The sequence below is a fragment of the Pipistrellus kuhlii genome, unplaced genomic scaffold (assembly GCF_014108245.1).
Source record: "Pipistrellus kuhlii isolate mPipKuh1 unplaced genomic scaffold, mPipKuh1.p scaffold_m20_p_8, whole genome shotgun sequence".
In the NCBI taxonomy this organism is placed as follows: domain Eukaryota; kingdom Metazoa; phylum Chordata; class Mammalia; order Chiroptera; family Vespertilionidae; genus Pipistrellus; species Pipistrellus kuhlii.
In genome coordinates, this window is record NW_023425584.1 from 24,649,598 (window position 1) to 24,788,974 (window position 139,377).

The 139,377-nt window shown below is 47.0% G+C and overlaps 5 protein-coding genes across 19 annotated transcripts in view; 4 read left to right on the forward strand and 1 right to left on the reverse strand.

Moving 5' to 3' along the window:
* The first annotated feature begins 24,825 nt into the window (after positions 1–24,825).
* ARAP3 (ArfGAP with RhoGAP domain, ankyrin repeat and PH domain 3) lies at positions 24,826–48,514 on the forward strand. Of its 4 annotated transcripts, none has more exons than XM_036424347.2 (33): positions 24,826–24,933; positions 26,547–27,067; positions 27,177–27,238; positions 27,344–27,455; positions 31,033–31,236; positions 31,370–31,439; positions 31,667–31,787; positions 31,876–32,060; positions 32,140–32,246; positions 32,481–32,680; positions 32,772–32,857; positions 33,250–33,432; positions 33,592–33,727; positions 34,292–34,408; positions 34,799–34,946; positions 35,045–35,147; positions 38,018–38,237; positions 38,916–38,979; positions 39,187–39,350; positions 41,208–41,420; positions 41,691–41,796; positions 42,943–43,090; positions 43,366–43,434; positions 43,958–44,032; positions 44,130–44,244; positions 45,720–45,848; positions 45,928–46,061; positions 46,291–46,373; positions 46,469–46,504; positions 46,609–46,672; positions 46,771–46,908; positions 47,107–47,145; positions 47,634–48,514. In XM_036424347.2, exons 2-33 carry the CDS (start codon positions 26,619–26,621, stop codon positions 48,108–48,110), a joined length of 4,557 nt encoding a protein of 1,518 aa, XP_036280240.1. In that variant the 5' UTR covers positions 24,826–24,933; positions 26,547–26,618; the 3' UTR covers positions 48,111–48,514. The 4 variants fall into 4 exon arrangements, with proteins under 4 accessions (XP_036280240.1, XP_036280238.1, XP_045432472.1 ...); XM_036424345.2 differs by having other exon boundaries at positions 24,828–24,933; positions 26,515–27,067; XM_045576515.1 differs by lacking the exon at positions 24,826–24,933 and adding an exon at positions 25,239–25,701 and having other exon boundaries at positions 26,515–27,067.
* A 1,791-nt stretch (positions 48,515–50,305) lies between these two features.
* On the forward strand, positions 50,306–62,331 carry FCHSD1 (FCH and double SH3 domains 1). 4 transcript variants are annotated; one of them, XM_036425300.2, is made up of 20 exons: positions 50,306–50,453; positions 50,696–50,793; positions 51,386–51,431; positions 51,825–51,892; positions 52,196–52,352; positions 52,439–52,575; positions 52,656–52,719; positions 53,556–53,684; positions 54,129–54,251; positions 54,427–54,522; positions 54,942–55,067; positions 55,465–55,569; positions 55,733–55,894; positions 56,514–56,642; positions 56,723–56,806; positions 56,961–57,078; positions 57,214–57,434; positions 58,746–58,833; positions 59,875–59,930; positions 60,068–62,331. In XM_036425300.2, the coding sequence occupies exons 1-20, from the start codon at positions 50,433–50,435 to the stop codon at positions 60,131–60,133; spliced, it is 2,094 nt and encodes a 697-aa protein (XP_036281193.1). In that variant the 5' UTR covers positions 50,306–50,432; the 3' UTR covers positions 60,134–62,331. The 4 variants fall into 4 exon arrangements, with proteins under 4 accessions (XP_036281193.1, XP_036281195.1, XP_036281196.1 ...); XM_036425302.2 differs by having other exon boundaries at positions 52,217–52,352; XM_036425303.2 differs by lacking the exons at positions 50,306–50,453; positions 51,825–51,892.
* RELL2 (RELT like 2) lies at positions 60,566–64,682 on the reverse strand. 4 transcript variants are annotated; one of them, XM_036425309.2, is made up of 8 exons: positions 63,927–64,681; positions 63,265–63,504; positions 62,800–62,865; positions 62,643–62,709; positions 61,981–62,166; positions 61,355–61,727; positions 61,202–61,235; positions 60,566–60,935 (listed from the first exon to the last, which is right to left on the reverse strand). In XM_036425309.2, exons 2-7 carry the CDS (start codon positions 63,446–63,448, stop codon positions 61,203–61,205), a joined length of 909 nt encoding a protein of 302 aa, XP_036281202.1. In that variant the 5' UTR covers positions 63,449–63,504; positions 63,927–64,681; the 3' UTR covers positions 60,566–60,935; position 61,202. The 4 variants fall into 4 exon arrangements, with proteins under 4 accessions (XP_036281202.1, XP_045432803.1, XP_036281204.1 ...); XM_045576847.1 differs by having other exon boundaries at positions 63,265–63,498; positions 63,927–64,680; XM_036425311.2 differs by lacking the exon at positions 63,265–63,504 and having other exon boundaries at positions 63,927–64,679.
* A 111-nt stretch (positions 64,683–64,793) lies between these two features.
* Positions 64,794–80,446, forward strand: HDAC3 (histone deacetylase 3). Of its 3 annotated transcripts, XM_036425306.2 has the most exons (15): positions 64,794–64,957; positions 65,054–65,136; positions 66,226–66,368; positions 71,912–71,993; positions 72,120–72,176; positions 72,294–72,349; positions 72,746–72,879; positions 73,379–73,459; positions 73,849–73,922; positions 74,079–74,143; positions 75,576–75,665; positions 75,792–75,850; positions 76,094–76,173; positions 76,474–76,631; positions 79,799–80,446. In XM_036425306.2, exons 1-15 carry the CDS (start codon positions 64,903–64,905, stop codon positions 79,866–79,868), a joined length of 1,287 nt encoding a protein of 428 aa, XP_036281199.1. In that variant the 5' UTR covers positions 64,794–64,902; the 3' UTR covers positions 79,869–80,446. The 3 variants fall into 3 exon arrangements, with proteins under 3 accessions (XP_036281199.1, XP_036281200.1, XP_036281201.1); XM_036425307.2 differs by lacking the exon at positions 66,226–66,368 and having other exon boundaries at positions 64,936–64,957; XM_036425308.2 differs by lacking the exons at positions 64,794–64,957; positions 65,054–65,136; positions 66,226–66,368; ... (1 more) ...; positions 72,120–72,176; positions 72,294–72,349 and adding an exon at positions 72,464–72,618.
* A 1,783-nt stretch (positions 80,447–82,229) lies between these two features.
* Positions 82,230–139,377, forward strand: part of DIAPH1 (diaphanous related formin 1) — an 84,686-nt gene continuing 27,538 nt past the window's right edge. The window contains exons 1-19 of one of the 4 annotated variants that reach the window (XM_036425279.2): positions 82,232–82,456; positions 108,412–108,438; positions 110,180–110,329; positions 112,700–112,801; positions 113,145–113,275; positions 113,473–113,559; positions 114,618–114,681; positions 115,987–116,126; positions 117,772–117,880; positions 118,312–118,422; positions 118,595–118,713; positions 119,553–119,669; positions 120,218–120,333; positions 120,838–120,902; positions 121,557–121,736; positions 122,731–122,880; positions 123,178–123,462; positions 124,744–124,858; positions 125,364–125,372. In XM_036425279.2, the coding sequence (XP_036281172.1) occupies positions 82,340–82,456; positions 108,412–108,438; positions 110,180–110,329; positions 112,700–112,801; positions 113,145–113,275; positions 113,473–113,559; positions 114,618–114,681; positions 115,987–116,126; positions 117,772–117,880; positions 118,312–118,422; positions 118,595–118,713; positions 119,553–119,669; positions 120,218–120,333; positions 120,838–120,902; positions 121,557–121,736; positions 122,731–122,880; positions 123,178–123,462; positions 124,744–124,858; positions 125,364–125,372 (2,194 nt within the window). In that variant the 5' untranslated portion in view covers positions 82,232–82,339. Of the gene's footprint in view, positions 82,457–108,411; positions 108,439–110,179; positions 110,330–112,699; positions 112,802–113,144; positions 113,276–113,472; positions 113,560–114,617; positions 114,682–115,986; positions 116,127–117,771; positions 117,881–118,311; positions 118,423–118,594; positions 118,714–119,552; positions 119,670–120,217; positions 120,334–120,837; positions 120,903–121,556; positions 121,737–122,730; positions 123,463–124,743; positions 124,859–125,363; positions 125,373–139,377 lie in introns of all 4 variants that reach the window. The other 3 variants (XM_036425277.2, XM_036425278.2, XM_045576579.1) reach the window with 3 other exon arrangements.

Below are 139,377 nucleotides of genomic sequence, written 5' to 3' on the forward strand. Positions count from 1 at the left end.
CAGGGGATCTGGTAACAGAACTGCACATGCTTGTCCCTCACCACCTGTAAGCACTCAGTCACAGACTCTGACCACCGGGAGTGTGGTCTCTGGTTACAAACCAGGGCTCTGGAGCCAATGTCCCACATTCAAATCCTGGTTCCCCCACTTACCGAGTGGGTGACCTTAACATCTGTGAGCCTCTCACCTGCAAAATGCAGCGAGATGACCTCCTGGGGTTCTGGAATATACTTACTAAACACTTGTCTCCTACTAGACTCTGAAATTGTGGAGGGCAGGGACCAAATCCATAAGTTCACGTCTGACTCCTCAGCATTTAGTAGGTGCTTGATAAATTGGAAAGTGAATTTCTGTGTTTCCCACTGTGAGTGGCACCAAATGGGTACATGAGCAAAACTAGTCAGGTGGCAGGCAAGGCAGAGGCAGACCCCAACTGGGCCCGTCACCCAGGATTTGCCTTCTTCTTCCTTCACCTGAGAATTCCCACTATTCTCTCAGTCGGTAGGTGGAGTGAGGACTTCCTAGTCCAGCGGTGGCCATTGCCATCCATCCTAAGCCCAGGGGTCCCTGTGTACCCCCAGGTCTCCAAGCGTCCCTGTGGCCTCTCTGCTCATGGGCTTCTGCCCAAACCCCAATCTTTGCTCTTGCCCCCACCTCCCTACAGAATTCAGCCAAGTGGCCCCTCCAAACAGCCTCCGTCAGCGCAGGCCACAGTGTTCTCTTCCTTCTTGACCACCCACTGCCTATATTGACTGAATCGTGCTTCCTGGCATTTGCTTCCTCCTGAGCTGGCATTTGATTAGGTTCTGGCACAGGACCTCATCTCACTTGCCTGTCAGATCTCTCTAAGTCAACTTTAATAATAATAATAATAATAATAACAATAATAACAATAATAATAATAATGCTCCCTAACATCTGAGAACCCACCGGGCACTCATACAAAGGGCTTCCATTTCTGTTATCTCTCTGTCTCCACAACCAGCTCAGCACGTAGAAAAGGGGATGTAGAGTCCTCCCAGTTCTACAAATAAGGCAGCTGAGGCTCAGGCAGGCTCACCAATACAGACTCCTCATGCCTACCCACGCTAGTTCAGCCACGGGCACCGCTGTCCTAGATGCCCAGCTCAGAAACAAGGGCCACATCCCCATCCTTTACCTCGTCCTTTCTCTCACACCCAATCAGTCCCCAAGTGCACAAGGCCAAGTCTACCTGCCTCCCAGCTGTATCCACAGAGGGCAGTGCCCGGTACGTAGGCACTCAGTGATTATCTGTTGATAGGTGAATGGCACTGAGCTCAGACATTCTGCTCCTGAGAAGGATGCACTTTGTATCCACTCTAATAAATGCCCAGGTCTTTGCCTTCTTGTTGCCTTGCCTTCTCACAGCCTCTACACTGCTACCTTCATAGATAATAATAATAATAACTAGCATTTATTGAGTACTTTTTTGTCCCCAAATTCTGCAGATGACACCTCAGTCTTTCTCCAGACCACTCACTGCCCTCCAGTTCTTCTGCATTAGCCTCTGTGAACTGGCCACCCACTCTCCCCAGGAAGACTGCACAGATCTCCCTCCCCATCTTCACTATTCCCCATCCCACCCCATTTGATCTTGACATTGCATCAGAGTGGTCTTTCCCTGATGCATACTCATCCATTCGTTTATTCAACCAACAGTCACTGAGAGCCTACTTTGTACCATGCATTGTTCTTGATGCTGGTGGTACAGCCACGAACAAAGCAAAGTCCTTGCCCCAATGGAATTTATAGTTCAATGCGGAGATGGAGACCAGTAAGAAATATCAAATAAACATAACTATCCTGGAAAGAAAAAAAGCAGAGGAGGGAAACAAGGAGTGCTCAAGCAGGAGAGGCTTGTTAGTTACAACGGGAGGGAAGTTACAACGGGAAGGAAGCCATCCCTGAGCAGACCTCTGAAGGAAGTGAAGAGGTCCCCCTGACACCTGGGGTTGTTCCAGGCAGGTGGAACAGCAAGTGCAAAATCCTCCGGGGAGATTGTGCTTGGCAAGTTCGTGTCTGAGGAAGTGCACAGAGACCAGCCAGGCTAAGGAGCAGGAGAAGGGGAGAGATCTGGCAGGAGGCCTTGCCTCGCAGGGTGTGCAGGCCATTTTAAAGACTGGCTCTGACTCTCGTGGAGTCAGTGGAAGGTTTGAGCAGAAGAGTGAAATGATTTGATTTACATTTTAACAGGATCCCTCTAGCTGCTTCATGGAGAATAGGCTGTGGGGGGTGGGGGGGGCAAGGGTAGAATCAGGGACACCAGTTAGGAGGCCACATCGGCAATGCTGGTGGCTTGGGCCAAGATGGTGGCTGTGGAAATGATAAAAAGTGGTCAGGCGCTGGGTGATTTAGGAAGGTAGAGCTGACGATATTTGTTAATGAATTGGATGTGGAGTCAGGAATGATCTTGTCACTCCACTAGTTCCTCTTTGGTCTTAGGTTTGTGCCAGGCACAGTGCTAAGTACTTTACCTGCACTATTCCAGCTCATCCTTCCAAATGCATGTATGAGATAAACATGCTTAGTGCCTCCTTTCTGCAGGTGAGAAATCGGCTCTCCGAGGTTAAGTAAATTCTGCATGGTCAACATGCTTTCCTGGGATGCTACACAAATAATTGCTGAATTGGCACTGATGACATTGGCATTAACCTGTGTCTGCTGTCTCCGTGCCCGTGGCTTTCAGCACAGGCCGGGCACAGACTGGGCACTGGCTCAACCAGTGAGCAGATCCCAATTCCAGCTTCCAATGGGAGAGGAAGGCTTCCCTCCCCCCCCCCCCCCCCCCCCCCCCGCCCCGAGCTTCCCAGCCCCCTTCACACCTTTAATGAAAGCCCTGAGAGTGACCGATGGCATGGTGTGATTTCCTCAGGAGAGCTGCACATTTACATGGGAACATTCAAACAGGAACAGAATTCTTCCGCGAGGGCATAAGCTTCAGAAGACAGCTGTGGATGGAGAGTTGTTGTTGGGAAGGCGGGGGGGGGGGGGGGGGGGGGGGGGGACGACGATCCTTTATTTATTTATTTCCCCCTCGGAGCCTTCACCTTTCATTAAAACAGCCTCCGGATGTGGGTGCAATCAAACATTCATTAGACAAGCAAGGTACACTAAAAAAACCAACAACGCCCAGACGCGCGCGAGCGCGCGCGCGCACACACATACACACACACACACACACACACACACACACACACACACACTCAGCAATAATCAATCCGCGAAATGAAAACGGTCCTTCAGGCGAGAAAAGCTGGCTGTGTTCCTGCACCCCGCGCTTCCCCGGCCCTGTGTCCGCCCCCTGGTGACAGCAGCTCTCCCTCCCTCTGGTTCCTGCGGGCCCCCACGCCGGCCACCCTGAGCTCTGACTCCGGAATCTGGCAGGACCTGCACGGCCATCCATCTGCCCCGCCCGCCAGCCTGGTGTGAGGGGTCCCTCCGTCCCCGCCAATGCCGCCGGGGCAGGCGTGCCCGCGGTCTCAAGCGCACAGGGTTCGAGCTGGCATCTGCTCGCACATCCTGCCTCAGGCTCAGAGCCTGGCCTGGCGGGGGGTCTGCACTGACATTTCCCCAAAGCCGGGCGGCTGCAGGGATGGGGAGGGTGGAAGACTGCGGTCTGGGATGTCCGCCCTCCTCCTCTCCTCAATCACGGCCGGCTTCCCGGAGGAGAGGACGGGGAATGGGGACAAGGAAGCGGCTCGGCAGATGGGGAGTGGGAGGTTCTTCCCGGCATATGGGGCCGCGTGGGTGGAAGGAGTCGGGGCCGGGCGGGGGGAGGGGACACAAAGGAAGCAGCCGGACCGGCGGCGGCGGGAACGCGCGCGGAGGGAGGGTGGGCGTGTGAACCGGTCTCAGAGGGGAGGAGGTAAGACCCCAAAGGCGGGGGCCGGGGAGCGGGGGCGGCCTCGGAGGCGCTCAGCCGCGAGCCTGCGGAGGGGGCAGCGCGGCACGCTGGGCGCCTTGCGCAAGGGCGCCCCCTGATGGCGCCTCCGGAGGCCGTCGCGGTTTCCATTTGCTTCTCCGTTCAATTTAATAAAATCCTTGATGGAGAGCTTCCTAGGAGCCGGGCGCTGGGCTGAGTCCTCCTTGGGAGGGTACTATCGTGCCCATTTTTAAATTTTTTCTGCAAAGGGAGCAGGGACCCCCAGCGAGATCATACAGCTCGAACTGCATAGCAAGAGCCAGGACTCCCACCGATGCATTCATTCACTCAGCCGTTATTAAGAAGCCCCCCGCCGTGCTGGGGACCCTGCAGTAGCAGCACCGACAAGCCCCTGGCCTCCAGGGTCTTAGAGTCTAGGTGAGGAGACAGCACACAAGTAAACAAATAAATGAGCAAAATCATTTCCGCAGAGGAAATAAACCGGGGTGTGCAGCTCGGCAGCGCTGTGCTCCCAGCTCCACCCCCCCCCCCCCCCCCCAGCCTGCCTCCTCTTCACTGCTCCCCGGGGACTGGGGTTTGTCAGCCTTGGCTTCAAGGCAGGCAGAGAAAGAAGGTGGCTCTGGGGGTGAGGCTAAGGGGTGTGTGTGTGTGTGTGTGTGTGTGTGTGTGTGTGGCACAGATTCCCGAGGCCAGGAGCTGCTCCCACCCCTGGCACCCCCTCACATGTACCCACCACCAGCACCTGCAGCCCCAGGCTTTCCCTCTGTGGCCAACCGGCTGAATTATTTCCTCATCTCAGCCGGATGAGTTTTTAATCTGTCTTTATACAGAAGCCTGGCTGCCTGCGCAGGGATTATTACTGAGTTCTCTGCACATCGATCCTGCCTCTCCCCGCTGCTCTGACCAGGCGAGACCCTGAGATGGAGGCGGGAGAGGTCTGGGAAGTTTTAGGGGAGCACAGTGTGGGCTGGGGGCAGAGGGCTGCAGTATTCAGGCATCAGAGGCTCAGGATTTCAGGGGCACGGCCCTGCAAAGTGGGGGTGCAGCCAGGGTGTGGAGGTGTGGGGCTGTGGGTATGAAGGGGCAGAGCTCCCCGTGTGAGCTCAGGAGACAGGGCTGTTCCTCAGCTCCACCGGGAGAGCTGAGAGGAGGCGGGAGAGGCTGGGGGGGTCTGGGACAGGGCCCAGAAGTCAGGCCAGGAGGCCAGGAGAACAGGGTTCTGGTCCCAGCTCTGCTATTAGCAAGCTATGTGGCCGTGGGCAACTGCTTGTCTCTCGCCTTCTGTACAATGGAGGTGTTTACCGAGGACAGTTAATGAGATGGTGTACCCACCAGTCTTCACGCAGCGAGCACTCACTGTCAGCTATTGTTATTAATGTCATTATCTGTAAGTGGGAGTGGGAGCACTGGCTTTGCTTCCTGGACAGATCTCTTGTGAAACTCAAGGGACAGAGGCACCAGGCCCATGAGAGGACTATTGTTGATCCCCGGCCAGCTCACCGACGCTAATAAAGGTGTGAGGAGGAGAGAGGCGGGCACACATATTCAGTTACTCCTGCGCGGGTCAGTGACACACTGGCTGACGGCTGTTTGGACATGCAGCCCAGATACACCCTTCCCGGCCTGCATTCCTGGCCTAATAGCAACCACTGTGGGACAAAGGCGCCCACATGTGACTTTTCCTCTGTCCTGGTGCCAGTGGGTACCTGAGAGTGGCCTTTCAAATGCACGGGTCTGAGTCAGGCCCCAAACGCCATCCATGGCCTGGGTGTGTCTTCGGTTCCCACCTTGTCCCTCACCTCTCCTGCCCCTTGTAATCGGAGCTCCCTGTGGCTCCTGCGGAATACTGGGCCCTCTTGCCTCTGCCTTAGCACGTGCATTCCTTCTTACTGGGACACTTTTCCCTGGGGACAGGGACTTGGTCTACTGGTTCATCAAAAGTGGCTGATCAGTACATATTTGTTGAATCAAATCGAACCTACCTAGCCCTGGCTGGTTTGGCTCAGTGGATAGAGCATTGCCCTGCAGACTGAAGGGTCTCAGGTTTGATTCTGGTCAAGGGCACAGGCCTGGGTGCGGGCTTGATCCCCTCCCCCCCAGTAGGGGGTGTGCAGGAGACAGCCAATCAATGATCCTTTCTCATCATTGATGTTTCTATCTCTTTCTCCCTCTCCCTTCCTCTCTGAAATCAACAAAAATATGTATATTAAAAAAGATAATGAACATAAAAATAAATTGAACCCACCCACATCCCAGCTGACTAATTCCGGTCTCTGCTCAAACCTCACTCCTCAGGAAAAGCCCTCCCGCTGCGGAGGCTGGGAAGAGCCTTTAGTTTCAGCTCCTGAAGTCTCCTGCACTTCCCCTGGAAATGGGCGTGCTTGGTGTCTGCCTCCTTTGCTAGACAAAACTCCAAGGCCAGAGACAGCTCCCTCTTGTTTACTGCTCTATCTTCAGTTTCCTAGCATAGAGTCGGTGCTCAAGAAATATTGTGAACAAGTGAGTGAATGCATGGATGGTACTGGGACTCCGTGTTCCTGCTTAAGTCCCTCCCACTACCCCTCCTCCCCATCTGTGGAGAAATGGCTTCTGGGATCTCCAACAGGTCTTTTCTCTGCAGCCCTCTTCCTTCTCACTCCTTCCTACATGGCCACTCACCCTCAGGCCACGCCCTGACTCCTGGGGACCCCGCTGGCTGGGCCCTTTCAGCCTTCATTACCCTTCCCTGATGGCAGAGTGGGGCCTGCTCTGAGTTCCTGAGGGCGGGTCTGGCTCTGGGCACGCTGGGTCCACCTCCTCTCCGCCTTCCAAAGAACACAGCTCTGGGCCTGCAGGCACTGAGGCCTGACACCTCTCTCCTCCGCAGTCAGCCAGGCCTAGCAAATGCCGAGTCATTGCTGGCTGCCGCCGCCTGTCTCCAGCTCCTCCAGCCTGAGGAGCTGCCAGGAGCAAACCCAGCAGAGCCGCCCCTGGCAGCATCGAAAGCACTTCACAACAGAACCCAAAGCGTTTCTGCTCCCTCTCTGCAGGCTCCTACCTCTGCAAGGATAAATGGAGGCCCTTAACGGGGGTAGGCCTGGGAGGAGCTACCGATGCTGTCCCATCTCCGTGCTCCCTTCCAAACTCCCTCCACTGCCCAGGGCCTCTGGACACGTGCTGACCACCCAGTCTGTTTCTCCATGGGACCCTTCCTGTCCAAGGAGCTTCCAAGGGAATGTGTGCAGGGCTGCGCCAAGACCGTGGTGCCTATGAAAGCTGACTAATAATTAAGCCCCTACAAACTGCCTGTAGATAAGCATAATCCCTTGCATTTATACAGCCCTGAACACATTCAAAAGCTTTTTCACATATATTATCTCGTATGATCTCCCACAATAATCCGATTGGGTAGTTGCCGGGAAGGAAATGAATGTCCTTATTTTGTAGAGGAGAAAACCAAGACTCAGAGAGGGAAGAATCTTGTCTGAGGCCACACAGCTTATGGGGGCCAAAGATGGGCCTGGGACATAGGTTCCTGATAATCCACGGCTCTTAATCTTTCTCTTGCCCGGGATCCTGGAATTGGCTATACAGCATAAACCCTGTCAGCTCTTGTGTCCAGCCCAGCAGCAACAACAAATAGTTGTGGAGCATATTTATGCAGCTTGAGATACGTTCTCTCCTTCAGCTCCCAACATAACCTTATGATGTTATTGGCCCCCAAGTTACAGGTGAAGTGGCCACAGCTCAGAGATGTTAAGTAACTTGCCTAGAGTCACACAGGCTATTCCAGATCCAAGACAAAAGGCTGGTTTGTTTGGAACTATCTAACTTTAACCCCTATCCTCAGGGTCTCCTGGCTTCATTGAGGCTCCTTCTTAAAGTCTGGGATTATTAGAGATTCTCTCTTTTCTGTGGCTAGCTGCATTGCCAAGTCACTCATTCATTCATTCATTCATTCATTCATTTGACAAACATTCGCTGAAGCCTTCCTTCACACTTGGCATGTGCAATAGCCCAGTCTCCTGCTCTAAAGTAGCTAGTCCAGGCTGGGGAAACCCAGGAGGTCTTCCTGGAGGAAGGAACACCCAAGGTAAATCTTGAGAGATGAATGGGGGGCAGACAGAGAAAGAAGGAGGAAAACGTTTCCAAGCACAAAGAACCAGAGAAGGCAGTACCTGTTCAGGGGCCCTATAGGTGAGGCAGTTTAGCTGGTGGAGAGAGTTGAGGTGAGGCTTGTGCTGTGTTGGAGAGGGGCGTGTGGCAGGGTAGTGACCTGTCAGGTCTGTGTGAAGGGTGCTATGGAGGCTGTGTGGAGAATGGAGCTGGTACTGGGGACACTGTTCACTCCAGTGCAAGAGCTTTCTCAGCCACTGGAGCTAGCCCTGCAGGCTGAGGGGGTGGGGGAGGGCCGCTTTCCAGCACACTCTCCTGTGTGCTGAGCTCGGGAGAGACTTTAGAGGCTGGGGGAGGGTGTGGGGAGTAGTTTACCGGTGGGTTAAGATATGAAAGCCAAAGCTTTTCTTCCATGGTCCTCAATGAGAGCAGAAGGAAGTGTGTTCTAGAGCACATGTGTCAAACACAAGGCCCGCGGGCCAAATCCGTCCCGCCAGGCCTTGCAATGTGGCCCGCACCGCGCTGTCATCACTGCACTCCGCTGCGTTTCCATCACAATGACAGTTTATGACTGTTCAGTAAACCATTCGGCCCGCAATTTAGGCTGGATTTTAGATTTTGGCCCCTTCTCTGATTGAGTTCGACACCCCTATTCTAGACAATGGGAACAGCATCTGCAAAGGTGCAGAGGCAAAAGAGAGCAAGATCAGCTGTGGGGCTAGAGTGAAATATGGCTGAAGCCAGGGACTGAGCTGGGTGGAGCCCCTGCCATGCATGGCAATGAACTCGGGCCTTAATGGGTCAGAGTCCAGGAGCTGTGCAGATGGCCACCAAGGTTCAAATCCCAGCTCCTACTAGCTACGTGTCCTTGGGCAAATCACTTAACTTCCCTGCTTCTCAGCATTTCATCTGTAAAATGGGGTTATTGCAAGGATTATACAATACACTTAGCATATTACGAACAACAAATGCAACCTACATTATCATCACTAGCATTAATACTATCGTTATTAACAGTTCTGCAAGGGGAGGTCTAAAGTGGAGTACGACTTCTTAGGGAAGGAATCTCATTTTGAAAAGTAAAAACAAGTTGCAAGGTGTGCTTATCGGCAATCTCCAGATTCACAGATAGGTGTGAAATTCCATCTGCAGCTGTTTTCTCAGGGTGTCATCCCATCCCAAACCGAATGACATCGTTGGGTGCTGGATGTTGTTAGGAGCATTACAGGAACTGACAGCAGACTCATGAGTGCGGGGGAGAGGGGGAGAAGGGGGGCGCTCTCAGTCTCTGGAGGAGTGACAAGCCCCGTGAGCTGGGAGGGTGTGGGCACATCTTGTATTGGAGTGGCTCCACCTGCCCGGATAAGATGAGTTAGGATCAAGGTTTTCTGTGCGCAGCGTCTGGGATGTAGCCCCTGCCTCCGGAAGTTTCCAATCTTGAGAATTGATCTCTTAGGATCTGAATTGTTTAGTCCTGGGGGTTAAGGTTAACCATGAGACATGGCTCCAACAGGGTGAGACAAGTGAGCTAGCACCCAGAGGGCGGTGCTCCAGGCAGAGGCCTGCTTGGATGGGATCCCACCTTGGTCCTTGGCACTGTGGGCCTCGGGCAAGCTGCTTCTCTGGGGCTTGATTTCCTCACCTACACAACTGCCCTGACCATTAGACATACCCCAGAGGCTGTGTTAGGATTCAATGAAATAATGCGTGTCAAGTGCTTGCCACAGAGCCTGGCACGTGACCAGGGCTCAGTGGTCATTGCTGTAATGGGATGCTTCTCTTCTGGGAAGCTTGATGACCAAGCTCACAGCTCTGGGTGGGCTGCCCATGGAGAGGGGTGGGAGGCAGGACGGGGGGGCAACACATGTCTCATCAACCAGCCTACCGTCCCCGTAGGTAGGGGTCCAGGCCCAGAAAGAGCCTCTTCCTGCAACAAGCTGGGCCTTGGCCTCAGGAGAACAGGGAAGGAGCTCAAGCCTGCACAAGGCCCTCTGCCCAGCACCGGGGGTGGGAGCTCCCGGGAGGCTGATGTTATACCCGGAGCAGCAGGTGCGATCTTAGTGGAGGCAGGAAGCAAGGCCAGTCATGTTCCGGGCCTTCTGAAATTCAGAAATGTGACGTTTTAAAAATCAGCACACACACAAAGAAATGTGTTTTGCAGCTGTTTGGGCATTTGGGGAGTCATTTACCAACTCTGAGTTCAACTTAATGAAGTTGGGGGTAGGCAGCTTCCATGGGAGTTCTACTTCCCGGCAATCTGCAGCCGCCCAGCCGGCAAAGAGGGCTGAGGGGCGCTCGGCGGGGAGCGCTCACAGTAGCACGTTGTGTATCTGTCATCGGAATGGAGCCCCCGGGCACAGGGGTAGTGCCCATTGCTGCTCAATGGTGTATTTGTCATGTGGCCACTGACACAATCAATTGACCCCCTTCCACACCGGTGTTTATTAGCCATTGTATAAATATTTCACCCCTCCCCAGCTGACACATAATCTCTTCTTTGCTGCTTCTGACAAATGAACATTTCTCTGTAGACTCTTAAATGAGTATGTGTCACAGCTATGTCACTGATTAATTTTTTTCACCACCGCGAACAACGATGCATAGAAATGTAACTTATATTCATTTCCCGGCTTGAGCCCAGCTGTCTAAAAAAAATTCCACCGGCAGCCACGACTGACAGACAGCTATCCCAGCGCTTGGGCGCGCTGACATGCGGCTGTGTGAGCGGCAGCGTGTTAATGACGGGCTTTCTCTTCCGGCCTGGCCGCGGAGTAACCGGCCATAGGGACTTTAATCGCTGCTGGGGCGGGGAGGGCTCCAGGGGCCGCCTCCCCAGCCCAGCCTAACCACACACGTTTCCCCCTCCATGTACAGGCCGCTTTGTCTTCTGGGCCTTGGTTTGGGAGTGCCCCTGAAGCCACCCCAGTCTTTTTTTTTTTTTTTTTTTTTAATTGATATTTTACAGGGAGGAAGAGAAAGGGATAGAGAGTTAGAAACATCAGTGAGAGAGAATCATCTATCAGCTGCCTCCTGCACACGCCCTACTGGGAATGTGCCCACAACCAAGATACATGCCCTTGACCGGAATCGAATCCAGGACTTTTCCGTCAGCAGGCCGACACTCTATCCACTGAGCCAAACCGGTTTCGGCCGTCACCCCAGTCTTAGTGCCACCTTAAACTCTTCCCCCAGTGATCCGTGAGATCAGGAGGGCAAGAACTGGGTCTTATTCGTTAGGCGCAGGGTGAATGCTTCAGAAATATTTGCTGACTTTAAATCAGTGAAGGTGTAATAATTGAACAAGGCACCAGCCACTGGGCATGTGTTGTTTATTTCTTTTTCTTTTTTTCAGAGACTATTCTTGGAGCCCCTGCTGTGCAGGCCTGTGGACCCGGAGCCAGGGGGAAAGGTGAGCAGCCCTTAGACCGGGGTGGGGACTTGGCCTGTGGAGCCTTCTGAAGCCAGCCCTCCTGGGCCTCACAGCTCTGAAGGCGCTTGTGGCTGCTTACTTGGTTGCTGCTGCTGGTTGCTTGGCAGCTAGGCCAAAAGGAAGTTTAGATTCTAACGGTGGAGGACTAGAGGCTCATGGGTAGGCATTGTGTGTACCCTGGTTTGCAGCTGAGGAAACTAAAAGGTGGTCCTTGCCACTGAAGTTGGGGTTAGAATCTGTGTCATCTGACCCCAGAACCTGCACGCCTAACCATTCTCTGTCAACTGCCCCAGCTCCACAGTCCTTTCCTTGAGCTGCCTCAGTTTCTCCTCCACTACAGCTCACCTCCCATCTTTTCCCTTCTTCTCCTTCACACTTCCCTCTTCCTGGCAGATTTTCGAGTCACCTTGGGCTTCGGAGCCAACTCAGCATCCCTGCCCCCACTCCTGCCCCGGCTCGTCCATATGCTGCTTCCCCCTCCCCACCCACCCACCGGCACAGAATGAGTCTTCAGCAGGTGTCTAGGCTGCCTCCCCCACCCTCGACCTCCATGCACCTGTGTCCTGTGCACCTGTGTCCTTCGCTGATGTCATATAATCTCTGGCTGGAAGCCAAGTGCATGGCACCTGGGGACACTCTCAGTAGATTAACTAGCTCACAACAGCTCTGCCATTGCCCTTCAAGGCTCTCGAGGGACTGACCCAAGACCTAGAGACTCCTCCCCCTGCACATCCAGGGAACTGATATTCAAAACCATTGATGTGTGTGGTAAGGTAGAAAGCCTGGAATGGGACTTGGTCTGAATCCAGTTCCTCTATCTACCCACTGTGTGTCCTTGGGCACTCACTCACTTTTTTCTTGTCTTGTACATTGGGATGCCGGGACCTATTCCTCTGGACTTTCAAGACTCTGTTCCATCTTGATTAATCATCTCCCAGAGAAGATAAGCTGGTTGAACCTGTCTCCTGAGACACGTGCAAGTGCCTGGTGATATCCCAGCCCACACTGAGCCAGGGGGTGGCCCTCTGTGACCCATGAACCAGGTGGCTCTGCCTCTCTCCTCCCTCTTGACCTGAGTGGTGTGAGGTAGCTCAGGGAATGAGATGAAACTGCTGGAGAGGGAGCTGCCCAGAGGATCTGCTCCCACCTCCAATGAGCATCATCCAAAACGATGACCACACGTGAGCCTTTGGTCCATGCACCACGGAATGAAGTGCATGTGTGTGTGTTTTGTCTCAATGTAAAGTCACAAAACCCTCTGAGTCAGGTATGACAGAGTTCAGGCTCCTGGTACAGAAATTGAAACCTGAAGAGGTTAAGGATACTACAAAAGGTCACACAGAACCAGGACTTACTTGAACTCGGGTCTACCTCCTTCCCAATTAAGGGGTCTTAACTACCACCATATGTCACCTTCCTCAGACCTCCCTCCCCACTACACTTACCAAGCTCCCAGGGGGCCCTCCAGGGAGCAGGTACCACCAGCTCTATGATGTCAGCGAGGGCCTGTGCTATGACGTCAAGGCTCCCATGGGCCTGCCCTGCCCCACCTGTGGGGATTTAGAGGCGCTGAGGGCGGGCAAGGTCGGAAGAAGGAAAAGCCCAGATGACACACAGCTGGGTGGGGACCAGTTTGACAGCAGGTGTAGGGAGGGGGCTGATGCAAGACAGGAGCCCGCACACTGGCCCTTCAGGTGGAGGCCCGGGCGTGCCATCCCCCAAACATTTCCTTGTTCGAAACGGAGCACGGAGCACCGGAAATCAGGACAAAAGCACCACCCACAGCTCTGCTCTCGATGACTCAGATTCCTCCTCCCACAGCCTCCTCCTGTGTGTGTTTCTGAATGCGTGTGTACCCAGGCACGCGCCCTGCCAGTCTGTGAAGGCTGTCAGCTGTGCACACATGTGTGCACATGCCTGCACAGGGATGAGTCCACATGCGTACATGCCCGAGCTATGATCATCTGCATACCTGTCTCCAAGCCTAAGCCCTCAGAATGTGATGACCATCGGGGTCAATGGTAATCATAACGCAAAAAGCCAACATGCTTCCTATGTCCAAAGGCACTGTGCTAGGCACTTCACATGTAGTATCTTTGGAAACTTTATAAAGTAGGCCTTATGAGGGGAGCACTATCATTATTCTAATGATGAAACTGAGGCTCAGGTAAATTAAACTGTTTTTCCAAGGCCACACGCCCAGGAAATGGTGTCATTTTCAGATGCCAACATCTGTGCCCAGTAAGACGTGCCTCAGTGCTGGCCTCCTCTAAGGAGTCTGGAGAGATGACAGGAAGCAGTTTTTGGAACCAGAAGCTAATTGGGGTCCCTGAAGGAAAAGGGGCCAGAAGTCAGAGTCTTGGGGGAAGAGGGCAAATAGCAAATAGATGCCCGAGCAGGAGGGGGTAGGGCAGTTGTCTCTCAGAACAGGTGTCAGAGAAGCTGTGACAGCCACTCAGAACCACGGTGGCAAGCTTCCTTTACATGGCTATTTGCATATATTTGCATGCATTTGCATCACCAAATCTGTGGAATCGGCCTTAATGGTCCCTGCCTTTGAAAACTGGCAGGAGCTGAAAAGAGTGGGAGTGACAGGGAGGGCCCGGGGAATTCTGGAATGGAACAGGGAGAAGGCAGTGGCAGCAATTCTGGGGAGGCAATGGGAGATGCTGGGCCCTACTAAGAGGCAATTTCCAGGAGAAAGCAGAAAGATTCTTCTCCAGGTACCCATCCCTGAGGGCAGCAGGAAAGGGAGCGGGGAATTCGGGAATCAGGAGGGCGGAGGAGGAGGACTTGGGCCCTGGGTCAGGGGGCAGCGCTGGAGAGGAAGGCCCAGGCCCAGGCCTGGTTCTGGAGCCCCCAGCGCCAGGTCCTGGGAAAGCTGGCTGGTGGAGAAGGGAGGGTCTGGCACTGCATCTCCCGCTGGGGGGCCCGCCCACTTGGTCTCCGGAGCTCAGTGGCTCGGTGTTGGGGCGCCATCTAGTGGATATACTCGGGAAAGCGACTCCTTCCTACCTGTTCTGGCGCAGCCCCTTCCTCTGTCAGCCTGCACAAAACTGGAGTCTACCTCGCCTCTGCGGAGGAAACACGCGGGGGAACATGGTCCTGCCCTCAGCGGTCTGAATGGGTCTGGGGATTGCAGTTTTCCGGAGGATCGCCAGCAGGGAGCTGCCCACGCAGCTCAGGCCAGGCTAAGATGGGCTAGGACAGCCGAAAGATGAAGAGCTTAGGCTTTCAAGTCAGAAACACATGGCTGTGCCAGTCACTGACCATGAGTCTGGCAGATTAACATCTGAATCAGTCTCCTCCTCTGTAAAATGGGAGTGGTAATATTTACTCGTGAGAATGAAAGAGCTTATTCACAGAGAAAAGCAAGTGAGGTGGCTGAGTTGCGAAACGTAAGGACTTGGGACTTGGCACAGCACTGAGTCCTCCTTAAAATGTGTGTCCTGGGTTCCTCATTCTTTTCACCCTCGTCTTGGCCCCCCTGGTTATTAGCACGTGGCCTGGCACATGAGGAGCACTGCTGATGTTATCATAGTGTTATCAGCGGGAGCCGTTGTGACGCTATCATCCTGTTATTGCTGTGAGGATGCAACGGCCTCGGGAAGGTGGCACCCTACCCACAAGGCCTAGAAGGAAATGGCAACCCAGCTCCCATCTGGCCTGGGCTGGCAAGGGTGTGGAAGGAGGCTGAAGGCCAAAGGGATCAGGTACCTCCTCACAGTGAGTCGGGGAGAGAGAGGAAGTCACAGGCCCATAGGAGTGGAGGGGGATATTCGGTCACAAACCCTGTGACCAACTGACAGACCAGGAAGAGACTCGGGCCTGGGCCACAGATGATCGGTGTGATAGCTGCTGAAATGGACTGTGGTCACATCACAGCCCCCGTGGGTAGCCCTAAAGGACAGCGGTGAGAGGAAGTCCAGTGTGCAAAGCTGTGAACGGGACACTTCGTTGTCAGCTTTGTGTAGAAGTAGAGGTGGCCTGAGGTGTGGACATGCCCTGATTTCTGGGAAGAGATGGATGGCATGGCTGGTCGGTCAGGAGCCTGGAAGGAACAGGGAGCTAGGGGAAGGGATGTGGACAGACTCCTAGGAGCGGGCACCAAGGGTGCAAACCTCTGGGTCTCAAGTAAACCCGGCAGAGCATCCACTGCCAGAAAGCTCTCAACCAGGCAGATAGGATGTTGTTCATTGGGTAGGCGAATCTCTTCTCTCCTTCCCCCACACCCCACACCCACCCACCACCACCCCGCTTCAAATGCCTGCACAATAGCCCTTGAACAGAGAGTGGTCATGGGGCCAGGGATAGAGGTGCAAGGGCCCAGCAGCATACCCCACCCCCAATCAAGGCTGAGCTAGGTCTACCGCTCTGAGGGCTCACCTGCCTACAGCAAGACCTACGCCAAACTTCTAGTGCGACTCTCCTCCAGCCAGGCCCCTGGTGGCAGGTAGATTACACCGAACCCCTTCCTTCCACCCCAGAGGAGACCGTGTGCTCAGGATTTGGGCTTGTCTTCCTTGTCCCCTGTGCCTCCACAGAGGACCAAAATAGGTCATCTGAGACTTTTACTTTCAGCGCTTACCTTTATGTCTTTGGTCTGTTTTGAGTTAATTTTTGTACATGGCATGAGGTAATCATGGGATGGTGGTCAACAGATTCTTTAGTCATATCAGCTGTACCTCATCGCCCAGGAGCAGTCGGCTGAGCAGTGGGCAGCCTGTTGAATTCTTAGAAGATGCCCACAGGAGCATGGCACCCATGGGCTTGGGCCCGGAACTCCTTGGCAGAATATATTTTGGGATTAGTACTGAGTCCCCTATACCAGTGGTCGGCAAACTGCGGCTCGCGAGCCACATGCAGCCCTCAGTTTGCCGCTCTGTTGACTAATTAGTTTGTCGACCACTGGGTAAAGCATTACCCTTACCCAGAAGTTTTAACTTCAGGTTAAAGACATTAGTACGTTATTAAAATGTTTTTTAAGTGCTTTTCCCTAAGGCAGTGGTCGGCCGTTTGCCGACCCACTGCCCTATACCTAAAAACTACAGGAATCATTGTAGAAGTAGAAGCAGCCCATCTCACTCTCTGATTTACACAATTTTTGCTTCCTGTCCCCGAATCTTTAGGCTCTGCCAGGTAGAGGTCCTAGGTCCCAGGGAGAGAGAACTTAGACCAGGGCACACAGCAATGTTTCCACTGGCCTGGAAGCTGTGCTGCCACCCAGCCACCTCCTTATGCCAGCGGACCAATAGCGAGAAAAGGGCATGGCTATCCTGGGCAGGGTCCTTGGTCCTGATTGCCATGAACCAGGGCTGGAGAGAGAGGCATGCAGAGACAATGAAGCCGGGGAGGGAGAAGTCTGGTCCCGGCCAGAGAGTCCCTGAGCATCTCTTAGCACCTCCCGCCCAGGAGTGACTGACAGCAGATGACCTCAACAATGACAATCCCCTGACACAAGGGTCCTATCTCCGGGGATGAAAGTCGTTCATGATCCCATCAAGCAAATGGCCAAGAGCTGCAAAGGGCCAGCTGAGGGTAAGAGTAGAGGGAGATGCTATCAACCACAGACTCAGGACCAGCTGCAGCATGGGGACTGGGGCTTGCTTCATGAACCCTCTTGCCTTTATCTTTCCTTGACATCACATCTAACGGTATCTGGAAAGGGACTTGCTTACAGAGGACTGTCCCTCCCATTTTGAGAGGGGGAAAAAAAAGGTGATGATAAGTTTGTTCTCGTGGGGGGAAAAACAAACAAACAAAAAACAAGCAAGCAAACAAAAGGATAATAATGGGGTCCTCTGAGACTTACTTTCAGCTCTTACCTTTATGTCTTTGGTCTGTTTTGAGTTAATTTTTGCGTATTGCACGGGGTGATATGTCGTGGTTTAGAAGTCAGATAAAATGGAAGGCTGTGAGTAGCACGAGGAGTGGACCAATCGTTTTGAAACACAAGCCTCTCGTCTCAAATGCCTTGACTACCGCCCTGCTCTCTTGGATGCTGACCCTCCACTTTCAGGCTTAGATGGGAGACCCCACACTGTGCAATGTGGAATCTGGTTTCCCAGGGCCACAGACAAGCAACAGGAGCTTGGGGTGACCCCTGACCCTTGGGGGCCGGTTGTGGGTGGCAGCTGCGGGCTGCTGCAGGTGCGCTTCCTCCTTGCAGCCTTCCGGAGGAGCCCCACGCTGAGCACACACTGGCTGCACACGTGCAGCGTCTCGCTGTGGCCTGTGGACGTGCCGCCAGGACCCTAAGGCATTGCTCCACCTTGCCTTGCGTCTTCCCTTTCCTCACCCTCAGCCCCTGGGCTTTCCCCAGAACCCTGGCCACCGGGGCACCCAGGAAATGGGTTTCTGAGAGCTGCCTCACCCTGCGTGGCCCACACCGTGGTCCCTGCCAGAGCCTGTCTTACCACGCCAGCACTGCCAACGAAATAGAGAGCTCAGGGGCCAGGAACCAACCCAGCATTTTCCAGGCTAGGGATCAAGACGAGGGGTAAGGGGGGTGGGCATGGGGAGGGTGGGAGAGACATCTGAGAGATGAAGGATGAGAAGGCAGACAGGGGCAGGGGGAGAGAGGAGTGCAGAGGGTAGAAAGTGAGGTCTCAGTGAAAGCTGTCTCCTGGAAATGGGTCGATATGGGAAGTTTTCTGGGAAGAACTGGCTGTGTCTTGGAGGTCAGACGGGAGGACGATAGTGCCTCCCCCCACATGAGTGGACTCGCCCATCAATGAAGGACTGGGAGAGAGTTCTTCTGAGTCCCCCCCAGACTTCCATGTATTTCTGGGTATTTCTGGACAGTGAAACATCAGGAGTGCTGGGGGCAGGAGGAGGCAGCACCAGGCAGAAGCTCAGAGCAGCAAACAGTGACTGCTCCCTTTTCCAGTGCAAAAAGCCCCGAGGGACTGGCCTGGGGCTGAGGAAACCCCCTCCTGGTCCAGGTCTCCCACTTCTGGCTACTGCTAACCCCCAGCTCCTGAGCACTGCAGGCTCGGGGCACAGGCCCGTCTCGGAGCACAGCCTCACACTGCCGCGGAGATGCACGCCCAGAGGGGACGGCCCAGGGGCAAGTTGGTGTTATGCATTGAGGCAGGGAAAGAGGAAGTTCAGCCGGAGACTGAGACCACATGTCCTTAATGTCACCCCTGCACCGCTCTGCCTTTCACCACCCCTTTCTTTAGATGTGGGGGGAGTGCATGGCTGAGCAGAAGTCCGGCTTAAAACTGCTGTCTGCTAGTCTCTGGGGTCATCCCAGTCAGTCTTCTACTTTCAAGGCAGAGAGAGGGACAGAGGAGATGAAGTGCCCTCTGTGACAGAGTGAGTGGATATTTTTCCAAGTCATCTTAAACATAAAAGTTTAAGATCTGCCTGTGCTGTTCAGTATGGGAGCCCCTAGTTATATATATATGTGTATATATATATATATATATATATATATATATATATATATATATATATTTAAATTAATTCTAATAAAGTAAAATAAAGTAATTCGGCTCCTCTAGCTCACCAGCTGCATTTCAGTGTCTCAATGGCCACATGCTGGACAGCCCAGGTAGAGAGCATGTCCATCATTGCAGGGAGTGCTACTGGATAGCACTTCCCATTAAGGCTGAAAAAAAAATTCCAACTTTATCAAGGTATAATTGACAAGTAAAATTATATGAATTTAAAGTATAGTGTGATGACTTGCTGTACATATATATTGTGCAATGATGACCACAATGAAATTAGGTAGCAGCACATCCATCAGCTCACACAGTTACCATTGTGTGTGTGTGTGTGTGTGTGTGTGTGTGTGTGGTAACATTTAAGATCTACTCTCTTAGCAAATTTCAAGTGCACAATACCACATTGTTAACTCTCGTCACCACGTGGGAATGAGATCCCGGCTCATTAACTTCAAGCCCAGGGAAACTGAGACTAAGAGGGGTAACCTGCCCCAGGCCCCAGGGGAATCAACGGTAGCAGCAGGACTAGATAAATGCCCTTCATCAAATGCCTTGAAGTAAAAATGCATAAAAGTATCTTCTTGTAGATACAGACCACATCACCAGCCTCGGACGGAAGGAGACAGGGCTCTAGTTGTGGGGGTGGGGAGTGGGGGAAGGGAGGCCGACTGTGTTTGTTCCTCCCCTCCCCCTTCCCAGGGCTCCCGGTTTCCTGGATAAAGGAGGCTTACAAGCCTCAAACTCCCTCCCCTCCCCCAAGATGACCTCATCCCCACGAAAAAATGTGAGAAGGGCCCTGGGGAGGGGCAGCAGGGAGGGCAGCCAGGGGGGGTGGGGTGTGGGTTGGGGAGATGGCACAGTCCTCTGGCCTGAGATATTGGGGGTGGGGAACGCCGTGCTGACCCGAACCAGACACCATGCAGCCATCTTTCTAAAATCCAAGTCTTGCTCTGACTGGTTTGGCTCAGTGGATAGAGCATTGGCCTGTGGGCTGAAGGGTCCCAATTTGATTCCAATTAAAGGCACATGTCTGGGATGTTGGCATAATCTCCAGTGGGGGGCATGCAGGAGGCAGCTAATCAATGATTCTCTCTCATCATTGATATTTCTGTCTCTCTCTCCTCCCTTCCTCTCTGAAATCAATCCTATATAATAAATGCCTAATATGCCAAGTGTCCAGTCGTCCAGTCAGCTGTTCAACCAATCAAAGCATAATATGCTAATGATATGCTAAGGCCACTCAACCACTCGCTATGATGTGCACTGACCACTAGGGGGCAGACACTCCAATTGGTAGTTTAGCTTACTGCTGCTGTCTGGCCAATTGGGACTGAGTGAAACTGGCTGGACATGCCCTAGAGCCCTCCCCGTCTGGCAAAACTCCTGCATCCCTCCACAGCCCCAATTGTGCACCAGTGGGGTCCCTCGGCCTGGCCTGCACTCTCTTGTAATCCAGGACCCCTTGGGGATATCAGAGAGCTGGTTTCTGCCCGATCCTACAGGCCAGGCTGAGGGACCCCACTGGTGCATGAATTCGTGCACCACACCTCTAGTAAATAAATAAATACACACATATATTCATAAATAAATAAATGCATACATACATATATAAATACATACATAAACAAACAATAATTAAAATTCAAGTCTTAAACTTTTTTTGGACTGGAGACAAAATCCCAATCAAGGACTACAAGAGTCTGAATGGCCTGGCCCTGAAGGAGTCAGAGATGATACTCCAAAACAGAAAAGGCGCTCAGCCCAGTTCACCAGCCAGGGTTGTCCCTGGAGTGAGCTCCCGGCTCTGCCTGGCATGGCATGTCTTACTGTAGGTGGGTTCCTGGGACCATGAGGATGAAGGAGGTCTGAGTAAGGAGCAGGAACCCGAAATGGCCTCGGGGGAGAAGAAGCGTCTCCAAGAGACCCCAGCCACACACCCAGCCTCACCTCACTCCTATGACCTGGCTCTCCTCTCACCCTGCCATTTCCCCTGCTCTTTCCTAAGATGCCTTTAGCTCTTTCAGGACATTCTGTGGCCACTCACTGTCCCAGTTTCTCAGATCGACAGCCTTCCCCTCATCCAAATCAGCTTAGGAAGCACCCTGCGCCCCCCCCCCCCCACCCAAGGAACAGTCCAAGGGAACCGTGGCTTGGTGCTTTACACCATTCTTTTCTTTTTCTTTTTAAAAATATATTTTTACTTATTTCAGAGAGGATGGAGAGGGAGGGAAAGAGATAGAAACCTCAATGATGAGAGAGAATTATCAATCGGCTACATGCCCCTCATTGGGGATCGGGCCCACAACCAGGGCATGTGCCCTTGACTGGAATCGAACCTGCAACCCTTCAGTCCAAAGGCTGACGCTCTATCCAATGAGCCAAACCAGCTAGGGCTCTACGCCATTCTTCTTCTTCTTCTTCTTCTTCTTCTTCTTCTTCTTCTTCTTCTTTTTTATTTAATTTCTTTATTAAGATGTTACATATGTATCATTACTCCCCCCCATCACCCCCTCCTCCCACTCATATCCTCACCCCCCTGTTGTCGGTGTCCATTGGTTAGGCTTATATGCATGCATACAAGTCCTTTGGTTGATCAGAGAAAAGATCAACTGCAGAATGCTACCTCCCCTTCCTTGAGGCCCCTGACCTCTCTCCTGCCCAACCATCGGGGAGCGGAGCTGACATGTGCTTCAGGTTTACTCTGTGAGACCTGGTCAGTGCTCCCCCCTCATATTAGACCTGGTCAGTGCTCCCCCCTCATATTAGACCTGGTCAGTGCTCCCCCCTCATATTAGACCTGGTCAGTGCTCCCCCCTCATATTAGACCTGGTCGGTGCTCCCCCCTCATATTAGACCTGGTCGGTGCTATCTCCCCCTCCTATTAGACCTGGTCGGTGCTCCCCCCTCATATTAGACCTGGTCGGTGCTATCTCCCCCTCCTATTAGACCTGGTCAGTGCTCCCCCCTCATATTAGACCTGGTCAGTGCTCCCCCCTCATATTAGACCTGGTCAGTGCTCCCCCCTCATATTAGACCTGGTCAGTGCTCCCCCCCTCAATTAGCCCTGGTCACTGCTCCCTCCTCTCCCCACCCCTTCCTGTATTAGACCTGGTCAGTGCTCTCTCCCCCTCCTCAGGCTTGGAGGAGGGCAAGGACAGCCTCAACGCCTGATTCCTGGCCTACAGCTCCGCAGAGCAAAGTGTGGGAAAGAGCCACTTAACCCAAGTTCAGAGTCACAGGAGCTTCGGTCCTTGTCTCCGGTAGACTGGGATGGCTCAACCCCTGCCTTTGTGCTCACTTATCTCTGTCTTGACCTGCTTCTGCCCTTTAGGCTGAGAATGGAAAAGGGGGTGCGGGAGGAAAAACCTGTGCCTCCCTGGCCGGAGACCCATGACCCTGGAATTGGGGAGTTCTTTTTGCTCCCCTGTGCACAGGCTACCAGAATCCCCTGCCTCCTCAGTGACAGATTATGGGGACAAGAGAGAAACACAGACGCAGACAGAGGTACAGAGAGACAGAGGCAGACAGAGGCAGACAGAGATAGCCAGACACTCAGAGAAAACCACAGAAAGCTTCAGTAAAGGGAAAGAAAGACAAAGAAGAAAAGAAACAGAAAGAAACACAGAAACAGAGATGGGGGTGAGGGGTGGACAGAGACAGGGACAGAGATAGAAATAAGAGAAACTGGGAAAGAGAGCCAGGCAGAGAGAGAAGGAAGGTAAAAGCCCAGGACCAGAGGTTAAAGGTTAAGTCAGGGAAGGTAGTATCTCAGACATGGAGCTTGGCCCCTCTCCGCAGCTTTGCCCTGACTTTTTGGCTCAGATGTCCTCAACCTGGAGTCACTGAACTAGGACAGGGGGGGAAAATCACATTATTTTTACTAATCTCTAGCCATAAATTTAGCATTTCCTTCCATTATGACAATGGCAATAAACCAGTCATCCTAGCCACAGTTATCAAAAGAAATCACATACATTTTTTATATATTGCGGTATTACAGATATTTTGAAATAGCATTTATGCTCATCACGGCTTCAAAATTATGAGTTATCAACCTACTGCTAGATCTTATTTAAGGCTTTAATAAAGAAGCACATACATCACATTAAAACAGTTTTGTAAGTGTGTTGCAATATTATCGGTTTCCTTTGTGATGCTATACATCCCGTTTGATGCATTCACAGACACTGTTCTGAGACCAGACCTTGGGTTTTATCAGATTGCCGAAGGGGAATGTAACAAACAAGAGTCAGAACTCCGGCCCCTGCTCCCTGACCAGGACCCCCAGCTCCCACGCCCGCAGGCTCCCTGTGCCCTGCCCTGATTTCCCCAACTCCTCTCTCATGCTAGGCTACTCTGAGTGCTCCAAGAAGCAGGATAAAGCGTGCAAGGATTTGACAAAGGGAATGCCTGTGAGAGAGGAAGGGAGCAGGGGCTGGGAGAGCTATGAAGGAGAGAGGGAAGGAGGGAAGGGGGTGGGGAGTAGGAAGCATTCTGGACCACCAGGCAGTAAAGGAATGTTCAGCAAGGCCATGGGGGGATTCTTGAGCCAATATCAGCCGTGGGAGGAGTCCCGGGTCTCCCAGGAATGGGCCTGCCCTAGGATCTCTGCTGAGCCTGTCAGGGGCTGGGAGCAGTCCGGTGGGAAGCTGGCCTGAGAGCAGGGGCTGATGGAGCCAGAAGGAAGCCGCTGAGGCCTTTGGTCAGTGTTCACTCCTGGAGCTGGCGGTCTGTGAGGGACATTCTCCTGCCCCCACGGTTGCCCGTCCAGAGAAACGCCTCCTTTATGTGTAAAGTGGAGGTGACAGAATTCCCTATCTGTGGTGAGGATTCACCGGAGTTTGTAAATCCATGTTTGCATGGAGCCTGAGATAACGGTCCGTTCCTAATCATGGGTAGCCATGACTATCGGCATTTTAATGATCGATTGTTGTGATCGTTGTCATCCTCAGAGGGAAGGGCCGCAGGAGACGGAAGAGGAAAGCTTCCGCTGGGAGAAGGGGGGACCACTTCCCCCCGCCCCTCCGCACACTCCCCTCGCCTCCCCCCTGATGCAGGGGTCTTCCCCTAGCTACTGACGGTTCCTGTGTCTGCTGACTCAAGCCAACTTCCTCTCCTACAAACAGGAAAACACAGACGGCCAGCCCGCCCCCCACCCCACCCCAACACCACACAACACTAAGGGCCAGCCCAGCTCTGAGGGGGAAGTGCCTCAGACTGCAGGGCAGGTTTCAAGGTTGGGGCTCCAGAATAGGTGGGGGAGGGGAAAGGAGCCCTCTCTCCTCAGGCACCCCTCCCCACCCCCGCCACCCCACAGCAACATTTGCAGCAGGAGAATGGGGGGCAAGGGACTTCTCCCGAGGATGAGAAGGCTGTCTGCTGGTAACCGGGCTGGCATGCTGCCACCTGACCCTCACATGGGTTCGGGCAAAGAAACGTGGCCCCGCTGGCCTTCATCCCTGGGGAAAAAATTGGGCCTCTGGGGAGGGAGGAGCAGACGTGGTCCCCACTCCCCCAGGTCAGATCTCTGGGCTGCTGAAGGGCCCCCCAGCTTGGAAAGCTGCAACCATCCCTGACTTCTGGATGCCAGCTCCTGTAACCCCCATCACTGGGTGCCAGAGTCCGGCCTCCGCACTGGGCGCAGAGGTGCCCCTCTCCCCTCTCCTGATAGGACAGGGAGGGGTGCACAGCCAGCCGTCCGACGCAGCGCTGCCCAGTTCTCTCCGGTTCTCTCCCGGTCCCCACTGTGCTGTGGTCTCTGCCCCTTTGTCCCGGCCCCCAGCGCGGTTCCGGCCCCTCTCTCGGCCCCCAGGAGGGCAGCGTGGGCCAGTCCCCAGATAAGCGCCTGGGTTGGGTAAGGAGCCCAACGCTGCAGAAGGCCGGCGCTTGCACAAGGAGCGGCCGGGGCGCCGCGGGGGGGACGGCGGGCGGCGGGCGGGGCGGGGCCGGGCCGTCGGGGGAGCGCGGGGGGAGGCGGGGCCGGCGCGGCGGGACCCTGAGCTCGGACAGCCCGCCGGGCACCGGGCAGCGGACGGCGGCCGCGCAGTGAGGTGAGCACCCCCGCGCCCCCGGCCCCCGCAGCCCAGACTCCTCCCCATCACCTCCTCGAGGGCCTTCGCGGGAATCCCAAGCCCCCGCCGCGCGGGCGGCCGTCCCCCCCCCCCCCCCCGGGCCGCGACCCGCCCCTCCCCGCGGACGCCCGGCTCTGCCCCCTCCCTCCCGGCCCCCTCCCTAGCCGCTGCCTGCGCAGCCCCGGCTGCCCGGCCCGCCCCCGGCGCTCCTGCCCCGCGCACCTCCTGGCTCCCCGTCCCGTGCCCTCCCGCCCGGCCTGAGTCACCGGGAAACTGGCCTCTGAGTCAGGGCCTACGGGGCCCCCCGCTTGAGGATGGGGCCCAGCCACTGAGAGGCAGACAGGGCAGCCAGAGCTGATGCTGGGGCGGAGGGAGTCCTGGTCAGGAGTCCTCCCGGTCAGGACTCCGCGTGAGAGAACCAGGGCGAGACAGAAACCTGGAGTCAGAGGTGGCCAGAGACACAGTTGCAACTAAATAGTTAACACTAGAGACTGAGGTAAGGGGAGGCTTAGAGAACAAAACGAGGAGAGGGACAGGGATTTGGAGGGAGGGTCGAAAGTGGGCCGGGTTAGAGACAGGGACAGGGCAGAGATAAAAGGGGAGTCAGAATCAGAGGTAGGTCCATAGACTAGACCAGGGTCCAAGTGAGGCTGGAGACCTGAGCCGAGGCCACAGGCAGGGAAAAGGAAGGCTTGGAGAAAGCGGAGGTAAGGGGATGCCATCCCACACCGCGGTGCCGCCTGCAGGGTGAGTGCTGACTTGTGCGTACGCACTACGTGTGAACACGCTGCCGAGGAGTGGAGAGTCAGAGCCTGGAGTACCCCTGGGCCCTGGCACCTCATCTCTCTGGCCCAGTTCTCCACCCCATCCCCACGCTGCCCAGGACCAGGATCCCACTTGCTGGGACTAGTTCAGGCTCTCTTGGCAGCCTGACGAAGGGAGACAGGATGTGTGGGTGGCCAGGGCTGGAGGGACAGGAAGGAAGTCTGAGCTGAGACAATAGGTGGAAGGGGAGGAACTGGGAATGACCAGGATCAGGATGGCTGAGCTGTACCTCAGCTCTGGAAACCGGTGGGACGGGGATCTGCGCTCCTGCTGGGCCACAGCTGCCCCTGTCCCCACCTGATGCCACTGCCGGATCAGGCCACCACAGGCCCCACCCCCACCCACTCCACTCCATCCCTGAGGGTTCTAGCATCGCGTCCTGTTCTTACTCGGTTGGCTGTGCAGTCATGCAGGGGCAGAGCTTTGACCTAGACCCGGGGTGGGCAGGAGCTTGGGGGCCAACACTTATTAACACGTACTAGTTGTGAGCCTGGGGCAAGCATCCTTCCCTCTCAGGGCCTCAGTTTCCTCACCTGCAAGTGAAGGGATTCTCCTGTGATAAGAAGAAAGCCTCTTCTGACGGCCTGGTCTAGCTCTGCCTCCAGATGGCAGGCCTCTGGTTCGTTTTCTTTGGAGGAAGACTGGGGTCTGGTATCCCCATCCAGGCCTCAGCCTTTGAGAGAGGGAGGGGGAATCTCAGCCTGAGCCCGCCCTTCACCCTGCCCCTCCCCCCAGCAATGGCCTGAGCCCCCATGGCTGCCCCTCAGGACCTGGACATCGCTGTGTGGCTGGCCACGGTGCACCTGGAGCAGTATGCGGACACGTTCCGGAGGCATGGCATGGCCACGGCGGGTGCAGCCCGGGGCCTGGGCCACGAGGAGCTGAAGCAGCTGGGCATCAGCGCCACCGGGCACCGGAAACGCATCTTGCGCCTGCTGCAGACAGGCATTGCCGAGGGCTCCCAGGATCCCCAACCGGATCCCCAACCCGATAGAGCCATGGAGCCTTCCTCCAGCCCAGCTTCCGAAGCTCAGCCCTCCAAGCCTGTGCCTAAGCCCAGGACAGTATTTGGCGGGCTCAGTGGCCCCTCTACCACCCAGAGGCCTGGGTTGAGCCCAGCCCTCTTGAGACCAGAAGTGCCCAGGAGCCCAGAGTCTAGCCCAAGGTCCCTTCTTCTCCCCACCACCTCCTCTGAGCAGCCTTCAGCCGTAACTACTGTGGAGATGATGCCCAATGCCATCTACTTCGGCCTGGACTTACGAGGCGGGGCACAGACAGCTCAGGACACGTGAGTGGGTTTGGGTCCCTGTGCATTGGGTAGGAGCAGAGAGGAGTTGGGCACGAGGGCTTGTCCTTCCTTCTCTTTCCCTTAATGACATTTAGACCTTTCCCCTCAGGGCCCCAGACAGCTCCCAGACAGCTGCCCCCACCCCTGCCCTCAGGCCCACCATAGGCACAGGTAGGTGGGTTATCATGGGCAGGGGGAGAGGGACAGTGCCCTGCAGGGCCTCAAACACCACCACCTGACCTCCTCTTTCTGCCTCCCCCCCTCCTCCCCTGCCAGTGCACATCATGGACCCGGGTTGCCTGTACTATGGTGTCCAGCCTGTGGGGGTCCCAGGGGCCCCCAACAGAAGAGAAGGCAGAGGTGTCTGTCAGGACAGGGCTGAACACAGGTGAGTCGTCCGCAGGATGATGACGACAGGAAGTGGGGAAGCTTGAGGAGCTGGTGTAGCGGCCATGTATGTGGTTATTCATGAGATGTGCATTGAATGTCCACTGTCCACAAGCCAGTGGGTCTGTGTCGTATCTCCAACACGGATAGACTCCAATACAGGACGGATATAAGAGATGTAGTCCCCAATTTAGGCAGCTTGAGACTCAGTGGTGCAGACGGGAAATAAAACAAGCTGACAAATGGACATATCGTTTGAAATAGGGAGCAGTGCATGCCCTGGCTGGTGTGGCTCAGTTGGCTGGAGCATCATCCCATACACCTTCAGGACGCGTGTGAGAGGCCACGTGCCCAGGGTCACGGGAGCTGAGGCCAGGCCGGCTGGGGCAGAACGGGCTAAGGAGGGAGGAGTGGGAGCAGAAGGTCTCAGAGAGGTGAAAGGGGACAGGTGGGGCAGGACCTCGTAGGGACTTTCCATTTTACTCTTAGTGAAATGGGAAGCCTCTGGAAGGGTTTGACTTTCAGAATCCCCCTGGTTGCTGTGCTGGGAATGGTCTGTAGAGGGCAAGAGTGGCAATGCAGAGACCCCCTTAGGAGGTTACTGCAGTGGCCTAGTGAGATATCTCCGATGAGGCAGTGGAGGTGGAGAGAAGTGGCTGGGTTTTGGTTATAATTTGAAGGCCAACTGTCCTAGTAAACTAGGGGGTGAAAGAAAAACAGAGCTGTTAAGAATGACTCGAAGGGCCGAAACCGGTTTGGCTCAGTGGATGGAGCATCAGCCTGCGGACTGAAGGGTCCCAGGTTCGATTCCGGTCAAGGGCATGTACCTTGGTTGCCGGCACATCCTCAGTAGGGGGTGTGCAAGAGGCAGCTGATCGATGATTCTCTCTCATTGATGTTTCTAACTCTCTCTCTCTCTCTCTTCCTCTCTGTAAAAAAATCAGTAAAATATATATATATATTTTTTTAAAAAGAATAATTCGAAGGGTTTCCGTCTGAGCTGCACTGTCCAAGGCCACTAGCCACATGTGACTACTAACCAAATGTGGCCAGAATGGAGTGAGATGTTGTGATAGTAAAACTACTAAAATCAAAGACTTAGTACAAAAAATAAAAAAATAAATCAATACTAGATAAATACAACAGACATAGGTATAAACTATTGTAATGATTTTTATACTGATGGCATACTAAAATGTTAATGTTTTGGGCACGTTGGGTTTAATAAAATGTATTATTAAAATTAATTTCACTGCAATTTTTTTTTTTTCAATTCTCACCCAAGAATATTTATTTCATTGATTTCTTCAGAGAGAGTGAGTGGAAGGGAGGGGGGAAGACAGAGAGAGAAACAGTAACATGAGAGAGACACATTGATTGGTTGCCTCCTGCACACCTCCACTGGGCCTGGGGAACCTGCAACAGAGGTACATGCCCTTGACTAGGAATCGAACCCCAGACCCTTGGATCAGCAGACCATCGAGAAAACTGGCCAGGGCTTGCCTGCTTACTTTTATTTATTTAATATGACCACTAGAAAATTTTAAATTATGTACTTTGTGGCTTTTACATTGACTTCTGTTAGCGCTGTTCTGAGCAACCAAAAATTTCTGGAATTGCCCTGGTCTGAGATGGGGAGGACTGGAGGTTAGGTCAGGAGTTCAGCGATAGATGTGTTGAATTATACACCCAAGAGAAGATGACAAACAGGCGACTGGACATGCAAGTCTGAAGTTTGGGGGAGAGGTCTGAGCTGGAGATCTGAATCTGTGAGCTGTCAGCATTTAGATGTGTGTATGTAGCTGTACGCGAGTGTCTACAGAGCAAAGCACCGAACTCAGCATCCTGGCACACTTCAATGTCAAGAGGTTTGGGGAAAGAGGAAGAATCAGTAAAACTGAAAATAAATGGCTAGTGAAGGAGAAGGGAAAACTGGAGAGTGTTATGTAGGAGCCACGAGAAAGACATATGTGTAAAGAGGAGGAAGAGAGCAGCTGTGTCAACTGCTGCTGAGAGTCTAGTTCAGGCGTCCTCAAACTTTTTAAAGTGGGAGCCAGATCACGGTCCCTCAGAGAGCTGGAGGGCCGGAATATATGAACTACTAATTCCTACTGTAACACCTCGGCTGCGCTCACTGCCCAAAAAACCTGGCGGGCTGGATCAGACTCCTCTGCGGGCCGCATGTGGCCCACGGGCCGTAGTTTGAAGACGCCTGGGACTCTAGGTAGTGAGGTGAGGACTGAGAACTGACCTCTGGAATTGGCAACGTGGGGGTTGATCAGAGTGGACTCAAGAAAGGATGGAGGGATTTGGAAAGGTATAGATAACATTCTTTAGGAGTTTTTCTGCAAGGAGCAGGGAGTGGGAGTGGTTGTTAACAGTGTTCTAAAGAAAGGTTTATTTAGAGGCAGGAATATTACGTGTGTTTTGGGTGAATAGGAATGGTCTGGTAGAGAAGAAAATCAGTTGATGTAGGGGGAGAAAAGGGAGAAAATCTGGGGTCGTGTCCTTGTGTGGGTGAGAGGAAAAGAATCAAGGACCTAGAGTCTCCTCTATGTTAGACAGGGTTGTTGTTACGGTAACAGGAGGAAAGCTGCGTATGTGTGAAATTGGGGAGAGGAGGCCCTGGGAGTCTGGGAGTTCTTGTCTGATTGCTTCAATTCCTCAGGAACGGAGGAAACTAATTGGTAGAGGAATGGTTTGCTACCTTAGTGGTGCAATAGCCTTGGGAACTTTGAAAACTACAGATGCCTGGGCCCCCATCTGGGGAGTTCAAGTTTAAGTGTCCGGTATAGGGCTCCTATTCCAGTATTTTTAAGTTTTCCAAGTGATTTTGTGCTGCTGAGCTTGAGAACCACTGAAAGGTGACAGAAAATAACAGAGGACTTTCTGAGAAGGTGGTATGAGCGAGGTCCTGAGGATGAGAAAAGGCAGCCCAAAGAAGCCCCCTCTGAGCAGAGGGAAGAGCATGTGCCAAGGCTCGGAGAGAGGGAGGGGGAGGAGGCAAAGGGGAGGGTGATGCAAGATGAGGTCAGGGCAGTAGCCATGGGTCTCAGTGTCCAAGATCTCACAGCCCAGGGTAAGGAATTTGAATGTGTCCTAAGTGCCAAATGGGAAGTGATGACAGGGTTTCATGCAGGGGAGTGAAATGATCTCATTTGTATTTTTAAAAGAGCTATCTGGTGGTGCTGGGAAAATGGATGTGGGAGGGAAGGCCGGAGTGGAAACAGGTGACCCGTTAAGCAATTATGTCACTCTGGGAGAACTGGTGGGAACTTGATTAGGGAGACAAAGTCAAGAACTTTTTGGAGAAAGAGCCTATCCAATGTATTGATTAGATACAAGCAACCATGTCAGGGAGCCTTCTACCAGTGGCAGAGGAGAGGGACTGAAATCTTCCCAAAGAAAAGTTCAGGTGTGCTCACGGAAGAAGGCCCATGCTAATTGGGTTCCCAGCCTCCCTATGTCTCCTGTTAAAAAGCAGATCTAGTACCTGCCAGGCGTTCTACTGGGTGCTGTGGGTGGGGGTGTCCAGGGAACGGGGCCTAATGTGTCCCTCTCTGTCTTGGCCCCACAAGGCTCAGCAGGCAGGATCTGGAAACACGGGATGATGCTGGCTATGCCAGCCTTGAGCTGCCCGGCGATTCCGTCCTCTCGCTGCCCACCCTGAACACAGAGGAGACCAGCGATGACCTCATCTCACCCTATGCCAGCTTCTCCTCCACGGCAGACCGTCCCATGCCCCTGCTCAGTGGCTGGCTAGACAAGCTCTCCCCTCAGGGGTGGGACTGCTGGGAAGGGAAGGGGAGGGAGGCTGGGTGGTGGTGGGGTGGGGGTCAGGTCCCAAGGGCTCCTAGGAGCCCCACCAGGATGCAGCTTCCTCCACTCACTGATCTTGGCCCCTCCCTTCTCCAGAAACTACGTCTTCCAGAGGCGCTTCGTGCAGTTCAATGGGAGGAGTCTGATGTACTTTGGCAGTGACAAGGTGGGGCCCAGGAGATGCCGCATGGGGCCTGGGAGGTGGGAAGGGAGGGGCGGGGGGCTGAGGGAAGCTCAGGATCAGCAGGCAGTCACTATGTGACTGATGTGGGCATCTAAAGGAGCCAGGTGAGCAGCTGTACTCTGCTGGTCTCATTGAAAGTTGGTGCTGGCCCCTGGCGTCAGCACACGTGACCGAGCTCCTGCCTGTGTGTCCCTGGGCTCTCTCTCCAGGACCCCTTCCCCAAGGGCGTGATCCCTCTGTCTGCCATTGAGATGACCCGCAGCAGCAAAGACAACAAGTTCCAGGTCATCACCAGCCAGAGGGTATTTGTGTTCCGCACGGAGAGCGAGGGTGAGGGCCAGGCCCCCTGGGTCAGGGCAGGGGTGGGGAGGCCATGTGAGCACCCGGCCCACCGGCCTGCTTCCCTGTCCCCCACCAGCTCAGCGGGACACTTGGTGCTCCACGCTGCAATCCTGCCTGAAAGAGCAGCGTCTGCTGGGCCACCCCCGGACCCCCCAGCTGCCCCGACCCCTCCGCACAGGCATGCTGGAGCTGCGAGGTCACAAGGCCAAGGTGTTTGCGGCCTTGAGCCCCGGAGAGCTGGCGCTGTACAAGAGTGAGCAGGTGAGAAGGGCTGGCCTGGGCCGAGGGGCCTGGCTTACCCCAGAGGGAGCCTCACTGCACCTCCCCTTGACCCCGCCAGGCCTTCTCCCTTGGCATCGGGATCTGCTTCATTGAACTGCAAGGGTGCAGCGTCCGGGAGACTAAGAGCCGCAGCTTCGACCTGCTCACGCCCCATCGCTGCTTCAGGTGGGGCCCAGACTGGCAGGAAGCAAGGCTGGGGGAGGGACTTTTGAGGGAGGCACCGGGGTGAAGAGGTCTGGAGGCCCCCTCGGTGGGAGTGCCCCGATGGGAGTCCAGAGAACAGGGCCAAGGCTGTCGGGAGGGTCTGGGCTGACCTGTGTGGTTCCTGCAGGAATGGCCAGGGGGATGGGGCAAGTGGAGAGGGTGTCCATGCCCACAGACTGGCTGTCCACCCCTCAGCTTCACAGCCGAGTCTGGGGGGGCTCGGCAGAGCTGGGCAGCCGCTCTACAGGAAGCAGTAACCGAGACCCTGTCTGACTACGAGGTGGCCGAGAAGATCTGGTCCAATCGGGCAAACCTGCACTGTGCGGACTGTGGGGCCTCCCGCCCAGACTGGGCTGCTGTCAACCTGGGAGTTGTGATCTGCAAGCAGTGTGCAGGTGAGGCCGGAGCCTTCCGCTGAAATGGGAAGAGGCGGGGGCGGAGCTCGAGGGCTCAGGGTGTTCCTGCCGCATCTCCTCACGCTAACAGGTCAGCACCGGGCTCTGGGTTCCGGGATCTCCAAGGTGCAGAGTTTGAAGCTGGACACAAGCGTCTGGAGTAATGAGATAGTGCAGGTGAGGAGTCTGAAGAGGGAGAAAACGGGGAAGGAAGGAGAGCATTTTATTTTTAAAATATATATATTTTATTGATTTTTTAAAGAGAGGAAGGGAGAGGGATAGAGAGCTAGAAACATCAATGAGAGAGAAACATTGACCAGCTGCCTCCTGCACACCCCCTATGGGGGATGTGTCCACAACCAATGCACATGCCCCTGACCGGAATCGAACCTGGGACCCCCCAACCCCCTCACCCAGTCTGCAGACCAAGGTTCTATCCACTGAGCCAAACCGGTTTCGGCAAAGGAGAACATTTTAAAAAGGCTTTGGACCCACCTTGGGGACAGGATTGGAATGTCTAGGGACCCTTGAATTCCCATCACTTGCCTCTGCCCCTTGTCGTCCTGCAGCTGTTCATTGTCTTGGGAAATGACCGTGCCAACCGCTTCTGGGCAGGGGCCCTACCCCCAGGCGAGAGGATAAACCCAGACACAGCCCCAGGTCCCCGGGGAGAGTTCATCTCCAAGAAGTACCGGCTGGGCCTCTTCAGGAAGCCCCACCCTCAGCACCCAGATCACAGCCAGCTTCTCCAGGTAGGAGGGGTGGTTTGGAGCTGATGGGGAGGGGGAAAGCAATCTCTGAGTTGAAAGGCCTAGACTTGGGGGGGAGGGGCTGCTCTTGGTGACCAGCAGACTGTCCCCATGGCTCTCAGATTGGGTCTCGGGGCTGACAGAACCCCTGCCCTCCTGCAGGCACTGTGTGTGGCCGTGGCGGGACCCAACCTGCTGAAGACCATGACCCAGCTTCTCTGTGTCGAGGCCCCTGAGGGGGAGGAGCCCTGGTCTCCCTCAGCTCTTGATGGCAGCTTCCCTGGTCTCCTGTCCCCAGGTAATCCCCCCAACAATTCTCTGCCCCAACCTGTGCCTCCGTTCTTCTAGGGAGCTGCAGTGACCCCCCTCCCCCCAAGTCCATCACAACAGCCTAGCTAGAATCCTCCCGGGTCTGTTTCCTGATGTCATGAAAAGACCTCGGGTGTGGATCTAGATATTTGAAGTGTTAGTGCTGCCTCCTCCTGACAGGGTTAGCCCACAGGCCAGGTCTCATCTCCCTGGGGGCAGTCCGCCCACAGAAATGGTCAGCTACAGCCGCTGGACTCCAGGGGGCAGGCCAGAGGGACTGAGACCCTTGCCGATGATCCATGCTCTGAGGCCTCCACCAGGACTGACTGCCTGGTAGGCTGTTTAGTGAGGAGAAGGCTGTTTAGTGTGCTGGGCTCATCCCACCCTCTTTTCTAATCTGAGTAGTGAGTGGTCCAGCCCAGCTGGGCTCTACTGAGTCGTCTGTCAGTGGAGTTCAGTTCTACTCTCTTCCTCAACTCAACCCCTTTCCTGAGGGGCTCAGACCATCCCATTTGTACTGGTCTGTCCTGACCACCACGCCTTCCCCTGACAGATCCCTCCCTAGATGTGTACAATGAGGTGGTGGTGCCTGCCACTTACAGCAGCTTCCTGTACTGTGGTCCCATCAGCAACAAAGCTGGACCCCCACCCCTTCGCAGGGGCCGGGATGGTAAGCGGAGAGCCAAGGGATTGGAGGAGGAGAAACCGGGATGGGAGACAGGAAGAAGAGGGCTGGGGTGGGAAAGTGGGATCATGCCCGGGAGAGGAACTATGCCTGGTGGCAGCACTGTGCTTTGAAGTCAGATGGTCAGGGTCAAATCTCAGCTCTGCTACTTCCTACCCGTGAGATGGGCCAGCTACTCAAACTCTGAGCCTCCGTTTCCCCAGCTATAAACCAGGAGTGCATATAATACCCATCTCAGAGGGCTGTTGTGAAGATTGCATGAGAGCATACATCGCCAGAAGGCTTGGCATATTAATAGAATAAAGGTCTAGTAAAGGAATTCTGACAGTGGAGACAGGGCTCTTCTGCCTGCTGACCGTCAGCTTTCCCCCTCAGCTCCTTCCCGACTGTGGTGCGTGCTGGGAGCGGCTCTGGAAATGTTTGTGTCAGAAGGCAGCCCTGAGCCCCTCAGCCTCATCCAGCCCCAGGATGTTGTATGTTTGGGTGTGAGCCCTCCGCCTGCTGACTCAGGTGACCTTGACAGGTAACAGCCCTCCATACTCACTGAGTTCCCCTTCTCCCTTCCTGATCCCATGCCTGAAGCCTCCTCCTTGGACCCCATTCTCTTCATCTTCTTTCTAGGTTCCTCTTCTCCTTTGAGCTCATCCTCACCGGGGGGAGGATCCAGCACTTTGGCACGGATGGAGCTGACAGTCTGGAGGCCTGGGTCAGCGCCGTGGGCAAGGTGAGACAGCGGAGACCCCTCCCTGACAGCTCGTGGTTTTCCTGGCCCCACTTGCCCCCATCCTGTCCTCTCTATTCCTATAGCCACTCCTGCCTCTTCCTTTACCAGTGAAGGTGACTGAGCACGTATTCTGTGCCAGGGCCTGGGGTGAGCACTGCCCACTCAATATCTCATTTAATTTCTACAACAGTCCTTGGAGGTAAGGGTTATTAATATTTCACACATAAAGGAACTGAGTCTCAGAGGTTATAGAGTCATGTGGCCGAGGTCACAGAACTAGAAGGCAGCAGAGCATCAGGCCTCTGTCCCAAAGCTCATGGCCCAAACCTCCCTGTGCTGGGTCTCTTCCCACAGAGCAGCTGCCCTTGCCTCCCACATGTTCCTGCCTCTCTCCAGGTCCTGAGGCTGCCTTCGCCTGGCTCAGCTGCTCCATTGCCAGGCAAGCCCATCAGTCTCTTTCCTGCACCCTCCCCTTGGAATTAAAAGTTCAGATTCTAGACAAATATGTGATACCTTAATCAATAAAGAAATTAAAAAAAAACACTGGGAAAAAAATATGATAGATCTATACTTTTTTCAAGTATAACCTAAATCTGCTAATTCTGATACAGTTGCTAATGGTAACTAATGTATTTTGTCTGTGTTTACCATTCTGTCATTTAAATGAAGAAAGCATACGCTTGCTGTCATTAGCCAAGTTTGCAGGAATATAATTTTGATAGCTATACTGCAGGCTTTTTAATTGGAAAGAGTAACTGTCTTTAAGCAGTCTCTGAATTTTTTTTTTTTTTAAATCAGTGGCTATAAATATTACAAAGCTGGATGGTAGCAAGGCGGTATTGACGAACTTTGGTTATGCTGGGCTTTTTTATTTTTGGCAAGAGGAGGAAGGCCATGCTGGGGTTCCCTTTTCTACTTCATTTATTTATTTATTTATTTATTTATTTATTTATTATCTTTTTCATGTAAAAATACAAACTGCAAGATTAATAACAACCAAAGCCATTTCAAGTGAACACTGCTGTGATTTAATCATTGAGTTGGGGGCTAAACATTATCAAATTGAACTACTTTTCCTATTTCCTCCATAAAACATTATGATTGAGCTTTCAGGCTTAACATCGACAGAAAAAAGTACATGAAACACAGTCCTGAGAATAAATTACAGGGCATGTGCACTTGGAATATTCTGTTTTATTTCCTACAAGTATTTTTCTGAGTGCCTGCTAAATAAAACAATGACGTTGAAAAAAACAAAAAAAAGTTCAGATTCCGAAGTCAACATCCTGGGAACTGAGTCCTCCACCTCTCAGCCCTGTGAGCTTCCCCATAAGGGTAGAGTGGGCATAAAAGGCCCACTCCCTAAGGCTAAGAATGAGAGACATGTGCGGCTCACTCTCTGTGCCGTGTTACCATTTCACCATCTGTGGGTGCTGAAATAGTAATGGTGATAATGAAGACAGTCATTCCTGTCCTTACGCAGCTTTTCCCTCAGCCCTGTTCCACCTCAGCTTATCACCAGCTCAAAAGCCCTGTGCCCTGTAGTTCCTCAACCCATTGCTGCCTTCCTCTTACATACTCTTCTTTAAAAAAAAATACTTTTATTGTTTTAGAGAGGAAGAGAGAGGGATAGAGTGATGAGAGAGAATCAAAAATCGGCTGTCTCCTATCAAACCTGCAACCCAGGCATGTGCCCTGCCCAGGAATTGAACAGTGACCTCCTAGTTCATAGGTTGACACTGTACCACGTCATGCAGGCTGGGCTGCCATTCTCTTCTAATCTGCTGCCCCATGGGTGGCCAGTGACTTCCCTTTGTCAAGGTCCAAGGGCTTCCTCCTCGCCACCCCTGGTCCTATCTCCAGCATCTGACACTTCTCTGACCCCATTGTTCTCACACCAAGAAATTGTTCTCTGTGTCCTTTAAGGGTGCTGTCAAAGCCCTACCAGCTGAGTCCAACGCTCCTCTTATTAATATGTCACTTCCCACAAATCTAGCCCACCCCACAGGCAGTGGTACTGCCCAGCGTGTGGGCTGCAGACTGTCACTGCACCGGCCTGTGGACTCTTTGTTATGGCCCTTGACATTGAGAGTTCGCATTCATAACCATTTGACGGAGTGACTTTATGTATGGAATTTCATTATAAAAATGGGCGGCTTATATTTTGTATGTACTTCTTTTTTCATTTAGTTTTTCTAGTAACCATTTTTATTGTTTTTTTTTATTCAAGTGCTTGTTAGTGACAGTTGGGAAATATTTTTTTTGGTAAATTTCCTCTGCTGGTGAGAGTATTACAGATGTCCCCCTTTACCCTCCTCCACTGGGCCGTACCCCACCCCAGGCCTTCACATTCTTGTCTGTGTCCATGGGTTATGGATCTATAGGAAATTAAAAGAAAAGAAAAGAAAAGAAAAGAAAAAGACTCCCTGTTCCCTCATCACAGGTAGTTTAAAAAGCACTACTTTCAGGTCCACCTCAAATAGTACTTTGTCCACAAAGCCCCTCCCAGCCCCTTTGTGTGATGGGACTTCCCAAGCCACATGACTCTTTCCTTACAGCATGTCGGCTCCCCATTCTTTCTTACCCTACATCCCAGTCAAGGGCATAGGCTGTCACACAGGGATCATGTCTGTGTTGGTTGGAACAAATTAAATTGAACTGAATTTCTTTCCTGTCTTTCTTCATCCATCTCTGCTTTCTCCTTGGGCCTTTCCTTCACTCCCTCCCCATCCCTTTTCATTACCCTCTTTCTTTTGCTTTCTCTTCATGTCTTTCTCTGTCTTTCCCTGGCCCTCTCTCTCTCACTCCCCCTCACTTCCTGTCTCTTCCCCCATCTTCCTCTCTCCCCGTGTCGTCCTCCTGCTTCACAGTGGTTCTCCCCGCTGAGCTGTCACCAGCTGCTGGGCCCGGGGCTGGTGCGGCTGGGCCGCCTGTGGCTGCGCTCCCCCTCCTACACGGCCCTGGCTCCTGGCCTCTGGCTGTCAGGGTTCGGACTTCTTCGTGGTGACCACCTCTTCCTGTGTCCAGCACCGGGCCCTGGCCCTGCAGTCCCTGAGGACATGGTGCATCTTCGGCGGCTACAGGAGATCAGTGAGCAGGGCTGGGGGCAGGGATGAAGGGTGGCCATCGAGGGGGGAAGGAGTGGGCCTTTCTGTGGGAAATAGCAGGACACAATGGATTCAGACACAAGCTCTGGAGTCAAACTGCCCAGAGTTAGACCCCCCCACACTCTGTTAATTCCTAGCTGTGTCATCTTGGACAAGGTACTTAACTTCTCTACGACTTAGTTTCCTGATCCTTACAACAGGCACCATAACAGCGTTGTAGTGAGTTTCAAATAAGGCGACACATGTAAAACACTAGTCACAGAGCCTGGGAGGAGGCATCTCTCAAGAGTTCAGTAAATGGTATATGTTATAAATGTTATTGTTATCATTATTTGGAGTCACTTGCTGGTTGGGGACTGGGTACTCTCACTTTCTCCTAAAAGAGGAACAGTGTCAGATAATGTTTTAAGGCTTTGGAGATAAGAGAAGTGAGTTCAAGCTTAGCTTTGCCATTTTATAGCAAGTAATCAGGGGCAGTTACTTAACCTCTCTGAGCTTTATGTGTCACCTGTAAAATGGGGATAATAATGTGTAACTCATAGGGTTTAATGCAACATCATTTGTAAGGCTCCTAGCCTGGCAGCTCCATGCCTTAAATGTTTCATAAATATTAGTCATGATGATGAAGACGATGATGATAATCTTCATGTTCTCCTCCCAGGTGTAGTCTCGGCAGCTGACACCCCAGAGAAGAAGGAGCATTTGGTCCTGGTGGAGACCGGAAGGTAAGTGTTGCCCCTACCCTCTGCAGAGTTCAGCCCTCACCCTTGGACCATCGCCCACTTCCTGAAAGTCCCTTCCCTAGTTCAGAGGCCCTGTCCGGGTCGGGGGTTGCTGCTGCTTCTGGTGACTCTAGGAAATCTGGTCCTTGTGATTCTGGGCCTCAGCGGATCCTCTGGAGATGGCTCTGACCCAGGCCCCTGGGGTCTCAGGACCCTGTATCTGCAGGGAGAGGGCCGGTTGGACTTCTCAGCATGGAATGCGGCCATTGGGGGAGCAGCCGGCGGGGGCGGCACGGGGCTGCAGGAGCAGCAGATGAGCCGAGGTGACATCCCCATCATCGTGGATGCCTGCATCAGTTTTGTCACCCAGCACGGTGAGTGGGTACTGGTCAATGCTGAGCCAGTGGGGGATGGAGAACAAGGGCACAGCCAGGGTGTGGTGATCTGCCTACAAGCTTGACCTCCAGAGCCTGACAGCCTCCGCTCACTGACCCTTGGCAAGCTGCTTTGCCTTTCTGAGCCTCCGTTCTCCATCTGTAAAATGGGGTTACTAGCAGTCCTTATTTTCCAGAATTGTGGTGACAGTAAGAACACCTATAAAGCATTTAGTGCAGGACCTCGCAGGTAGTCAGTGTTCCATGGAAACTGTCTCTGGGACATGGACATGGAGAGAGAGTGGCACTGAAGTGTGACTAGAGATGTAGAACCGTGGAGAACAAAGAGGGGGCAGCTACGGGACCAGAGCCAAGCTGCTGAGCCAAATCCTTGAAGGTCTGAACACAATTATTCTGTGTGGGAGGTTTTCCAGGCATAGAAGTTTTGCTATGCAAGTGGTTCCCAGAATTCTTTATGAGCTTTTGGCCTCCGCTTTATTCTCCAGCCTAAGTAAGAACCTAGTAGAATCTAACTTCCGGGTGAATCCCCATTAGAAGAATGAACTCTGGAGAAGGAAAATTCGCAGAAAACAAAATAGAGCGGTAAAAGGGGAAAAAGCACATCCATGAACCTACAAATAGTTGTGCTTACAACCAGGACAGTGACCAGTCAGCGGCTAACGACATTCTCTATGCATTGGCCGTAGCCCCATGCAGTGACTTCCCCCACTCACAGACCCCTGTCCTCTCCTCAGCCTCCCTTCTGTTCAAAGGAGGAATTAAGTCAGAGGCCCACGAAAAAGCCCTGGGGACAGAGAGTGGGTGTTCATGCCCCCTCCTCCACAGTTCCTGCTCTGCCATTCTTTATTCAACAGACATTTGTTGAGCTTCTCCCACACGCCATGACAATGAACAGGGAAGGCCCTATGAAGCTCAGAGACTAGCAGGAGAGATGGGTAATGACTAAGAGAACAAATACAATCAGTTCTCATTATTCGAGGTAGTTATGTTCTATAACGTGACTGCTAACACCGAGTTAGTGCCCCAGGGGAAACACACGGCTAGGTTCCTGGGAACTTCTGGTCACATTTCCATCGACCAATCAACACATGACCTTATTATATGTATGTTCCTGTTTAAAGACACTTAATTCCATACGTTTTGTTGATTTGTTAACATTGAACTCATGACCAACAAGCACTACAGCCCCTTCCTGAAGGAAGCTTATCTGACAAGTGTATTTTCTCCGGAAGGCACATCATAGCCTTCTTGCACTTAGGGACACTAGACAGTACATTAGCACATCAAATGGGGACCATTTTAAACAGGATTACACCCCCCCTTTTCCCACCCCAACACACACAAAAACAGAAGAATGCAAAAAATATGGCTCTAAATATGCCATGAAAAAGACACTTGTTTACTGTATGACACCTTAGCTGGGAATGTGTCCAACAGGCAGCTCAAAGTTTTCTCTGCTCTGCGCATGTTCATAAATGACTAAAAAAGTACCATCAGTATTGACTTGGAGATTACACTTTTAGCAAGTTGATGAATTTGCAAATGCAGAATCTTCAAATAACTAAGACCTGTAATGTGATTGTAGGGAGTGCTGTTTAAAAATAAAAGTGATGAGGAGCTAGAGAGATGGGGCTGCTGTGTGTGATGCATGGTTAGTGAAGGACTTCCAGAGATGAGGTCTGAGCAGGGCCCTGGAAAGCAAGACCAGGGAGGCAGATTTCTTCCTCCGTGATCCCACCGATAGCCACTAGCCACGGAGGAGGTCACGGATGGGATGCTGGTGGATGGTGGTGGGTCTTTGGGGCAGTCGTGAGCAGAGATGCTGGCTGTTCTCAGGGCTCCGGCTGGAGGGTGTATACCGGAAAGGGGGTGCCCGTGCCCGCAGCCTGCGGCTCCTGGCTGACTTCCGGCGGGATGCCCGGTCAGTGAAGCTCCGGCCAGGGGAGCACTTCGTGGAGGACGTCACCGACACGCTCAAACGCTTCTTTCGAGAGCTCGACGATCCTGTGACCTCCGCACGGTTGTTGCCTCGATGGAGGGAGGCTGCTGGTACTTTCGAGTTCCCTAAGAATTCCTCACAGGCAACCAAGGGGCAACCAGGAAGCCCACCTACCCTACCAGAATCCCTGAGGCTCTCTTGTGGGATTGAGCAGCCCCCCCCCCACCTAATCACTACTCCCACTGGGGGCTCACCCAGGGACTCAGCTCAGGGCAAGGTGGGAAGGGGGCAGAAACATATTGATCCTGGGTTTGTTTCTCTAAAAATACCTCCACTTTCCCTTTCCTGATCTTCTCCAATCCTCCCCTATCCCATCCCAGAGCTGCCCCAGAAGAATCAGCGCCTGGAGAAATACAAAGAAGTGATTGGCTGCCTTCCGAGGGTCAACCGCCGCACACTAGCCACCCTTATCGGGCATCTCTATCGGTCAGTATGGCAGACCCCCTGCCAGCCCCCTCACTGACCCTTTGTCACTTCTGCCCAACCCCCTAGTTTACATTCATTCATCCATCCCACAAACAATTGTGGTTTTTTTTGTTTGTTTTTTTTTTTAATATATTTTATTGATTTTGTACAGAGAGAAAGGGAGAGAGATAGAGAGTTAGAAACATCGATGAGAAAGAGTCATCGATCAGCTGCCTCTTGCACATCCCCTACTGGGGATATGTCCGCAACCAAGGTACATGCCCTTGACCGGAATCGAACCCGGGACCTTTCAGTCCCCAAGCCTACGCTCTATCCATTGAGCCAAACCGGTCCCCCCATCCCACAAACAATTGTTAATCAAAGATATTACAGCATAAAGTTTCAGTGTGAACTCTGGAGTCAGACAGACCTAAGCCTCAGTTTCCTCATTTGTAAAAGAAAGTGATGTAATGAATAATATCCACCTCATTGGTGATTTGAGATTTAAGTAACATGATCCTTATAAAATTCTTAACTACAGCATCTGGCATGTGTGTAGTAAGTATTCGGAAATAGTAAGCAGTCAATATTATTTGGGTTTATTATCCTATGCCAAGCAAAGGAATATACGTAGGAGACAAAAAGAGTAAGATGCAGATCTATCTTTACATGTCTATTGGGGTGACAGGTCTTTAAAATGATTCTAGGGTGAACCTCAGCTATATTGTACTAATTACATTATATCACAGGGACTGGCCAATTATGACCTGTGAGCCAAATCCAGTCCACTGCCTGTTTTGTAAACCAAGTTTTGTAAAGTGTAAGGTCATGCCCAACCATATTTTCAATGGTTCCCTTTACACAACAGCAGAGTTGAGGAGTTGTGACAGACTATATGGCCTTGTAAGCCTAAAATATTTACTATCTGTTCCTTTACATGAAAAGTTTGCTGGCCCCTACTATATTTATAATCATCTATTCCTTGTCTGTCTCTCCCCTAGACTGGGAGCTCCTTGAGGCCAGAATTGTATCTTACTGTTGCTCCCAATGCTTAAACCAGGGCCTGCATACAGTAGGAACTCAATAAATGTTTGCTGAATGAATAGATATGTTGATAAATGTGTGAGCACCAACTGCATTCCTTGTGGCCCTCACGTCCCTCTGCAGGGTGCAGAAGTGTGCAGCTCTGAACCAGATGTGCACGCGGAACCTGGCCCTGCTCTTTGCACCCAGCGTGTTCCAGACGGATGGCCGTGGGGAACACGAGGTGCGGGTACTGCAGGAGCTCATCGACGGCTACGTCTCTGTCTTTGATGTAAGCTCCCTCAACCCCCAGCCCACAGTCCCTCTTCCTGAACTCTGGATCCTCTCACTCCAACAAGCCCCCTGCCCACTGAAGGTCCTCAGCATCAGAAACCATCTCCCAAGCCCTGGGCCCCTTACACCCATAACCTTGCTCCTAACATACTTGCCCGATTGGTTCTTACCTCTGATACAGGTTCTCTGGTCGTTCCCATCTCTCCCTGCTCCCCTCCTTTCCCAGTACATCCCCCATGCCCATCACACACACTCTCTCTGGCTCTTCCACAGATCGACTCTGACCAGGTAGCTCAGATTGACTTGGAGGTCAGTCTTATCACCACCTGGAAGGATGTGCAGGTAACTTGTCCTGGCCTTGGCTCCCGAGTGGGCCAGGGAGGGACATCACAATAGGAAGCTGACCTTCTGCTTCTGAACACAGGGGAAGTGCAAGGAGGGGAATGTTTTGGGGAGAGGGGTTGGTTTAAGATTTGCTTCATTTATTCCTCTGTGAGGAGTCTCCATTACGCATAGTGGCAGAAGCACTCCAGTTCCACCTGTAAGAGATCCAAGAAAGAATAGCCAAGTATTACTCTCACAGAAGTGAGAATAATAATAATAATAATAATACACCATAGTAAATAGCTGAGGACTTATTCTATTCCAGGCTCATTAGCATCACAAAACTCCATGAAGTAGGTAATCCCATTTTTCACCAAATAAAGACATGTGGTCCCACCACACCTCGCCTGAGCCATGTTTGGGTGAGGGGTGGGAGGAGACTTTGGGGAGGGGGAATGTTTATGAAACAACATGAAGAGACCTCTGGCCTTCATTCTTTACATCCTTTGTGTCCTCCTGACTCCTTTCCCCCTCTCCTCAGCTATCCCAGGCCGGAGACCTCATCATGGAGGTTTACATAGAACAACAGCTCCCAGACAGCTGTGTCACCCTTAAGGTCAGTCCTGAGGGAACAGGAGGGGAGATGAGAGGACGATGTGGGAGAGCGGCAATGGCCTGACCAGCAAGAGTCCTCTGCCTTTCCCTGACCCCAGGTGTCCCCAACGCTGACTGCTGAGGAGCTGACTAAGCAGGTACTGGAGATGCGGGGGACAGCAGCTGGGACTGACTTGTGGATGACATTTGAGGTTCTCGAGCATGGGGAGCTGGGTGAGTATGACCATGTGTGTGCATGTGTGTGTGGGGTGGGGGTCAAACACCAACGACTTCTATGTTCCAGATACAGTAGATACTTCTCATGCACATGAGTGGACAATCTACACAGTTGGCCACTCCCTCTTTCTCAATATTCTCTCCTCTTGGTTTCCCTGGACCCCACAAACCCTTGGTTTCCCTTCCACCTTGAAGGAGGCCTCTCTTCCTCCTTTGCCCAGATTCCAAATGTTGGAGCAACCCAGGGCTCAATCTTGGACCCTTTTCCTTTCTCTATATCGACATTTCTCCTTGGATGAGCTCATTCATCCCCTTGGCTTAAATGACATTAATAATCTGCCCCTCCAGTTTTTTTTCTTCATACCAGACCCCTCTTCTGAGCTCCAGACTCACATGTCCAACTATTTACTTGGCGCCTCCCCTTGTTCATCTCATAAGCCTCTCAAATTTAAAATGTCTTAGGACCAAACTCAATCCCCTGCCCCCTCCCCTAACAAAAAGTCTAAGCCATTTCCTAGTTTTCCCTAACTCAGTCCGTGGCACCACCATTCCACTCAGTTATCAAGGCCAGACACTTGGGAGTCCTCTGGGACTCCTCCCTTTTCTTCATCTTCATACTCAACCCAACCAACTAGTTCAGTAGATTCTATTTGAATCTATCACTCCATCTCCACCATTGTCACCGCCCTGATCAAAGTCAGCATTATGTCTCTACCCAGCATTAACCACTAAAATGCAGAGTCCCAGGAAGAAAATAGCTGGCTAGTATTCCATTCTTGCCTCCTGACTATCCATTTTCTGCATAGCCATCAAAGGGGCATTTCAAGCATAAGCCCATCGGATCATACCATCCCCACTGTTAAAACCTTCCAATGGGTTACCATTGGACTTAAAAAATTCTATTGGACTTAAAATTCAAGTTCCTTAGTGTGGTCCACAAAACCTCAGACCTCACCTCACATAATTCTTCTTCTCGTCTATTCTCTTTGTCCCAGTTGCATTGGCTGTTTTGCTCCTCAGATATATCTTTCCTGACTCAGGGCTTTTGTTACTGCACTGTGTCATGTCTGAAATCTCCTTCCCTCTGATCTTAGCATGACTTCTTCCTGATCCTTCGGGCCTCTGAGTTTCATCTACAAATGCACCTCCAGAAAGGCCTTGCCACATACCCACAGCATCTCAGTAGCTGTCCCATAACTCACGCTTTCAGCTTCTTGATGTTTCTTTCAAAATAATTATTTGCCTTTCATTGTTTTGTTTACTTACCTATTTGCTAGCTGTGGGTATGTGAAGGCAGGCCACGTGTCTCATGCTCACCACTGCATCCCCAAGGCCAGCACTGTGCCTGGCATAGAGTCGGTGCTAACACAGATGTCTGTGGCTGGATGGCGGAATGGATGAATGAATGAGTTGGGGGCTCCAGGCTGTGGAGGGATGTTCTGGCTGATACCCACTCCCACTTTGTCCCTTAGAACGGCCACTGCACCCCAAGGAAAGGGTCCTGGAGCAGGCCTTACAGTGGTGCCAGCTCCCAGAGCCCTGCTCGGCCTCCTTGCTCTTGAGGAAAGTCTCCCTGGCCCAGGCCAGCTGCCTCTTCACAGGTGAGCCTCCTCCTTCAGCCCAGAACCTCCAGGCTTCTTCCCCAGGACCTCCCACCTAGTACTGCCCGTTTGTACCCAGGTGTCCGGCGGGAGAGCCCAAGGGTGGGGCTCTTGCGGTGTCGAGAGGAACCACCCCGATTGCTGGGAAACCGCTTCCAGGAGAGGTTCTTTCTGGTTCGTGGTCGCTGCCTACTGCTGCTCAAGGAGAAGAAGGTGGGGCCCTGGGGCTATCGGGGAGGGGCACTGGCTGGCTGCTTGTGAGGAGCCATGACTGCACTGACCCTCTTACACCACAGCCCATAATCCCATCCATCTCACTGCTTCCCTGGCCCTTTGGCCCTGGGATCACATAACCACAGTGCTTCCGTGACTTTTCAGCCTCATGAACCGTGACCCTTCTCTCTCGCCTATCCACCTCATTGGACTCTCTTCATGTTCTCAGAGCTCTAAACCGGAACGGGAGTGGTCTTTGGAAGGTGCCAAGGTCTACCTGGGGATTCGCAAGAAGCTAAAGCCTCCAACACCGTGAGTTTTCTTCCCCAGTTTCCCTTCTAGGGCCTCCCTGCCGCCGCCACCCTGGTCTTTCCGATCACCCCACACTGCTCTCCTTTGCCTCTCAGGTGGGGCTTCACATTGCTACTGGAGAAGATGCACCTGTGAGTACCGCCCAGCCTGGCTTCTCCTCTGGCCCAACCCCATTCTCCATCCCCATAGCTGTGACCTCTTTCCTTCCCCTAAATTCCCCTCTTATCACCCTCAGCTACCTATCCTGCACTGACGAGGATGAGATGTGGGACTGGACCACCAGCATCCTCAAAGCCCAGGTGAGGGGAAGGAGAGAGGAGAGGGCTAGGTCTGTGGCCTAGCTCTACCCCTCTGTACTTCCCATGCCCACTTGTGCCAACCTCTCCCCTCCCTCCAGCACGATGACCAGCAGCCAGTGGTCTTACGACGCCGTTCCTCCTCAGACCTTGCCCGTCAGAAGTTCGGCACCATGCCTTTGCTACCCATCCGTGGGGATGACAGCGGGGCTACCCTTCTCTCTGCCAATCAGACTCTGGTGAGGTCCCAGCCCCCTCTCAAGCCCTTCTTGATCCCTGCCTGTGCCCTATCCACACTGCAGGAAGGAGTGGTGCACCTGCCAGCCTGGGGTCCTCCCTTTGCCTTCTCTGTGCCCCTACTCCCCACCTCCTGCTGCCAGGCCTCACTGTGTCTCCGTGTCTTTCTCTCCTCGAATCCCCACCCCACCTGTGTCCAGCGGCGACTTCACAATCGGAGGACCCTGTCCATGTTCTTTGTGAGTACTGTGCCTGCTCCAGCTGCACCTGTCAGCGCTGTGTTCCTCTGTGCTGCCTGGGCCGGTGTGCTCCCTGTATTTGTCTCTGCGGGCCACGTGTGTTTGTGTTTGTGTGTGTGTGTGTGTGTATGTGTGTGTGTGTGTAAGAGAGAAAAAGAGTAAGTGAGAGAGTGCTGGGCCAGGAAAAGTAAAGAAAACGAGGGATGGTGAGGAAAAGGGGAGGTGGTTCAGGCCTGAGAAACAGAAAGTTGAATGTATTTTGGAGTTAGACAGACCAGAGTTCAAGCCCCAGCTCTAACATTGGTCGGCTTAAGTCCTCTGAACCTCAGTTCATTCACCTTCAGTGTAACCCATCGTACAGGGTTGTTTTGATACAATATCTGTGAAGTATTCTGCAGCATCTGGCTGAGAGCAAGAGCTCAATAAATGATAATGATAAATAACCCAGTAACGCTAACTCTGCCTCCTGCTAACCCATTCCCATCTAGCCGATGAAGTCATCTCAGGGGTCTGTAGAAGAGCAAGAGGAACTGGAGGAGCCTGTGTATGAGGAGCCAGTATATGAAGAAGTGGGCGACTTCCCGGAGCTGATCAAGGACACCTCCACCTCCTTCTACACCACGAGGGAGCAGACAGCCAAGTCAGAGACCCCCCTCACCAGCCAGAGACCCTCGGATCAACCCCTTCTCTCCAAAGCAGGCCGGGAGGAGAGGCCGCCGGAGCCCCCTCCAGGTCCCCCTTCAAGGAACAGCCCCCAGGCACATGCGTCCTTGGAGGAGCAGCTGCTCCAGGAGCTCAGCAGCCTCATCCTGAGGAAGGGAGAAACCTCCACAGGCCTGGGCAGCCCCTCCCAGCCCTCCAGCCCCCAGCCCCCAAGCCCTAGCAACCATCCGACACAATCGCCTGGCTTCCCCACCCCACCTCCCTGCACTTCCAGTCTACCCTCCAGCCAGCCCCTCACATGACCAGCAGTCTGAGGGAGTGCCTAACCAAGAGACCCAAGCTCTCCCCTTGGCAGACTCTGTTGGAGCTTCCTCTCAGCCTGGCTGGAAAGACTGGAATCCAGTGTGGTGCTGTGGAAATAGCACAGGAACTGAGGGCTTCAGAGGCTGTGTCCTGCCGAGAGAAGGGCAGGTCATGGCTTCCCGCTGGGCCTCTGCTCACCTGTCTGTACCATGAAGTCACTGAGAGAAGTAGAACAGCGGACATCAAACTGTTTCTCAGAGCTGTGGGCCCCACATATTTTTCCTCAACAAGGGCAACTCCTGCTTTGTATATTTGATATGTTGGGGTTCTGTGAGAGATTTGGGGTTTGAAAAGAATGGTTTTAATGTATTAAATTAAAAAAAAAAAAGATTTGGAAGCCAGAGATCTGAATGATCCTCTAAGTCTGTCCTACTCCAACTTGATGTGCAACAAAATGATGTTCTTGTGGAGGGAGCCTTTATGCTGGGTGGAAGGCCTGGGGTGTGGGGAAGGCCTCTGTGAAGAGCAGAAACTTAATAAGAAGAAAGACACGTGGAGATCCGGGAGAAGCCACACTCCGGAAGGAGAGGGAAAGCAGGAGGCATGAAGGCTTTTGGACTGCCGATGGGAAAGGCCTTGGCTTGCTGGGGAACAGCATGAAAGCTGGAGCACCTTGAGTGGGGAGTGGGAGAAGAGTACAGGCTGAAGAGGGGGAGACGGGAAGGGGCCCAATCACACACCACCTTGTTCTGTTTCTCAGGTCCTGAACCACCTCCCCCTTTCCTCACCATCCCTCATTTTCTTTACATTTGGATTTTATGCTGAAGCAACTGAGGAGTTTTAAAGAAGATAGTGATGAGACTTATTTCCTTTTTTTAAAATCAATTACTATGTTTATGAACAGTGGATTGTAGTTGAGGGGGGGTAGAGACTGGAAGCAAGGAGACCCCATGTTAAACTAGGAGACTGATAATGAGGGCTAAGACTAGACTGGTGGTTATGGAAATTGAGGAAAGTGGATCAATAGGGAGATGTTTCTTACAAACAACCTGTAGGACTTGCTGATGGATGTGGAGGCAGAAGAAAGGCACACTGACCCTGGGTTCCTGACTTTCCCAACTGGATGGAGAGTAGTACTGTTTGCTGTGTTACCTGAGGTAGGTGACTGGGGAAGACTCAGGTGGAAGGAGCAGTTACTGCCCTGGCCTATGGCGCTGAGTCGGTTGAAGCATCCCCTGTGTATCAAAAGGTTCCAGGTCAGGGCGAGCTTGAGCCGCGGCAGCCGAATCTATGATTCTCTCTCATCATTGATGTTTCTATCTCTCTATTTCCATTCCTCTCTAAAATCAATACAAATATATATATTTTAATTTTTTTTAAAGAAAGGGTGTGTGTGCTGGAACTGGTTTGGCTCAGTGGATAGAGTGTCGGCCTGTGGACTGAAAGGTCCCAGGTTTGATTCCAGTCAAGGCCATGTACCTTGGTTGCGGGCACATCCCCAGTGGGGGGTGTGCAAGAGGCAGCTGATCGATGACTCTCTCATCGATGTTTCTAATTCTCTATCCCTCTCTCTTCCTCTCTGTGAAAAATCAATAAAATATATTAAAAAAGAAAAAGAAAAAAGAAAAGAAAGGGTGTGTGGAGCCTCAGAAAGCTGTGTGGGGGCTGAAGGGCCGACCCTAAAGGTGACTGGGGCATTCTGGCCCATAAGGCCCCACGCTCACCTCTCAGCTCACACCCACTCCCGGGTGTCTTTTAGTTTCCCCTGGTCTTGGAGGCACCTGTCTTTTCTCCTGGGACTGGTTCCCTCCTGGCTCCGGGCATCTTTCTCACCTCAGCTCACTCTGGCTTTTCCAGTTCAGTGGGAAGTGAGAAAAGGCCTTGGGACCAGGCCTGTTTCCCTTGTCAGACAGACTTCACCCAGGCATCCAGTGACTCAGTTTCCCTGGTCGCCATCCTTCACCCTTTGAGCCTGGGACTGGCCATCTGCATATGTAAGTGGTTAATTAGAAATAATTACGAGCTGAGTCAGCGGCTCCACTAGAAATAGAACCCCGGCGTCTTGACTCAGAGACCTGGGGTTCCCCCTACCGCCCTGCGGACGCGGCGTCCACCCAGCGGCCCGGACGAACCCTTTTGGGGTATTGGAAGCTGCAACAGAGGTTTACTCCTCCGCGGCCCCCTAGCGTCTCGCCGCCCTACGCGCAGCCAGACCAGACGTGGGCGGGGCGGGGCGGGGCCTGTAGGGGGCGGAGCTTAGGACTGGGCGGGGCTACCCGGAGTTCCGGAGTCCAGTCGCTGCTGCCGGGGCTGGAACGGAGATGCAGCCGCCCTCCCGAAAAGTGAGCTGGGCCTGGGAACGGGGCTCGCGGCGGGCTGGGGTTGTGGTGGGGTCCAGGGGGCACCCGACTCGCGGTGGGGGGCCAAGTAGTAGGAGGAAGGGGTCCGAGCCCGACCCAGAAGTAACCGAGGAAACAGCCGGGCCCCTCCCTCCCCGGCCCCGCCTCCTCCCCGCCGCCGGCGCGGAGTGTTTTCCAGGCCCCCGCGCCAGGGGTCTGAATCTCTTTCTTACCCCCCCCCGAAGGTGAAACCGGCCCAGGAGGTGAAACTTCGCTTCCTGGAGCAGCTGAACATCCTTCAGACTCGGCAGCAGCGGGAGGCAGATCTGCTGGAGGACATCAGGTAGTAGCTCCTGTCCCCCCTCCGCGGAACCCCATCTTCGCGGTCGCGCTCTGGCTCTGCCTCTTCCCGGACGTACTCGGGGCTGGGGAGTGGGGTGAAGAGCTCGCCAAACTTAGCCCATTCACAGCCCTCTCCCTAGGCCTGCCTCTCCAGATACCAGATTCCTCCCACCCCAATACATGAATAAACGCACAGGGACCCTCCCTCAACCCTCTTGATTTCACATCACTCCCCCATCACTCTTAGGGCAGAACCCCCCCCCCCCCTTCCAGACTTGTTGGGAGGCTGGCAGACAGTGTAGCCAGGCCCTCCCCATCAGTCCTCACCTCCAAGTCCACAGATGGTTCTCCCAGGGTGGGGAGGACCCTGCTGAGACGCTGAGCAATGAGATGGGTTTGACCTGTGTTCCAGCTGCCTGCGGTGATCTCAAGGACTCTCTGTAGTCTCATGGCCTCCTGGTGCACACTCTAGGCCTGGCTCCCCTCTTCCACCTGCCCTGGCTGAGCAAAGGATTGGGGGTAGAAGAAAAGGACCAAATAGTAACATCCCCTTCCCTCCCTCCTCTAACCCCCCTGTCCGCAAATCTCCACAGATCCTACAGCAAGCAGAGGGCAGCCATTGAACGGGAGTATGGGCAGGTATGGGACTCCTTTCTCTAGACCCACCCTTTTGTTCTAGCCTCCTGTACACCTCCACACATACTCCTGTTCTGGTCAAGAGCAAATGCCTAGAGTCAGGCAGATTTCTATCAAATCCCTTTTGTGCTATTTATTAGATGTGTGACCTTTGGACAAGTTACTTAACTTTTCTCGGCCTCGATTCCTTTCTTTGTAAAATGGGAATAACAATAATTGTTCCTTCATGTAGGGTTGTTGTAAGGGTGGACTAAGGTAGTGCCTGTAAAACACTTACAAAGTGAGAGGCACACGATACACATCTGGTGAGTGGCATTATTCTCTTCTGACCCCGTAGTCTCCCAGTTGGGGGGAGTCTTGGGAAGGGAGCTAGGTCTGTGATGACTTTTCCACCAGGCACTCCAGAAGCTGGCTGGGCCGTTCCTGAAGAGGGAAGGGTGCCGGAGTGGGGAGATAGACAGCAGGTGGGTCCCATGGAGGGGGAGGCAAGGGACCAAGGAGGGATGAGGGCTCGACCCCAGGAACCTGTGGGGATGAAGGCCCAGTGAGGGAGGAGGGCATGGGAGCTGACACAGCAGCGGGAGAGGAGCTGACCCAGCAAGGACACTGTAGGCGGGGGTGGAGGACATGAGTGATCCTTGTGGCTGAGCTAATGGGCTGATCGATTGAGGGCTCCCAGACGCGGGGGATGGGAGAGCACTCTGTCTCCCATGGTGTTGGGGGTGGGTGTCTTGTGAAGCTTTGTAGTGCTTCCCTCTCCAACATAGACCTTCTCTGGGGGGAGGCAGGATGGTGTTTGGTGCCTGGCGCTGTCTGCTGGATGCCACCGTGGCTGGGGGCCAAGCCCGGCTCCAGGCGTCCGACCGATACCGTGACCTGGCAGGGGGCACAGGGCGGAGTGCCAAGGAGCAGCTGCTGAGGAAGGTATGGCTCAGTAGATGGGATGAAGGAAGGGCTGGCTCAGGACTGTTAAGTGGTCTGGGGCAGACTCTGTGTGTCCATCCCCCTAGGGGGCAGAGAACCTCCAGAGGGCACAGGCCGAGGTGCTGCAGTCTGTCCGGGAGCTGAGCCGAAGTCAGAAGCTGTATGGGCAGCGGCAACGTGTGTGGGCATTGGCACAGGAGAAGGCGGCTGATGTCCAGAACAGGTGGGGTCATAGGGAGTTAGGAGCCTGGGGTGGGGGTGAAGGCGTGGCCTAATCTTGACTCCTCTCCCTTTTCTGCTTAGGCTGAACCGAAGTGACCATGGGCTCTTCCACACTCGGACCAGTCTCCAGAAACTCAGCGCCAAGGTTCGGAGATGCAGGCACATGTTGGGGCAGGGAAGGGGTGGGTAGAGTAGTCTAGTGGTTTGCAACCCAGGGGCATAAGTCTGAGAGCCTGGGATGCATTCAGGCTTCCCTATTTCCTTGATGGGTGACCTTGTGTTAACTAGATTTCTTTGAGCCTCATTTTCTTCATCTGTAAAATGAAAATAGTGCCTTCCTTTTCCATTCTTTGAATATGCATTTATTGAGGACTTCTGGGTACTAAGCACCATTCTAAACACTGGGATTCAGTCGAGAATGTTACCAATGGAGTTCCTGACCTCATAGCCTGGTCAGGAGAGACAGACAGTAAAAACAAAACAAAAAAACACAAAAAAACAATCACGTTAGGTGAAAATAAAACGTGCTCTGATAAAGGATAAAAAGGGGCTGTCATTTAGAGGAATAGCCTCTCTGAAGAGGTGGCCTGAATGTCAAGAAGGAGGCAGCCATGCAAAGATCACGGAAAGGTCAGGGGAGGAACATTTCAGGGAGAGCAAAGGCTCGGAGGCAGGAATAACTCTGTAGGCTCCAGGAACTCAGGGACGGCCAGTGTGGCCGGAGCACTGTGAGCGAGGGGACAGACACGGGGAGAGGTCAGGGAGTGTGCGGGGGCCAGCTCCTGCTGGACCTGGTAGACCACGGTAAAGAGCGGCCAGGATGTCATTTCAAATGTACACAGATGCCCCTGGAGGATGTGTACATTTTTAAGAATGGTGTCCAGCATCTCAATAATGTTAGAATCTATTCTGGAGTTGGTTGGCCTTGGAAGGACCGTAAGGGTTCCGGGTTCATGTTGGCACCCTGTTTTCCCCTCCTAGCTCTCCACACAATCGGCCCAGTACTCCCAGCAGCTGAAAGTGGCCCGCAATGAGTACCTGCTCAACTTGGTGTCCACCAATGCCCACCTTGAACACTACTACCAGGAGGAGCTGCCCGCGCTGCTCAAGGCCAGTGCCAGCCTCGATCCCCCTGCCTGTCAGCAGGAAAGGAGGGGAGGACCTTCCCTGCTTCTCACCATCAGCAGGCTGGGCGGTGGTAGAGTTGGTAGAAAATACATAGTTGGGTTCTGGTTCTGCTTCTGACTGGTGGCATGACATTGTGCAGGATGCTTCACCCCTCTGAACCCCAGTTTCTTCATCAGGAGTAAACCCTGCTCTGCCTCCTTTTAAGACTAATGGGGCCAAAGGGGGGAAATGGATGTGAAAATTGCTTTTTAAGTGGTTAAGTATTGGACACACCATGGCTTATTATTAGAAGCAATTCATAGTGTCTTATTCCTTTCTCCTTCCCCATACCTCATGCCCATCACCCATCCAAACCTGGACAGAGAGCCTGCTTTGTGGTAAAGGCCCGAGGGAAGGGTGGTGTCAGTATCTTGGGGTTCTTTCCAGGCCCTGGTCAGCGAGCTGTTGGAACACTTGAGGGACCCTCTGACCTTACTGAGCCGCACTGAGCTGGAAGCCGCAGAGATGGCGCTGGAGCACGCCCGCCGGGGAGCGCAGGCAACCTCCCAGGTGAGGGCAGTGCCCGATAGATACCAGCTCCCAGCGATGCTCTGTACTCGCTCCTGAAAGAGACCACCCACTGCGTGTCTACCCTCCTTTCTTCTCACCTTGTCCTTTCTTCCAAGAGCGGACAGGCTTGGAGAGGGAGCCAGTTCATGGCTGACTGACTTCTTCCATCCCCCAGGTAAGCTGGGAGCAGGACCTGAAGCTCTTTCTTCAAGACCCCGAGGTGTTCTCCCCCATACCGCCGCAGAAGTTCCAGCCCGCGGGGAGTGACCAGGTGAGACCTCCCAGGCCACATGTAAAGGGGACTGTAGTTTAGGCCCATCCCCGTTATCCTTCCGATGATATTAACTTAGTAACCTAAACCGTGGAGAGGAGGTTTCAGACTCTAGTTCCCCTCTCTCGCACCAGGCACAAATGAACACACTTAATCCCACCGTTCGCTCTCTTCGCCGCGCTATCCTCCTCATTCTACATCTGTCCCTCAACTGGGATCCCATTTCTGGGACTCTCTCTGTGTCTATGTTCACATGAACGCACACCTGTGTCCACAGTCGTAGGTGTGTACCCCACCTCTGTCCCTGGAGGTCAGGACAAGAGACAAGTAAAAAGGAGAAAACGGAGGGAGGGACGTAGAGAAGGAGCAGCATCAGGTCCTCCCCACAGCCCTCAGGCCTCCCTCCCCCCATGATTTAGGTATGTGCCTTGGAGCTGGAGGGGGTCGCTGGAGGTGTGGCTGGGGAGAGCGACCTGGAGAAAGAGGTTCAGCGCTGGACGAATCGAGCTGCCCGAGACTACAAGATCCAGAACCATGCGCTTCGGGTGAGGAGCGGGGTACAGGTGTCATGGTGGACGAGAATATCTGAGAGACGGAGATCCTGGGCCACTGGGGATGTCCTAGTGCGGGCAGGAGGGGTGCGGGGGAAGGTATTTTAAGCCAACTGTGTGGCAGAGCAGTCAAGAGCACAGCTTTTGGAGCGAGACCCACCTGGGTTCACATCCTGCTCTGTCGCTTCCAGGTTATGTAACCCTGACTAAGGGAGTGGTTTAATCTCTCTGGACCTGTTTCCTCATCAGTAGATCAGGACGAACACTAGCATCCACCCCACAGGGAAGATCAAATGATATAACGCATATGAAGGCACTAGCAAAGTGCCAGGTCCATTGGAAGTTGTGTCCCATAGCATCTCCGTCACCCTGTCCTCTGCTCCCAATCCAGGTGCTGCAGCGGCTGGAGCAGAGGCGGCAGCAGGTTCCGGAACGGGAGGCTCTGAGCATAGAGCAGCGGCTGCATGAAGTAAGGCAGAGCATCCTGCGGGCACAGGTGAGACACTCCGGGGTTAGGGGACCTGAGATCCCGCCTCCTCAGCCAATCCTTCTCTCCTCCGTCTGATGGAGGAGGTAAAGGGTAAACATATTTGGGGAGGCTCTGCTCACCTCCCCAACACAAGCCCAGCCATAGACTGGATCCCTCTTCCCCATGCCAGGTGAGCCAGGTGAAGGGGGCCGCCCGGCTGGCCCTGCTGCAGGAGGCTGGCCTGGATGTCCAGCACTGGCTGAAGCCAGCCATGACCCAGGCCCAGGACGAGGTGGAGCAGGAGCAGCGGCTCAGCGAGGCCCGGCTGTCCCAGAGGGACCTCTCTCCTACGGTGAGCTCCTTCCGCTCCCTGCCCGCACACACCCAGGAGGGCGAAAGTCCCTGGTGGACGTCAGGCCCAGTAAATTGGGAATCACAACAGTACCTACATCAAAGCGTTGTTCTGAGGCTTAAATGAAATCACTTAAGTCTAATTCTTCGCATGTTTATAGCATAGAGTCCCCAACAAACTTGTATGGAGTATAGGACTGTGGTTATGAGCCAAGGTTCTGGGGACGGACTGTAAGTGATTTGTCACTTATTACTTGTGTGATCTTGGAAAGTGACTTACCCTTTCTGAGCCTCAGTTTTCTCCTAAGTAAAATGAGGTAAATAGTTATACAAAATAACAGTGGGTTATGATGAAGTTTAAATAAGAGGACATACATAAGATCCTTCGTTAGCTCTGTGCCTGGCACATGGTAAGCGCCCAGGACACTTAACGCTGCAGTCACCGTTAGTCTTATCCTGCCCTGTGGTGACTTTTCCTGTGATATCTGATGAACCGATGGGTGGTGCTACCTTGGAGGAGGACCCATCGAGTTCTTCAAGGGTAGGATGGAGGAGAGGGGGATACAGTGGGAACTTGACAGTGACAGTGACAGTGACGTCTGTTCTCTGTTCCCCTCCAGGCGGAGGATGCTGAGCTCTCTGACTTTGAGGATTGTGAGGAGGCTGGAGAGCTCTTTGAGGAGCCCGGCCCCCCAGCCCTGGCGACCAGGCCCTTCCCCTGCCCCGCACATGTGGTGTTTGGTTATCAGGTGTGGATTGGGGGGTGGGGACCTCAGCTGGGCAGGGATGAGGGACAGCCAAGTCCTAAATCCTTCCTTGTGGGGCCCAGGCAGGACACGAGGATGAGCTGACTATCACAGAAGGCGAGTGGCTGGAGGTCATAGAGGAGGGAGATGCTGACGAATGGCTCAAGGTGGGTATGGACCGTGAGCTCTGACCTTGGGAGTTTCGGGGCAATTGAGGGACTTCCCTGTGGCCCACAAGGACTCAGCCAAGCAAAGCTAGAAGCCTGAGTGGAGGAGGGTCAGGGCCATGGCTATTGTCTGTTCTCATTCCTGGGTGAGCAGGCTCGGAACCAACACGGCGAAGTAGGCTTTGTTCCTGAGCGCTATCTCAACTTTCCCGACCTCTCCTTCCCTGAGAGTGGCCACGACAGCAACAATCCCTCAGGGGCAGAGCCCACAGGTAAGAAAGGAGAATTCTTGGTCAAAGGATGCTGGGTGCGGAGAAGAGTTACTGAGAAGCTGTGACCCTGAGGTGTCATGGTCGTGGGCACCATCACTCCCTCCACCCCTCACCATGTCTCCCGGGTTTCTGCAGCATTCCTGGCCCGTGCCCTGTACAGCTACATGGGACAGAGTGCAGAGGAGCTGAGCTTCCCTGAGGGGGCGCTCATCCGCCTGCTGCCCCGGGCCCAGGATGGAGTGGATGACGGCTTCTGGAGGGGAGAATTTGGGGGCCATGTTGGGGTCTTCCCCTCCCTGCTGGTGGAGGAGCTGCTTGGTCCCGTAGGGCCACCTGAGTCTTCAGACCCTGAACAGGTGAGGCACCCTGAGTTGACCTTCCCATCCCATTGAGGCCCCATATTCATCTTAACACTCCCTCCCCTCTCCAGGTTTACCTCCCATAGGGGCTTGGGCCTCCCCATCTCCTACGGCTGGCTGAGAAAAAAGAAACCAAGGCAGTCTTCCTAAGAGTTTGGTGGTGCTACTTTAGTGCTAGATAGCTCTGAGTTCTGGTGCCCACTACATTATCTAGGGCAGTTGTTTGACCTCACCGACTTCTTTCTTTATGTGTAAAAAGGGAATAATACCTACTTTAGCAAGCCCACTATCCTGGCAGTGGATAATGGCGGTAAAGCCTTTAGCCCGGAGGCCCACAGGAGGTGCTTTAAAATACAGTACTTGCCCTAGCTGGTTTGGCTCAATGGATAGAGCATCGGCCTGTAAATCAAAGAGTCCCAGGTTCAATTCCAGTCAAGGGCATGTACCTTGGTTGCAGGCTCCACCCCAGCCCGGACCCTGGTCTGGGCGCATGCAGGAGGCAACCAATCGATGTGCTTCTCTCACATCAGTGTTTCTGTATTTCCCTCCCTCTTTCACTCTTTCTAAAAGATCAATGGAGCCGAAACCGGTTTGGCTCAGTGGATAGAGCGTCGACCTGTGGACTGAAGGGTCCCAGGTTTGATTCTGGTCAAGGGCATGTACCTTAGTTGCTGGTACATCCACAGGAGGGGGTATACAAGAGGCAGCTGATTGATGATTCTCTCTCATGGATGTTTCTAACTCTCTATCCCTCCTTCTTCTTCTCTGTAAAAAAAAGTCAATAGAATATATTAAAATAAATAAATAAATAAATAAATAAACAAATAAATAAATAAATAAATAAAAGATCAATGGAAAAATATCCTTGGGTGAGGAGTAACAAAAAATAAATTTAAAAAATTAAAATACAGTACTTATTATTATAATGCAGCAAGAAGAGCATAGGAGTGGAAGTCAGGAGACCCTGGCTCCAGCCAGGACTCTGCCACTAACTGGTTCTCTGATTTTGGCTAGATGGCTTAATCTGAGTCTTGCCCTTAATGCAGGATTTGTCAAGATCCCTACCTCATGGGGTGGTGGTGGGAAGTGAATGAATTGGTGCATGTGGAATGCTAACAGAATGCCTGGAACATAGTGTCAGTACACATTGGCTGTGGAAATGAGTATCAGCTACAACCCTCATTCAGATACAAAAATTTGGCACTCTTGGTATTGGGGAGTGATAGGACAGGGACTGAAGATGGGATGAGAGAACAAGCTGGTGAGACCTTCCCACATGCCAGAACTAACTATGCCCCTCATCCTCAGATGCTGCCATCCCCTTCTCCTCCCAGCTTCTCCCCTCCTGCACCCACCTCTGCCTTGGATGGGGCCCCCGCACCTGTCCTGTCTGGGGGTAAGTAAAGGGAACTAGGGGTTTGGGGCGGGAAAGTGGCTGGAAGAAGGAGGAATCTTGGGATGCTTGGGTTACGCTTGGGAACCTCTGCCATCAGGCTCCTTGAGGCATGATGGTGAGAAGAGCTTGGACTGTGGGGCCAGGCCCAGTGTTCCCACTCCACTCTATGACTGCCTAGTGTGTGATTTGGGGTGGAATGTTTAACCTGTCTGGGTCTTTACAGAGTGAAGTTGTTGCGAGTTAAAAAGATGTCTGTAGAGCCCTAGCTGGTTTGACTCAGTGGATAGAATGTCAGCCTGCGAACTGAAAGGTCCTGGGTTTGATTCTGGTCAAGGGCACATGCCCAGGTTGTGGGCTCGGTCCCCAGTGCGGGGAGTGCAAGAGGCAGCTGATTAATGATTCTCTCTTATCATTGATGTTTCTATCTCCCTTTCCCTTCCTCTCTGAAATTATTATAATAAAAATATATTTTTTAAAGATGTCTGTAAGAGTGTCCAGCATTGTGCCCGGCACATAACAAGCATGCAAGCAATTGCTGTGTTCTCATTCTTTTGAAAATTAGCCAGCTTCTTCTACAGTGCTTCCCAATACACATCCTCTGCTCTTAAGTCTTTTTTGAATGCTGCCAACACCTGGGTTTGTGTTACAATTTTCCATCTTGGAGTGTTCACCTTTGCTAAAGTCTTCCGGTACTTATACTCTCTTCCCAGAACCTCCTTCCATAGCTCACTTGGAATGATTTAGCACGCAGTCATTCATTGTGCTTGTTGTGTTTCATTGTTAGGTTCCTGGCAACCACTGGGGGTGGAGGAGGGGGTGCTGTGGATGCCACCTCCCCTTCTCTGATACTGTGAGCAAGGCTGATTATTCAAGAGATGCCCCATAAGTGTTGAGGATGGATAGACTGATGGACTTTATGGCCAAGTTGGTGACTGTTTGTTAACTCAACAAGTATTTACAGAGTGCCACTGTCTTAAGTGCTGATGATGTAGCAATGAATAAAACAAAGTCTGAAGACTGACTTGTGATTCCTGTTTCCAGACCAAGACTTGAACTGCCCTGGACCCCTGGACATGATGGTGCCTCGACTCAGGCCGGTAAGAGCCTCTCCCTGGAGGAGACTGTGTAGGGAGGAGTCATTCCACCTTGTCCTGTTTTGTCTGTAGGGCTGAGGGAATGCACAGGGACATCCCCAATAGAGGCCTCTGGAGCACTGACTGTGTGTTCCCTACAGGTGCGTCCACCGCCTCCCCCGCCAGCGAAAGCCCCGGATCCTGGCCGTCCAGACCCCCTCACCTGAAGCCAGGGGGACTACTGCCCCTGCCGAGATGCTGCTGCTGCCCTGTCTCCTTGCTGTCAGAGACCACCTTCAGTGATCCGGAGTGACACAGCCAGAAGCTGGAACCTCCCCCGTTTCTGCTCTTATCTCCAGGGGTAGAAACTGCCCCTTTTCCGATTCTGAGTCTGGGACTCCTCCTTTCCCCCGCATTGTCCGTCCTCTTACTGTCTCTAGGGCTTGAACTACCCCTTTCTTTTTTACCACCACTCCAGCTCTGGAGCGGTGAGATACCCTGAAATCTCTGGGGCTGGACCCCATCCGCAAAAGTCTTGAGAGGCTCTGGACAGTCTGTCTCCACCCTGGCTCTGTCACCCACCCATTCCCGATGCCAGGGCCACAGGGGTTGGGGGCGGACCTGTCAGAAGGAGTTGGAGCCATTATGTGAAACAACTGTAATGGTCTGAGCAGATTTATTGACAGTGAATAAAGGGCATGATGCCCAAGCCAGGGCTTGGGCCTTTTGTGCCAAGAGGGCAGGGGAGTCTAAGGTGCTATTGCTTTAAGGGGCCTGATCCCAGTTGCCACACTCTAGCACATGGAGCAAGGTGATGGGGAACGTGGGTCAGGCAGCCTGTTGGCAGGCAAGGAAAGGGGACTGAGGGATGGGGGTGGGTGGGGGCCTTCTCCCAGTGTCCTCCAGGCTGAGACCGATTAGGACTGGTCCCTCAGCTGGGGGCAGTGCTGTCCAGTGGAAAGTAGAGGTTTCATGGCCACCCAGCCCCTGGCTCTGCAACTGGTAGTTCTTCAGCAACGAAGAAGGAGGCTTGGGGGAGAGGAAGGGTAATAGTGTTGCCTCCTAGTCACGTTGTATTCCAGCTTTCCCCCGGGGGCTGTGGTACCTTCCCTCTTCCCTGGAGGGCATGCCTGCTCCCCACCACCAAACCGAAGACTATATAGCAAAGGAAAAGCCTGCCGTTTACTGGGGGTGGGGGTGGGGGAGGGGTGCAGGGAGCCAGCCAATGGGCTTCAATAGTGTAAATAGGGGGTGGGAGGATGAGATTATCTGACTTGAAGCCCAGGCACACTTACCTCACACACCTTTTGCTCCCCGTGCTGGAGACACCTGAGTGAGAGGAGGGGTCAACAGTAGGAGAATAGGATCTGAGTCATATCAATGCACCCGTTCCCAGAGCAAAGGGCAGTAAGAGCTCAGCCCACCACAGCCGAGGCGTGTCTTCATACCTGGCGATCGGATGTGTCCGGTTTGCTTGGCTGTCCATTTGCCTCTTGTCTGGCCAGCCCTGGGCTGGGGCCCCTCCCTCCAGCCACCAGCGGTGACTCTGCAGAGGCTCCAGGGCTCCCTCCAAGTGCACAAGGGTCTAGGTTGCTGTCCCTGAGTCCATTCTGCACTGCGGGGCTGGCAGGGGCCTGAGGCTGTGGCCTCTCAGGGGGCAGGCTTTCAATGGCTGGCATCCCTGTCCTGGACTGCCCTCCCCCAGACCCTTGACTGCCCCCTGGGTCCTGCCCCCCACCAGACCCCCAGCTCCTGTCTGTGGGGGAGCCATCGTGATGCTCATGCAGTCCATAGCGCCTCTCAATGTGTGTCACCCGGAACCTGGGAGGGAAGGGAACACTGGTCTTACGATCACAACTCAGGAACTGCTTGGCCCTCCCCTCCAACCCGGGACATCTTTGGTTTGATGGCCACATCCCTGTAGCTTAGGGCAGCGGAGACCTCAGATTGTGGGGTACGTTGTATAACCTACTCTTGCTGTAGGTCACAATCCAGGAGAAGAGAGGTGGGACTCACCCTTGGAGTCAGGATCCCCCACCTCAACCTCCCTTGCCCCACGGCACTGTGTCCCCACCTGCCCACAGAGAACACGGTGGTCTCCCCAGGCCGGGGACGGCTCTTCCCTTCCTTGGAGCGTCCCTGACGGACCAGCGGGGGCCTCTTGTTGCGGCTGCAGTGGATGCAAGGGGCTGCAGAGCCCAGGTGCACTGTGTGATGATGGGACGGGGCTCCATCCTGCAGGCTGGAGGTGGCATCCACGCTGGACGGTAGAGAGGAAGGGAGCGGGGGTGACATTTCCATTCCTCGTCCTGTTCTGTTTGTTTCTGTTCTTTCAGCCTGCTCCTGAAGCCTCCAGATGCCCACTCTCCCCAGGCCCCAACATTCTTTCCTGTCTCCATCCAATAAACTCAACATTAAGGTGGTAGTGATCATGTGTTCTTCCCAGAGCTGTTTTCTAAAAAGAGGGCAGTGCTTAACCCAAAGGAGTGAATGTAAAGCTTGAATGTAGTTCACAAAGGGTGAATGCAAAGCTTGATGGCATCCAGAAGGGAGGTATGATGTGAAGGACGTGAGGTTCCTATAAAACTTCTTTCTTCCTACAGGTTAGCCAGTTTTGCCCTCCTCCCCCCTCCCCCCCAACCCCAAACATGCAAGGAGACTGGGAGACGATTGTGCTGGAGGAGAGGGTACTCTCCAAGGCAAGCTAAGTCATGCTGGCCTTCGTCTCCAGCTCACCTGGACAGCTGCACTGTCCCTTCTCCTTCACTGTCCCCCAGCATCTCCTTCAAGGCCTCAGCATTGGCTGAGGGGAGAAGGAAAAGGAGTCAGTGGAGGTGGAGGTCAGGGCAAGAGAAAGTCAGGGGGTGGATGGGGAGGGGGAGCTTACACACACCTTCATTTTGGATAATACAGCGAACGATCCTCTCTACTGTGTCCTCATTCATGTCATCGTCGTCAGCTAAAGGAAAAGAAAAAAAAAAAGGTTGACAAGGAATTGGAAGCGAGTCAGCTTTGGGGGACACTATGGCTCCTGTGGCTGATGGCTCACGATAGAACCTTGTGCCTATGTGTCATCGTGCTGGGCATTAGCATTTCAGGGGTCAGGGCAGAAAAGATGAGGAAATCAATGGGAGCCCAAGGTTACCATCAGCGGGGCCCCACCCACCCCCATGCTGCCTTCTCTAGCCTTGCTTTCAGGATGGTGTAACCCCACCTGCTGACCCAAGCAAGCATCACAAGGTCTTTTGAAGGCTTGGCTGGGACGCGGCTGGGTCTGTTGGCCAGGAAGGCTGACAGAGGTGTGCGGACAAGGGTAAGGAAAAAGGTGACTGAGACAGGTTCTAGGCTCCTCACTCACGGGGCTGGAGCTGGGTGTCATCGGGCTCCGAGCCCCTGGACGTGCGGCAGCGGTAACCTTTCTTCTTGAGCACGTGGCAGATCATGAAGCCCACGAGCCCCATGAGGAAGAAGACCAGCACAAGCAGGAAGAGCATGTACAGCCCATGTTGGGGTGGCTCCAGGTCAGGCTGTGGTTCCGCCATGAGGCCCTGGGGGGCGAGCGCGGGCCAGGACGCCTCCTGGGGTTTGGGGGCTGCGGCTAGGAAGGATTGGGGGAAGGGACAGAAATGCCAGTCTCAGGATCTGAAACAGGCACGGCTCGGAGGTCCAGCCCCACCCACAAGGGAGCTGTCCGGGCCTGGAGTGCTGGTCAGGGCCAGGGGTGCTGGTCAGGGCCAGGGGTGCTGGACCGCGGCTATGCAAGCCCTCTCCCCCTGGTCCCGCTTTTCCGACGCCCACAGCGCTCCCCTTTCCAGTTTGTCCTGCGCTCCCGTCCCTTCCAAGGACACCACAGAGCGAGATGGGACGGAATTCTCAGGCGGTCAGCGCAAGAATCGCCCCTGAGTCAGCGTCCGCACCGGCCTGAGCCAGGCCTCTGTAGCCCCCCTCACTAGTTCGTACTCCAGCATCCTCCCCCCTTTTTCGGTTCCTCCCATTCTGACCACCTGGCCCACCCAGTACCGGTGGTTTGGTTCTGGCTTCGGCTCCGACTCCTGCTCGGGTTCCGGCTCGGAGGGGGGTCCTAGTCCGGCTCAGGGCCCCCGACGCCCTCCCGGCTCTCATCCCTCGCTTCCTTCCCCTCCCCCCTTCGCCACCTCACCGGCTCCGGGCTGCGGCTGCAGATACCGGTGCCGCGGCAGCCGGGGGGGAGGGAAGGATAGAGAGGGATGCAGCCTGGCTGGGAGCAGCGGCAGATTCCGGATAACTCCGGCCCGGAAAGGAGAAGAGATGGCAGATGGCGTGCGCCGCCGCCGCAGCCACCCTGGGTTCCCAATAGCCTTCGCCTGTCGCCGGCCCAGGACCAGGGGGCGGAGCGCAGGTGTGCGGGGCGGAGAGCGCGGGCCGTGCGCGCTGGTGAACGCAAATGTGGTGTGCGGCGCGTGACTGCGCCGGGCCCCCCCGGGAGTGTGCGGCGCTCAGCCTGGGTCCGGGTGGGGTGGCCAGCCAGGCAGGGGAGTGTGTCCTCTTGTCTATCCGGCACGCCTGGCGCGGCTCCCGCCCTTAGATACCCAGGCCGAGTGGACAGCCAGGAATCTCCCCAGGGGGCCGGGGGGAAGCCGGCTTTCTGAACCGGAGACGGGGCTGCGTGGCCGGCTCTCCGGAGCCGTCTGGAGAGGTGGCCACGGCAGGCACCCGGTGTAGGGCAGGTGGCTGGACGGGAAGTCTCAGTTTCTCAAAGATCTGACCCCACGCCTGGGAGGAAACGGCCCTCGCATCCTAAGACAGATGCTACCTGTCTTCTGCCCAAGCCCTGACGCTCACGCCCAGAACAGAGCCGCAGGGGGCGTGTCTTGGGCGTGGCCTATAGAGGGTGGGGCCTGGGTTCCCGGTTCCCGCAGAGGCCGGCGACGTGCTGACGCAGCACGTACGTACGACGGGAGGCGGGGCCGGCGGCCGGGCGGGCGGCTGAGGCGCGGGGCCTGGTCCCTCGGGCACCATGGCCAAAACCGTGGCCTATTTCTACGACCCGGACGTGGGCAACTTCCACTACGGTGAGGGGACAAGGTGGTGGGACCCGACGGGTTCGGGGTGCGGAGGTTTCGAGACCGGGGGGTGGCCACCACCACTGACGAACTCTCTACTCCCAGGGGCTGGGCACCCTATGAAGCCTCACCGCTTGGCACTGACCCACAGTCTGGTCCTGCACTATGGCCTCTACAAGAAGATGATCGTGAGTTTCGCCGCCTCCACTGTGGGTTTGAGGGTGGGGGGCCGAGCTGCGGCCCTAAACTAGGTAGGCCGCACTGAATTCACCCAGGGAGACCCACCCGAGGGTGGGGGTGGGGGTGGGGGCAGGCTGGATGGAAGGAACCAGGAGCACCCCTCCCCCCATATGCATAGTGCTGGTGAGTGCACGCACCGATTTAAGGGGAGTTACTCTTTCACCTTAGGTCAGCCACCCTTTGATCTCAGGTGGTCCAACTCTTAACGGATTAGGGTGGAGTGGGGCTGGTTTGAAGACTTGAAGATGTTTTTCTTCCTAGAATTTTAGGGTGTGGGCAGTGCTTTTAGCCTCAGAGAAGGGAAAGGGGATGTGAGGTTTACTCTCAGTTTCTATCCCTTCTCCTCTGCAACCCGTCTCCACCAACAAGGAGCTGAAGCTCCAGGGAGGACCATAGCCCTGTGTGTAAACGTGTATGTGGAGGATAGCAGATGTTCTGGGTATTACTTTTTAAACCTAGAATACCCCCACACAGATAATCACTACCCAACCCTTCATCTCCCAGGGAAACATGCTTTCGGTCCCTAGCTTGGAATTTGTAGCTGTGATTTGCGGTTATAAACAGTTAAGCTCAGCCCTCATGCGTTGCAAGGGGAATTAGTTAACGTATGAATGAGTGTCCACGGCTTGTGCTGAGCCACAGACAGTAAATTGGTCACAGAAGAGATTGAGGTGATGTTGGTGCATGAATCTATGAATTCCTGAAATCTTTTGCTGGCATGTACATTTTTGGGGGAGAGAAAGTCTTTTTGGTTTTGCCCAGTTTCTAAAGAAGTATGAGACACCCCCCTCCCCCACATCCCCCCTCCCCGGGTACTTTGGGCTTTAGAAGATCCTAACAAACCACCCAGTGGTCTTTAGGGGGCTTGATCCTAACAAACCACCCAGCCTATCAGAGCCTCTCTCCTGCCTCAGCATAACAAGGACTCGGGGTAAGGGTACTGCAGGTGTGGTTTTGGGTGATCCCCAGTGTGGGTGGTCTCAGCTCCATGATTGAGACTCACCCTGCCTGGATTCACCTTGTGTTTCTGTCCTGAGGTCTTCAAGCCATACCAGGCCTCCCAGCATGACATGTGCCGCTTCCACTCTGAGGACTACATTGACTTCCTGCAGAGAGTGAGCCCCACCAACATGCAAGGCTTCACCAAGAGCCTTAACGCCTTCAACGTGGGCGATGACTGGTGAGAAGATAGGACTTTTGGTGCCAGGCGTTTCAAGGAGAACACTTGAGTGAGGTCTTGGAGGCAGTAAGTGGGGAGATGCTGAGTCAGCGAGTCATCATTTACTCATTGGTTTATTCAATAAATATTTATTGGTCATTTATAGGCCAGGCCCTGTGCCAAATACTGGGGATGCAATGATCAACAATAGCAAAATTTTAATATTATAGTTGTGGTGAGTCCCATAAAGGAAGGGTACATGACAGCATATGAGGGTATATATGAGGGAGAATTACCCAGCTTTGGGAGTCTCGCAGTGGAGGCTTCCTGGAGGAAATAATAAATATTGAGCTGAGATCTGAAAAGAAAGAGTAAGAGGTAATTAGGTAACAATGGTTGGGAGGAGAGAGTGAGGGGAGGAATGTCATGGGCAGTAGGGATGACATGTGCTAGGGTCTGTGGTAGGATAGAATATGACTCATTTGAGGAACAAAAATGGCCAACCACAGAATATGAAGAGAAGAGTGATCTGAATTGAGGCTGCAGTGATAGGCAGGGCCTTTAAAAAATAGACAGCCCTATGATGAATTGGAGTTTTTATCCCTAGAAGAGAGGCAAGCCTTCAAAGTGTTTGAAAAAGCAAGAGAGTGGGTAGTTGTGATCAGGTTTACATGATTGGGCTTGTACCATACCAAGAAAATTTAGACCCTTTGGGAAAGGGAATGGATAAGAAAAATAAGCCCTGATCCTTGCTTACACCCATGTAAAAGAGTATACACCCATGAAAAAGAGTGACCATAAAAGCTACCATTTACTCAGTTTACTTTTAAACTTTTTATTAGGGAAAATTTCAAACATTTCTGAAAGAATAGTACAGCAAACTCCATACATTCATCATGCAGCTGCAACACTTGTAAGCAAATTTTCATCTATATCCCCTCACTTTAGGTTATCTTTTTTTTTTAATATATTTTATTGATTTTTTACAGAGAGGAAGGGAGAGAGATAGAGAGCTAGAAACGTTAATGAGAGAGAAACATCGACCAGCTGCCTCTTGCACACCCCCTGCCGGGGATGTGCCCGCAACCAATGTACCGGAATCGAACCTGGGACCTTTCAGTCCGCAGACCGACGCTCTACCACTGAGCCAAACCGGTTTCAGCTGGTTATCATTTTTTTAAATTTATTTTTAATTGTCACCTGAGGATGTTATTTTTTTTTTTACTGATTTAAGAGAAGAAGAGAGAGAGAGAGAAAGACATTGATATGATAGAGAAACATCTATCAGGAGGCAATGGCTGACCCCCTCACATGCCCTGAGTGGGGATCAAACATGGGATGACACTCCAACCAACAAACACCCTGCAGGGATCACCTTAGATTTAAAACAATTCCCAGCCTGGCTGGTGTGGCTCAGTTGGGTGTCATCCTGTGCACCCAAAGGTTGCTGGTTCCATTCGAGGCAGCTGTTGGCTGTTTTTCTCTCCCTCGCCCTTCCTTTCTAACAAAAATTCTCAGATATCATATTCTTTTATCTGTGAATACTTTATGTATCTCTAAATGATCCTCTTTAAAAATGCACAATGTTACTACCACACCTAAAAATTTAGCAGTAATTCCTTAATATCATCAGAGTTGCGTGCAATCAATATTCACATTTTTTTCTATTTCTTATAATTTTCCTGTATTGCACTTGATTGATTTATATTAGGATTACATTTGGTTGATAATGTCTCTTAAAATTCTTAATCTATAACATTTCTTTCCCCTGAATTTAATTCTTGAAGAGACCAGGCTGTTGATCCTGTAGAGTTTCCTACAATAGCTACCATTTTTTGAGTGCTTACTCTGCAATGCAGAGGATTGCTGCTACATCCACTTCTCACACTAACCCTGAAATGTGATAGTCCTTTTCCTGCTTTTGGGTATACTGAAGTTTGAGGAGATTTAGGTAACTTGCCTGAGTCACATAACTGGTCAGTGGAGGTGGCAGAATTCAGAACCAGAGCCCAGGTTTTAAAATACTACCCTAGGCTGAAACCGGTTTTGCTCAATGGATAGAGCTTTGGTCTGCGCCGGACTGAAAGGTCCCAGGTTTGGTTCCCGTCAAGGACATGTACCTTGGTTGCAGGCACATCCCCAGTAGGGGGTATGCAAGAGGCAGCTGGTCGATGTTTCTCTCTCATCGATGTTTCTAGCTATCTCTCTTCCTTCCTCTCTGTAAAAAATCAATACAATATATTAATAAATAAATAAATAAATAAATAAATAAAATACTATTATACCCTAATCTGTTTTCCTAAAATATCCTATCAATAGAAGTAGCCTGGGCTGGAGAAACTGACACCAGCCTCTCCAAGGCCTTACCAGCCTTCACACCACCAGGGAGTTTCACACCACACAGCCTGTCTTGACCACTGCAGCCGCAGAGGTCTGTCCTGCACATCGCACTGTCATTTGGTGTTCAGTCACATGTTGCCTTGGGTGGTTTCTTGGTTTTTTGTTATTGCTGCTGCTGCTATTTCTGACTTCACTTTATAGGTCTGCAAATGCAGAGTCAGCCCTCAGGCCACAGCTGGGGCCGGGAAAGCCGTTGTGCACTGAGGGAATGCTCCTGGGGGACCCTTTGTGCGGCATCCTACTGTCACACGTGCTTATCTGTATTTCAGATGAGAATGAGAGCTTTTCCTTTCAATTAACTTCTGACGGTTTTCAAAGCAATCTAATATAAAAGCTAAATTATACTACAAGGCTTTTAATGGGGGGGGGAAACAAACAATAAACCAGTCCCAGAACTGTCCCTTCCACTTATAGATCCCTCTCTCCAGAGGCAGCCACTTTTAGCTTCTTTAGCTAGTTCTTCTGCCACTTATCTTTGCACTTCAAAATAATAATATTAATTTACTAGTTACTAATGTGTAATATACTTAGGTAATGCCTATTGTTTGTCAGGTACTATTCTAAATGCTTTGCAGTCATTAGCTCATTTAGTCTCAACTACCCCTACGAATCAGGGTCTATGACTATCTTCTTTTTACAGATGAGAACACTTAGGCACAGAAAGCTTTATCTTGCCCAGACTCACAATCATTAGGTGTTAAAGAGTCAAGGTTTGAACCTAGGTAGTTGCCCCAGAATCTAGGCTGTTAACCATGTTACTTTCCTATACTGTTTCTTATAAGTTGCTCATATTGATATTTCTTAATTTAGCAATGGTCTATTAAACTCTTAGAATTGAAGATGAGCATTTAGTCTCCTTATACATCACCTGGCTTCCCCTTCCCTCCTATCTTCAGAATATAGTTATATAACATTTTTTATTAAATAAGTATTCTATGTTTATATATATATAATATATATTTTTAAAGATATATTTTATTGATTTTTTACAGAGAGGAAGAGAGAGAGATAGAGATTAGAAACATCGATGAGAGAGAGACATGGATCAGCTGCCTCTTGCACACCTCTACTGGGGATGTGCCCTCAACCAAGGTACATGCCCTTGACTGGAATCGAACCCGGGACCTTTCAGTCCAAAGGCCGACGCTCTATCCACTGAGCCAAACCAGTCTCGGCCTTTGTTTATATTTTTTTTAATTTTGAAAAATTAATTTACCATTGAGACAAATAGTATACTATGATTTTAATAATTTTCTTATATAAGTTTTTGTTTTTCCTGGAGCTGATAATTTCATTGTTTATTCATTTGCTTACTTGTCTAGGTGTCAATCACAAATTCTGCTCAAACTCTGAGAATCTATAAAAATCTCTATACCCAGTCGGTGTAGTTCAGTAGTTGAGTGTCAACCTATGAGCCAGGAGGTCACGGTTTGATTCCTGGTCAGGGCACATGCCTAAATTGCAGGCTCAATCCCCAATAGGGAGTGTGCAGGAGGCTCTCTCATCATTGATGTTCCTTTCTCCAATCATCTCTGAAATCAATAAAAATATATATTTAAAAAAACAAACAAAACACTCCCTCCCTAGCCTGTTTGGCTCAATGGATAAAGTGTTGGTCTGTGGACAAGGCTTAATTCTAGTCAAGGGCACATGGTCGGATTGCAGGCTCAGTCCCCAGGAGGGGGTGTACAGAAGGCAGTCGATTAATGATTCACTCTCATTATTAATGTTTCCCTCTATCTCCCTCTTCCTCTCTGAAATCAATAAAAATATATTTTAAAAAAACACTCTAGGGGAGGGTGGGGGTATGGGGGAGAGATCAGCCAAAGGACACCTTAATCAATAAAGAAATCAAAACAAAACAAAACAATACTCCCTACAATTTTCTTTTTCACATAGTCCAATGTGTCAACTCCACTATTTCCTTGGAGACCTAAAGCAGGGGATATTTTTAAAGCATTTCTTTTGCTGAAGGTCAAGTTTATGAAGATATAATTTGCATACAGTAGAATTCATCCCTTTTAGGTATACAGTTCTGAGAGTTTTGACAACAAGGTCATTTATCCCCCAAAGGTTCCTCATGTTCTTTTGAAGTTAATCCCTTCTCTCTACATTAACTCTAGGCTAGTGGTCGGCAAACCAGCTCACGAGCCACATGCGGCTCTTTTGCCCCTTGAGTGTGGCTCTTCCACAAAATACCATGTGCGATTGAAACTTCATAGCCCATTTGCAGAAGTCGGTTTTCAGCTCTCAAAAGAAATTTCAGTAGTTGTACTGCTGATATTTGGCTCTGTTGACTAATGAGTTTGCCGACCACTGCTCCAGACAACTACTGATCTGAGGTCTGTCCCTATATTTTGCCTTTTCAGAGTGTCATTTAAATGGAGCTGCATAGTATGTAGCCATTTGTGTCTGGCTTCAAGCCTCTTTTTTTTTTTTTTAATAAAAAATGAAGATGCTATTAATGATAGCTGACATTTATTAAAGGCTTACTGGGTTCCACACTGTGTTAAAGGCTGTGTGTTATTTCATCATTATTACTATTTTGTGTATACTATAGGAAGATAACTTTTTTTAAAATGTGATACAGAAAAGTCTTTTAAGAAAAATAGAGCTCAGTGTTCTCTTACAACTTGTTTCCTCTTTGTGTGTATGCTCAAGTACCTAGAAGCTGCCTGCTTCTCTCTCCAGCGAGGGTATAAACTTCCTGACAGAGTTAAATCCTTCTTTACTTCCCATCAGGGCTTGATACACGATTTGGTCCAAAATATTTGTTGAATAGCTGAGACCGGTTTGGCTTAGTGGATAGAATGTCAGCCTGCCGACTGAAAGGTCCCAGGTTCGATTCCAGTCAAGGGCATGTACCTTGGTTGCGAGCACATCCCTAGTAGGGGGTGTGCAAGAGGCAGCTGATCGATGAGTCTCTCTCATCGATGTTTCTGACTCTATCCCTCTCTCTTCCTCTCTGTAAAAAATCAATAAAATATATATTTTTAAAAATTTATTTAAAAAATTGTTGAATACATTTGCAGGTAACTTGAGCATGTGGGAGCGGGAGAGCAGCTTATTAAAGAATGGACGTTGGAGGGGTTTGGATTGGGAGAGAGGTGTTGGGAGGTCTGGACAGAGATAAAATGGCTTCAACTTTCTCCTCTTCCCTGCAGCCCAGTGTTTCCCGGACTCTTTGAGTTCTGTTCCCGTTACACAGGCGCATCTCTGCAAGGAGCAACCCAGCTGAACAACAAGGTGACCACAGCCCTGAGTCCCTTTCTCCCTGTCTGTGGCTGACTGGACTCGGGGCTTGACCCTGACCATGAGCTCCCGTCTCTGGGGGTGGGCAGGAGGACTGTGAGTTGGGTGTTTGTTTTTTAGATCTGTGACATTGCCATTAACTGGGCTGGAGGTTTGCACCATGCCAAGAAGTTTGAGGTGAGTGAGGAGGTGATGGGGGAGACATAGCTACTCTAAGGTTGGTCAGGATGACAGTAGGGGACAGCTGGGTGGAGGAATTGTTCCGTCCTTTACAAGACCACTGTCTTGCCATAGGCTTCTGGCTTCTGCTATGTCAATGACATTGTGATTGGCATCCTGGAGCTGCTCAAGTGAGTAACCTGGGAGACGATGGAGGGACTTAATGAGACTCTCAGCTGACGAGATCTCAGACTGTCCTGGCCCTGACACAGATCTCCATCCCCATACTTGCTTCTCCCAATTCTTCATGCTTTGCCCAGGCTGCCTCTTCCTGTGCTCTGCTGCACATTCCCTGTTGCCTGTTTACATCTCATCCTTCTCTGCACATCCCTCTCCTGTCCCTGCATCTGGGCTGGAGCCCTAGGGTTGCCCTTAGGGAACTGGTGGTGTTAGGTTTCAGGTGACTTTGGTGCAATTGGGCAGAGCAGACTCTTGATAATCCCAGACCTTGTGTTTGGGAGGAGTGGCTGGGGTTTTCTTCCTGGAGTCCACCTCTGCCTCAGACCCTGTCTTTGCCCTCACCCCAGGTACCACCCTCGGGTGCTCTACATTGATATTGACATCCACCATGGTGACGGGGTCCAGGAAGCCTTCTACCTCACTGACCGGGTCATGACAGTGTCCTTCCACAAATATGGAAACTACTTCTTCCCCGGCACAGGTACGGAGTAGAAATGCCCGTCCCTTCCGCACCCCTCAGCTCTTTACCGTGACTGCTCCTTCTCAGCCTTCAGGTCTCAGCTCTGCTGCTCCTCCTCAGGGAAGCCTCTCCCAACCACCCAGTTAACTACTCACCTCCTTGCCCACTACTCTCACATCCCTCTGCTTGTTTCTCACCGAGCACTCACTGCTGTTTGTATTTATTGTGGTGTTTTGTTTTGTTTACTGTCTCCCTTACTATGTTTACTCACAAAAATATAAGCTTAGTGGTATTTCCAACATTTCATTAATTCTCTTTATTGCTATATCCCCCGTGCCTAGTAGGCCCTTAAAAAGTATTTGTTGAATGAATGCAAGTTGCAAGGGACTTGGCTCTATGGAGTGAGTGGTGCAGTTATGCAAATGGAAGGAGAGGCCCTCAGTGTTGGTTGGGTTGAAGCAGTTGTGTGGTGGATGCCTCCCATGTGTGGCTGCTAGCCCCCACCTCCCACTTCCTGTAGGTGACATGTATGAAGTTGGAGCAGAGAGTGGCCGCTACTACTGTCTCAATGTACCCCTGCGGGATGGCATTGATGACCAGAGTAAGTACTGAAGTCTTCTCCCTGCTCACTGGGCCCCTTCTTTCTCTCCTTGAGTTAACCTCTTCTGCCTGGTATTGCCTGCTGTTAGGCCAGGTATCCTTCAGGATGAATGGCCTTCAAAAGGACCATGAGCCACCACCATCCTCCTTCCTCCTCCTGGAAACTATACAACACATTATGTGTATGTGCATTTTTCTGGGAAAAGGGTCATTAGCTTTCATCCATCACTCCAAGGGGTCTGGGACCCCTCCAGAAGTTCAGAACCAATGGTTGTTTCCTTGGGTTGCCTCTTTCCTGGGCTATATGCTCTCTCAACCCCCTTTTTCCTTTTGTTCCCTGTCTCCCCATCCCCTTGGGGTGCCAGGTACCCATCTTTGGCCCTCTCCCAGGTTACAAGCACCTTTTCCAGCCGGTTATCAACCAGGTGGTGGACTTCTACCAACCCACATGCATTGTTCTTCAGGTAATACTGCCCGTGCCTGATTAGGAGGGCTCTTCCTAGGTTTGGGAGAAGCGAGCAGGAAAGAGTGGGTGGGGAAGGGGAGGGAAGAAGGGAAGCACACCTGGGACATTCTGATCAGTTATCTCACCCAGCTGCCTGCGCTTTTGCTTTATGCAGTGTGGAGCTGACTCCCTGGGCTGTGACCGATTGGGCTGCTTCAACCTCAGCATTCGAGGACACGGGTGAGACTTACCCTCCTGTGACTCCCACGGGTTTTCAAGTGGCCTTGAACCTCAACACAAGAGAGGGGGTCGTGGAAAAGCGGGTCTTACCTCTTCTTGAGAATAAAAAATAGTGCCAAATTGCACTTGAACCAGAAAGGTCACCTTAAACAGGGTTCCCCAGCTGGTTATTTATCCTCACTAGGTTTTTATTAAGCTCCTGTTATGTTCCAGACACTGTACAGGAGATGGGGACACAATGGGGAAACTCCCATGAACTTGACAGTTTAGTGTAGGAAACAGACAAACGTGAGAGGCAAACCAGGTAGATAGTTATAAATCCTATGAAAGGAAAAGATAGGAAGCTGAAGTACAGGATAGCAGTGGGGAGCCTACTTGTGGATAGTACGATGTGGAAAGGATTTTCTGAGGAGTTGGAATTTGGATTGAGAACCTGAAGGCTAACAGGAGGGAGCCCTGAGGAAGAGCAGAGAGAGTGCTGTCCCACGCGGTGGGCAGGGCCCACGCAGAGGCTGTGAGGCCGGGAAGAGCTGGTGTGGAGAGGATGTGAAGTAAAACTAGTGAGGCAAGAACATGGAGTAAGCTGGCGGTGGTGTATGTGAGGTCTGATAGGTGAGCAGTGGTGAGGCTGAATAGAGCCTTTGGACCTGGTAAGGAGTCTAGATTATTATTATTACTGGAAAATCATTGAAATATATGAAGCAGGGAAGTGCCATGTTTTATTTTATTATTATTTTTTAAAATATATTTTATTGATTTTTTACAGAGAGGAAGGGAGAGAGATTGAGAGCTAGAAACATCGATGGGAGAGAAACATCGACCAGCTGCCTCTTGCACACCCCACACCGGGGATGTGCCCACAACCAATGTACATGCCCTTGACCGGAATCGAACCTGGTACCTTTCAGTCCACAGACCGACGCTCTACCACTGAGCCAAACCGGTTTTGGCAGAACTGCCATGTTTTAAAGTGACTGCTGTGACTGCTGCTTGGAGAAAGGTTTGGGTTTAGGGAGACGGGAGTGGAAGGGGAAGATCAGTTAGGGAGCTCTTGGTGTTGTCTAGGCTGGATATGTGGTGCTGGGCTGAGGTAGAGGAGGTAGCGATGGAGAGAAGTGGATGATTTGAGTTATATTATGGCTTAGAAGTGATAGCCTTTGCTGGGGCATGGATGAGAATAGATGATTAACAGGTAGGGTGCCAGGATGGGTGTGTAGAACAGGAGTGCACTTTATTTTAGATTTTTTTTTTGAGACACAGAAATACAATAAGTACACATATCTCAAGGATTTAACTAAATAAATTTCACTGCCTAGATCAAGATATAGAACCTATCTAGTTTCCTTGTGCCCCTTTCCAGACAATACCAAGAGGGGTGTTCGTTGGCTTTTCATAACTACCTTTACTTAATTCCTTTGGTTTCTTTTAATAGGGAATGCGTCGAATATGTCAAGAGCTTCAATATTCCTCTCCTGGTGCTAGGTGGTGGTGGTTATACTGTCCGAAATGTTGCCCGGTGCTGGTAAGCACATTCCCTAATTTTCCTTTTCCCCTTTGTCCAGTGTGAGCTGGGGGCTCCCTGAGGGTCAGCAAGGTGGGCCCTTGAGGCCACTTGCTCAGCCTGCCCCCTTCTGCTGGTTGGTTTCAGGACGTATGAGACATCGCTGCTGGTAGAGGAGGCCATTAGTGAGGAGCTCCCCTATAGTGGTAAGGACCACCCCATCTTACCCCGACACCAGAAAGGCTGTTCTCACAATGGCCTGGCTTGAAGGCAGAGAGGAAACTGACATTCTCAGAGCTCTATAGACTAACCCCTGAGCTCAGAACAGTGAAAAGATTAGGCAACTATAATGTAGGGATTTTGGATGGGAAGGAAAGAGATTGGGAAGTCTTGGGACCTGATTGTCTGACTGAGCCATACTCTCTCCGTCAAATCTTTTCCCTCCTAAGAATACTTTGAGTACTTTGCCCCAGATTTCACGCTCCATCCAGATGTCAGCACCCGCATCGAGAATCAGAACTCGCGCCAGGTCAGTAGTTTGGAGAAGCTGAGCACAAGGGTGGGGAGTGGTCCAGGATGTGGGAAATCAGAGAAACCACGGAAGAAAGTTATCAACCATCACTCTCACTGATATCAGCTGGAGGAGGATTCTAAACAGGTTACAGTAGAGGCAGTTGGGCGTGGAAGTAGGAACACTTCTCAGTTGGTGTACTCAAACTAGAATTAAAAATGGGATTAAAACTAGGATGATGGGGTGAAAGGCAGCTGGAAGGGTGGATGCCCTCAATCACTGTGAGCTGCTCACTCTCTATTCCTTCACTCCAACCAGTATCTGGACCAGATCCGCCAGACAATCTTTGAAAACCTGAAGATGCTGAACCATGCACCTAGTGTCCAGATTCACGATGTGCCCGCAGACCTCCTGACCTATGACAGGACTGATGAGGCTGATGCAGAGGAGAGGGGTCCTGAGGAGAACTATAGCAGGTCTGGGGCAGGGATGAGAGAGGGGATTCTAGAGGGATTGTCAGGGAGGTGAAGAGGGGAAAAGTAAACTGAGACCTTAGCTTAATTTTCCCTGGCTTACTTCCTATAGTATGCCTATTTTTCAGTCTGCTGCTGTTTCACACTTTTTTTTTCTCTCTGTTTTTAATGACATGAGCAACATATATTATAAGTTTTAAACAGCACCAAAATATGTTAAGTTTGCATTTACAAAATCCAAACCCATTCCACAAAGTAACAGTTTGATTTGTATCTTTTCAGATAGATTTTTCTCTATAGATTAAGTATATGTACAGATAAACAAAAAATGCACATATACACTCATTCTCAAAGTTTTTTTAATAGAAATTAGGTCATTCTTTATGGGTTGCTCTACAACTTACATCTCTTACAACTGGTTCTTTCTGTTTTTTTACAAAGCAACATGTATCTTCCCATATCAATATATATATGTATCTTCCCATATCAATATATATATATCTGCTTCATTATTTTATCAGCTCTATACTATTCCATTGTGTGGATGTAGCCTCATTTAACCAAGTACCATTGATGGACATTTACATATTTCCCATTTTTTTCATTATTTACAAAGAATGTGGCAATGGCTCCCTTTCCCCCCTTTCATGTACATCTTTGCTTGCTTATTTGAGCAGATTAGATTCCTAGAATTGTTGCTGCTCAGTCAAAGGCTATGTGTGCTAAATTGTTAAATATTTGCTGCCAAATTGCCTTCCAAAAAGTCTGTAACAGTTTATATTCTTGCCAGCATCTTACTTCCAGGTTTTGAGCTAGACAGGTCACTGCCCATATACTGCTCTCTAAGACCCTTTGATTTCTTTCCTTTATTACAATAATTCTTTTAGGTATGATAATTGTATTGTGGTTTTTTAAAAAGCCGTTATCTTTCTGAGATAGATACTAAAACATTTACAGATGCAGTGAATTAGGGGGGGGAAAGACTAGCATAGAATTTATTTTTAATCTCAAGTAGGCTTCTCTGAAAAATGAAGGGGAAAGACAATAGAAACCAGAAGTGCAGAAACAGATGGACTTAATGGAGAACAGATTTACTTATGTGACTGAAGGATAACCACAGCTGGACACTTGCAGGACATCTGGTCCTGGTCCATGCAGTGCTAGAGGTTTGAACTGGCTCTGCTGCAGAGTCTGATGGGCTTCTCAGTGCCTTCCAGAATCTGCTTCTCTTAGAGTTCATGCTTCCAGATGCATCCTCTGGAGCTGGGCTTCACTGCTTGGACCCTTGGGACTACTACAGCCTTCTTCCTCTGTGAATGCTCCCATATTCCCACTCGTGGTTGAGGAAGTATCTGAACCTCTGGCCTCAGGAATTCCTTTTTGACCCATCATCTCCTTCTCAACCTCTCCAGGTCATTGAGGCTTAAATTCTAGAAATTGACTTTCGTTTTCTTAAAAAAAAACAAAAACACAAAACGGTAAACAGCTTTGATTACATTCTTCCTTTTGGCAAAGTGTGACCTTTTCATCTATAATTCTAGTCTGATATCTGAGCCTAGTCTCTGCATTATATCCTCCCCTCTCAACAGCTAGCCGAAGCCTCAGGCTTCTTCCTGTCGTTAAGTCCTACCTCTCTTTCAGACTGCCCACTGAGTTCCTGTTCTTTGATGTCTCCAGTTTGTGTATTATTTGCAGAATAGTGGTAATAAGAGTTACCACTTTTTGTGGGTTTGCTAAGCATCAAACTCAATACTAAGTGCTTATAGCAATTCGTATATATCATCATCCTGTTGCCATCAGACAATCTAGAGGAAGATTCTAAAGCTCAGAAAGGTTAAATAACTTTTTGAAGGTTCCACAGCTAGTTTATTATCAGGGCTGACATTCAAACCAGAGTGTCTGACTCCACAGGCTGAACCCTTGTGTGCTTAAAAGTAACTGAGACATTGCTTACTAGTCAGGTAGGGCTTTTTCTGACTTAGTTGTCCAGCTTCTCTTTGATGACATTCTCCCTTTTTCCTTTTTTTAAAAAAATATATATATTTTTATTGATTTCAGAGAGGAAGGGAAAGGGAGAGAGAGAATCATCAATGATGAGAGAGAATCACTGATTGGCTGCCTCCTGCACACCCCACACTGGGGATTGGCCAACATCTGGGCATTTGCCCTGCCCGGGAATTGAACCATGATCTCCTGGATAAGCCAATGATCATCACTGAGTCATAACGGCTGAGTAAAAACTCCTTTTCATTGCACTTAGAGGGAAATCCAAATTTCTGACCATGCTTTTAAAAAGCCCTGCATGCTGGCCCTTTACTAACATCCTGGTCTCATCTTTTAACAGCTCTCCTTCATGCTCACTGTTCCCAGACACCCTGGTTTCCTTGCTCTTACTGGTCCTTTCACCTTTATAACTTTGGTACTTGGTGGGTATTTTTTTGCAGCTCAGAATGGTCTTCCTGAGATCTTTAGCCAGTTCCTTCTCAAACTTCAGGTCTTACTTTCTTAGAACAGCCTTCCCTAATAATCCTTTGTGAAAATTTTGTTTCCTTCATCACTTTCTGTCACATCTCCCTTTATTTCATTTTATTCATGTACTCTTCGTTATCTGGAATTATCACATTTACTTATTTACTTTGTTAGTGATTGTCAGTCTCATTTATTAGGTAAGTTTTTAGGGATTGTCAGAAATTTTGTCTGGCTTATTCTCTACTGTATTGCTAAGGCTCATGACAGTGCTAGCACAGAGTAATCTCAATAAATGCTTACTGACTACATGAATGGAGGAATACTAGTGATCGTCTCTACTAATAGAAGGGGAGGAGTGCTTCCCTGACAAAGGGGTTTAAGACGTGGCTCCAGCCGGAACCGGTTTGGCTCAATGGATAGAGCTTCGGCTTGGGGACTGAGGGGTCCCCGGTTCGATTCCGGTCAAGAGCATGTACCTTGGTTGCGGGCATATCCCCAGTGGGGGGTGTGCAAGAGGCAGCTGATCGATGACTCTCATCGATGTTTCTAACTCTCTATCTCTCTCCCTTCCTCTCTGTACAAAATCAATAAAATATTAAAAAAAAAAAAAAAAAAAGACGTGGCTCCAGAGAGGGTGCCACTGTGGGAAAATGTTGGAGCTTGAAGAGTGGAGCCCTCACCTCTCTCCCCTTGCTTTGCAGGCCAGAGGCACCCAATGAGTTCTATGACGGAGACCATGACAACGACAAGGAAAGCGATGTGGAGATTTAAGAGCAGCTGGGCTTGCTGTGTCCCCAAGGAATTCCTTCTTACCTTGGGTGGGAGGAAAGAGGTGTGGGTCCCCGCGCTCTGGACCTGTTGCCTTCAGTGGTTTTACCAATGATGGGGGACTGTTCGGAGACCACATCTGGTTCTCAAACCAACTATCTCCTTTCTTCTCCCTCCTAAGGCCTGACAATGGTACCTATTTGGGATTGGATGGGATAAGGATAGCTCTCTGTAGAACATCTTGGGCAGTGGGCCCTGGATGCCAGTCCCAGCCCTTCTGGCCTCCTTATCCCTTCCCTGCTTCCCTCTAGCTCAGAGACTTCTAGCGATGAAGGAGTAATCAGGACTGAGGTTGCCTCTGGCTTCCTCCTCTCATGGGTTCTACTGCAAGCCTTCCTTCCAGTGCAGTGAAGAGTGAGGGGTTTTAGAGAGCCAGAGCTTATTTAACCCCTTATCCCCAGATGATGGCAAGTACAAATATGTTGCACAGGAGGATGTGAAAATGTCCTGTTCTAAGTTTTGGCTTTATGTTCATTTTACCACTGTTTTTATCCAATAAACCAAGTTGGTATTTTTTTGTACCTTTTGTCTTTCTGTGACTAGCTACCTATGTGTGAAGGCAGAGGAAGGGGGGTTATGAAGTATGTAATAAAAATCTTAGTTGACACTCACTCAGCACCTAGCTTATGTTAGGCCCTGTATATGTAATCTGCATGGACTATTTTGCTCATATATAGGGAGTTGATAGAGCCTTCTGGTTAAGAGTTAGACAAACATGGGCAGATTACTAAAGAGAGGGGATGGAAGAGGACTTCAGCTTTTTGAACCTGGGTGTTTGGAATGGTGATGTTAGCTGGTGAGGATGCAGAGAGAGAAAAGTGCTTATTTAGCACAGTGCCTGACAAATAGTTTCTCAGCATCTTAACTGTATGTGAAGAAACGATGCTAGTAGTCACAAACATGGACCCTTCTCTGGAGAAGTTTACAGTCCAGTAAGGAGTGAGATAAATGCAGATGTAGACAGCGTTACAAGAAAGAAGAGTATTTGCTCTTCCATGCTTTAATATTGTCTGTTTCTCAACTCTAGCTTAGAAAGTATTGTAAAATAGCTTTTGAACTGTTTTGGACAAATTGAGTTTGAAGTGTGGGCTGGTCAGCTCTATTGCAAATTTTCATCAGGCAATTAGAGAGTGGAATGTAAGAGATTTCTAAGATAGCCAGCTTTGCAGAGACCCTGTAATCTTAGTCCCTAGATTGAGCACTGGGGTCTGCAGAGTGAGAATCACTGAATCTGCTCTCAGGAACATACATTTGAAATCTTTTGCTGGCGCTGGGCAAGATAATTCAGTCTATACTTTGAGGGCCCACTGAGTGCCACATACTTTTAATTCAAGGAACACTTGTAGCTGAGAGAAGAAACTACTGAGGAAATCAAACTAGTAGAGCAAATAATGTACTCCTGGAGAACACCTGTGATTTTCACTCAGGTTTGGTTTATGTTAGTAGGGAATCCTGGTTAAACATAGGGCTTGGCAGTCAGACTAACTTTTTTTTATTTTTATTTTTTATCAATTATGTGTCCTTGGGCAAGTCACTAGCTTTAAAGTCCAAATTTCCTGTTGGTATAGTGGTGAGGCTAAAGGAAACTATGACATAGCACTGTGAGGATTCAGTGAAAAGATACCTGTAGAATGTTTTATATAGTGCCTGGCATAGAGCAAGTGCAGGTAAAGGGTGACATTACTGTTCTGGCACACATTGGCTATAACTAGTTTATCTGTATTAGAAACAATTAGAAAGTAGCAAACTTTGGATTCAAAACTAGGTAGTGTAACTCCAGAGCTTGTCAAGTTCCATCTATCACTCTGTTTTTGGTACATAGCTTTTAATAAAGGGTTAACTGCCACTTTCCACCCCTTCTCTCCCCCCCATCCCCATGCTTCATGGATATTGTGCACATGAAAACTAATATCTTGGCACTACATTTTTGCCAAGATAACAGTCTCATTTGATTTCTGATTCACATAACGCCCGAGGTCTGAGGGATGAGAAGGTCCAGGCTTTACAGCCACGTGGTCTCTGCGTGGGAGTGAGTGGGGAGGCCTGCGCCGCTTCCGCCAGCAGAGGGCGACGTTCGCGGTTGCGGCCACCGAGAGGCTGCACCGCCCCCTCGTCACCCCCCACGTGGGTGCGAATGGTTAGGCCCGCGGGGCAGGTAGCGAGCTTCCGCGGCCTCCCTCCACCCCCTCCCTCCACTCATTGGTAGGGGCTGCGGGTCCGGGCGGAAGTGGGGCAGGCGGGCGGGAGCGAGGCGTCGCCGTTGTATATTCATGAGGCGCGCGCAGCCGGCATGCTAATGAGGCGGGGCGCGGCGGCCGGCTGAGCTGCTGGGCGGCGGCGGCGGCGGCTGCGGGCTGGGCGCTGCCGGTGGGAGCGGTGTGGGCGCGGGGTGACCGGCCGGAGCGAACCTGGACATGGAGCCGCCCGGCGGGGGCCTGGGGCCCGGCCGCGGGACTCGGGACAAGAAGAAGGGCCGGAGCCCGGACGAGCTGCCCGCGGCGGGCGGCGACGGCGGCAAATCCAAGAAATTTGTGAGTGTCCTTCCCACCCCGCTCCCTCAGCCCGGCCCGGCAACCGCCCTCCGGACCCGGAGCTTCCCCGCGGGGATCGCCGCCGGCCCCGGGGACGCACGCCTGGCTTTCGGGAGCCGCCCCCGCGCCTCGCTTTCTCCTTTTCCTGGGTCCCGGGCTCCACAGCCCGACCTCCTCCTACCCCTCCAGGACCTCGGGGAGCCCGGCGTGTCCCCCGGCCCCCGGCCCCGCGCCTCTGGCCCGGCCATCTCGGACCTCCCTCCGCCCCCGGCCCCCGCGCTCTGCCCTGCGCCCCCGGAGCCCAGGCGGAGCTCCCCATCTCTCTGCTCTCACCCCACTTCCTTTCTTCCTCCTCTGTTATTACCCCAACACACCTTCTCCGTCTGGGTCCTCGGTGCTTTTCTGAGTCCATTTTCTCCTGTTACCCTTCCCCCTTCCCGCCGTGTTTCTGGGTTTTATTTGCTTCTCCTAAAGGTCACTTCCTTCCCCCGGATTGGGCGCTCTCACCTGCTAACTTTCCTCCCGCCCAGCCCTCCCGCTGGGCCCTCGGCCCGGTGTCACCGAATAATCCTTCCTCTCGGGAGTGCTACCTGGCTGGGCCCTACCTGCCTTCCGTCCCCCCTGGCCGTGTGCCCCTGCGGGGGCCAGGCCCCGTGGTCCCTGGGCCCGGAGTTGGTTTTCTCGGCCGGCCTTTCTCCGTCCAGAGAGCCTGTCGCTCTACCCTGTTGCTTTATCACTTTCCAGGGAGTTAGGACTTCCCATGAGTATGCCCTTCTTGACCTTAGGCGGATGGCGATAAACTTTCCCTCCTGGGGAGGAAGTCAGGCTGCAAGTCCAAGAAGTTTGTGAGGAATGGAGTTGCTTTCCATAACGTTGCCCAGGACCACCATCTCGTCCACCCTGTGCCCCCAGGAGGCTGGCGTCCCCTTTCCTACCTGTCCGGGAGGATAGCTTTCCGCAGGTGCCCATTGCTGCCAGCCGGGATCTCAGGGAATAGCGATAGTCCTGGAATCCTATCTATTTCATTACCCTTGCTCCCACGGAATCATTTTCATTAATATCTCTAGGGAGCTATGTGTTTTTGCCTTTTTTTTTTTTTTTTTTTTTTACTGTAAAAGCTTTGGAAATTATGGGAGACTGTCCAAGAGAGGGAAAGGGACTTGGATCTTCGTCATTATTTGCTAGTTGTAAGTCTAGTTATTTATTCCTCTCTTCCGGGTAAATCACACCCCCTACCCCAGTATCTCTTTCTGCTAATCAAATGGGTTCTAAGTCTTTCCTCTTTCTCGTGTCTCTTATCCCAGTCCCTTAGCATTTTGACCCTGTTCCACACCTTTTTTGGGGGGGAGGGGTGGTGGTGGTGGATAAAGTGATAGGATCAGGAAGATAACGTTGCTTTGGGACATGGAGGGTTGAGATGGGGAGAGTTCTAAACAGAAGTAAAATAGTGACTCATCTCTTCCTGCATGTTTCTAGCAAGGCAGGTACCACTGAACTGCCCTTTCCAGTGCCTTACAGGCTGTGGGTGACTCTGGTTTTATCTGGTGAAACAGCCCCCCCCCCACGCCCCCTTCCAGAAATGGAGGGTTAATGGTAGTGACGACCTTCCCCTGCGGTAACTAAAGAATCGTTTCTTTAGGGTAAGCATTGACCCTCTAGGGTGGAGAGCTTTCTTTCTGAGCCCATATTGCTCCTGTTTCAGTGTCTTTTTGTTTTGATTTTGTTTCCATGGCTACTGTTTGACCTTCCTCACCCAGTTTCAGCTATTCCTGCTGATTTATAAGTGACCTCTGTGGCTTGTAAATGTTTTTCAAGCCCTTCATAGAAGTTTATATGTTTTATCTAACACTGTGTTTCACAAATGTGTGGAATCTGCTAAGTGTAAGTGGTGCTGAGAAGTGAGACACCTGAGGAAACCACTTCTGTTCACCTGTTTTTGGAAGGTCCATGAATGAGCTCTGTCTATGCTGAGTGGATTTGGCACAAAGTTGTTGATATTTGCTTTAGAGAGGGTGGAGTTGAACTAAGTTCTCTTTTTCTTTCCGAGGTGCTGGTCTTAACCCTTAACTTGCTAAGTTTAAAATAATATGTCGCTCAGGTAGGGAGGAGAATTGCATTTACAGCTAGGGGATTGCAAAGTAGAGCCACTTAACCCCTTTATTGCCAACTATAATATAGCTCAAGGCATCGGGATATTCTGTCTTCCTCATCGATCGTTTTAGGAGAGCTCTGGAAGTGAGAAGCAATAGGCATTCACTTCTCTTTGTGTCTGTGGCTGTGGGTGGGTGGAGTGGGCGAGACTGCTGGTGTGCTTTTGTTACCCATGGCTCAGGTTTCTCAAACTGCAGGCGGAAAGCAAACTCACAACTTTTGCCTCCTCCACTTTTTCTAGAGTGTGTATCCTCTGGAACTCCATTAAGAATGCACTTTATAAAACTGCACTGGTTTGTTCTTGGTGTGCCCGGAAGTTATTTGTTTGCATCCAAGGGGTTCCTAATCCCTTTAGCTCCTACATCTCTTTCCAGGCTTATGCAGGTTCTAAGTATAGAACCTGAGAAACAGAGCTCCTAGATTGCCCAAGATCTGCTCTTAACCTCTGAGGCACCTTGTGTGGAAAGGACATGGAGTGTAAGTTGAAAGAGGGGTTGGGCATCTTTAAAAATGTGGTTGTGGGAGATGCTGATGTGTGGCTGAGGCCAGGCTGCCTGGTATTCCCCTTGGTCCTTCAGGAGTCTCTCTTCTCCTGGGCCACGAAATATCCCTTCTCTGCAGTATTCTAGTTCCTCTCAGAAGTTCTTACGATGAAGGGGAAAAATTCCGCATGAACAGTTTTCTGACTTTTCAGCAGTGATGAAGGTGGGTGCTGAATAGACTGTGAAATATGAAAGGGGGGTTATAACCAGGATGTCAGGAGGCTGTGGAGTATTCCTGAATTTTACAGATTCCACGTCTTCTCACATAATCAAGAAATTGATACGTTCTAAGCAAGAGTATTGCTTCCTGATTTAGCCAGGAGCATAACTTTGTAAAAAATGAATTTCAGTGTTGGGTTAGAGAAAATAGAAGATACTTGTAAAAATCTTGTTTAATTTTGGATTCCTGTGTTGGGTTATTACCAGGTTGCAGTTTCATGCCCTTCTAAAAGCAAAGCAATAATGAAAGCATAAATGTTTGACTGTAGACCCCTGTCCAAAATGAGAGCAGTCAAAGCTGAAGGATGCCAGACAGGTTTTTAAGCAAACACTAGGAAAGGTAGAGAATATAAAAGAAGTGGAGTTGTTCATGCAGATTTCTGCTTTTCTTCTCTTCAAGGAGATCTTTTTTTTTTTATTAATACATTTTTATTGATTTTTTTACAGAGAGGAAGAGAGAGGGATAGAGAGTTAGAAACATCGATGAGAGAGAAACATCGACCAGCTGCCTCCTGCACACCCCCTACCGACGCTCTATCCACTGAGCCAAACCGGTTTCAGCTCAAGGAGATCTTAACTAACACAAAAGGTCACAGAATACCAAGGAGTGTACATAGGGCTTTATACAAGTCATGTGGTTTTTGTGTTTTTTTAAAGATGACAAACACAGGGATTACTTTTAGAAAAAGGAAGGGGAGCCAAAAGGAATGTTACTGAGCTGCTTGGGATGACAGGATGATATCTTAAATATGTCTGCCCTTCCTTCTGCCTGGTCCCTAAAGACAGCCCAAGGATCCACTTTGATAATGTCACGTCTACTTGTCTCAAAGGAAATGCTCCCTCAGGGAATGCTTCAAAATTAAAATCTCTGCCTTGGGAGACTTGGTAAATGGGATACTTTTCTAAAAAGAACTGAAAGTGTTATTACCTATAAATTATGTTTATTATAAAAGCTGAGAGAATAGTAATAAGTGAGAAGTCATTTAACTTTGTTGATGGGCACATGGGTCAGAATAGAATAGACTCATTTTATTTCCTGTGTGATAGAATAACCTTTTGATATTCTCTGGGGCCCTCAGTGTATTTAATAAATGGATTACTAAGTTATCCTTGGAGAGTGTTATATTTTTATTGGAATGTAATAGAGGCTTAAAAGGTAAGGTTACGCCATATGTGATTTAGAAGAACAGTTTAAAATCATGTTTATTAACAAGAAATAATAGGCATTATATGGCATTTCTGTATGCAGGTGTGTTTCCTACCATTTTGTTTCAGTTAGCTGAAATCATTCAAGCTACAAAAGTTATCCCCATTTTGAAACAAACTTTGTAATACTTAAGTGTTTTTTATTTATTATGTTGGACCTCCTATTCCCACTCACTTTTATTTGAAAGCACTAGCAAAAAAATTCTCCTCTTGCCAAGCAGCAGAATGGGTGTTTGCTCCTAGTTAGGGCTGGGTGAGACGAAGCCAGTTCTCTCTCCTTGCCCAACTGCCCACCCTCCCCTCCCTCTTTGTTTCTATTCCCTCCCTGCTTCTGTATGGTCAGGTTCGAGTTTCATGAACAACTGGGCTTTTGAGAAATCAAGAACAGTAAAAGCTGTTGATACTAAAAATTTTTTTAAATGTCAAAGCTAAAATTGAGAAGTAGAGTATTTTAATCACTATGAACATTTTACTTTTTACCTTTTTTTTTTTTTAAACAAAGTTTTTAGAATCGAGGGATTCTTTTTAAGGAAGTAAAAGAATTACTGAAGGAAAAAGGAAATAATGAGACCAGTATTTTAACCAATTTTTACCACCAGTTACAGGATAACTGGGTGAGTCATTGTTCCAACTCTGAGATTCTTACTTCCATTCATTATTAAAGCTTGCTATGAATGGCAGTCTTAAATTTTAGAGTCCCCTAGCAGCAATCCTTACAGTTGTAGTTTGGAAACATCAGGGGGCTAAGGGATGGAAATTAGATGAATGAAGGAAGGAAGAGAAGCAGAAATTTGGATTTCCTTTAGTAAATTTCAGGATCTTGGAATAGCTTGAGTAGTAGAAAGGGATTATAGAGAAACAGCTATGCAAGAAGCTGTGAAACTGAGACAGAAAAAATTGGGGGGGGAAAAACTGGCTCTCTATGTGGAAGCATTCTTACATGGAAGATGGGAAATTCCATTCTTGGTGGTGGTTATGAGTGGTCTTTAGGCACTAGCTACTTCGGCATTTTGTTAGGGTAGCAGATACAGCTAGAGTTCATGATGACCTGATTGGATTTCTGATTATGTGACTTATTTCCTGTTCTAGACATAGGATTTGTAGTTTAATTTAAGAGTTAACATACTTTATGGATCCAACAGAGGGTGATTTATAAACCTTCTTTTATACTACATGTCACAGAAAGCCAAGGAGTATACTTTGATAGTGGGCCTACATCTCAGATATAGCTGCCTTTTGTTGTTGTTAGAACTTTAGGATCAAGTAAAAAAGGTAACTAACCCTCACTTCTTTTCTTTCTCTTTTAATTTTATTGATTTTTAGAGGAAGGGGGTGCCGAAACCGGTTTGGCTCAGTGGTAGAGCGTCGGCCTGCGGACTGAAAGGTCCCAGGCTCGATTCCGGTCGAGAGCACGTTACATTGGTTGTGGGCACATCCCCAGTAAGGGGTGTGCAGGAGGCAGCTGATCGATGTTTCTCTATCATTGATGTTTCTAACTCTCTATCCCTCTCTCTTCCTCTCTGTAAAAAAAATCAAGAAAATATATATTTTTAAAACTAGAGGAAGGGGGTGAGGTGGAGAGAGAGAGAAAGAAACGTCGATTTGAGAGAAACATTGATGGGCTGCCTTCCACACGTGTCCTGACCAGGGATTGAACCCATAACCTGGGTATGTGCCCTGACTGGAAACCGAACTCACCACCTTTTGGTGTACAGGATGATGTTCCAGCCAACTGAGCCACACTGACCAGGGCTCTCACACTTTATCAGGGGTTTTGTGCCATAGAGCCTTTGCCAGCCCTTCCCCCTCCCCCCCTTTTTTTCTTACAGCTTTATTGATACATAATTAACATACAATTAGCTGCATATATTTAGTGCACAATTTGTGAAATCATTACCACAGTATGGTTTATGAATATATTCAGTACCCTCAAAAGCTTCCTCCTGCCCCTTTGTATCTTTCCTTCCCCCATTCCCCACACTGATTTGCTTTCTGTAACTATAGATTAGTTTGTATTTTTTAGAAGTTTATGTAAATGGAATCATACAGTATGAACCTTTTCTTCTGACTTCTTTTAGCATAATATAGTGTTATACTTATGAATAGCTCATTCTTTTTATTTATTGCTGATTAATATCACATTGTATGGATTTACTATAATTTGTTTATTCATTTACCTTTCGTAGTCATGTGGGCTATTTCCAGCTTTTTTGTTTTGTTTTGTTTTTGCTGTGAACATTCATGTACAAGTTTTTATCTGGATGCATGCCTTCATTTTTCTTTTGTAAATATGTATGAGTAGAATACTAAGTTATATGGTAGGACTATGTTTAACTTTTTAAAGAAATTGCCTGTTTTCCAAAGTGGTTGTACTGTTTTACATTCTCACAAGCAGTATATGAGCTCTAGTTTCTTGCCTACTCTTGATCAGTCTTAAATTTTAGCCATCCAAGTGGATATACAGTTGGTATCTCAGTGTGGCTTTAAGTTGCATTTCCCTGATGATGTTGAGCCTCTTTTCATGTACTTATTTGCTATCTGTATATCTTCCTTGAAGTGTCCAAAAATTTTCCCCATCCTATCCTTTCCTATCCTATATAATAAAACTCTAATATGCAAATAGACCAAACAGTAGAACAACTGGTTGCTATGATGTGCACTGACCACCAGGGGCCAGACACAACGCAGGAGCTGCCCCCTGGTGGTCAGTGAGCTCCCACGCGGGGAGCACTGCTCTGCCAAAAGCCGGGCTTATGGCTGGCAAGCACAATGGTGGTGGTGGGAGCCTCTCCCACCTCAGAGGCAGTCAGACATACCCTAAGGGCTCCCACACTGCAAGAGGGCGCAGGCCAGGCTGAGGGATCCCATCCCCAGTGCTCGAGTCTTGTGCACCAGGCTTCTAGTTTAAAATATTTTTTATAATAAAAATACCAGTTCTTTGTTATAAGTTGGTTTTGCAAATAGTCTTCCTGTGACTTGCCTTTTCTTATTCTTTTTATTTATTTATTTTTAAATATTTTTTTATTGCCAAAACCGGTTTGGCTCAGTGCATAGAGTGTCAGCCTGAGGACTGAGAGGTCCCAGGTTCGATTCTGGTCAAGGGCATGTACCTTGGTTGTGGGCACATCCCCAGTGGGAGGTGTGCAGGAGGTGGCTGATCGATGTTTCTAACTCTCCCTGCCTCTCTGTAAAAAATCAATAAAATATATTTTAAAAGAAAAGAAAAAAAATATTTTTTATTTATTTTTTTACAGACAGGAAGGGAGAGGGATAGAGTTAGAAACATTGTTGAGAGAGAGACATCGACCAGCTGCCTCCTGCACACCCCCTACCGGGGATGTGCCGTCAACCAAGGTACATGCTCTTGACCAGAACCGAACCTGGGATCTTTCAGTCCGCAGGCCAACGCTCTATCCACTGAGCCAAACCGGTTTTGGCGCCTTTTCATATTCTTAAGTGTATTTTAAAGATTCTAATTAAACACAAAAGTGCTTAATTTTGATGAAGTCCAATTTTTTCATATTCTTCTGTGTTATATTTAAAAAATCTTTGCTGAAATTATGGTCTCTATGATTTTCTTTTTTGCTTTTTTCTAGAGTTAGCTCTTAAATTCTATTTTCCACGGTGCAGATTTGAGTTATTTCACATATTCCTTTTGGGGTTTGATTTTCACTGGAGGCAAGACAGAACATTTCTGACACTCAGGATTGGGGACCTTTGAGACCCCATTTATTCTGGAAGCTATTTCATCTTATGTGGTATTAGAAAACTTCTGTTTTTGTTTACTCAGTGTGCTGAAGGCTGTATAATGCCTGCCTTCCTATGTATAAATATTAGCGAACAGCATTTTTATAGATTGATTCATTACAGACTAGTCACAGGGGTCCTCAAACTTTTTAAAGTGGGGGCCAGATCACGGTCCCTCAGAGAGCTGGAGGGCCGGACTATATGAACTACTAATTCCTACTGTAACACCTCGGCTGTGCTCACTGCCCAAAAAACCTGGCGGGCCGGATCAGACTCCTCTGCGGGCCGTAGTTTGAAGAGGCCTGGTAGAACAGGGAGTGATAGTAACAATAACACTAAGTAATAATAACAGTTGTTGCATATTACTATAGCCTTAGCACTGTGCTAAAGAGCTTTAGATCCATCCCATTAATCTCTAGATCATCCTTATAAAATAGGGCACTGTTATTATTACCATTTTATAGGTGATTAAATTGAAACTCAGTGAGTTCAAGCAACTTGCTTTAGGTCGTATACCTAGGTCTAGCTAATTAAAAAAACTACCTATGTTCTTATTCACCACGTTGTACTGACAGTTTACACATGTCCAGTTTTTGTGCCTGTAGTATAAAAGAGTATTCACTGCTAAGAATTTCTTAGACAGTTTTGATTATCTCTTTGGAGTCCTTTGACAACTGCAGTCCATTAAAACTGGATTCTCTTCCAGTTCAACTTGTAGGAAAGAAATATTGGATCTAGATGTACAAAGTGCAGTGGCTAATTGCCTAACCGCTTTTTGCATTAGTAATTTAGACTTTGAAACCATTGCAAGAATCTTAGTTAAACCTTTATTATCATAGTTATGAAAAAGTAGCTGTTGCAGTGCATGCAAAACCTATCTTCTGACTCATGAGTTAAGCAGTTGTCTAAACTACTATATTTTGAAAGATAACCTTATCTTTTTGTAAGCTAAACAGCCTGAACAGCATCACCTGCCAGGAATTTTAATTGTTTAAATTGCTGAGAGCAGTTTACAAATAGAGTTGGGGAGGAGGAAGCTGTTGCTAGACTCTCTCTCTAGGTGTCTTTTCTGTATTTTAGAATTAGCACATGGCTTTCCTAAAGACCTCTTTTTGTGGCCATGACACTTGCCTGTACGGATTGCAAATGACCAATTTCAGAGTCTCTTCTGAGTCGGAAGACTGCAGAAGTTTGCTCTTTAGATCTTGCAGTTATTTGACTCAGGTTAATAATTAACATTGCCACAGAGATCCAGGTACCTGGAACTAGGATTTTTCTGCATGACTGGCAAAGAGTAAAGAATCGTTTCTCTTTATCTGAATCTACATGGATCTTTCTAGATCCAAAAGTTTCAAGATCCAGAAGTCATGTGTTTGTCTTATTAGGTTCAGACCTTGTTTTTTAAAGATTGTAATATCAGCCAGGCTTGTAGAAGAATGGGTGGGAGAAAGCTCTAAGGCCGTGAGCATAGACTTGAAAAGTTGTAGAGAAGTGAAGGTATTAAGTGGAAACAGTACTGGACTGAGTCAGAGGACCTAGGCTGATAGATTGCTAGAGGTGAAAAGGATGCTAAAAATTACTCAGCTTAAATCCTTTATTTGTAGATTGAGAAATGTGGGCCTGGAGAAGTGATCTGTCTGAATTTACAACGAGACCTAGGACTAGCACCCCTGTCTCCCACTCCCACTGCCCTATGCTTTCCACATATTGTGCTTAGTCTGACTTTGCTACTGTTTGACCATATGAACTCTAGGCAAACTACTCCATTTTTCTTGGTCTTTTTCAGTAAAATTAGAGTTGTGGGCAAGACAACTTCATAGGAGATGAGGGCTATGAAGGACATCAAAGGATTGGTAGAGAAGAGGGGGAGGGATTTCATGGGGTGGGGAGCAGTGTGAATAGAGGCTCAGAGGTATGAATGTGTGGCTATAGTAAAGTGAAATGGCCGAGTTATAGAAGTCAAGAGGATTAGTAGGAGAGAAATCATTTAAGAAAGGTGAAGTCACTTCATCAAGATTATTTTAGTCCTAGGAAAGGCTTTTAAATTCTCTTTCTGTAGAAACCTGCAGAAAGCAGGACTGAAAATTAGCATTTTGTAGCACAGCATGATGAATGTTAGTGAAATTTTGGCCATGTGAATGTGTCATGGTGACAGTTATCCACAAACATGAATTGATTAGTGTTAAACTTCCAACAAATCATTTTTGCTGCTTAGATGGAGTTTAGAGAGCTAAGTTTGTTTAATTTCCAGTCCTTATCAATTTTAATACCTCCCTATTTTCAGATTGCCAGAGATTAGATTTTAAAAGATGCGATTCTCTTCAGCTAGGCAAATAATGGGCTCAGGTAGGAAACTCCATTGTGCAAACAATCTGAGTCTATCTTTAGGCCCTTTTGTTTCTTTAAGCATTCTCTGGTACAGTGTAGTATAGGTTTTGAGTGCATGCTTACTTGAGGTGTTCTTTAGTCTTTCTTGAATGCAAAATAAGGGTCTGTTTTGGAGAGTCTAATTTATCTAGCTTGTAAAGTGTTTAACAGTGGTAGTATTTAGCTCATGTTAGCAATATCCTTTTATGTATTTTAGTTTTAGTTGGGAATTTTGAGATTATTTTCAAAGCTCTCTGTTTCTGTGTTCTAATGTAGGAGATTGGCAGTTTTGAAAACATTAATCCTCTTACCAAGATAACTGAGAGGAAGAGAGAACCACTAATGTAACCATATCCAGCCAGAAGAACTCTTGAGAAAAAATTATTACCTGTCTCTGGAGATAGTATCTTGTAATTTTGTCTTGAGTTTAATGAAGGAACATGTCTATAGGATTAAAAGTCTCTGCATTAATTTCCACAGTATAGGGCTGCCAACTTTTATCATTATAATTGACAGCAATATTTGACCCAGTGCTCTAGGAATTGCTAACATACATTTAAAGTGACTGGCTGCTAATTCCCCATATTATATGAATCTATTATTATCACAGTCTTTCATGGCTACAGAAAGGTTTACGTAGAATCTATACAATAATAGAGGAATATGCAAATTTTCCAGGATGCCATCACAGTAACAACCGAACAGCAGGCTGCATGGGGCAACCAGTCCAGCAGGGGGGTTAGTAAGGGATGACCAAACCACTGAACAGCAGGCTGTGTGGGGCCTGAACAGCAGGCTGTGTGGGGCAACCAAGCCAGCAGGGGGAGCATTTGGGGATGACTAGGCTGGTGGGGGCAGTTAGGAGAAATCAGGTTGGCAGGCAGAAGTGGTTAGGGGTGATCAGCCTGGCAAGCAGGGTGTGGGTGGGGGAGCAGTTAAAGATGATCAGGCAGGCAGGCAGGTAGGTGAGCAGTTAGGAGCTAGTGGTTCCAGATTGTGAGAGGGATATCTGACTGCCGGTTTAGGCCCAATCCCCGGGATTTGGCCTATACCAGCAGTCAGACATCCCCCGAGGAGTCCCAGATTAGAGAGGGTGCAAGATGGGCTGAGGGGACCCCCCTCCATGCACGAATTTTGTGCACTGGGCCTCTAGTGTGAAATAAAGAAGATAAGGATGAGTCTTTGTATCCTCAGGATTCGTCTGGATCTTCACAAAAACCCTTAGTGACAATAGGATAGGGGTGCCCTATTTTGTGTGTTGTTTTTTTTCTTAACCTCATATACAGCTACCCATAGCTATGGAGTTACTTCATTTGGCCATAGAAGCAAAATAGTTTGGACTGTTCCAAAATTATTTCATCATGCTTGCATAGGGACTCCAATAATATTTTTAGTTGTGATAGTTTTTATGAAGTCTCCCTAGGCATAGAGGTTTCTAGTGATTTTATTATTGTTGTATTTTAAAGAGATGGGAGTTGTCCTTAGTTGGCAGCTCTTCGTATCCGCCAGGGCTTGTTCGTTACTTCTAGGCCCATGGGTGACGTCTGTTTCCTGTGATTGAAACCACAAGAAGAAGTGGTGAGAAGCCACTGTAGGATATGCACTATCGGGCAAGCAGCAGGCATTGGGCTGCCCTAAAAAAGAGCAGCTAGTAACTAAGCACAGTGTTTTAGGGCCTTTGAAGAGACTCTGGAAATGATTTGACTAAGCCTCTTCATCTTAAAATGAGGAGGGCATTGAGGCCTACAGGTACTAAATTGCTCAAGATCATGTAATTAGGTTGAACTAGCTTTTAGACTTCACTAACTATTCATTATTCTTTCTCACATTGCATTGTCACCCCTAAATTTTGTAACTGTGTCCTCCCAGAATGTTTCTTAAAGCAAAGTACTGCTGGAAAAGAGTAGATGCTAGTGGGAATTTTTTAAATTATAATTTAGTATTGGGGTGACATTGGCTGGTGTGCATTTCGAATATGAGAATTGGATCATGTTGCTTTTAGCTGCTGTACTAATAATTTATTTTTATTTTTTTTGATATCAGAAAGGAAGGAAGAAGGAGAGAGAGAAACATCAATGATGAGGGAGAATCATTGATTGGCTGCCTCCTGGACGCTCCCCAGTGGAGACTGAGCCCTCAAGCCAGGGCATGTGCCCTTGACTGAAATCGAACCTGGGACCCTTCAGTCTGCAGGCTGACTATCTATCCATCGAGCCAAACTGGTTTGGTAGTGGTTCTCAACCTTTCTAATGCTGCGATCCTTTAATACAGCTCCTCATGTTAGGCTCCACAGCAGCAGTTCTCAAGCTGTGGGTTGCGACAGGGTCGCCTAAGACCATCAGAAAACACAGATATTTACATTATGATTCATTAACAGTAGCAAAATTACAGTTATGAAGTAGCAACGAAAATGATTTTATGGTTGGGAATCACCACAACATGAAGATCTGTATTAAAGGGTCGAGGCATTAGAAAGGTTGAGAACCACTGGGCTAGGGTGTACTAATAATTTTTAATCCTTTTTTTGAAAAGACACATATGTAGATTTTCAAAATAAGAGTATCTGATAATTCCCTATTTCTATTTTACTTAGTATTTGAATATCCTAGTAATTATCTTTATGCACATATATTTTATAATATTGCAATTATAGTTTATACACTTTCTGTTTTTAAAATAATGCCATAAACATTTCCTAGCTTTCTAATCTTTGAAAATTGCTACTTTTATTTGAAATGGAAGTGTATTTTTATTATAAAAGTGATCACATTTTTTCTAAGAAAATATAAATATGTACAAAAATATAGAAAAACAATCCCCTACCTTGTTTTCCAGAAATTATAGTTATTTTTAAATAGAACCAAAGAGAAAAATACATGAAACATGGAAATCTCTTTGGAGTCTAAGTACTCTGGCATTCTGTTCTGTATATGTTTATGTTAGACATAATTCCATATAACTATGTTTGCTAGAAGTATTAGAAGGAACTTATTTTCTTTTGTTAACATTACTGGTATTGACGGAGGAGTAATGATATTTCTCCCATGCTCTCCCACAACTGAAGATTTTCTCAAAATCTTCTAGATTTGAAAAGGTCAGAAAATGTTTACTATGGTTTCATAAGATCAAATCTGGCTTTTTGAGTAGTAATGTAATATTTGGATCAGTTAAGCTATTATCCGTAGGCTGTGACTATTTCTGTGTGTTCAGGAATAGTGTGAAGAGAGAGAGAAGGGGGGGAAAAAGGTGTAACCATCATTTAGAAATGAAGAGCTTGAGAATGAGATTTAAAACAAGGTGGCCTCCTATTTGGTTCCCGTAGGTAAAAATAGTGTCAGTGCAGGAACTTCCTGTCTACCAGGCCTTGGGTGTGTCAGACGGGTGGTCCACCCTTGAGGAAGAGTAGACGTCCTGCTACTGACATAACACCATGGGAGAAGCCAGTTGCTACAGAGATTGTGAAACAGCATTCCTGAGTCACTGTTTCCAAATGAATGGACAACACCCGATTTTAAAGGAGCAATCACCATCTTCTCTAAACTCAGGCAGTAAAGAGAGAAGCTTAGTAAGAAAGTAAAGAACAAGTATCAGTATTTGGAGCTTGAGAAATAGGTTGAAATTTGGAAAAATAGATTACCATTAGTTATTGCTTTCTATATCTGTACTCTAAAGTTTCATCAGAACCTTAGAATGTTTGAAAGGAAGAAAGCCTTGCTTACTGTTCTTTCAACAGATGACAGATTATATATGTGCACCTCCTTCCTGGCAGCAAAGGAGATGGCATGTCCGCCACACTTTTGATTCTTGATAGGAAACTAGGACTTCCAGAATCTGAGCACTTTCTCTACTGGCAGCTCGTTTGTCCAGCGCATGAGTGCTTCATAGTACCAGGGGCTGGCAGCTTGTGTGGATGGGCGAGGTGGGATGCAATGTTCCCAGCCTGGTTTCCACCTGTTCTGCTGAGCTGGAATAGTGAAACCTGAGCGGACTTCCCTTCTCTAGGCTATCAGCTATCTAGGATGCAGGCTACGCCAGTCCCAGGGCCTCAAGATGAGCTAAGCCAGATGCAAAACATTCCCGCAAGAGACTTGCCTTCTTAGACTATCAGAGGATTGCTTACTATATTAGAACATTTTTTGGACCTCTCAGAGGATTGAATCCTAATAGTCAGATAGTTTTCCTCTCGTTTGAATTATAGTCAGGAAATGTGGTTTATTGGAAAACAGACTCTCACAAGTAGTTTTAGACAGTTGTGTAGAAAACTGAGTTTGTTGTTTTTAATTTGTAAGGAAATTATTTCAAATCTCTAAGCAAATTATTGAAACAGGAAATGGATCAAAGTTACTTAATGCTTTTATATGGCCTTTCTAACTTGTACTTGACATGTGTCACTGCTTGGGATTTTTCAGGGTTCCCTGGGTGGTATCTGGAAGGCAGAGACAGACTGAACTCTTTAATAGAAGATCTTAGATTTCCCTCTGCTATGTTCCCTTTGTTTTCTCTTGGGTGAATTCTAACCAGTTTAGCGCTCCCATACTGAGTTTAGCTATGAGGATGCTGAGGCCAGGTGGAACTAAATGAATGAACTGCTAGAGTCTGACTTACTCCTTTAGCACATTTCCCTTTGTGATCTTGGAGAATATGAGTGTGCTCTCCCCATTCCTGGGGACTGCTGGGTAATCGTCAGTTTTCTTTCCCTTAAACACCCTTAACTTTATAATGTTAAGTTAGCTTTACAGGACAATATTTTAAAAAGCTTAATATAAATTAGCTTTATATTTCCTGTCATTTTGTGCTTCCCTTTTAGGCTTCCTTTCTTCCGACACACTCATTTTCTTTTTTAAAGGGACTGCTTCAGTTCTACACAACTCCTGTTTAGGATGTTGGTACCAATAAGTAGTGATGTCAGAATTTATTTTGTTTCTCTGTGAATGGTAGATGAGATATTGACTCATTCTATGTCATTCTTGGGCTATTCCTTTAAAATGGAAGGGAATGTCTCTACATTTAAAGGTATCCACTACTTCTCTGTGGTTCTAATTGACTCGTACTAGTATAAGGTGTGGGAAGTGAAGGGAGACTAGCAGGTTTCATTGGTTTCATTCTCATGTATTATTTGACTTTTATAAAGCACTTTGCACTACAAAGTGCTTTATATTCACTTTATTATTTATTCTCTAGTCCTAATTACACTAGACAGCATAGTCCTAAAGATAGGAAGACTAAAACTGTGGTAGATAAAAAGAAAAGCTTACCTTGCCTCTACTGTACTTTAGTAGAAATGTGGCATGCTTTGTGGCAAAGCTGGAAAAGGAATCATTGGAAACTGAATTCAAGTCCATGTTATAACCTTCTATTGCCTCCCTGCCCTAAGGGACTGAATGTCCTGTGATAGAATAAATAAATGAATCTATTTGTGGGCTGAATAAACAATCTGCTCTCTGTTCTGTATGATTCTGAATGGCAGATGCCTTACCTGGTGTTTCTTGGGTAGGTAGATTAGGATTTGAAGGAAAATTGTCATTGGCTGCAGTGACACTTTCCATTTTAACCATATGGAACCTATATCTTTACTAAGGATTTATTGCTCTTCGAAGGAGGTGGAAGACTCTATGTGACGTGTGTCCCCTGATTGGCTATTTTTCCCCAGCGACAACTAACCAATGTGTCATGGGGGCTGAAACAACAATCAGGATCCCCTGCTCTCATTCATAGGGAAAGACATTACTTTTGAAGGTTTGGTCTGATAGTTTCTGAGCTGTCGATGACAATCATACTGTACTGTCATAAACCTCGACTTGATACTTTTCCTCAATTTGAATGAAGTAATGAATGAATGAATATATACTGTGCTTAAGATGATGCTCCTAAACATACAGTGATGCTAATTTTTAAAATACTTATTAAATGTTGGGCATATCAAATGAACAAGACAGGGTTTTTGCCCCTGAACAACTTACAATATTGTTCACAGAAACAGTAACAATAAATGGTCTGAAGAAGGATCTGATATAAAATACTTAGAGCCTGGCTTGAGTAAGTGCTTTAGTGTTTGTTTGTTTTTTGCCAAATGATTGACTGTGGCTAAGTGTACAATTTATAGATGAGGAATAGCTTTTTTCCTATCATATTTTTGAAGTGCAGTGACAACTAGTTAAGTCACCAAGTGTGTATTTTACAAGTCTTTCTGTAGTAATAACAGCACAGTTGCCTTTACAGAATGAGATATCATCATTCCATTTTATGATCTCAAGAGGTGTGTCTGTTTTTTGTTTGTTTGTTTGTTTTGTTTTGTTTTATATATTTTATTGATTTTGAACAGAGAGGAAGGGAGAGAGATAGAGAGTTAGAAACATCGATGAGAGAGAGTCATCGATCAGTTGCCTCTTGCACACCCCCCACTGGGGATATGCCCGCAACCAAGGTACATGCCCTTGACCGGAATCGAACCAGGGTCCCCTCAGTCCCCAAGCCGACGCTCTATCCATTGAGCTAAACCGGTCCCGGCGTGTTTTTTTTTTTTTTTAATAAATGAATAATTAAAGTGACTAGCTCAAAATCATATCTGTAGTTTTGTAGGATGACAGGAAAAAAAACACACATACCCAAACAGGACTAATGGTCTTTTTCTGTTAGTCAGAGTTCTAGATAAATTCTAGATTTTGACAGTTGGCTTAATGTATTAGTTTCCTCGTGTTATGTGACAAAACCAACAGCTTAAAACAAAATCCGTTGATTAGTTTACAGTTCCATTGGTCAGAAGTCCATCATGAACAGCGTGGCTGGGTTTGCAGTATCTCAGGGCTGAAATTAAGGTGTCAGCTGACCCAGTTCTCATCTGCAGGTGCTGGGGGGAAATTTGCTTCTAGGCTCATTCAGGTTGTAGGCAGGATGAAATTCCTAGAAGTCATAGGGCTGAGGCCCGTTTCTTTGCTGGCTCTGAGCTCTTAGAAGTAATCTTTGACATTTGGCCCCGTTCATACTCAAGCCAGAAGTGAGTGGAGCACTGCTAATTCCTTGTGCCTCTTAACTTCTTCCCCCAAATTTAAAGGGTGCATATGATTGGGTCAGGCCACATAGATAATTTTCCCTTTCTTAAAAATCATTTGTGCCAAGTAATTACTCATAAGAGTAATATCCTATCATATTTTCAGTCTTGATAATTATACAGGGTAAATACATCAGGCTAAGAATCTTGGGAGACATCTTAGAATTCTACCTAACACACTAAACATTTCCCTTACACTGAGTTAGCCCATGGAGCAAGGGTGGGTGTCAGAAGAGCAAGAGGTAGGAATTGAGTATTCTGAGGCAGTTACTGAATTGCATTGTGATTATCCTATATATTATAATAAAAGCTAATATGCTAAGTGTCCTGCGTCCAGTCAGCTGTTCAACCAGTCAAAGCATAATATGCTAATGATATGCTAAGGCCGCTCAACCAACGGGGGCCATTCAGTTGACTGGTTGCCCAGTGGCTAAATGTGCACTGACCACCAGGGGGCAGATAGTACCAGTCGACCAATCACTATGATTGGCACTGACCACCAGGGGACAAATGCTCCAACCCGTAGGTTAGCTTGCTGCTGGGGTCCGGCTGATCGGGACTGAGTGAGAAAGGCCGAACATGCCTGGGAGCCCTCCTGTGGTCCCTCCCCAGCTGGCCAAACTCCTGTGTCCCTCCCCAGCCCGAATCGTGCACCAGTGGGTTCCCTCAGCCTGGCCTGTGCCCTCTCACAATCCAGGACCCTTTGGGGGATGTCAGAGAGCCGGTTTCGGCCCAATGGCGGAACAACCGGTAGCTATGATGTGCACTGACCACCAGGGGAAAGACGCTCAATACAGGATCTGCCCCCTGGTGGTCAGTGTGCCCCTACAGGGGGTGTGCTGCTTAGCTAGAAGCTGGGCACAGGGCTGGTGAGCGCAGCAGCGGTGGTGGGAGCCTCTCCCGCCTCCATGGCAGCACTAAGGATGTCTGACTGACAGCTTAGGCCCACTCTCCATGGGGATCGGCCTAAGCCGGCAGTCAGATATCCCCCGAGGGCTCCCAGACTGTGAGAAGGCGCAGGCATGAATTTCATGCACCAGGTCTCTCATAGGTATTATAAGGCACAGGGATCTGTGGACCTCCAGAATCATCAGAGTAAGGGCCAGGTGGCATTCATTCATGGTGTTCTCTTGATATATCATCACTTAGCCAAGAGTTCAAAGTCCTGTATAAGGTCGCCTGAACATCTTAGAAATTCCTGAGATATAGGCTTATAGTTGTAGGTTTCTGTTACCCATGTGCTAGTCACATGGTTTGTGGGATTGTTGTCTATGATTAACTGTTCTTGTGGTAGGAGTTAGAAACACTTTTTGCTATGTAATGTGTACTCTGTTCAGAATAATATTTAATCATATTCTCTTATTAGATCCTTTCTAACCTCTTTGCTGCTAAGGATACTACCTAATTACCTTTGTTTGGTTACATAAATATCCTGTGCCAAGAGATCATCCTTAAATGTCTGATAATTCTGTGCCCTTTTTCTGACTGGAGGGAAAAGTTAAAGATTCAGGGAATTGGGTAGAGATGAATCAGTACATTGGATGAATTTTCTTATATCCTTGAGTTTATAATAGGTCTAATTCTGTTCCTTGGCAAACATAGGGAACCTCTGTTCAAAAGTCTAAGATTAGTTCCATTGGCCCACTTTTTAAATATATTTTTATTGATTTCAGAAAGGGAGAGGGAGAGAGAGAGAAACATTAATGATGAGAGAGAATCATTGATTGGCTACCTCCTGCAGGCCCCCTAAGGCTGACTCTCTATCCACTGAACCAGCTTTTTAAAAGTAGAAGTAGTAATAGATACACCTCTGCAATAAATCCATTTATGGAAAGGATGATTTATAGTTCATTTGCATTTAATATGATAATTAATAAGAATGTGTTTAAAACTCATTAAGTCATTTACTTTAATTAGTTTGGCCTCATAGGGCATACCTTAGGACCTTTTGGCTTTTTAATTTTTATTTTCTTTAAGAAACCAAACTGTAAAGTATCTAGGAGGTTTCTTATTTCCTGAAGATTGGTAAGCAAAAGATTTATCTTGCCACATATTACATTAGGATGTGGTGACTGAATCAGAGCCTTGAATTACTCTAGTAGTCAAGTTAAGGGTACAGCTTTTTATTTTTATCTTGATTGATGGTCTTATTGCAGAGCAGTCTCAGCCAAGTATATTTATTTTTGATGCTGTTAGTTTGAGTAAATTGAAAAAATATGATTTGGTAATACTGAGAATCTTTTGGAGAAGATGAAGCTCATTTTATTAAACTCAATTTTGTTCAGCTTTTTTCTTGTACCAGCTAATGATCTTTAGAAATTTATTTACTCGTTAATTCTGTTGAATAAAAAATTTCTGTGGAATAAATCTTGCCCTACCCCTTCTATCAATATTTGTTTGCATAGAAATGAAAGATGATTATAAAAATTGAATAAATAAGCAAAAAAAATCTAGACTTTTTATGTAAATGTCAATATTGGCACTGTTAGATGGAGGTGCCCACGAGAAGGTAAACTGAATACTGTCTTGGAGTCACAGTCTGACCTTAGATTTTCTGAGTGTTTTAAAAGGGTCCCTTCTGAGGATACCAGTGGGCCATATGGTTTGGACAGTCTAAGAATCTGGATCAGGCTCAGAAGGTATTGTCAATTTCAAAAACCAGAACAAAAGTGATTGATGGTGATGACAGTCTTTGAGGGTCTGTCTGGCTCAGTCGGTACCATTTTAATTGTGTTCTTTAGCACAGAGTAGTCATCTGGAATCTTTGTCTTAGGGATTCCCTTTACTTCTTTCATGTGTTAGTTCTATTTCCTCTATTTCAAGTCTTCGACTTTCTTGGGTTGATCCCTCATTTTGGTGGATCATATACTACAATAGCTTCCTGAGGTACATGGAGATAAATTTTTTGAAAGGTTAACTATCTAAAAATGTCTGTTCTGAACTCACATTTGGTTGATAGTTTGGTTGGTTATATAGAATTCTAGGTTGGAAATTATTTTTCTTCAGATTTTAAAGGCCTTGTTCCATTGCCATCCGCCTTTGGGTTTATGTAAAAAAAAATTCAAAGCTTGCCTGATTCCTTTGTATATGATCACTTTTCCTCTCTGTCGAATCTTGTAAATTTTCTTTATATTCCAAGTGTTTTGAAATATCACCGTGATATGCCTTTGTGTCATCTATTTTTGACCTTTTTGTTAGATGCTCATCCTTCAGTAGTAGGAACTATTCTTGTATTATTTCTTGATAATTTGCTCCTCTGTTGTTGGTTTTTTTCCTATTATTTGGATATTGTACCTCCTAAACTGATCTAATTTTCTTATCTTTTTTCTAATTTTTCTCCTCTACTTTTTAAGGAGATTCCTCAATTCTTTCTTCCGATCCTTTATTGAGTTGCCTCTTGAGTTTCTGTTCTCATATTTTCATCTTCTAAGGGTTCTTTTTCCTCTGAATGTTTCTTTTCTCTAATTTTTATTATTTTTTTATTGTTTAAAGCACATGTGTCAAACACAAGGCCCGCGGGCCAAATCCGTCCCGCCAGGCCTTGCAATGTGGCCCGCACCGCGCTGTCACCACTGCACTCCGCTGCGTTTCCATCACAATGACAGTTTATGACTGTTCAGTAAACCATTCGGCCCGCGATTTAGGCTGGATTTTAGATTTTGGCCCCTTCTCTGATTGAGTTCGACACCCCTAGTTTAAAGTATTACATATAGTAGTACATATATCTCCTTTTTACCCCCCCATTGTGAGTATTTCTTTTTAAAATAGCATTGTGTTGCCCTAACCAGTTTGGCTTAGTGGATAGAGAGTCAGCCTGCAGACTCAAGGTCCCAGGTTCGATTCTGGTCAAGGGCATGTACCTTGGTTGCGGGCATATACCTGGTGGGGAGTGTGTGGGAGGCAGCTGATCGATGTTTCTCTCTCATCATTGTTTCTAACTCTCTATCCCTCTCCCTTCCTCTTTGTAAAAAAAAAAAATCAATAAAAATATATATTTAAAAATAAGTAAATAAAATAGCATTGTGTTCTCTTGTGGATATTAATGCTTTTTAAAAATTTTTCTTCTTATATAATATTTATATGATAAATTGTGTGTCTGTGTGTGTGTTTGTTTTTAAATATATTTTATTGATTTTTTGTACAGAGAGGAAGGGAGAGAGATAGAAACATCGTTGGGAGAGAGTCATCGATCAGCTGCCTCCTGCACACCCCCTACTGGGGATATGCCCGCAACCAAGGTACATGCCCTTGACCGGAATCGAACCCGGGACCCTTCAGTCCCCAAGCCGACGCTCTATCCATTGAGCCAAATCGGTTTCGGCAATTGTGTGTTTTTTTTTTTTCTTTTCCCTTTTATATTAGTAGCTTTCCTCAAATGTCTGATAATCCTGAGTTTTGTCTGCTAATATTTAAAAATGAGGGACTAAACTGATTGGAAGGTCTGGATGGCTAGGGCTTGCTGTCTGTGTGCTTTACTGTAAGACAACCTGGACCAATAGAAATATAAAGTGAGTCACATATGTAATTACATATTTTCTAGTAGCCACAGGAAAAGGCAAAAAGAAAAAAAAAAAAGAAAAGAAATATGTGAGATTAATTTTAACAATATCATTTGTTTAATTTGGTATATCTAAAATATTACTTCAATATGTAGGAAATATATAAATTATTGAGATTTTTTTGTTGTTATTCCTCACCCTAAGATATTTTCCCCTTGATTTTTAGGAAGAGTGGGAGGGAGGGAGGGAAGGAAGAATGGAAGAAGGGAGGGAGAGAGAGAAACATTAATGTGAGTCACATCGATTGGTTGCCTCCTACATGTGCCCAGACCGGGGCCAGGGATTGAACCTCCAACCCAGGTACCTGCCCTTGGCCAGGAATCAAACCAGCAATTCTTCCATGCATGGTACCTGGCTCTCTAACCATTTAGCAACACCAGCCAGGACTATTGAGATATTTTACATTCTATGTTTTATATTAAGTTATTGAATTTCAGTATTTATTTTACATTTATAGCACATCTCAATTTGGATGCTAAATTTTTGTAAAAAAATACTTGATGGGCCTGGCCAGTGTGGCTCAGTGGTTCAGTGTTTACCTATGAAACTGGAGATCACGGTTTGATTCCCGATTAGGGCACATGCCTGGGTTACAGGCTCAATACTCAGAAGGAGAAGTGCAGGAAGCAGCCTATCAATGATTCTCTCTCACAAATATTTCTCTCTCTCCCTTGCCTTTCCTCTCTGAAATCAATTTAAAAAAATACTTGATGTGTATTTAGATTTCATAAAATTTACAAGTGAAAAGTAGATTCACATACTAAGGGTGTTCTGAATATATTAAATTTAACATTAACTTATTAGTTTTTAAATTTAAATTTTGTTAAAATTTAAAAAATTAAGAATTCCTTCCTCAGTCACACTCGCCACATTAGAAGTGCTCAGCAGTGACAGTGGCTTGTGGCTCCCCTATTGGACCGCAGAGCTCGGTGACTACTCAGACCATGTCAGTAGCTTTGGGTCATTTTTCAGTTCCCCAGGGAAGACTCTTCCAACCCTCTGCCTTGAGGATAAGAGCTGGCTGCTGGGGGTTTGAGAAACTACAATAGAAAGGGCAAAGTGCTGGGTGTCTTAGTATATAGTTTGCGTAGATTAACTTATTGTTTTTTTAAATATAGGATCCTATCCACAACTAAGCCTGGCATCCCCCAATCTAGAGACCCTCTGTTTTAACCTCTTCTAAGAATAAACTTCCAGACTTCTGCTCAGGTATCATGTTGTGGAAGGGACAGGAAGATCTACAGATCTGCTTCTGAAACAGCTCTCAACCAATCTTATTTTTAACCTACTGTCCCCCCTCCAACCCATATTTCTGTAGATATCTGGTGCTGCTAATTCGTGAGCCTTTTGTGGTTTCTTAAGTATACTTTGGATTGGTTACTGGCTTTTCCTACTTCTGGTTAGGACTCATGTTCTTTTGCTTTGTTTTTAATTCTCACCTGAAGATATATCTATTGATTTTTAGAGAGAGAGAGGAGAGGGGAAAGAGAGGGAAAAACATCAATGTAAGAGAGAAACATTGATCAGTTGCCTCCCACCTGCACCGCAACTGGGGATTGAATCCACAACCTAGGTATGTGCCCTGACCAAGAATCGAGCCTGCAACATTTTGGTGTATGGGATGATGCTTCATCTAGTGGAGCCACTAAGCCAGGGCAGGATTCGGCTTTCTTAGGTGTAATGGGTTTACCACTAGTCCTTCCATTAATTCCCCTGCTTCAAAATTTTCTTACAATTAGGCTTTTCTTATTCTTTCCAACCTTGTAGCCTCCTTCCTTCCAGCACTGTTTTCTTTCTAAAAATTTCTATAGATTTAGAAGAGTTTCAAGAAGGGGAAAAATTAAATGTTTTAATTCAGTGTACCATCTTTTACCTGGAAGTTTCTATTAATCTGTTTTCATGAGCAGATTTTGATATTAAAAATTTTTATTCAGTATTTTTATATCCTTTAGTCTCTATATTTGTAGTTAAAAGTCTTAGTGGAAAACTCAATAGGAGAGACAGGAAGATGAAGTATTTAGTGCAGACAGGCTAGGAGAGTTAAGGGGTTGGTTTGGGGGCAGAAGAGAATTGTTAGTCAACAAGGTCAGTAGTTAGAGTGGAAGCATTTAGAGGTGGGTTGAAATGATTAGCGTTTTTATTAAAAAGCTTTTTTTTTTTTTAATCTTTTTAAATTGATTTTGAGAGAAAGAGAAAAGGAGAGAGAAAGAAACAACAACGTGAGATCGAAACATAGATCCGACTACCTCCTGCATGCCCCCAACTGGGGATCAAGCCCGAAACCCAGGCCTGTACCCTGACCAGGAACTGAACCAGCAACCTTTCAATGCCCAACCAACTGAACATACCGGCCAGGGCAGTTCTTTTTACTTTTCATAATCTAGGAACCTCTTGTTTGGTATCTCAGAGAACCCATAAAACAACTAATGATACAACTTTTTAAATCTTACTGTTTGCAACCAGTTTACATAGGATCTCTAAGGAAAATACACAATATTATATAAATAAACCCTACACCCTCAATATACTCTAGCTGAAAGTTCCATTTCGATAATTGAATAGGACTTGCTGTTCAGGTGCTGTATGGAGTTCTGAAACAGAATTTTGTGATTCATTTTGCTGACATTTGCTGCCCTCTCTTGGAGTAGTGGAGGAAATGCAGCTTCTATCCTGCATGGATCATTTTTTGCTCTCCTTACTCAAACTGAGAACTAAAACATGGATTCTTTTTTTAAAGAATTAAATCTGTTTTTAATGATGCACCAAGGGAAACTATTACCTTTCTTCTTAAAAAAAAATATGTTTGTTTTTGTATCTAAAAGCAAGAGTAGTCATTAAATGGAACAAGGTAGAAGAATTAGGGGAATACAGTGATTTGGGCTTTGGAATCTGGAGACTGGAGTTTCTACCCAGCTTGCCCCTAATCATGTGATCTCAGTGATTTACTCCACCTGTCTGAGCTTCAGTTTCTTCACTGATACAGTGAAGAGGAGGAATATATTTGAGGGCTTCTCCAGGGAATGTTATTTTAGGCAAGCAGTCCCAGGTTATGTTATTTGTTCATAGAAGATTTAATGACTAAGTCTCAGGCTCTGCCCTGAAGGAATTGAGTTTGGAAAAAGATAGAGGAGGCAGACAATCAAAAGACAATTGTAATCCTCTACTAGTTCTGTGTGACAAACAAGTACCAATTACTGTGGAAACACAAGGAACAGTACCTGTCCAGTGAGAGGAGGTGTCATCCTGTAGGGCATCTTGGAGTTAGCCTTGAAGGCACAGTCTAGGCTGAGGGAAGCAGCAGCCTGGGGAAAGTCGGTGGGGAGACAGCATCATCTGTTTGGAACCTGTGGCTGGTTCAAGATGCCCAGAGAGTTTGAGGTGGAGGGTTTGTTGAGAGATGAGTCGAGGGAAAGAATCCAGAAATGTTATATGCCTTGCTAAGGAATTTGGATTTTGATGTGAGGGCAGTGGGGAGCTATTGAAGGGTTTTAAGTGGGGAATAAAATGGACAGTTTGGCATTTTAGAAAGATTACTCTTGAATATATAATATGGAGAATGGAGTTGGTGTGGTGCATCCTGCTATATATGTGCAAGTTTCTACAGAGTAGATATATAAAAATCAATTTGTTGAGGTATGGTATATTAAATTTACTAGATAATGCTCATACTATTTTCCAAAGTGGCCATAGCAATTTACATTGCCAACAATGTGTGAGAGCTTCCCCTGCTCTGTGACCTGACAGACATGAAACTTTTTTCCAATCTTGGTGAGTGCAAAATGATATTTCATTGTAGTTTTAGTTTGCATTTCCTTATTTATCAATAAAATTGTGCATGTTTCATAGGTTCATTGTTTATTGGATTCAGAGTCCTTTCAGGTCTCTCTTTCTTTTTTCTTCAATGAGTCATATGTTAGTGATCTTAAAATTCTTTTTGCCTCTTACTTAAGAGAACGTGCTAAGGAATAGTTGGGCAGAAATCTTTTAGCTTGTGGGAAGTCACTTCGATCCTTTCCAGGAATTTTTTCTTCTTTTTTCTCCCAACTCATCCGGTATTTGGGAAGTTTCCCAGCATTTCACTGATCTCTCTTCTCCCTCCTTTTTCCCATTTCCTAGACTCTGAAGCGACTCATGGCAGATGAGGTAAGGAAATATTCAGCATGTGCATGTTCTAGCTTGTTTTCTACATTGCAATTCTTACCAGTTACTATAACTTTGGTTTTCTATAACTTGTAAGTGGTATAAGTTCTGCTCTCAGAGCATCCCAGAGTGTTTTCCTAACTCTGCTCTGTGTTTGGCTCATTGCATGCGTTTCCTGGCACACTCATTGGCTTCCAAGGTTACTACTTTCTTTCATATATATATAATTATTTATTTTTTAATTGATTTCAGGGAGTATGGGAGAGGGAGAGATAGAAGCATCAGTGACAAGAGAAATTTATCAACCAGCTACTTCCTGCACGCCCCCTAACAACACAGGCATGTTCTCTGACCATGACCTCCTGGTTCATGGGTCCGATGCTCAACCACTGGCCCACACTGGCTGGGCTCACTTTCCTTAAACTTCAAGCAAACTTGCAGTCTGGATGCCACTCATATCACTTGAAGCTCCGTAATGCTTGCAGATACTTGCTACTATTATTTTTAAACAGGTAGAGCTGAAAAGCTGCAGCTTATCAGTGACTTTTTTATTTGAGCGGCTCTACCTGAGGTTTGAGGAATGGTTCATGAGCGTTTTGTTGGCAGAAAGGTGGCATATCTACCCCTGAAGTACACTGTATTCTTTGCAAGGGGGTTTTTGAAGAATATGTATTGAACTTTGCTGCCTACATAAAACAAGTGCTACGGCATGTCCAGAAGAAAGGAGAAGGAATGCTCTCTGGTTTTAAGGCAGGGGTGGGGAACCTTTTTTCTGCTAAGGGCTATATGAATATTTATAACATCATTCTCGGACCATACAAAATTATCAGCTTAAAAATTAGCTGCTGTGTTTCGTCAGACATTTAATTAACTCACCCCTAATGCCTTGGCGCAGGGCCAGACCATATTATTTCGAGGGCTTTATGTGGCCTGCAGGCTGAACATTCCCCACTCCTGTTTTAAGGCTTATTTATTCTCTGTGACTTACATCTATTAAAATCTATGGCAGTGATTCTCAACCTTTCTAATGCCGCGACCCTTTAATATAGTTCCTCATGTTGTGGTGACCCCACCCATAAAATTATTTTCATTGCTACTTCATAACTGTAATTTGGCTACTGTTATGAATCATAATGTAAATATTTGTGTTTTCTGATGGTCTTAGTCGACCTTGCTAGTGGTTCTCAACCTGTGCCTAAGACTATCAGAAAACATATTTACTTTACAATTCATTAACAGTAGCAAAATTACAGTTATGAAGTAATTTTATGGTTGGGGGTCACCACTGATGAGCTGTATTAAAGGGTCACGGCATATTCTAGGGTCATGGTTACCTCTGAAAGGGAAAGATCCGCTGAGGGCTTGGCCAGGTTTATTATGGGATAGCTAGAGGGAAACAAAGGGCATTTTATTGAGATAGCTCAGTACATGAAATGCTGTTAGTTCTGTGCTACTAGACATGGCAGGGGAGCTCAAGAACAAAGTTTTCTCTTTTTAGAGAGGTTCCCAAATCTTAATACTCCAGGCCTTTTGTTATTGTGAAAGATGAGAGTACAGAGTCAGTATACTAAATTAGATATTAGATATGAAGAAGACTGTTTTTTTTTGTTTTTGTTTTTGTTTTTGTTTTTAATATCAGAAGATTCTTGGACTAACCACAAACCAGAGGAATCGTGTGTAGAAGAGGCTATTTGATGTGTATGATGAAAATGGATCACTGCTAATACTTTTTTCTCTTTCTCAGCTGGAGAGATTTACCAGCATGAGAATCAAGAAGGAGAAGGAAAAGGCCAATGCTGCTCATAGAAATTCATCATATGGGGAAGATCCCACATCACAGTCATTGCAAAATATTCCAGATGAGCAAGTTTTAATACTTTTTGAACAGATGCTGGTAAGTTTTCCACCCCAAAATGTTGTTTCTTTTTTATAATGAATTTGGGCATAGTGGGCCTTTTTTTGTGTGTGCACGTTCCCTCTAACTATTCCTTAATTACAAAGAATCCCAGGCTTAACAGGGAACTTCTTAATAACAGTCCCATTAATGAAGGGACTAAATATATAAGTACTAGTATATAAGATTTGAATCTATGAGTTAGGCTTGGAAATGTCTGACCATTAACCACCTTGTTAATATCTTTCTGCCCTGCATCACTTTAGCCACAAAGACATAAGGGAGTGGATCAATTCATGTGGTAGTATGGAGACTTTGGGTTAGCCAGAGTAGATAAAGTGTTGAAACATTCACAGTGAATTCTGTACAAAGAAAAAACTGAGGAATGGAAAGGCATCATTAGCCCAAGGTCTATTTAATGGTGAATCTAGAAAGTGAATTCTGATGCTATAATCACTAAAAAGATCTTTAAAGCTTGTGACTAAAGTCAGTTAAGTAATGACGTATACATGGATGTGGCTTATTTTGCTGTTCTTAGTGAGGAGCACTGAGTGGGGAGGACACTCAGTGAATGTACATTAGTGATAATTCTTGGAAAGTTTTGAGTACATGCTTTTAAGATTTCATAAGACTTGTATAATGCCTGGATATATGATCTCAGATTCAAATAGAGACTAGTGCAGGACTCACTTAATTAAAAGCATGAGCCTAAACTTCTTAAGATAGGACCTGGTAAATAGTAAATACTCAACCAGTACTATTATTATTTTTCATTGAAGTTTTTCATCTCTTAGTGATCCAAGTACATTAAGAGTCTGAGTGTGATCTGTTGAGACAGTATCCTTGCTGGATTACAAATTTAGATGTCTTTAGGGCTAGGGAAGCAGCATAAATAAGTAAAGCAGGCTAGATAGAAGATGATAATGAGGACTGTGGTAAAATGAAGAAAGACTTTTGACATTTTTGTTAGTTCCTATAGGTTTGGTAGCATTCCAGTTGGGAATACTGGTCCAGTAGTGGCAGATATTCTATTTTTTAGAAGAAGCTAGAAATTTGTAATAAAAAGCCCCCACCACAATAATTCTTTAATAGATTAAATATCATAGCTAGCATCCAGAATTCCCCAATTATGTCATTTAAAAAAAATACTGTTTTTTAATTAAAATCACAATTCCATATAAGGTCTATTGTACCTAATATCCCCTTAAGTTTCACTTAATCTATAGGTTTTTCTATAGAAACAGTTTGGCTTGTAGAGTTTCTCCCACAATCTGAAATTTGATGATTACATCTCTTGATGCTAGAAATCCATATTTTTATTTGAAGTTTCCCAAATTTAAAATGTTGGGCTAGCCAATCAAATATACTTTATTTTTGGGTCTAATTCAATGTGAAGGCCATTACTTGGCAACTTTGTGTTCAATTTAGCTGTAAAATGAGGGGGAAAGCACCAGGAATTGAGTCAGAAAATGTCAAATTAATACTGCTATTTGGGAGCAGTGACCCCCCTTCACATATACACAAACACTCCAAGAAAAAATAAATTATATCCATTGTTCCCCTGTGTTTGCCTCATTTCAAATAATATTCTGGACTTTTTAGGGTTAAACTTGTGTTCACTGAGATGCTGGGCTCAAACACATGGTTACACATGTCATAGGCTCAAGTAGAGTCTTTTCCTCATGACACACTGCAGGCTGTGTCTGCTGAGGGGCTTTTTCAGTCCAGTGGACTGTGTGAGGTGGGGATAATGAATGTTTAGGCTCTAGAGTGCTGCAGAATTGGCTGGTGTCGATTTTGCTATTGTTTGAATGAATGTCAGTTACTTAGTACTTCATTTTGAAGAAATGATTAAAGTCCATTCTAAGTGCAAAAAAAGTGTGCTTTTCGTTCAGTATAGTACAAATATAATTTTCATTTAATATTGAATCCATTTATATTAGGAAAATGTTAAGTGTATCTATAATAATAAAAGTGTAATATGCTAATTAGACCAGACGTCCTTCCAGACAACCTTTCGGGCAAAGCGAGGGCTGTGGGCCGAGGTGGCCGCTGCAGCCGGCAAGGGCTAAGGCAGAGGCAGCTTCTGCAGCACCACAGTGGCGGTGGGGGCCAAGCCCCTTGCACAAATTTTCTGCATCGGGCCTCTGGTATGTATAAAAATGTCTACAAGGATTTATACTAAAATATTAACCACATCTGTCCCTGAGGAATGTTCATCATCTGTAATGGCTGAGATCTCTAGGGATCAGGAAAATTTATTTATTCAACAAGCATTTAATGTGTTCAACTCTTCACTAAGTATACAAGATATTAAATACTTGTAAGGAAGTTAAGGCAATTTTGTTTTTTCCCTTTTTCCTTTACTAGGTGGATATGAACCTGAATGAGGAGAAACAGCAGCCTTTGAGAGAGAAGGACATTATTATCAAGAGGGAGATGGTGTCCCAATACATGCACACCTCCCAGGCTGTGAGTTCTGGGGCAGGTACCCCATGACACACTTTGCCCTTATCTTGGACCTGTTTGTTTTGCCAATTTCCTAGAACATTTTATGTCTGTATCAGTTCTGTTTCTTTCTGTTATAAAAACCTACTTGTTTTTACTTTCACTTAAATTATCATTCTCACATACTTTTTGTCTGATTCAATTTTCATGAAGTGTATATGGGGAATGGGATGGGAAATTCTGTGTCTCACATAGTTTGGTGGTATGTATGATGGATATCTGTCTTGATATTATTTAAACTGTATTGACTAACACAAATCCAGTTTATGACTGGTTCCAGGGTTTACTAATCTATGCTCCTGTCTAGGGCATGAGCCAAAAGGAGAGCTCTCGGTCTCCCATGATGTACATTCAGGAGTTGAGGTCAGGCTTGCGGGACATGTCTCTGCTCAGCTGCCTGGAGTCCCTTCGTGTCTCCCTCAACAACAACCCTGTCAGGTGAGATTTTTGAGGTGGTATCAGGAGTAAGAGCTCAGGGTTAGAATTCACGGTGGGGGTTAATGATCAGTAGAATCAGGGAAGTATGAAAATGTTATAGCTAGGGAGAAAGGAGTTGCCAGAATAAACTTTGCTTTTGTACAGATGAGTTTATTGATGTGGTTTAATATTGCATTGTCTATGACTGTTCCTTACAGCTGGGTGCAAACATTTGGTGCTGAGGGCCTGGCCTCCTTGCTGGACATCCTTAAACGACTCCATGATGAGAAAGAGGAGACTGCTGGGTAAGGACTTCCAAATTTTGACATCTTCTAGGAAGAGAGTAGTAGAGGACTTGGCTATTTTCTTTAAAGGAGAAAATAGCAGTTAAATGTAAAGTTATGGACTAGGGCTGTGGTCAGCAAGCTGCAGCTTGCGAGCCACATGCGGCTCTTTGGCCCCTTGAGTGTGGCTCTTCCACAAAATGCCACGGCCTAGGCGAGTCTATTTTGAAGAAGTGGCGTTAGAAGAAGTTTAAGTTTAAAAAATTTGACTCTCAAAAGAAATTTCAGTTGTTGTGCTGTTGATATTTGGCTCTGTTGACTAATGAGTTTGCCGACCACTGGACTATGGGTATATGCTGTTAGCTGAGAATGGGTTTTATCGTAGGGGTGACTAGAAAAAGAATGATGATTATAGATACAAGAAAGGGAGGAAGAACTTAAATTTCCTGGTGAATAGCACAGGATATATACCACATAAGATTATGAGTCTCTCAGCCTAGGTTCTCATCTCATCTGGAAATAGGGTCTGATTTAGTCTAGAGCTCCCCTGTGATCTGATCTGGGTCATATCTAATCTGGAAGTCTTACAGTGCACTTCATCAGTTCAGAACGAGCTTTATGACAGTCTTCAGGGTTAGAGTAATCTTGGGGATACCTTGGATTGTCTTAGCTTTCCTTGAAGCCAGCCTGACCCAAAGCAACTTCTTTACTTCCTGGAATCTTTGCAAAACAAGACACAGGCCTGTACCTCCTGAATACAGACTTCAAGTAGTAATAGATGTAATATTATCCTGATAGAATTTAGTACTTAGAAGCGTAGAGGGAATTAATGGGAAGATTTTAATTTAATACTAAATCTTGGATTTCGAAAGAATTAACCAAAGGTCTTTGTTTGTGGGGGCCCCTCTTCAGCTACCTGTTTTTGCCGTTGTTTCACAGCAAAGTGCCACGGGCTAGAATTTATTCAGATACTATAATAGTTGGGGATGTTCCTTAGATCCTTGTTTGCAAGACTGAAAAGTCAAATGGGAGAGGGTATAGAATAAGGGGACTTCAGTGATTATGCTTTCTACATGCAGGAGCTATGATAGCCGTAACAAGCATGAGATCATTCGCTGCTTGAAAGCTTTCATGAACAACAAGGTAAGATTTTTCCCCAATCGAACCCCATCATGACCCCTATTATTTCTCTTCTATTGGCAAACTCCAAAAAGGACCTAGGAGTATGAAGTTCAGTATTTCTAGCTTTTCCTTTTATTATTATGACTTTTTTTAAATATATTTTTTATTGATTTCAGAGAGGAAGGGAAAAGAGAGAGAGAGAGAAATGTCAATGATGAGAGAGAATCACTGATCAGCTGCCTCCTATTCACCTGCCATTGGGGATTGAGTCCGCAACCTGGGCATATGCCCTGACCGGGAATCGAACAGGTGACCTTTTGGTTCCTAGGTCGACACTCAACCACTGAGCTACACCCGGCTGGGTTATGACTTTTGATTGCCATATATATATGCTTCTTTGGGCCTTTTTTCCCCCTAGTTGTAATGTGTTTCAGAGAGTAGGGTCATTTTTTTTTTCTTTTTATAGTTTTCTTTTGTTAATTCTTGAATTTCCTGACATAGTTATTATTTTTTAAAGGTTTATGTTTGGGTTTGTTTCTCCAGACAGTCATACTGTTAAAATCAATATATATCTCTCTCTTCCCTTCCCTCCCTTCCTTCCCTTCCTTTCTTTCCTTTGTTTTGTATTTAAAACCAGGGAGCCCATGGTTATTTGGTCCTGAGTACAAATCTGTCTTCCTCACTATTTAATTTTATATAACTATATAAACTTATTCCATTGGATTGAGGGGCATTAAAAAGAAACATAAAAATCCAAGATTTTAACTCTTGGAAGACATAGAAGTCTGTTGTGAATCTATTAGAAAATTACTTTGCCATGCTAATTTCTGTTTGGCTCCATTGGGGAAAGTATACTACCCCTATATTAGTTTGCTGTGACAAAGTATTACAAATTGGGTGTCTTAAACAACAGAAATCTATTGTCTCACAGTTTTGGAGACTAGAAGTCCAAGATGAAGGTGTTGGCAGCGTTGGTTCCTTCTGAAGGTTGTGAGGGAGAGTACGTTCCCTGCCTTTCTCCTCGCTTCTCGCGGCTTCCTGGCAGTATCTGGCATTCCTTGACTTGTAGCTGCATCTCCCCAACCTCTGCCTTCAGGGTCACATGGCATTCTCCTTGTGTGCATGTTTATGTCCACATTTCCCTTTTTCATATGGACAAGTCATTGGATTTAGGATTCCACCCTATTCTTATATGATCTTGTTGTAACTGGGAATTAAAACTTCAATGTATGAAGTTTTGAGGGAAATACCATAATGACTCCTAAATGTGTCCTCTGTTAGATGCTGTCATCTTTAAGCCTCCCTTCTCTGTTTTTGTCCTGCCAGTTTGGAATCAAGACCATGTTAGAGACAGAAGAAGGAATCCTGCTGCTGGTCAGAGCCATGGATCCTGCTGTTCCCAACATGATGATTGATGCAGCTAAGCTGCTTTCTGCTCTTTGCATCCTACCACAGCCAGAGGACATGTATGTGACAAATTATTTGTCTTCTCCATTCTCTTTTTTACCATCTTCTCTAGTGTAGAGGAAAATTGGGTTGCTTGGGTGGCCACTTGGTTTTAAACATGTATTTTTTCTCAGACATGAACACTGTGAATCTTAATATTTAAGGAAGGTTGTTAGGTGATGCGGCTATCCTGAATGTACCACTCGTTATAGTCCGATAGCTCCCAGATCTCCGTCTGTATTGTCTAGGGACAAGGGTTTCTTTTTCCATTAAAAAAGAAAAAAAATCAGAAGCAACACAATATTACTTTTTAAAGTCCAAACAACACAGAAATATATAAAGTGAAATTTACCAACCTTATGCCTTTGGAAAATCCAATTCTGCAGAGATAACCACTGTTAATTACTTGGTACTGTCTCATACATCTTTTCTAGCACAGAAAAATGTATTGCATTTTCTAGATTCTAAGATACACCACTCCAAAAGATGGTATTCTAGAACTAAGAAAAAATGGCTTTTGCCTACAAAACCAATTTCATGTACAATATAGATTTTTGTTGTTGTTGTTGTTGATTTTTTATTTTTTATTTTTATTTTTTTACAGAGAGGAATAGAGAGTTAGAAACATCTATTAGAGAGAGAATCATCGGTCAGCTGCCTCCTGTACAACCCCTTCTGGGGATGTGCCCGTAACCAAGGTACATGCCCTTGACCGGAATCGAACCTGGGACCTTTCAGTCCGCAGGCTGACGCTCTATGCACTGAGCTACAATATAGATTTTTATTTTTTGAAACTGCTCTATGCAGTTTCAGCTACAATATAGATTTTTATTTTTTGTGGAGATGTTTAACAAAACTAAATCATACCATTAATTTTTTTTTCAGCTTGTTTCTTTTTATTTAAGAGGACATTCTAGACATTCTTTTATGTCAACATTTATTGATATCTCTCCTGGCTATTTAGCTTTCTATATTCTGTATGTTGCATAATTTATTTAAGATTTTTTCCATTTTTAAAACATACCTGGCTCTTGCTCTAGATGATAAGAATTTTTACTGTTGCAAATGATTCTATAATGAGCATCCTCATACATCAGGAGTGGGGAATGTCCAGTATGGGCTGTATAAGGCCTCTGAAATCATTTAGTCTGGTGCTACCAAGGTATTAGGGGTGAGTTAATTAAATGTTTGACCAAAATAGCAGGCTAATTTTTAAGTTGATGATTTTGTATGGCCCGAGAATGATATTATAAATAGCCAAATGGCCCTTGGCAGAAAAAAGGTACCCCACCCCTGTTGTACATTTATTCTTTTACATTTATACATTCATGTTTGATTTCTACAAGTAGGGCAAATGTTATGTGCATTCAACATTGATATTAAATGCCCCTCCAAAAGTTGTACCGTAGAATAGGGGTCTTAATTTGGTTTTTATAGATAGGAGTCTAGAAATGGGTTTTAAGGTGCATTTTTCTGAAGAGATCATCCTTAGCTTTCAGTGAATTCTGGCTCTTGTTCTAGATAATGAGGAGAATAATGTGGGAAATCCAGACACTGGTAATGTTCTATTTCCTAACTAATCTGTGTCTCTGCATAATCTACTTGCTATCCGTGTCTTTGTCAGAGCACCTGGGCAACTCTCTCCCTTTCTTTTCTCCTGGGCAGGAATGAAAGGGTTTTGGAAGCCATGACAGAAAGAGCTGAGATGGATGAGGTGGAACGTTTCCAGCCACTGCTGGTTGGATTAAAAAGTGAGACCTCCATTGCACTCAAGGCATGTATATCCCCGGAAACTGGGCCCAAGAGTAGAATTCAACATGGAAAGACTTAAGTTCACTTGACTTCTTAAGAGAGCACATGGAATGGATCCCAACTATATATTTTATATTTTATAATTTGTTAGGAAGGGAAAATGACTATCCTTCTCTCCAAGCAGGCAAAGAAAGAACTGTCCCTCATTATGAAATGGGGAAAAGATTCACAAATTAGGCCTAGAGCAAAGTATACTATCAGATCCTTGGAATTACTTAGACCTCTGAGCTCTCCAGACGTGTGCTCAAACCAGGTCTTATTGCTCTAGCAAAAAGTCATTCTTGTAGCATTTTCTAGGTTGTATTTGGGGTCCTCAGAATGCATGTTAAGAAGAATGAAATCTTTATATCTAGGAGTTAACACTGACATAGCTGCTGAATTTTTTAATTTTAGGTGGGATGTCTACAGCTAATCAACGCTCTCATCACAACAGCTGAAGAACTTGACTTCCGAGTTCACATCCGAAGTGAACTGATGCGCTTGGGGTTGCAACAAGTGTTGCAGGTGAGATGCAGCCCTTCATTACAAAGGCTGCAGTGACTCCTTCCTGCTCTTACTGCCCAGTCATTCCAGGGATAACTGGGATTTTCAATTTAAAAACCAGGTTGAAAGGCTTGGGTTTTTAATCAACATAGGAACTTATGGGTTCTCTGACTTCCATTTTTGTTGTGGACAGGATCTTCGGAAGATTGAAAACGATGATATGATAGTGCAACTAAATGTGTTTGATGAGCAAGGGGATGAAGATTCCTATGAACTGAAGGGACGGCTGGATGACATTCGAATGGAGATGGAATATCCTTTTACTGACTGGGTTCAAGACAGGAAACATTTAGTTGTAGATTCTTTCATGGAATGGTGTGGGGGTGATGACATCAGCCTGAGTGTCTTCTCAGTAGATAAAACAGGTGTCTTTGATTTCTGTTAGATTTATTTACCTCAGCATGGACCAGGAAAGTTAGGAAAGGTGCTCTGAGAGTTGTTTAGCCATGGAATCACCCCTCGGAATTAGTATAGACCTCCTAGAACTGTGACTCATGAGCCACATGCGGCTCTTTGGTCCCTTGAGTGTGGTTCTTCCACAAAATACCATGTCCTGGGTGAGTCTATTTTGAAGAAGTGGCGTTAGAAGAAGTCTAAGTTTGAAAAATTTGGCTCTCAAAAGAAATTTCAATCGTTGCACTGTTGGTATTTGGCTCTGTTGACTAATAAGTTTGCCGACCACTGTCCTAGAGCATGATAAGCTTAACTTACTAAAATGTAGAGTTGGTTTTAGAGAATATGTACAAGTCAGGAGTAGGGTTATAATTTGCTTTCTTGTATGTGTTCTTGAAACTGACAGAGGGAGTACTTTGGTTACCTATTGATATTTACCACAAGTGACTTTGAGGCAAGTAATTAGTTTCTGATTGATCTTCAAGGCAAGTAATAGCAATCCTCTATCTGTATAGTACCACCAAATCATTGGTCCCTTTGCTAAAGGAAGTTTATAGAGTTTAAAGTGTCAGGCAATATTTACAGGAAGAATAGCTGTTAGAATAGCAAAGCACCTTGCTACTTTTCCTGAGAGTGGGATAAGCCACCTTTCATAGTATCTAAATATATGCTTTCCTTAGCTTCTTCCTCTTTCCCACTGATTTCAATGAAGTCTTCCAGTTTCTCTTAAACACAGTGAAGGACTCAAAGGCAGAGCCACACTTCCTGTCCATTCTGCAGCACCTACTCCTGGTCCGAAATGACTACGAGGCCAGGTAAAATGGTACACCTGTGGGAAGGTTTGAATTTTAGCCTAAGTGGAAAGAGCAAAATCCTTAAATTCAAAGATTGCCTATAAAGGGAAAAGGAAAAGGCAAGAATTAGGTTTCATTTTTAGTCAGAGGAACATTATCAGTGTCCATTCAGCATCTCTATGGAAGAGGTCACAGTGTCTAAGGTAAAATGACCTTCCTTTTTTGGAAGTGTGGAGTGAATATGATAACAAAGGAAGGTAAATTTAAAGTTCTTTTAGGTTTTCTGAAAATAGAGTCTTAGAGTAGTACTGTCTATTGACAGGAAGGCTTAAGCCCAAGTTTTTAGATGGGAAAGGATTGGCACTAGAAGGCAGATGGCAAGAAGTTTGACTCTCTGAAGTAGATGGGGTACCTGATGTGGAAGAGGGGTTTCCTAGCATGGCAGCGATACTTCTGCTAATTTTATAAAAAGGTCTTTTCCAGAGCACTTATCCTCAGGTCAGTACCTTTTTTTGATCCTGAATACTTCTGAAAATTATATTGTGGTTTTCCTTTTATTTCTACCATAGACCGCAGTACTATAGGTTGATTGAAGAATGTATTTCTCAGATAGTTTTGTTCAAGAATGGGGCTGATCCTGATTTCAAGTGCCGGCACCTCCAGATTGATATTGAGGGATTGATTGGTAAGTGTATTCATCCATCTGGTTCTTTAAAATATTGCTTCTGCCTTTCATTTTGTATCTTCCAGTGAAAATTTCAGGGAAGATAATCTTTCTGGTTCTCAGGTATTTCCATGATGGACCTTTCTTAGGTGTTAACCAATTGTGTTAAGAATATATAGGCCTTAAATTTATTTCTGCATAATTCTAAAATTTAACTGCTTCTCACACAATATCCCATCTTTTGAAGGGGCTTCAGCTATAAGTGAGGACCCTGGCTGGTTTCAGAAATTCATAAGTAAGACTTGTAGGCATTCTTCATGCCATGCAGCATTGTGGCCTTAACAGCCACACAAGAATCTTATGTTGAACTTAACTGAAGGTTCTTTATTTAGTGTAGAATGTTAAGAAGGGCAATACAAATAAATAAAAGGACCTAAGACTGTCCTGTGGTTATATCGAAGAGTTTAGGTAGTGAGAAGGGAAATGAGAATTGGTGCTTTACTTCCTGACTCTTCTTCTTTTCAGATCAAATGATTGATAAAACAAAGGTAGAGAAATCTGAAACCAAAGCTACAGAGCTGGAAAAAAAGGTGGGTGTGAGAGAAAAACAATTGGATGTGCCATTCTTTTTCTAAGGATTATTTCTAACATGTGAAACATACCTGAGATGTTTTGAAAGCATTCCGCACACAACAACAATTCCTACCGGAAACTTGCTGGATGTGATTGTGATCATCAGGAGCTAGTTAGTGTGACTTCCCGCAGTTCTTGGACCCCTGGGCAGGACAGGAAAGTCAGACAGCACTCACATAATACAGAAAGCACTCTCAGGCTTACCTGGCATCTCGGCCTCTTGTCCCTGGAACAATAGGAACTGGAATATATATGAATTCTCTCTTTCTCTTCAGTTGTTAAAGACTCCTTTTGTGGTTGATAGGTTTTGATCCTAGAGACTACTGGGATTATATGCCATGGCTGCCCTGATTAAATGTCTTTAAGATCTTAAGTGTTGGTTTTTTTTTAATCATAACTCCAAATATAGATAAACTATGGAAATGGTCTCTTGTTCCCCTCCTTTATCCATGATTTTCAGGTCAAAATCATGGTGTTCATTTTTCCCAGGCATTCCCTGGGTCAGTGAGCTCTATGGATCAAAGATTGGCACAAAACAGTAAATTATGGGGAGTAACGCTATGCTTCTTGCTGAGATAGCTTACTGGGAGCCTGATTCCTTTCTTCTCTAGCTGGATTTAGAGTTAACAGCCCGACATGAGCTACAGGTGGAAATGAAAAAGATGGAAAGTGACTTCGAGCAGAAGCTCCAGGATCTTCAGGGAGAAAAGGATGCATTGGGTTCTGAAAAGCAACAGATTGCCACAGAGAAACAGGACCTGGAAGCAGAGGTGTCTCAGCTCACAGGAAAGGTAATGTTGAGCAGGGAAGGCAGAGTGACCTGTAACTGCCATCAGCAGCCTCACGATGAGTCTGTTTTAGAGCAGGAGTCATCTTACTCCCAGGGAGGGTTCAGCTACTAGTAGGTAATCTGGGTAGATAGTGAATATTTTAAAAATCTTTTATTTTGTTTGTTTGTTTTGTTTTGGAGATTATTAATACATTAGATAGAAAATTTGAAAAATACAGAACAACATAGAATAAAATAAGTCACAGTACTACTCAGAAATAGATAATACTCTTCTAATAAATTTAGGAGTAGAAACTAAATAAATTGTTATATTTGTTTATTTTCTCCTATTTGTCATCTCTGGGCAGATTGGACAGATTTATCCTTATACACTCTCTCTGCAGTTATAAATATTTGAATGATCTGTGATATCTGATAACTTGATCACTTATGTAGTTACATAATTACCTGTATAGCACATGTGCTAATTATGTAACTAGAATATTTGATTTACTTGGTCTTTGCATTTTCTAATCAAAAGGAGAATTTAACATAAAGGTTGAAGTTGCCTTTAATAAATATATATATATTCAGAGAGTCATGGAGAAGGAGAGAGAGATGGAAACATCAGTGATTAGAGAGAATCTTTGATCAACTGCCTCCTGCATGCCCATACTGGGGATTGAGCCCACAACCTGGTCATGTGCCCTGACCGGAATCAAACCATGACCACCTGGTTCATAGATCGATGCTCAACCATTGAGCCATGCGGGCCAGGCATGAAGTTGCCTTTTTAATGCAAAGCACGCTGAGCTAAGAACATGAAGACCTGAGCTTTAATTTCATCTTGTCACTAAATAGCTATGTGACTTTAGGCGAATCATTTCATGTCTGACTCCTTTCACACTCTCCATGTATGAAATGAGAAGTTGGGGTTAATTTTTTAGGCCCCTTTAAACTCCAATTATCCCTGAGGTAGAGTGAAAAGTATAGTTTCATTGATGTTGTTTTTCTAGGTTGCCAAGCTGTCCAAGGAATTGGAAGATGCCAAGAAAGAAATGGCTTCTCTCTCTGCTGCAGTTACTGCTGTACCCCCTCCCAGCAGTACTACTGTCCCCCCTGCCCCTCCTCTGCCTGGTGGCTCTGGCACTGTTATTCCACCCCCACCCCCTCCCCCTCCTTTACCTGGGGGTATTGCTATCCCCCCACCACCTCCTCTGCCTGGGGGTGCTGCCATCCCCCCACCACCTCCTCTGCCTGGGGGTGCTGCCATCCCCCCACCTCCTCCTCTGCCTGGGGGTGCTGCCATCCCCCCACCCCCTCCTCTGCCTGGGGGTGCTGCCATCCCCCCACCCCCTCCTCTGCCTGGGGGTGCTGCCATCCCCCCACCCCCTCCTCTGCCTGGGGGTGCTGCCATCCCCCCCCCCCCTCCTCTGCCTGGGGGTGCTGCCATCCCCCCACCCCCTCCTCTGCCTGGGGGTGCTGCCATCCCCCCACCTCCTCCTCCCTTACCTGGTGGACCAGGAGGGCCGCCTCCCCCTCCCCCTCTTCCTGGTGGTACTGGAATCCCCCCACCCCCTCCATTTCCTGGAGGCCCTGGCATTCCTCCACCGCCACCAGGAATGGGTATGCCTCCACCTCCCCCTTTTGGATTTGGAGTTCCTGCAGCCCCAGTTCTGCCATATGGATTAACTCCAAAGAAGCTTTATAAGCCAGAGGTACAGCTCCGGAGGCCAAACTGGTCCAAGGTGAGAATTTCTGTGCATTTCTTCATCATTACATCTTCAGAAACCACTTTCCTACTTTGTACTTTGTTCATGGTTGGGCTTCCCTTTCTTGTGGCTCACATCTGTCTGTCTGTAGTGCCACTCATGCATATGTGTATTCAGCAGGTATTAGGTATCTCCTATATGCTAGACATTACTTTGGAGAGTTCTTTGAGCCAAAACTCTGCTACAAAACCTAAACTTAAGTTAGTATTTTTGGCCTCTGAGGATTTGAGTGCCAGGGTAACACAATTTGATAATAGTCATTTCACTAATCTAAAAGGTACTGATAATTTTGCTGATATCAAGTCATGGATTAGTGGATACAGCCCCACCTCCACCCTCCAGTAAATGAGTTGCACAGGAGATGTTTGCACTGTTCAGTATTATTCCCACTATGTGTTTGCATTAACCCTTTTCTTCCAGAAACCAAGTTAAAATAGAGTTTAGGGATTATAAAAAGAACATATTTGGCACAGTTAGCCAAATGGATGAGAAAATATGTGATGTAGCCCTAACCGGTTTAGCTCAGTGGATAGAGCATCGGCCTGCGGAATGAAGGGTCCGAGGTTCGATTCCGGTCAAGGGCATGTACCTTGGTTGCAAGGACATCCCCAGTAGGGGGTGTGCAGGAGGCAGCTGGTCAATGTTTCTCTCTCATCGGTTTCTAACTCTCTTATCTCTCTCCCTTCCCCTTTCTGTAAAAAAATCAATAAAATATATATTTTTAAAAATACGTGATGTAGCCGGGACCGGTTTAGCTCAATGGATAGAGCGTCGGCTTGGGGACTGAAGGGTCCCGGGTTCGATTCCGGTCAAGGGCATGTACCTTGGTTGCGGGCATATCCCCAGTGGGGGGTGTACAAGAGGCAGCTGATCAATGACACTCTCTCATCGATGTTTCTAACTCTATCTCTCTCCCTTTCTCTCTGTATAAAAATCAATAAAATATATTTTTTAAAAAATGTGATGTAGAATAGGGGAAGATGTGAAATAATGCCCTACTGCTTCTAAAACTAGTGGATTTGAGGTTAGATAGACGACACGTAGCATAACTTGAATAATTATCAACAAACACACTGGAAGCATCATCTCCTGATTTCATCATGAAGAGCACAGCTGTTGTCTCTATCACAGACATCTGATTCTGGTATAGACAGTGCTAATAATTGGCCAGCCACCTCTTGCTTCTTAATCAGTTTTCTAGGATGGAAAGTACAGAACTCAGTTTAGTAATTCTTAACACCCTGCCTGTATCCACAGTTTGTTGCCGAGGACCTTTCCCAGAACTGCTTCTGGACTAAGGTGAAGGAGGACCGCTTTGAGAACAATGAACTTTTCGCCAAACTTACCCATGCCTTCTCTGCCCAGACCAAGAGTGAGTCCCTTCCTCTTTCATGCAGAAAGGGCCAGTGTAGTATTTAGGATATGCTGTAAACAGGTTCCCATCTCTTTCCCTTCCCTGGGTGAGGGTTGAAGAGAGATGGGATTTCAATTTGCAAGAAAATAAAATGTTTTTATGTTCTGGGGATGCTGGGTTTGGGAAAGAATTGTTATATATAGGTTGCTATTTCTCCTTCTCCCCCAGTTGTTTTGCATGTAGGTATTTTAATCATTATAACTTGTGGGGATATGAGGTAAGGTGACAGCTCAGTATGGCCCCATTTTGATGATGTTCTTGAACCAATTCTGGCACTGCTGATAAGGTACTACCTCCAGACCTGCCTACATATTATAATTGATATGGGTTGGGCAGAGTCTTTATAGGTCAGGTGGTTGAGCCTACTGTCTGCAATAACAACAAACCCTGTGTGATTCCTTTTTTTCTTCCATTTTTTCCCAATATCTGATGCTTTCTCCATCCTGGCCCTTTGCTCCTGCAGCATCAAAAGGTAAGAATATAGAAGGGCCTTTAGTTGGGTATCTTTAATATTAGACAAAAAGTTAAGCAGACATAAAGGAATTACTCTTTAGAAAACTGAGACTAAAGATTGGGGTTGATTTCTCTTTTCCTAGTATTTTTTATTTTTTTTTAAGAGTACAGGAGAACCAGTAGCTGGGTTATTAACTGTCAGGGGAGAAAATTAAGACTACTATATACTTATTCTGTTTTTGGAAGTTGAGGGACAAATACATTTCTGTTGTGTTTTACAATTTGCAGTGTACTTTAACATAACTTTACCCTAATTTGACCTGCAAAGAAGCTTTATGAGACGGGTAGGATGAGAATTACTGCACTCTGTAGAATATATGAATTAAATAGGTAGCTTGCCCAAGGTTATATGACCAGACTCAGTAGTCTTGACTTTTGATCCATTTTTTAAAATACATCTGGTTTATTTTTGTGTGTGTGTGTGTTTTTTTAATATAAATTCTTGCTTTTCTTCTTCACCTTCATATCTTCACCTTTATTTTAGAACTGCTGATCTTTTTTGCCCTCTTCTTTCTTCTTTCCTAATTCTTATGGCTTTTGTGCTCCTTTAATATGCCTTGTGATAATTTTATATTTCCATCTTCTAGCTTTATTGTTTATTTAGAGGTTTATTATGACCCTAGTGATAAAAATGCTCTAATGTTGGAGCATTTTCCCCTCCCCCTGTCCAGTAAATAAACACTTTTAATAATAATGATAATAATAATAATAATAATGATTTTTTTATGTGATCTAATGGGACAAGGCTATCCTTTGTTCTAATAAGGAGCCTATGAGATTTCTAGGTGCCTTTGGTGGCCCTTAGTTACATATGGGTATCTGGGAGTGTGAAATCACACTGCGCAGGCCTGTCTTGTTGCCCTAGCTTTAGGGCAAAGTGGCCTTTTCTTCTAAGAGAACTGTCACCTTCCAAACCAAAGTTCAGCTCAAGGAGGTACTTCCACCCTCAGTTAAAAATTCTGTGATATTGAATGCTTATACTATTATATAGTACATCAACAAAGATTACTTGGCAGGGAAAATCAAAACAGGTGAATTGCTAATTTGTTAGTTCACAGAATCTGTCCGTGTGTTGGCCTCTGGCATGAGTCCCTTTCTTGTGGCTGGGCTCTTGGTGCCACTGCAAACGTACGCTGTCTGGGCCCCTTTCCTCTCCATCCTTCTTTTATCCTGTACATTTCTATTCCTATTGATTGTAGTGGGGCTTCCTGCAGTTTAGTGGTTTTCCTTGGCATTTTATTCCTACCATGAATTGGTATATAGTGTTTTAAAATTCTCAACCAAGACCTTATTACATCTTTTGTTATTGTCAACAATGTAATCAAACTCGTGATGCCTCTTTAACTCTCAACTTTGGCCCTGGAAACTACTTTCTATTCATTGAAGGTTCTAACTTCCTAACAGCTTTAGCTTGCTTTTTTTTTTTTTTTTTTTTTTTTTTTTTTTTTTTTTTTTTTTTTTTTTTTTTTTTTTTTTTTATTAATCTCTGTATCTTAATCTGAAAAGAATAAGTATGAAATTGATAATTTAGTTTAGTGGCCGTATTGATTTTCATATAGTAATAATCATCACTAGATTGCTGCTGTTTTGATGAAGGAAGTTTTTAACTGTCTTTGTTTTATCCTAGTTTTTAAATATCTCTTCTTCCAGTTAGGACTTTCAGCTGTTAAAGTGGCACACTGTCTTAAATTACAAGTTCTAGAAACTTCAGAGGTGAGGACTCAGAGAAGCCAGATCTCATCTGTATGAAAGCAAGGTTTACTTTGCTTCCTGGTGCTTTAAACATGTCTTGTATAACATTTCAGAACATTCCTCCTTAATTTTTTTTAAGTTGGTTATCAGTTGCAGTTACCAAGTCTCTTATTCATATTCTTAATATTGATAATATAATTAAATAATAGATAAATACTCATTACTATATAAATATTCAGTCTTCAAATGAAGAAGTAGAGACATGGGTTAAAAACTTTTTCGAGGCCATTATAGTATGTGCCAGAGCCAGGGTTCACAGTGCAGACTATGGGACTCCAAGCCCTTGCTCTACCTTGGCTTCCCAGACATGTACATTTCTGCCTTGAGAGCTTTTGAGAATGAAGATCCAGACAAAGCTGGAGGAAGGGATATACTGGCTTCTGCAACCACTTCATTCATTTAGGCACAAATGTCCTTGAATTGACAGTGACTCTTAGGTACAAAAATGATTAAATTAGGGAAAGAGATACCTGACATTTAGAGTTGAAGGGGAGCCAGATTCTGATTATAGTATATTCAGCTGTACCAAAATTAACCCAGGTGGAGAAATAAGACATGCTTATTTAGTTCTTGTAGAAGCCCTGTTTAGATGATTTCAGCCCAGTAGCTGCCAGCTTGATGAGGAAGTTATTTGGACACTAGGTTTCATAATATTGCATTATTTCCTTTCTCACTTGCTAAATGCAACTCCTCCTTTTCAAAACATGCCTGTATCTCCCTTATGTTTTACTTCTACCTAAAAGTTCCCATATACCTCCTGGCTCTTCCAGTATCAGGCATTAAAGAAAATATCTGTCTCACTCTCTACATCTGCCTCCTATACCTAAAGGTCTTCAGCCACTGGCTTCATTAAGGTTCAAGAAGATACATACCTTTTCCTAATAGGAGAGCTTGGAGAGGGGAATGGTCCTCAAATTTATACTGTAAGTTCTCACATTTTTCTCTCTCAAGGGTTACTCTCTTATTTCTGAACTCTTGACTTCCTATAAATAAGGAAATTATTAGAAAACGACATTAATTATTACTAGACCTAATACTTAATTGATTTATTTGTTGCCAAGAGTTCAGATTTTGCAGTGCTATAAAACATCTAGTACTTTCTTATATCCCTTATGGTGATCAGTTAGGAGTCTTTATTTTGGTCTCTTTGTTGACTCTGCTTTTTTAATTCTTGGGGATATGCTCAATAGTTAACTTTTTTTCCATCCTTACCTAGGGAGCATTTTTATCACGCGGTAGCCTTGTATTACCTTGTAGCACATACCAGATAACTAGCTTTTCATTCTGCTTTCTTCTAACTCTTTTGTTGATTATGTGATCCCATTAAAACTATTATGTTTTAAAAATAGCATGGTAAGTGATAACTGATGTTCTTTTTAGGTTTATTACTTTCTTTTAAAAATCTTTTGGGTTCTTAAGATCCACGAACTAATGTCCTTTCGTAGGTGTGAGGTGTTCAATATATAGCATTAGATGATCTCTCTCTGTTAAAATATGATGTGCATTATTGGGAACTGTGAGCATAGAACAGTTTTGCACGTGGTTAATAAGTGATTTAGAAAGAACTCTGACTAAAAAGCAAGATCTTGACCAAGAGCTGAGAATTTCATAAAAATAACAGTATTCTAGTTAGGATAGAACTGTGTGGGTCCAGATATCAGTGTTTGTGCTGTTGTCTCACAGGTCAGACTGCTGACAGCTATGGCTGGGTTTACCTGTCCTGCTCTTGCAGAACTTTCATGGTTCAGGCTTTAAAAGGAGTCTGTGGTGGGAAAGCAAGCTCTTTCCCAAAAGGGATCCAAGGGTCTTTTCCCTTTTTCCTGTGATCCTCTTCTGTCCACTTCATGACACCCACTCAGTTGGATCTTTATCAGGAAATGTCCTAGTGAATTTTTATAGCCTCTGCAACTTCTAGAAACAAGATTTTGTAAGAGCTCAGCATGCTTCCCTTACTCAGTGAGTCTTTTGGCAGAAAGATATCTGTACATCAGTTCCTTACGTCTCTCAAGTGTGTGGAATTAGAACAAGTGAACATTTGTTGGAGTTCTTGTCTTTTATCTACTAACTTCTCTTGGATATTGACATTGTGTTAGCACAGAGAAGTCGAGAAGTTCCATAATATCAGTTAGTACTTGTAATTTATAAGTATAAATCTACTCCATCACTTGGGGTTACAAAGAGTCTGATAGGGGAAAAGCAGTATCTGCTTTAATCTGACTACTAATGAGATTGCACCAGAGATTTTTCTTCATGCTTTGACTCTTTATCTGATCTGTAAAATGAAGTAGATGAACTTAAAGAGACCTTTAAGTTATAAAATGCTGGTTCTGTTTTATACTGAATATATAATTTATTTTTCTTCTTGCATAGGTTGTCTTTGATGTTACCTATCAAAATCTCAAATTCTTTTGTTTTGAAAGCTTTCTAAAAAGCTGTTTTTTGTTAGTTGTGGTATAAGTTTCTTCTTTTTCCATGCACTGGTGGAGATTTAAGGGAGAGTGTCATCAGATAAAGATAATTAAACTTTAATTCCCTCTAAACTGGAGGAATTTGATATATCTTTCTGCAGCATGCTCTTTCTCCTTTTCGCCACCAGATGGCACATGGATCTCTTCTATTTTAGATGTGTCATTGTTACGTCTGTTAGTGACGCAGTCACGTTAGAGAGAGGCAACCTCTGTTGTTTTCAAATACAAAGTGCTTGGTATGCTGCCCTCTACTGTCTGGAAAGTCATTTGGAGGACCGGCAGTAACATAAAGACAGGAAGTTATACTTGCTGTTTTCTAACGGATCTTGTCCTGCTCGGCTAATATATTAAATAGGAGCAATTTAGTGTTCTTTTGGGAGCCCAGAGTCTGGAGAATGTTTCTTGTTTTAGTCCAATAGTTTCATGAAAGCATAGCCTTCCTTTTAGAGTGCTTACATAGAGAACCATACTTTATCAGTTGGTAGTTCATTACAAATGTTTATAATTCCATTATATACACATTCATTCTTCATCTCTGTCTCAGTTTCTACAAAATAGCTACTTCAAGCACATAATAGAACTATCCACTGATTATATACTGGTAATTTCTCAAAGATACTATACTGAATTTATTTCCTTCAGGGAATTCCCCTGGCCTACCCTGGGTAGAATTTGCTGGAGCAGAAAAGTTTTTACAGTCAATCCTTCTGTGACATTTGTTGGCTTCTGACTATCCCAAGATAATCTCAGTTTTAGAGCCTCTTCTAGCTATTCAAACTTGAGTGTGCCTGTATTATTATTCTAGACATACATAGACTGAAACTGGATCTTCTATACCCAAGACATCACCCACCATTACCTGCAGATTATAGATCTGATTTCTGACAAAATGTCCTTTTTACATGGCATTATCTGAAATTAGATAATCTCATAGGGGATCTGTATTGCCTAAATTTCTGTCAGCTTGATGCAGTCAGTCCCTACACTTCAATCTGTTTCTACCAGTAATTTCTAACCTTTAGTGTGCATAAGGATAAGAGGAGGAGCTTGTTAAAAGTCCATAGAGTCTAAGTTATGAGGACTGTAGACAGGTATATTTTTAACAAGCATCCCAGGTAATTTTGTTATATATTAACCTGGCTTACCCCATTGCTTCAGTTTTCACTCTTTTTTCATTTTCTGCTTGTTGTCTTCCCTTCCTGCCGTCGTCTAGAAGCTGCTCTCTCCTTTTTTTGTGATAACATTTTTATGTCTGTGTCAGAGTAGATAATGTACAAGTATTATCTTTTTTTTTAATGGAGGTCATGTCAGATCACTTTGGAAACAATTTGACATTGTCTACTAACTACTAACATTTTGGAGGCTCTACTTCAAGGGCACTTGTTTCTAGAAATGTATTTTCTTGCTATTCTCCCAGCCAGGCCTCAATAGGCATCTTTGGAGGATGTTTTGAGGAAGTTCTCTGGGGTCAGTGAAGTAGCTGGAACCCACTTAGAGATTGACTGGGCCGAAGAGGATGGATGGAGGGGGATGTTTAGAGATCTCTCAGTCTTTTACAGCAAAGATGGAGTCGATGAGAAACTGGAGGAAGTTCAGATCATGATGGAGAGTGTTGTGGCTGTGCAGACATAACTCTTGTTAAGTTTGGTTATCCTCTCTCTAGGGAGACCTGGAGTTGGTAGGGATCAAGGATGTGATTAGAAAGAGGAATGGGATCTCCAGGAAATTTCAGAGCAGAATAGGCTTTGGGGTAAGCAGAAGAGGATCCAGTGCTCTTTGGCTACATACTGAAGCCCAAACTGCTGCCCCAAGAAAAAAGCACTGTTATTAGGGTCCCTTATACTCTGGGAGTTGTTGGATCTGAATTTAATTTTCTGCTGATAGGGACAAATCTCCCTCCAAACATAAAGTAGTAGTCAGACTAGTTTTCAGGGAGCCCTAAGGGTATCTCAGCCACATTTTTTCCCCCTGAGCTTTCTTTCTGTTTAGTATCTGTTTTTCTGCATAGGTGATATAGGGAGTTCAGAAATCATGATAGTTATAAAAAAGTTTCTTCCCACCCTTGTATGCATCTATCTCATCCTTCCCCCACTCTCCCCTCTAGAGATTACCATTTTTATTAATTTTTAATTATCCTTTCAGTGTGTTTTTTAAAATGCAATTATAAGCAAATACTAATATAGATTCTTATCCTCCCTCCTTTTACCAAAAGGCAACATGCTATCTATACCGTTATATATTGTCTGTATCCTGGAAAATGTTCCTATCAATCAATAATTGAGATTTTCCTCACTTAAAAAAATTCTAAAGCATGTATTTGATAATGAATACTATGACAATACAAAAATATAGTAATGAAGCAATTGGTCCTTTTTTTGAAATAGTAGCTGCAATGAGCCATTTGATCTGACTGCATCTTAGCATGCATGAGTCCTTTTTTTCTCTCTGTTTTCACTGAAAACCCTCTTATGTCATGACCGAACCATTCCTTTCCCACACCAATTCCATAAAAATACAGCAACTCATTCTAGAGCCTTTCAGCATTCTGGTATGGGGAAAAGAGACTTGAAAATTTGTGCTAAGGGGCCTTCCAGACCTCTAGCTAGTTTACTGGAGTGTTATACTCTAGAGCAGAGCTTTGTGTCACTGGCGTAATTGCACCACTTCATACAGGGCTACAGTCTTCAAAAAAAAGTATGACCTACCTAATAGTTTCTTCTTAGCTTTTATCCTGAAGGAATTGCTCTAGAACTTAGTACCTTTTAACTGCCCCGTGTTATAACTCTACAGAATCAGTCTCTGGTTTATTCAATATTTAGGTGGGTGTGGGTGCTCACCTTTGGAGCAGCATGGACGAATGTTCATGGTACAGTGCTAGGCAGGAAACAATTGTGTATAACCTTTACTGCAATCCTATTTTACAGAAGAAAAAAATACAGCAGAAGTAAAAGATTGGAAGGCTAACTCTTAGAGTTACCAGAAAACTGTAAGAGTTTTTGTTAGGGTGCTAGATTTTTTTTTCCTTCTATTTTTTCTATAATGTGGTCATCTTATTTTTATAATGGGAAAGACAAAGGGATGAAGAAGGAAATTTGCCCAAGGTCCAGGATGCTTGAAAAGGGGGTTTCTAGAAGTCTTGGACCTGCTAAATTAATGTGTGCAGAATAGAGAGCAGTCTTACAAAGCAGGTAATGGCGTCTTTTACTTCACTCTCCATAATGATCGTAGCCTGTTGGAAAATCAGACTCCACCTGAAAAAGCTATTTGGTCTTCTCTCAACTCCCTTGGGTATGGGCACCCCTGCTAAACAACAGGGCACTGGTAACCCCATGTGTGCAAGATGAAATGCAGTCATCCTTCCCTCCTTTATCCTACAGTAACTCCAGCTCTGTTCTAAGAGTCAGTGACTTTTTCTTTTGAATATATTAGATTGGAATATAAGACACTGTGTGTGTGTATATTTAAATTTCCTCTTGGCAAGAAAAAGTGCTAAAATTCTCTTAAGAAGAATGTCCCTCTTTTCCTGTTCTACTTGCATTTTTCTTTTCAGCCACGGGGTGTGCGCAGTTGAGCTATTTTGGCTCAGGTTCCAGATTGTGAGGTCAGAGACTGGGGATTGGAGGAGAGCATCAGGTGACTTTCAGTAACAGTGATGACGGTCCTGCCCTCATCCCCACCCTTTCCTCCCCTTCTCTTTCCCCACCCTTTCCTGGCTGCTACCTTAGGAACAAAGAAGGGAAAAATACAGCAGTGTGACGAAAACCAGCAGCTGCAGACTCAGGCTGGGGGCTGGGTGTTTATTCCATCTGTTTTCTTTGTTCCACTTTTACACTATCCCCTCCCAGTCCTCTGAGTAAAACGGAGGGTATTTCTAGGATCCTTTGTTACAGAGAATGACTTAGAAATCTGCAGTTTATTCAGGATTTAGGTGGGTGTGGGTGAGACAGCAGATTAGAAATGCTTCAAGCATTTTAAAAAGATGAAGGTATTTCTGCCTTCTCATTCTGTCTTATTTAAAAAATACCCATTTAATGTCAGAGACTGTGATAGGAACTTATCACCTATTATTTCTAATTATTAAAACAATGCTTCTAATATATATTACCTTCATTTTATAACAGACATATCAGGTACAGAATTAATGTCTTTTGCTTATTAAGATCTCATAGCAAATAAATATGAATCCAGAATTGGACCCCAGATCTGTTGGACTCAGAATTGAGCATTTAGTGAAAGGGAGTGGTAAGGCAGGCATGTTTAGAGAAACCTGAGGTGCCTGCGTTTGGGGACTGGCATGGCACTGCTCCAGTAGGCTTTGCTTTTCACCAGAAGGCAGTGTCCTGATTTCTTCAAAAAGCAGATGTCAAGGTAAAAAATGAGATCAAGGGGAACATAGAGATTAAAATAGAATTTTAAACATGTCAGTCAGTTGCAGTATTTGGACCTTATTTAGATCCTGATCCATTTTTTAAGAAAGGAAAGGCTTTATTCCTGGTACTTTAATTTGATGCCTTTTTTTTCTTTTTTCTTTTTTCCTTTTTTTTTTCTTTTTCTGCCCTCTAGCCTTCGGTTCCTTGCATAAACCTGTCTGTCCTACCCTTTTGCTGACTTGCTCAGGGCACTGTCTGTCCTTCAGTCCCTTCCCACCCAGATCTCTAAAGCTGATCTCTTAGCACTCCCTCATTGAGTCACCTTCCTGGATGTGCTGGGAAGGTGTGTGAGAAATTCAGTGCCTGTTTTGTCTGAATGAGTCATGCTTTGAGAAGTGCCTGGATTTCTAATAGTGCTTTGCCCCCATCCTTTCAGAATCCCATCGCGTCCCCCTCTTCCTGGTTCTCATTGCTTTGGAATTCTGTCTGGCTTTGTTCCTGTCCTTCAGGTTTATCCATTTCTGCCATTTTGCTCCATCCCTCCTTACAGTGTGCACATCCAATGATGTAGTTCTGTGCAATTTAGCAGATGGCTATCTGTTTTGGCCAAGAGGCCAATAGTGGGAATCTGGTTACCTTTGGGCAGGGATAACTGTTCATTTTTGTATGTTCTCTATCTGCTTTTCCCTCCTGTAAATGGCTGTGAGGTGCTGAATTTTCTCTCTTGTATATTGCAGCTAAGAGGAATATATAGTAGAAATCCTCCACCTGGGCAGCTTCTTACATTAGCACATGATAGCACACTCATGTTCTGTCCTCTTCCCTGAATCAGAGAACTCGGGTAGAGCTTAACAGGCTTATTGTATGCTGGGTGGACTTCGTGATTCCAGCGCTATGTTTTCCTCACAGAGAGTTTGTTATTTCCTAGGGACCTTGCTAAGTGTTCTACTCTTTTAGATATACGGGGGGAGATCTAGGACTTCCACAAAGACCCTTTCTTCAGCAAGAACTACAGTGGTACCATTGTCCACTTTTTTTTAACTTCCTATTTTGATTCTGTGCTCACATGTGTTATATGTACTGCAGTTATCTCCCTTTCTGGATATTCTGCTGCTTTATTTAAGGAGCAGAAACAGTGACTTGTACCCACAGCATGTTTGTGCTTTTCCAACCTTTCTCATGTGTTCTCTTTTAGTCATAAGATACTTGGCTTAGTCAAGGGAGGTGTAGCATATGATTGTACTCCCTAATGAATAGGGACAAACGCCGCAGGCTTTGTCTTGGGCAGAGCCAGTAGTGTGGTCCTGAGTAAGTGAGTGAGGATTAAGGTTAGGTGCAGTGCTTTTGTAGCTCAGCCTGAATCGTTCAGCTCGGCAGATGTAACTGGCGTTAGATACAAAGTCCCTTTTCCTCCTTACTCCCACCTGCAATTCTTAAGCACTTAGTTTTCAGGCTGTCAGACTACTCCCCCTGCCTCCTTTTCCTGTTTGTGGTCTTCATTGAGAGAAGCCTGCTACAGGAATTCCTGAGGAAGTGATGCCTATAACTGCAGGACTCCGGAGGCCCTTAGCTCATTACTGAATTTGGGGAATACTGTGCAAAGCAGGACCTCCCTTCCGTCCGTCCTGTGGGCCCTACGAAACTGACTCTGTTACCAATAACAACCAAGCAATAACTGGGATTCCGGCTGCTGACTATGCCTTGACTACTCTTAGTCTTTAGAACCTGAAGATTATTTTTCCTTCTTGTGCCTCAATTTCTATCCTTTGATTTTAGAATTTAACATGGGATCAAGATTCATGACAAAATTAGCTTGTGCTCTGTAAGACTAATTGTTTTGACATATTAAAAAATGATGAAGAAAGCAAAATGGGGTCCCTCTGTTGGACAGCAGGGGGTGCCCTTTCCCTTTGCTTTATTGCCCGGCACTCCCTTCTGCATGCAGCCATTTTAGACAAATTGTTTTTGTTTCCAGCTAACTCCATTTTGTGTTAGTGACGCAGGAAAAAAAAGAGTGCGGGAAGGGAGGGGTGAGACCGGGAGGGAGGCACTCCACACACTCCTTTACTCAGCACTGGATCACCAGGGACTTCCCTTGCTGCAGGCTGTCTGCATCCTGAGCAATAGATGCAGCAAGTCCCTGCCAGCTGAGCAAAGAGCAAGTGGTGACTGGCTGCTGAACACCTAACAGTGACAGAGCTAGTTTCTGACAGCAGGCAGAGCACTGCTTGTCTCACTGAGAATCTAAACCCAGGTTTAGGTGGTTTTTATTACATAGGTGTTTAGGATGGTATTCTCAATTATAGGATCAGCTAAGAAGAAAGGCCTTTTAAATTATTTTATTTTATTTTATTTTATTTATTTTATTGTTTCCATCACCATTTATCCCCCTGTACCCTCTTTCACCTCCACCTACCCCCACTCTCCAGACCAAGAAAAGGCCTTTTCACTTAGTTGTTTGAGAAGAGTTAGATGCCTTGATGACTCTAGGAAAACAATCATTTAAAAAAGTTTTTGTTTTGTAAATTTAAAAAACAAACAGCCCTGGCCAGTTTGGCTCAGCATTTGAGCATTGACCTTTGGACCAAAGGGTTGTTGGTTTGATTCCTAGCAAAGGGCATGCACCTCGGTTGCAGGTTCGTCCCCCAGCCCCTGTCGGAGCACATACAACAGCAACCAATTGATGTTTCTCTCTTCCCTTGTTCTCCCCCTCTTCCCCTCTAAAAAAGAAAAAAAAAAAAAAATCAATGGAAAAATATACCTTGGGGTGAGGATTAAAGACAAATATATATACAATATCTATATAGATAAAAGCCTAAGTGACCTTTACTACCGTCAACGGAATGACTGGTCAACCGGTCAGTATGATGCGCACTGACCACCAGGGGGCAGATGCCCAATGCAGGAGCTACACCTTGGTGGTCAGTGCACTCCCACATCCAACCTCCCTTGGCTGGCTAACCTCCCACAAGACAAATTGCTGGCCAGGACGAGGGACCCCACCCATGCATGAATTCGTGCACTGGGCCTCTAGTATACATAGAAAGGGCATCGTATGAATATCTGTTTCCATCACCCAGTTTAGAAATTAATTCATGGCCAGTCTTATCTACCTGAATCAGCCCCCCTCCTTGCCATCCCAGTTATTTTAAAGTATGTCATAGTTAGTCATGTCATTTAATTCTTAAGTAGTTTAGAATGTGCATTAAAAAAAGGGGGGCTTTAAAAATATCATTAGATATTAAAATGTTTAAATTTCTCGATATCCTATAGTACTAATTTTTTAATCATTTGTTCATTTGAATCGAGCCAAACAAAATTTATACATTGCACTTGGTTGATGTGTCTTTATTTCTCATTTTTTAATCTTGCAATTTATTTATAGACTTAATTTCTAAAGGAAATAGGGAGGATCTCTCCGGTTAGGACACAGAAGATACAGAGCCAGATTTCTCCTCTTCATAGAGCAGAGCCTCCTATCTTTAGGGTTTTCCCCGAGGTGATGGCAGGGGAAGTGAAGGCCAATGCTCTGCAGCTTGGGGGGGTGGGGGAGGGAGGGGACCCTGGAGTCTCTTACTGGAACACTGGCTCATTTTTTTTTTTTTTAAATCCTCACCCGAGGATATTTTTCCATTGACTTTTAGAGAGAAGGAAAGACAGAGAAATATCAGTGTGAGAGAAACAAATCAATTGGTTGCCTCCTGCATGATTTCCAACCAGGGCTCGGACTGGGAAGGAGCCTGTAACCAAGGTACGTGCCCTTGACTGGAACCCTTTGGTCCGCAGGCCGATGCTCTATCCACTGAGCCAAACCAGCTAGGGTGAAAGTGGCTTATTTCTCCTGACATGGAGGCCTGTTGCCCAAAGTCTTTAGGAAATTTCTCAGACTTTTGTTAATAGAGAACATGGTTGAAATGGACCATGGTCTTTCCTAGGAATAAAAGACTTGTTAAGCTTTGGGACACTGGATTTACAAGCTGTGTAATAGCTGCATCCTTAGGGTGACATCTTAAAAAAATGTACACATAATTACACTGACTCATTACCTTTAACAGATCTATTTGTCCATGTTCCCTTGTAGTCTTTACTAATACTGTATATGTAGTATTTATATTATAATCAAAATCGTGTGTGTATTTTTCTTCCTCAGCTTGGTCTTCCCACCACTGTCTCCCTGATCAGACCTAATGAGTTAGCACTTCAAAGACTGTTTTATAAAAAGGAAAAAAAAATACAATTTTGGGGGTGGGTATGTTTGAAAAATTTTCCATGGCTTCAGCATTATAACATCCAAACTCTTCCTCATGACCTTTTTGGAGATTACCCCCAAGTTTGACTTATATACACACGATGAGTTGAAAGCTCTTGCTTGATGCTCAATTCTCCCCTTTCCGAAATGGGTCAGTGACTCTGACTTTTAGCAGTCACAACAGCAGTCTGTTCCCTTGCTCCTGGGGAGGGCATAGGTTACAGAAGGGAAGTGGCAGGATCTGACCTCTTGGCAAGGCTGGCAGGGCACTTGTGGTCCTTAGAGACTAGATTGGCTGTGTGCCAGTTTGGAAGCCGTAGTTCCCATTAGCAGAAGTGCTTTGAATCTGCTGAAGTGGTCAGGATTGCAGCAGCTAGAAACGTGCTAGCAACCCTGTCACTAGCTCACCTTTTTACCAAAGAATCAACTGAGTGGTAAGGGTCTCTTTTCTGTATTTTCAGCAGAGTCACAGACATATGCAGATAGGATTCTCCTCCTTTCCTCTGTGCTAAGAAGCTGTCTGTACCTACTTCTGCATCCTTGCTCTGGCAAAATGAGGGCTGAAAACCAAGCATTGATAGGTTGTATGTTAAAGGCTATAAAATTGTATGCTGAATTAATACACCATTCCTCTAACAAGGCTGAGACAGCTGCTAATGGGAGTATGGGTTCTACATTTGACTCTATTGCTGGTTGTCCTTGGGGTCCCTCCCTCCCCCAACCCAGTGTGAAAGCGTAAGCACAGCCAGCTGTCTAAGGATATGAAACTGTTATAGGTGGTATCCAGACCCATGCCTGTTTTCTCGTTCTCAGTTCCCTGGTGGGTGACATCTTTAAAAAATGTACACATAATTACACTGACTCACTACCTTTAACAGATCTATTTGTCCATGTTCCCTTGTAGTCTTTACTAATACTGTATATGTAGTATTTATATTATAATTAAAAACGTGTGTGTATTTTTCTTCCTTATTTCAAGTTGAAGTGTACAAATCATAGTGTACAAGTCGATGAATTCTCACAAAATTAAAAATGAAATTTATATCCATGCAATCAACGCCCAGATCAAGAAGCAGAACATTACTAAGAAACTCCTTGAGTCCACTTCCAGTTACAACTGATGAC

What these genes read in the sequence shown, in the direction of transcription:
- FCHSD1 (XM_036425300.2), top strand. Translation starts at nt 50,433, where the DNA reads ATGCAGCCGCCCTCCCGAAAA. An exon ending in GCGGCTGATGTCCAGAACAG is followed by an intron (nt 52,576 to 52,655) that starts GTGGGGTCATAG and finishes TTTTCTGCTTAG; the next exon opens with GCTGAACCGAAGTGACCATG. An exon ending in AGCTGCCCGCGCTGCTCAAG is followed by an intron (nt 53,685 to 54,128) that starts GCCAGTGCCAGC and finishes GGTTCTTTCCAG; the next exon opens with GCCCTGGTCAGCGAGCTGTT.
- RELL2 (XM_036425309.2), bottom strand. Translation starts at nt 63,448, where the DNA reads ATGGCGGAACCACAGCCTGACCTGGAGCCACCCCAACATGGGCTGTAC. An exon ending in TGACACCCAGCTCCAGCCCC is followed by an intron (nt 62,866 to 63,264) that starts GTGAGTGAGGAG and finishes CTTTTCCTTTAG; the next exon opens with CTGACGACGATGACATGAAT. An exon ending in GGGACAGTGCAGCTGTCCAG is followed by an intron (nt 62,167 to 62,642) that starts GTGAGCTGGAGA and finishes TCTACCGTCCAG; the next exon opens with CGTGGATGCCACCTCCAGCC.
- ARAP3 (XM_036424345.2), top strand. Translation starts at nt 26,532, where the DNA reads ATGGCTGCCCCTCAGGACCTGGACATCGCTGTGTGGCTGGCCACGGTG. An exon ending in GCTACGTCTCTGTCTTTGAT is followed by an intron (nt 43,091 to 43,365) that starts GTAAGCTCCCTC and finishes GCTCTTCCACAG; the next exon opens with ATCGACTCTGACCAGGTAGC. An exon ending in CCACCTGGAAGGATGTGCAG is followed by an intron (nt 43,435 to 43,957) that starts GTAACTTGTCCT and finishes CCCTCTCCTCAG; the next exon opens with CTATCCCAGGCCGGAGACCT.
- HDAC3 (XM_036425306.2), top strand. Translation starts at nt 64,903, where the DNA reads ATGGCCAAAACCGTGGCCTATTTCTACGACCCGGACGTGGGCAACTTC. An exon ending in CAACCCAGCTGAACAACAAG is followed by an intron (nt 71,994 to 72,119) that starts GTGACCACAGCC and finishes TTTGTTTTTTAG; the next exon opens with ATCTGTGACATTGCCATTAA. An exon ending in ACCATGCCAAGAAGTTTGAG is followed by an intron (nt 72,177 to 72,293) that starts GTGAGTGAGGAG and finishes GTCTTGCCATAG; the next exon opens with GCTTCTGGCTTCTGCTATGT.